The following is a 128,729-nucleotide window of genomic DNA, read 5'->3' as shown; positions in this document are numbered from 1 at the left end:
CATACATACATACATACATACTTACTTAAAGCCCGGTCTGACCTTTGAGAAGTAGGTGTCATATCTGCAATTTTCAGTTCAAGTTAAATGGCAGCCCCTGACCTTTTCCAAATCTGCCTTACTTGTTAATGCGATCTTTCTGAGCATCACTTCCTCAATTTATTGATGCATTTATAGTACCTTTGACAGTGTGTTCCTTACTAACAAGCTTAAAGAAAGGTGGTCCAGCTCCTAGTGCTAAAGTAGGAATGTCTGAGAGGCAAATAGGTCATAACTGGCATCAGAGCCAGAACAGACATGTTTTGTCACCTATGGTATCACAGTACCATGAGTAGCTGACAGAGGAAATTTTGCTCTCTTGTGTTCTTTGTTTCAAGATAGACATTTTGCTCAGAATCTCACCAATATACATGCAGCAAAGGAGTATGACCAGTGCTTTTTTTCTAGAAAAAAATGGTGCCAGAACTCACCATGAACTCCTCCTTTGTTCTCCTAAAATGGCAATGGCACCCACCTGAGAGGTGCCAGAACCGAGTTCCAGTGAGTTCCAGCTGAAAAAGCCCTGAGTATGACTTAGGCAGCTGTGATCCTACAAGCACTTATTCGAGAGAAAGTCCCATTGAACTCCAAAGCGGGTGGCGCTGTGGATTAAACCACAGAGCCTAGGACTTGCCGATCAGAAGGTCAGCAGTTTGAATCTCCACAACAGGGTGGGGCAAGTAGATAAATAGGTACCGCTCTGGTGGGAAGGTAAACGGCATTTCCGTACACTGCTCTGGTCCACCAGAAGTGGCTTAGTCATGCTGGCCACATGACCCGGAAGCTGTACGCCGGCTCCCTTGGCCAGTAAAGCGAGATGAGCGCTGCAACCCCAGAGTCGGTCACGACTGGACCTATGGTCAGGGGTCTCTTTACCTATACATGAATAGAATTGCACTGTAATCTTATGCATACTTTCCTTGGAGAAAGCCCCAGTGGGGTTTCAGTAAACATGTTGAATTGAACTCTTAATCTTAAAAAGGGATATCCACTGGGGTGCCCTCCAGATGTTGTGAACTACAACTCCCATTAGCCCCAGCTAGCATGGCCAATGGTCAGGGATGATGGGAGTTGTAGTCCCCAGCATTGAGGGGGGGAGACCCACCAGATTGGCTATCCCTGATCTAAAACTAGCCTCAACTACCTTTTTGGCTTTGAGAATACTCGCAAAGAAACAATAGGAATATAGATGAGCATCACCAACAGAATTTTAATTATCCTCCTAAAAATAAAAAACTTAGTGAAAACAGTGTCTCTTGGTGGGTGGGTGTGTTAATTTTATGTATTTACTGAATTTCAAGATTGCTCTTCTTTATCCATAGCAATCACAAGGCCATTTCCCACCAATTTCTCCAACAATCTTAACACACATGGTCAATAATAAAAGCACATTTTCATCTCAAAACACAGCAGTGTAGAGTAATAACCCAGGGTTTTGAACAACTAAATTATCCTCCATCAACAGAGTCCTATATAAAACACTCAATACTGTCCTTTCACATTGATTTTTTGGGTGGCTTGCAAGACTGCAAATAATATAAAACATAACAAAAAAGAGAAGAAAAACAACATCATAACGCAACAATTAAAAGCATCATAGGACCAGCTCAGTTTTTAAAAAAGCTGGCATTTGAAACATGGTCCTGAAATGTCTGTCTTTCACACATCATCTTATTAAAATCTGCAAAGAAAAACAAAGCGTCAGGGCTGAAGAGTTAAACACTCCCCTCCATCCTCTCTATTTCTTCTCTGCTTCAAAGTACTTTGCAAAGGTGAAGGGGAAGCTCAAATGGGTGTGACGTATGGCTGTACCGTGATGTGTGGTTTGTCCCTAAGCAGTGGTGCATTGATGGTGGCTGCTGCCCCTGGGCAGAAGAGATTTGCTCCACCCATTCAATAATAAATCCTACATGTCTACTCAGAAGTAATTCCTGCTAGATGGAATGAGGTTTGCTCTCATGTAAAAGGTAAAGGTAAAGGGACCCCTGACAATTAAGTCCAGTCACAGGTAAGTGGGGCTAAAACTGTGTTGAATCTTGAATAGGATCAATCTGGGCTGGCTTCCTCCTCCACGCAGCTTTGGTGGCAGGAGAGAAAAGCAGACTGCCTGATAAACACAATAACCCTCTTCTCTCTCTCTCTCTCTCTCTCTCTCTCTCTCTCTCTCTCTCACTCACACACACACACACACAAACACACACACACACCTCCCCCCACCAACTCAACGGTGTTGCAGCTTGGATGAAAATAATCTACTGGAGTTTCAAAGCAAATTTTCAAAGCATTTGGACTTGGGGAAAGCGAGCGTGTAACTTGCTTTATTTTATTTTGGGGGAACCTCATGAACAGGAGACAAACTTTCTAGAAGGCACAGGTGTGGGTGTGTGCAGGGAAGTGAAACTATGGGTCATGTTGCAGTCAAAGATAATCAACTTTAAAGCCCTATTGAAATGAATGGCATGTGAAAAATGCTTAATTTTGGCTGGATCATGTCCTGTGATTTATGCCATGGGGCAGAGATAACTGAAACTGCAGTCTATTCAGCAGAGTGGACATCAAAGAGGGAGGGAAATAATCAGAGGGAGGCTAGATGCAGAGGCTAGAAATTTATTTTCTTTGATGGGGCTGCTCCTTCATGCTGCTCCATGCTATTCTCTAGGTCAGGGGTCAGCAAACTTTTTCAGCAGGGGGCTGGTCCACTGTCCCTCAGACCTTGTGGGGGGCCGGACTATATTTTGAAGGGGGGAAATGAACGAATTCCTATGCCCCACAAATAACCCAGAGATGCATTTTAAATGAAAGAACACATTCTACTCATGTAAGAACACACTGATTCCCGGACCGTCCACGGGCCGGATTGAGAAGGCGATTGGGCCAGATCCAGCCCCTGGGCCTTAGTTTGTGTACCCATGCTCTAGGTCTTACTTCTAAGTAGACATGCAAATGATCTGGTTACTCTCTTACAATCTGCAGTATGTGGCGAATAATTGTGACCTACTTTACCAGGGTGCTGTAAAAAGGTAAGAGACTGAGATGAAGTGTGTGGAGCATTAGAAATGATAATGTAAACATAGAAAGCATCACCTTCCTAGAGAAGAGAAACAAAGTCTGATCTGTCAGCTCAAAAGCATGGGGGAAAGGAGAAAGGCCACGCCTGCTGCTGCTGCCATGTACAAGCATCCTCCAGCACATTGTACTTGGTGGGGCAGCACTATAGGATCTCATCTCTCAAATGAAAGCAAATAAGCTCACATGTGCAGTGGCTGCTCAGCATAAAATATCCCAACATGGAATGAATCTCAGGTAATTTATGTCACCCAGTCAGTGCATGCAAGCTGAATTGCAATTGCTCCTATTCAGGAGCCTGTGGTGCATATCTTCCCATGAATCCCAAACTGACTAGCCTAGGAGCAGGGTGGTCTGCCAGACAATGATGCAAACAAACATGGCCTCCTCAAATTTGCCGCCCGGTGCAACTGCCTGGTTTCCCCTCCTGCAAATACCGGTACATCTCTGTCCCTAAGGGAAAAAATGATTCACAGAAAGCCCTCCTGCTTGTCTCTTGTGGTCCTAGATGGCAGACCACTGCCAACAGGCAGCTCAGCAAAATTTATTCTGCTATGAATAAACTGAACCTGAAACAAAAGCAACAACAACAAAGAAGAACAGAAAATTGCACGCTTTTCAAATCAAGACATTGATTTCTCTGAAGTGGCACTTTGCCATCTGTAGCGCATTCTATGTTCTGTGAATATTTTTTTCCAGTAAAATAAGGAGTCGTTTTCAAAACGAGAAAGGGAGAGAGAGAAGCAGCTTCATTTATTTTACTAATGCCTGGTTATTTAGTATTCCTTTTGTGTATATTCAAGGCTCTGCCTGTATTTAGTAACTGACACATGGCTGTGTTATCCAGTTTTCCTTATCTCTTAATAAACAATTCCACACTCCTGGACTGGATTGGTTGAGTTTTAAGTCTGCCTCCTCTGATGAATTCTCCTAAATGTATTTGGGTGAATAACCAAAGCTCCCTGATGGAACTCTTCAGAATAAGGCCACTCAGAAACACTTATTCTCTTATAAATAAAGTGAACCTTAACATGCATACAAAAACCTGAAAAAACCAAGGGAAAGCATAAAATAGTGAGCTTGGGGGGGGGGGCGGAACCAAGGCATTGATTTCTCTGAAGTGGCACTTTGATGCTTTGCCATCTGTATTTTCTCTATAAATGTACAGTAGTGCCTTTGCATTCAATGATTTTTTAAAAATATATATACATATTTTTAGCAGGTTCATTTTGAAATGTCTTGTTTATTTGAACATTTAGGGGGAAAGAACACAGGGTAGTCTTCTTTAGTAGTGGAATATGAAGGAAGGCTTTGGTAACTACAGAAGCTGGGTATTCAGTACAGGATAAGAAACTAATCCTTAGATGATATGATGGGATACTTCAATGGATTGTGAGGGCATTGCTTGTGGGTTGCCTGGGTGCCAGTAATGGATGTGAAAGATTACAGGGGCAGGTGTCAGTGGATCTTCAACGACACCCAGACATATTTCATTATCAGCTCTAGTAAGCTAAACATCTGAGAACTCTAATGGTGGTGCTTTCACGAGGTGTCAACATTACTAATGGCTACTATTGATTCTTGCTCTCTCATAGCAGAATTAGCACATCAGCGATTGCGTCAAGCCCATTAAAACTTGGTTAGATTTACATCTGCCACCACCCACCTTTAAACAAATGTTCCCCACAAAAATACTTAGGCTGGACTAAATCACAGGCAGCTAGCTTTGCAAACAAGTGAATATTTTACTCACAGCGTTACAGCAAACATCTATTGGCAGTAAAATGAAGATGAAGAAGGTTGCAAACAACTTTTTAAAAGAAAATAATTTGGCTTCTTTACAAAAACCAATCTCACAATCTTCAGGTTAGCAAAGATGCAGGTTTTAAAATGTCATTTTAGAGAGATTCAGTTCACCTGCAGGGAGCCATGGCCACATGATTCCTTCTTCATTTGTTCCAGGAAGAACGAAGAGGGGGAAACTGAGAGGACGGGGAGCAGAGGCTGCTGAGAGCCTGCTAAACCTCACCTACTCATGTAGCTAGAGCTTAGGGCTCAAGTTGACCTTTTCACGCATGCAAGTGTGAGTCAATAACTGTATATTACAACTTGGCCTCCTCCTAGGATTGTGTGTTCCCCTCTTCCTCTGTATGGCCAGGAGGAGGAGTTCAAAAGCTTCTGCTTCCACACTGAACTCTGGTTAACATTAATTATGGTTAGTTTAAGCAAGTTGCTTTCCGAAACCACAGTCTGAAGCTGGTTTATGTGGGAGAGCACCTGCTTTGTGTGTGGAAAGTGCTGGGTTCAGTCTCTCCAGCATCTCTAAGTAGGACTGGGAGGTAAAGTAAAGGTAAAGGGACCCCTGACCATTAGGTCCAGTCGTGACCGACTCTGGGGTTGCGGCGCTCATCTCGCTTTATTGGCCGAGGGAGCCGGCGTACAGCTTCCAGGTCATGTGTCCAGCATCACTAAGCCGCTTCTGGCGAACCAGAGCAGCGCACGGAAATGCCATTTACCTTCCCGCTGGAGTGGTACCTATTTATCTACTTGCACTTTGACGTGCTTTCGAACTGCTAGGTTGGCAGGAGCAGGGACCGAGCAACGGGAGCTCACCCCGTTGCGGGGATTCGAATCGCCAACCTTCTGATCAGCAAGTCCTAGGCTCTGTGGTTTAACCCACAGCGCCACCCTGGTCTGAAACTGGCAGTTAGGGCAGAGTCTCCATTCCGCTGAAGCTGCTTGCCTACTCCAGCCCCCATTGCTTAGGATGTATTTGTTTGTGTGCTGTGTATGCTGCATGAGATCATGTGCACACAAGCACGCAGCCATTGGAGGGGTGGCAAACTTTCATTGTTTCCACAATATTGAGCTAGATGGGTCAATGGTCTGGCTCAGTATGAAGCAGCTTCATATGCTCCTAGGTAAACCAGTAGTATGGAGTCTTTGAGCCCAAATATAGCAAAAATATTGCATTAAATATATTTTCAGGCACCTTGGAGTGCTTTTTTATTTGGGGTTTGTAACATAAAGGCACCACCCTCCCTTTTATGCGGGCCTGCATAATTTTGGCATCAGGTGAAGGATGCTTGAAATAGTCTCCATATGGCAGCCTTAATGTTTTGAACAGTTTGCTTGGTGGAACCACCTGTATTTTGTGGACGCTCCACGTGGCACCACTGGCATTTTTAGTCATGGTGGCCAATGGGGTTACTGGAACTCAGGGTGATCCACATGGCAAACTGCTCTACATTTTGCAGCGATCATATGGAACAGTTGCCATGCAGAGACAACTTCACGCAGCCCCACATGACAGCTTTAACTGACTGTCTTTGCTCTGTAATGTCCAGAAACAATTTTATCCACCTGCCTATTACCCTTCAACAACCACTGTCCTCTTGGGGCTCATTTTACAAATCATAACACTAGCCCAAAGAGGTGGCTCTATTGCTTTGTGACTAACTGCACTTTACATGTCCTGTTGTGCTAAAGATATGTGGGGAGAGGCACCTTTAGAGATGGCAGGATTCATATACAGACTACTGAACTTACAAAACTGTGCCCCCTCAATTGGCACTGGAATAGAATACATGGGTTGCCCTTCCCTCACAATATATCAGTTGTTCTACGAATTATCAATGTAGTTGTTTGCAATGGGCCCTCATTTGAGGGCTATCCCCCCCCCCCACCGCGCAAAAGACCTACTATCTGTTTTGTGGTCTAGTCCTAAGATGGGCAGAAAATCAATGGCTGTTACGTTAACATCAATCACCTGTCTTGTTTTACCAGGCTTGTTGCTAACATTTATGCAACCGTTCTTCCTCAGATAAGGTTGATTCTTGAACCTTTAATGTACTGTTCAGGGTCAAGGGAAGGACTGTCCACCAGTCACAGAGTTTTAACACCCGCCACTATTTCTGCAGCACTCCTTTTATCAGTCATAGAAAGGGATCTGGTGGTGGTGGTGTTTTCTTTTGCAAGGGAAATCAAAACAGGCCACATTTCCATTTGTGAAATTGCTGCAACAAGCCCCATCTGCTTTCACAAACTGACAAGAGACCTAAAGATAGAGAGCATCTGTGATTTCTCATAGGTGATTTTATGCAAACAAGACATGCAGAAACTCAGATTTGGTCCATAATTTTGTAAATGCAGCAGGAGTCTCCTGTTCTGCTTCCAATTACTGTCACTTTACACCAGTAAGCAGAATTTCATCCCATCCCCAGGACTCATTTAAGCCACTGCTACAGCTGGACTAACTATTGAGAATTAAGATGCAATCCTAATCTCACTTACATGGGACCAAGCCCTATATAAATCAATGGGACTTACTTTAAACTTTAAAATTTGAACTTTTACACATTTTCTGGTGCATGTCTCCAACCAATGTTTACAGAAATAGATGTATAGAGAAAAGTGTTCATAAAATATGTACATTAGTCAAAACAGCATACAAAACAGATATTTATTATAAGGAATTTGCACTAACATGCTGAAAAGTTTTCATGAGGATTTTTTTGATTAAAAACACTGCAAATTGTTGCAGAAATAGGGATAATTGAATTGATGATTGGGAAAATGAGAAATTAAGAGAACAAAAATCAACAGATCCATCTGCCCTTACTTGAATAGCCATTGTTAAGATTGCAACCTTAGTTACCTTCACTTGTATTTTACAGATGCTGTTTTGAATCATGTAATACTGAATCATAGCTAGATGTGTCTCTCTTGCTTCTTTCTACTCAGTCCTGCTCAACATCCATACTTTCAAGTGTCAATCATGCATGGTTGTACTGACATTTTATTAAATTTGTTATGGGCTAGGTTTTAATGATGGGGTTATGATCTTAAAGCATGTTGACCCAACATGTTGCCTCCCCAAACTGGGATGTGTGTCTTCCCTGCCGTGTTCCTGCACAAGTCAAGTGCCCCCTAAGAGATCACGGTGCCCAAAATGGCCGCCAGCTCTCAGAGGGAAAAACAACGTCCCAATTTTTCTGGGACACTTATGGGGTATGTTAATAATAATCATACTTAGTTTAATTGTGATATTTTTGTAGCCCACTATGGAAATCACCCTAGAAGTATACACAATAAACATGTGAAGACACAGTGGGGTTCAGAAATGTATGGGGAGCCTCCATGGATGCAAAAGGTCCCCTGCTGAAGACAGTCACCTACTAAGAGCCAGTAGGTGACTGAAATAATAGTGGAGGGGGCTGCTCATTCCCACTAACCCACTCTCCATAAAGGTAAAGGTAAAGGGACCCCTGACCATTAGGTCCAGTCGTGGCCGACTCTGGGGTTGCAGCACTCATCTCGCTTTATTGGCCGAGGGAGCCGGCGTACAGCTTCCGGGTCATGTGGCCAGCATGACTAAGCTGCTTCTGGAGAACCAGAGCAGCGCATGGAAACACCATTTACCTTCCTGCCGGAGCAGTACCTATTTATCTACTTGCACTTTGAGGTGCTTTCGAACTTGTAGGTTGGCAGGAGCAGGGACCGAGCAACGGGAGCTCACCCCGTCGCAGGGATTCGAACCGCTGACCTTCTGATCGGCAAGCCCTAGGCCCTGTGGCTTAACCCACAGCGCCACTCGTGTCCCTTTAACCCACTCTCCATACTATGTGTTAAAAAGCAATTGAAAGTAACTCCTGAAAAGGGCCACTGTTGCTCCATCTGACACATCATGAGAGAAAATTGGAGATGGTGTCCAAACTGATTTTTAATAAAGTGTGTCCAAAATTTGTGCTTTCCCACCATTGAGCTATTCCTGATACATATCCTCAAAACCAAAGATTCTCTTAACAAGGTCCCTCGGGACCAGTGGTGGAGCTTCATGCTCCGGCACCAGGGGGCGGGGAGCAGGTGGGGGCGGGGCGCCCAGCGCACCGGGGGGGGCAGCCACGATGGCACCCTGATGGGATCGTGCTGCCGGGGGCGGTGCGCTCCCCCCGCACTCCTCTTCGGGACACAGTTTGAAATCCAGTCTTCTAGAACCTTCCATATTGAACAATGTGACTGTCCACTACATCTGGCATCTGTATTATTTGCTGTTTGTGGGTTTTATATCCCAGACTGATGCACTGCCAAAAAGAGAGGAATTCACCAAGGATTCAGCAGAAGAGGGCATTTATCTGCTTAAAAATTGCATAGGGTGATTTATATGCATAGATGCAAATTGGGAAACAGCTACTCTGAGTTAAATAGAACTACAACACACCAAAGTGGGAAAGACTGTGACTAGGTAACATGTGCCAGCTCAATTTGCTCTTCCGTGTTGTTGATAAGCTTCAAGGCTGCTGTCCTTCCTTTTTGTCGTTCTTTATCTTTAAAATGGACTTAGACAGGACAACCCTTCAAAGTGAGGATACCTCCAGACAGACAGCACTTCAGTTTAGAGGGCTGTCCTCTGTAAAGTCAAACACATGGACACCCTACAGCTTTAGCATTTCTGCTTCCATCCCTGAGAAGGCTCTTGCCTTGTGACTCTTCTGGCACCACACTTGCATAAATCTACACATTCTCCTGGTGTCTTTGAAGCCCAGTTTTCCCCACCACAGAGCAGGAGGGCCAAAGCCAGGTCCTGCCCAGGTGGTCATCACAGCTGGGAGAGTGAGAAATTGAGTCGGAGTCAAGGAAGGCACAATAGCGGGGGAAAGGCCACGGGGTTCCTTCCTGCTGTGTGCCTGACGCTCCTCATCTCTCCAGCAGAACTGCCCTGTTATGTTTGCTGCATAATAGATGAACCAGACTTTCTATCTGGGAGTGGCAGCGAGCAGCCACCATCTCCCCCATCTGTGTAGCAGAAGGGCATCATGTCAACACAGGAACTGTGCGGAAAGGTGCCTGGCATGCTTAATAAGGGAAGAAAGCGACTGTGCTTTGGGCAGCTCAGCATGACTTGCCAGAGGGAGATTAGCAGGACCTTTCAGGAGCACAATGGTCAGGGTCAGGTATAACAGCACTCCGGGTTAAGAGCTGTTGACCACAGGAGAAAACCTGCATTTGGTTGGATGCAATCACAGAAGTGAAGGGAGAGGCATGAGGGATGTAGTGGCTGTGGAAACAAGACTTGCAGGAAGAGGCTGGAGGAGCCTTGGTCCTACCACAATCTGTATAGATCAGGGGTAGTCAACCTTTTTATACCTACCGCCCACTAATGCATCTTTCTTGGTGGTAAAATTTCCTTACCGCCCACCAGTGCTCAATGGAAGGAGGATTCAGCTTGTGCTGTAGAACCCCTTACCGCCCACCTAGAATCCACTAGTAGGTGGCAGGGACCAGGTTGACAACCCCTTGTAAAGATGGAAAGGAGGACTATGGACAGAACTTATTTCCAAATTCAAGCTTCCAACCACAGTGAACAATTCCAATAAACACTACCTTTAAATATTATGCAGCTTTACTGGCTACTGGGAAGTTGTTCCTTTAATGAGCGGAGCCCAAAGTGTATTTCTGAGTACTGCCAATTCCTATTGCATCATTTTGGGTTAATGACCTTTTTTGTACACTGCCCACCTGGCTTTTTTAAAAGGTACCATAAAAAGCCTCTAGTAGAAGATGAGGCAGGGAACTAACTATATCATGTGTCAGGGTATGACTTCTGTACTGCAGGGTGTTGGATTGGATTGAACCCATTGGGTTCCTCCCAACTCTACAATTCTATTATTCTTGTATATTGGTGTCCCTCCTACCAAGAGATGAAGACACACTTAGAGGGTCATGTGAGCTCTTTATTACAGGATATACAAGAAATGCAGTACCTACAACAAACTGAATTAACAGCCATCACAATTTCAGTTTGGCAGCTGAAATATGATAAATCCCAGAGCATTAGAACGTATAATCCAATCAGTTTGAAGTGAACATTTGATGAACTCTTTTAACATTCTGCCTCTTCAAGGTGCTGCTAATTTGACTGGTCACATTGAAATCACTAGACCATCCTAAGAAGAGAGAAGTTATAGGTGTTTAAATTATTCCTTTGAGATAACAGTATTTATTTCAATAACAGATGGAAGTACCCAGCCCAGCACACAACCTTGAGGAGGACACAGATGATGAAACACAGGCAACTCCACTCAGTGGGAGCCCCTCAATGGTACGTTCCCATGGGCCTTCCCAAACTAAGGACCTAGCTCTTTTGCCTCCCTCCAACTCACAGGTTGAACCCCCAATAACATCCCATCCCATCCCTTCCACATTGTAGAAGTGCAGAATTGGTTGAGGACCCTTTGAGTCAGAACAGCTAGCTCCTCAATGCAGACCTTGCCAGCCTACCTAAGGCCTCAGGTGGGCCTAGCGCTTTCCTAAGACAGCACCTTTCAGAGCTTAGCTAGCAGGATTAGTGGATGCTGCTCTTTGCCTGACCTTGTTTTCGTGCTCCCACTTCCCTTGGAAATCCAAGCAGGACAAATACAATATACATGGGGAACCAAATAATTGGATCTAAACAAGAAACTAGGTCCCTTTCCTCCACAGTGTCCATCTTGCAATGCCAAGGTGGTGCTAGAAGGATGGCAGCCTTCCATTGATGGGCATTTGCTATAAGGTTCTGTGTCTTTGCTGTACCTGGAAAAGGGCAGTGTTGACTTTGGTCCACTTGACATTTAGCATGGAAGGCAAGGTAATTCCTCTCCTGAGCATGCCTAGAACAGAGAAGAGCCAATGGACCTGCCTTCATGGTCATTACTTAGCTGAGCAGCCCCTCATGAAATGTTAGCTCCCGTTCCCTCAGCTGAAGCCCTCCGTATTCTGTGAAACAGCTGCCTGGCTTACCATTCATGGCTGGTAGGAAGCTGTTTGTATGAAGGTTGTTGATGTACTCATGGAGCTTCTGGGCCTGGAATATAGGACATTCTTTCAGTAGAATCATAGACAGGCCTGAGTCCCACATTTAGTACATATTTTAAAACCATATATATCCACCACATGTACTATTAAACTTTTTTAAAGGATTGGGCTGTCTTTTAAGGACTATAATAAAAGTGGATTCAAGTGATCTATTGAAATCCATGCACAGACAGCTTCATCAGGAAGCTTTTCACATAATCCATTAATCACCCATTTGCCTGGTGGCTAGGGTGTATTCAGCTTTCATTCTCAGATGCCAAACCACAGAGCTGTACCTAAGCCAGGTAGATAAGTTTGTACAGAATGCGTGGAACAAGAACACATGAAAGCAAAGATACACTTGGAGTAGAGAGAGCTTTACCTCCTCCTAGAGTATCTGGCTATAGAACATGCAGTCAGTATCCTCAACCCTCTTGGATCAGGTTGTGGATTGAAGGCTCATGCTTTACAGCACACCCTATTGTTTCATGCAAAATGGATTGATTTGCCTGTGGCATATTTCAGGCCTTGAAGAGAAGACTTACATTGGTAGAACCAACAGATGAGGATGCCTGAACACCATCAAAGCTACAGGGAAAGAAAGCAATCAGATTAGGGTGGGTGGGAAATGTAAGCCATGACTCTCTACAGCAGTGGTTTTCAACCAGTGTGCCATGGTTGTATTCCTTATTTCTACTAGCTGCTCACAATCTCTCACTACTACCTGAAAACAAATCCAGTAAGAAAAATACCCATACCTCTCTTGTGACAAAGAGATTAACAGTTTGCCATTAGAAGCTGAGAGCTTTGCATTGAAGATGATGACCTGCAACAACAACAAAAATATGTATCATTGCAAATGGCAGGACTGGCACAGCCTCAATTACAGTCGTAACTGTTTTTTTAAAAAGGTGTTGTGGCATCTTAAGAGCTAACATTTATTATGGCACCACAGACTAGCGTCTACTTCATCAGATGTAAACCTAATGCCATAATATATGTATTAAATTGTGGAACCTAGACTAGCACAGCAAATACTACTTCTCTAGAAAGTCTTAGCTTTGTTGTTATTCTGTTTGTTCTGTTATTCTGTTCTGTTATTCTGTTATTCTGTTCTGTTGTAGTTTGTGCCATGGGGAGGGGACAAGAAACTGCTGGGAGTTGCACGTATACATGCATGGATTATAGCACACTCCCTCCCCCTTTTCTATTTCTTTATTCTTATTTGTAAAAGACACTGTTAATTTACTCTGGCTGCATAGGGAACATCATTCATTTCTATATACATCAAGTGACATACAACACAAGACCATCCTGTTATGAGTGAACTGTTTCAAAGAAATAAACATATCTGAAGGCAGCCCTGTATCATGAAGTTTTAATGTCTGATATTTCATTATGTTTTTTATATTCTGTTGGAAGCCACCCAGATTGGGTGGGGTATAAGTAATATATTATTATTATTATTATTATTATTATTATTATTATTATTATTATCTATTCTGTTCAACAGGAATTGGCCATTGCTTTGTCAGTGATAATCTGGCTAGGATAATCTGACAAGTTTGTGTTTACTGTATGGGGGCATGTGTATGAATCTTGCATGTATAAGGGAGGGTTAGTTGAGGTGAACTTGGCCATCAGCAGAATATAATTAGTGTACCGTGGCCAATGTGCTGCACAATTCTTGTTTTTTTCTGCATTTTGTAAAGTTTATTTAAGAACATAAGAAGAGCCTGATGGATTGGATCAATGGCTCATCAAGTCCAGCATCCTGTTCTCACAGTGGCCAACCAGATGCCATGCGGTATCTATTGGTTTACACTGCTCCTGGAATCTTTTGATCAGAGATTGGGAACCTGTGGCTCTCCAATTACTGTTTGACTCCCAGCTCTCATCAGCATGACCAATAGACAGAGGTTGTTGGAGTTGTGGCCAGTCAACATCTGAAAGGCCCAGGTTCCTATCTCTGCTTTTGATGAAGGGGAGAAATTTTTTAGATAAATAAAATGGAGGTCATGCAGGTGTTTTGCTTCAATACTCACAACTTCCCAATGCAGGACAAACTGACCACGTACAAACACATCAGAGAAAAGAGGCTGTTTCACCACAACACTCTGGCTGTCTATAGAAATGAGTGGAAAATTTGATCCTCTTATCTTTACCACCAAAGGTTGTGGAGCAGGGAAACGCTCAGAAATCTGCAAGAGAAGGCAAGGTGTCATGAGCTTCTGGTATTTGTGTGTGGCTGCCAGTTCTACAGACCTTCCTCCCCATTAGGACAAGACATAATTTCCAGAGCTATTATCCTAAAGGATGGTCTCATGAGAAAATGAGATTTAGAATGCAGACACTGTGTTCAGGTTCTGCTACCAAAAGAACTTTTAATGCAAATATATATTCAGCAGATTCCAAGCTTAATAAGCATATAAGATTCTAATACTTAGGCAAGCATATCAGTGCATCTAGGCAGCTAATTAGTTAGACTTTGTATGCAACAACAGTGATTGCCTGCTGACTCTATTCATGCAAATTTGTATGAAGCACGTCTTTTTTTAAGCAAGCAAACTTTGGGTTGAATGGCTTAGTTATGTCCTGTGCTGCGTAAGCAGGCAATCCTATGCATGTCTACTCAGAAGAAAGCCTCGCTGAGTTCAATGGAGCTTTCTGTCAGGGGACTGCAGCCTTAATGACTCACAGTATATCTTTAAAAGATGCACACATATAAGGAGAAGATCAAGTGCTTGATTTGAATGGCCTGTTGCCAGAGGAGCATAAGAAGAAAACACACTAACCTTTGTAATTGCACTTGCCAAGTCAGTTGTCATGAGTTGTTTCTGTTGATAAAGGGAATAGTAAAGTGAATCAGCTTTGGATACCTCTAATTAATTTCTGAAACACTCTCATTCAGGGCTAGCAGGCCAATAGGAGAAATCAAAAAGGCCACCCGCCAACAGCAGCTTGAGCCCACTCTTCCCTTTTCCCATGTTAGAACCATTCACTCTGTCTCTCTTCCTCTGTCTTTTCACGTTGCCTTACTCTGCATACAAAAAGGGCTTACGTAGGTAGTTGGAACCAAATAACTCCAATATGAGCTAACACACCACTTGGGAGGCGGGATGGGAAACAGCAGAAGGGACCCTTGCCTTGCTTTAAAGCAAGGACAAGGAACCCTGACAAGAGAGTTTGGCTTCTGTGTTGCGCTGTGTAAAAAGGACTTCATTTCTTGCAGTGCAGCACAGAAAAGCTCCCACCTCCCCGTACTCTCTGTTTCTCCTCTCTCCCAGCCCCTTGCATTGGTCTGTCTTCCGCCTCTTGGGCCTTGCTCTTTCTGCCCCCTCCTGCCACTTAACCTCTCTCTCTCTTTCTCCTGTCTCCAAGAGCACCCAACCCTTAACCTCTTTCTCCCCCACCTAACCTCTAGCCTCATCTTTTCTTTCCCTGTCCCGCTGCTTCAATTCTGAGTGTTTTCTCTCTGTGTCAAGCATGCTCTTCCTATTGGGACCTCTGGCTCCACTTTCCACTAGCTCTACCTGCTCTTAGTTGCCTTGCCCTCTGCTCTGTCCTTTGCCCCACCGGCCTCTGTGGTCATTGGCTGCTGTCTGTGTCCAAGCACAATTTGTTTTGGTTTTGTTTTCGTTTTTGCCTGATTGTCATAGGTTCTAGGAGTCCATTGTCGAGGAGACTTGCTGGAACAATCTGGATTTTCCTACTTCATACATTTTTTAATAAGCCTGGCACTAAACTCCATCCACAAAGCATAGGGAGAAGCAATCTCCCTCTCTCAAACAAGATGAAAGGTGTGTGCAAAGGCAAAGAGAAGGAGAACCATCTGATTATGAAAGATGAGGGCAGGAATAAGGGACATTGCAAGACATATGTTCAAAGTGACCACAGAAACAATATTACTTCCTTAACAAGACAGTCCATTTCAGAGGGAGAAGCCAGGAAGCAGAAAGCTAATTAGGGGCAATCAGTGATAGGACAGGGGATGAGGAGCAAACCATTTCCATTCATCATGTTATTTTTAGAGAAAGTGTGCTTGAAAATGTTCTGGTGAAATTACAATAGAAGGAAGGAGATGCACAGCCAATTATGCATCCTCTAGATTGAGGATGACCTTTTATGTTCTATGAGGCTACGCTGTTCTAGAAATAGAAGCAATCCTCAAAACCAGGAAATGTCCAGTCATCCTGCCTTAAATCTATCAAGGATAACCTTGGAACAGTCCTCTATAGCAGGGGAGCTGGTGGTCCTTCAGATGTTGTTGCACTCCAGCTCCTATCAGCCCCATCCAGCATGGCCAAACGTCAAGGATGATGGGCAAAATAGCCCAGCAACATCTGGAGGACCATAGGTCCCCCACCTCTACTATAATATAGATTTTGTAGCTACTGTTCCATTGTTTGGGTGGTTGCTTGCTGCAGTTTCATATCTCCCTGAAGTTTTTCTTAGTGTTAGCTATAAGCTTTGCATGAGGCTTTTAAATGATGGAGGAAGAACATAATCAAAGCAATTGCTGGAAACAAGCTTGTAATGAAAGTATTTCTCTGGTGCAAACTGGGTTCATTAGCAGAAATTAGCAGTAAAATGCTGGTGAATTTTCAGAAATATATATATATATATATATATATATGTATATATATATATATATATATGCTGCAAATAGCTGCAGAAATGTCATAAACTGAATTTAAGACTGGAAAAATGAAAAATCAAGAGAAGCCAAAAATGACAGATTCAACCATCCCTACCTAGCTCTACACAAGTGCAAGTAATGGAGATGGGGTTGCTCATTTCTCTCTTGGGCAACAGCTTAATCTACAGAAATTAGCTGTTAAATAGTTATCTCTAGGTTGACAAAAGCTTTGCCTAGTGTTTCTGTACACTAAGCTACTGTTAAAAACACAGCCACAGAGGCCAAGGAAGAAAGTTATCAACCCTTGGTAAAGAACAGATTCTAGAATGGAAAGGGGTGCTTTTCATAAGAAAGTCAATGGATCCATCAGAGGATGGGGGAGGGGCATAAGAGAGGTAAAGGGAGAAAGGGAACAAGAACATAAGAAACTTGATGGCTGATCAGAGCAAATCCTCTTTTCTACAGCAGCCAAACAGATGCCCACAAGCAAGATATGAATCCATCTCCTGTTGTTGCTCCCCATACTGCTCCTAAAATATGGAATCACCAGTGTGGGGAGTGGAGTTGCAAGGGCTCACAGGTGCACATGTATGGCTAAGAGTAGATCATTTTAGCAACATTTCATCTACAGCCACAAAATGTATAGCACCAACACTGTGTCATATAGAAGCACGGAAACCCAAAAGCTATGGTCACTTTACCCCTGCTCCTTTGGTAAGGTTGGCACTGCAGCCTCCAGTCAGGGCAGCAATCCCAATGCCGATGAAATCCTTGCTCAGAGTCAAGTGGAAGTTAGTGCCAGACTCTGGAGTCGCTTGGAAAAGTGTGGTGCTGGGTGGACTTCCCGGCAGAGAAACCTGAAATGTAGCCTGGTGGGAGATCCAAGGGGAAAATGCAGGACATCTTTGTTAATCCTTTAAAGAGAGTAAGTCAGCCTTCAGGCTGCTATTTCTCCTTCCCAACTGTTTGCAGGAACTCTGCTTGCTGGTTTGAGAATCTTGTACTTCAAAAACCCAGTTTATCCCCTTATCCACAATCAACCACTGCACTCTGCAGAAGAGGGTCTCCTGCAGATAACTTCAGGATTCTGCAGGAATCAGGACTTCAGCATGCTGGTTTTCCCTCCTGTTACATATTAGACAGACCCCATCTCTTATCATTTGAGGACCTACTGAAGACCTTCCTCTTTCGGCAAGCCTTTTAAGTGGAGATCTTGTCCCAGTCCCCATCTGTATTGGAACTATTTTTTAACTATTTTTACATGTGGAATTGTCTTTAAATGTTTTAAGATCACAACTGTTTCATTTGTGTTTGATTCTATATTTTATTGCTTTATCCCACCCTGGGATCTTGTGGGGAAGGATGGGTAAGGAAAATACAGAACTACAGAAATAAAACCAACACTCTAACCCCTCAGTCAAGTTCTGTGCTCTTTAGTCCTACAGATGTCATTAGACTTAAGGCCATGGACCCAGGTGGAGAGTTTTGCCTAAGGCTGGGCTGATTATCCTCTCACCCAATTTGTTGTTGTTGTTGTTTAGTCGTTTAGTCGTGTCCGACTCTTCGTGACCCCATGGACCAGAGCACGCCAGGCACCTCTGTCTTTCACTGCCTCCCGCAGTTTGGTCATACTCATGTTTGTGGCTTCGAGAACACTATCCAACCATCTCATCCTCTGTCGCCCCCTTCTCCTTGTGCCCTCCATCTTTCCCAGCATCAGTGTCTTCTCCAGGGAGTCTTCTCTTCTCATGAGGTGGCCAAAGTACTGGAGCCTCAGCTTCACGATCTGTCCTTCCAGGGAGCACTCAGGGCTGATTTCATTAAGAATGGATGCGTTTGATCTTCTTGCAGTCCATGGGACTCTCAAGAGTCTTCTCCAGCACCATAATTCAAAAGCATCAATTCTTCGGCGATCAGCCTTCTTTATGGTCCAGCTCTCACTTCCATACATCACTACTGGGAAAACCATGGCTTTAACTATACGGACCTTTGTTGGCAAGGTGACGTCTCTACTTCTCAAGATGCTGTCTAGGCCTGTCATTGCCCTTCTCCCAAGAAGCAGGTGTCTTTTAATTTTGTGGCTGCTGTCACCATCTGCAGTGATCATGGAGCCCAAGAAAGTAAAATCTCTCACTGCCTCCATTTCTTCCCCTTCTATTTGCCAGGAGGTGATGGGACCAGTGGCCATGATCTTCGTTTTTTTGATGTTGAGTCTCAGACCATATTTTGCGCTCTCCTCTTTCACCCTCATTAAAAGGTTCTTTAATTCCTCCTCACTTTCTGCCATCAAGGTTGTGTCATCTGCATATCTGAGGTTGTTGATATTTCTTCCGGCAATCTTAATTCCAGTTTGGGATTCATCCAGCCCAGCCTTTCGCATGATGTATTCTGCGTATAAATTAAATAAGCAGGGAGACAAAATACAGCCTTGTCGTACGCCTTTCCCAATTTTGAACCAATCAGTTGTTCCATATCCAGTTCTAACTGTAGCTTCTTGTCCCACATAGAGATTTCTCAGGAGACAGATGAGGTGATCAGGCACTCCCATTTCTTTAAGAACTTGCCATAGTTTGCTGTGGTCGACACAGTCAAAGGCTTTTGCATAGTCAATGAAGCAGAAGTAGATGTCTTTCTGGAACTCTCTAGCTTTCTCCATAATCCAGCGCATGTTTGCAATTTGGTCTCTGGTTCCTCTGCCTCTTCTAAATCCAGCTTGCACTTCTGGGAGTTCTCGATCCACATACTGTTTGAGCCTTCCTTGTAGAATTTTAAGCATAACCTTGCTAGCGTGTGAAATGAGTGCAATTGTGCGGTAGTTGGAGCATTCTTTGGCACTGCCCTTCTTTGGGATTGGGATGTAGACTGATCTTCTCCAATCTTCTGGCCACTGCTGAGTCTTCCAAATTTGCTGGCATATTGAGTGTAGCACCTTAACAGCATCATCTTTTAATATTTTAAATAGTTCAGCTGGAATACCATCACTTCCACTGGCCTTGTTATTTGCAGTGCTTTCTAAGGCCCATTTGACTTCACTCTCCAGGATGTCTGGCTCAAGGTCAGCAACCACACTACCTGGGGTGTACGAGACATCCATATCTTTCTGGTATAATTCCTCTGTGTATTCTTGCCACCTCTTCTTGATGTCTTCTGCTTCTGTTAGGTCCTTACCACTTTTGTCCTTTATTATGGTAATCTTTGTACGAAATGTTCCTTTCATATCTCCAATTTTCTTGAACAGATGTCTGGTTCTTCCTATTCTGTTGTTTTCCTCTATTTGTTTGCATTGCTCGTTTAAGAAGGCCTTCTTGTCTCTCCTTGCTATTCTTTGGAAATCTGCATTCAATTTCCTGTATCTTTCACTATCTCCCTCGCATTTTGCTTGCCTTCTCTCCTCCGCTATTTGTAAGGCCTCGTTGGACAGCCACTTTGCTTTCTTGCATTTCCTTTTCATTGGGATGGTTTTCGTTGCTGCCTCCTGTACACCCAATACACACACACATTCTCTGCCTCTCCCTCTTGTCTATCTTTCCCCTCAACCTACTAGTATTCTTTGTGTTAGGAATTTCTGGTGTTGGGTCATGCAATTCTGCTCCCCCCACATATCCTGAAATGGTACCTTCCCAAGAGAGCTGTGTCATGTGCTTCTTCTTATAAAGGCAGATCTTGAGAAATAAAACTGGAACAGCAGCAGAAAGGCATACCACAACTACATCTACGCCTGACTTCCATTGTCACAATCACAAGGCAAGAAAAGAGGTTATAGATATGGGGATTAGTCAGAATTTCATAACGCAACCTGTTCTCCAAAGCCAAGAATAATACTTGCCTGATAAGGAATCAGGAAATACCTATCATTTACTTTAGGGGAACCCATTAGATCATAATGGATGGTCCCAAATGTTCCAACAGGAACTGCAGCTGCAGAGAAATACAAAGAGATTGTTGAATCACGTGCAAAACCCATGAAAGAGCATGTGGCTATTGGGACCTGAGCCACCTCTTTCATGCTGCTCCTTTAAATTGTAAGGTTAAAACAGACTTGAAAAGTACATTCAGTTCAACCATTTGCCTCGAGCCTTAAAAATAGGGCAGGCTATCAGACAAGGGCAATTGCTGCTTATGATGCTCAATGAGTTAATTGGCAGTAATTCCTGGGACCAGATAGGTGTCCCCTGAATACAGACCACTTCCATTGATGGATTGACTTAATAAAACCATGGAGAATCACTGTGAGATAACCATACCTAATTTAGGGCATAGAACGCTTGGAGAGTTACCAGCTGATTTCTTCTGTTTCCGAACAAGGTTATCTGTTAGCCTCTGCTAGGCTGTTCCACAAAGTCTCCCCGGCAGAAGCAAAGATGGCTGTAAAAAGAGGATGTAATCAGCAACTTACAAGCCAGTGTACTCAGAAGTGAGACATTAAGGATGTCAGCCACCAATCGGATGCAGTGACGGATCTGTAAAACAGAGTGAATGCAGAGCACACAATAAAAAAAATCCTTCCAGTAGCACCTTAGTTTGTTATTGGTATGAGCTTTCATGTGCATGCACACTTCTTCAGATACCAGAGCACACAGTAAAGAATCAAACACACAAAGTCAGGAAGAGAATAATTTGGAATGGAAAGGACTGTTACCAAGAGACTTCTTTAAGAATCATGTAAAATGCATATTTTGGTATAGAACTACACAATTAATTAGCTATCCTAGGAATTTCTTATGGAATTTCTGAATTTCACTCAGATCAGGGCTGAATAGCTGCAGACACTTCTAGGCCATGGCGATTTTTGGGTGGGATTCAATCACATACCAGCAAATCCAGGTTGCACAATCATAGCTGAACAGGAGGTTTTGCACAACAACCCCACTTCCCCCCAAACATTGGACTTATTGCAAGAAGGACAGTGATCGGGAAATGCAATGGGAAATGTGAGATAACACTTGCTTTGACACAGCACTGTCTAGCCTCCCCACAAACAAATAGCAACAAATGCTCCTTAAATAGTCAAGGTCATCTAATCTCCCTGCAGACAAATTAGGATCCAATGTCCTATGTGTTTGCGACACAGAAATTTCTGTGTGTATCCTGTAATAGTAAACCCAAATGTCCCCAGATAGAGAAAATGTGGTGCTGGAGAACTTTGTCAACTTTACTCCACTGTGAGTTGCATGCTCTTCATAGGGAAGAAACTCTTGTGGTTCACGTGAACCTGCATAATTCACATTTCTCAAACCAATATGCAAATTTAAGGACAGCTAATTTACACCAAATTTCATGATGCAGTTCTCCAACAAAAAATTGGGTACAAAGATACCTAATTTCAGGGGAAATTGAGCACAAAAACATATATATTCGTGAAACCAATGTACATAGATGCCCAGCTTACCACATCAATCAAAATTGTCCAGACCACAGATTGCATGTTGTTCTCATCTGGTCCAGCCACACTGAGCAAAAGGAATTATTGACATCACTGATTATAAGGATCAATTATAAGCATGTAGAAATTTCAGTATTCCTATTGCTTTGCAATTCTTATCTCACATTCTAAAGCTTAAACCTAGGTTGGTTGCAAAACAGGAATACAGATATAAAGGAAGAACATGAAAAAGTTAGAGAATATATGCTGCTGGCAAATGGCTGGGTGTATTCTACACGTCCAAACACTGAAAAATAATTTTAACTTCAGTCTTTGGAAGAGGCCTGATGGTCTTCAAGTTACACATGCAGAAACCCACGACTGAAGACAAAATGCCTGTTTGACAGCAAATTAGCAAGGTTGCGGAATATAATTAGGTTGCAGCCAAAAATGTTGCCAAAAAGTTCAATCAGATTTTATCATTATCAAAATTGCTGCATTTTTGCCATTATTCTTCACTTTGGGTTAGACTCATGGGACAATCCAACAGAGACAGGTGCATTTAAAATCTAGACTGAAACTTATCTGTTTAACCCAGAAAAATGGCACTAACAGCAAGAGCTGAGCCAGCTATTTATTTTGTTAACGGAAAAATCCGAGGGCTCCCTTGGACAAAAACAAAGACACCAACCAGGATAACTTGGAGCAAAATAGCTGCCTGTAGGCTTGGCCTTTATTGAACTGTTGCAACAGGGTGCTCCCCTCACTTGTAGGAGAGAGGAAGGACACAGAAAAAATGGTGTGCAAGGTCTAATAAAGACTTTTGAAACTCCCATCCTGTAGATCAAGCCCACCCCCAGAAACATCATGCATACATCACAGAAAGGAGGGGTTGAGGGATGAGTTATGGTGGTAACCTGAGTGTCCTGTCACCTGGCTGGTTCCCCCTTTTCCCCTCCCCATGAGTACTTTCCAGGTGACAGAGGGGAGTTTGCAGTTTCCTGCCCCCAGAAGGAAGAGCTGATTATTGTCCTTTGTTCCAGTCTGTGCTGAATCCACTCCCATATGCAAGTTCTTTGTGATCTTGATGGTCTTCTGTCTAGGACCATCAGGGTTGGCATAGCAACTGGGCAGGGCTCCTGTGGACGTGCTGGTATGGTCAAGGGATTATGGCTGCCCTGTATCAAACCTTCCCCATTTTGTAGTCCTTCCTTCATGGAGTAAAATAAAAGTGGAACAGTGCAAATCTGACGTATGGTTGATTTTCTATGAATTTATAACAGAAGCGCAGCGTATGTAGTGTGTGAGTGTGAGTGTGTGTGAAGTTTGTACAAACTGAATGATTGGGGGGGGTTTCCTGCTCCAATTTCTACTCTTTAGTTTTATCTCAGATTTGTATTTGAGATGTATCCTTCTCTGCTCATGACCTTCTTCAGTTACCAGGATATGAATTATCTTCCCCACTCACCTCTTTTGCTGTTTGACTTTAATATCGTTGATAAAGATCCTTGAAGCTTCAATGATGAATATCTGATTCTTGGAAGAATCCCAGAGTAGTTTGGATACAACATCAATCTTGACTTTCACTTCAGAACTGAAGATACCACTCTCGGTGCTAAAGACCAAGGAAAAGCAATTTTTCTCTTTTTTTACAAGGGCCCAGAATGTTGGCAGAACAACAATTCTTAATGACTGCATCTGCATTCCTATGAAAGCCATCACCATTCAGTTGTGTTAATAATATTCTTGTTCTTTAGAATTTTATTTCAAAGAAATTCCCAATGTAATCAGATTTGAGTTAGAGCCAAGACTATAGACAGTAAGGATTAATATATTATAGTTCTGGTCTCTGTCATTTTATCATGTTTTAACCAGAATTCTGTTCTGTTCCATCTCTGCACTTATATGAAATTATTATTATTATTATTATTATTATTATTATTATTAATTTAAATCATTTCAAAGTATATATTGAAATGTGCATTTTCTCTCAAAGTATGTATGCAAAACACTTTATCTAAAAGATTAGCCTTTAAATGTGTATTTTGATGAGAAACTACGTCACATTACATTGGTACCTTGGGTTACATACGCTTCAGGTTACATACGCTTCAGGTTACACACTCCACCAAGCCAGAAATAGTGCTTCAGGTTAAGAACTTTGCTTCAGGATAAGAACAGAAATCGGGCTCCGGCGGCGTGGCGGCAGCAGGAGGCCCATTAGCTAAAGTGGTGCTTCAGGTTAAGAACAGTTTCAGGTTAAGAACAGACCTCCGGAATGAATTAAGTACTTAACCTGAGGTACACTGTATTTGGAAAAGTGCAAAATATGCTGGACAACTATTTTATTGTCTTCAAAAATAGACCTACTTCTCCAAATGCACCTAACAAATCAACAATAAAACAATAAAAACCAAAACAACCCACAAATTTAATCCCAACACATAATCAGAATTTAAACATAAAATTTCCAGCAAACGTAACATCTCCAACTTCATTTTTAAAAACCCAGCAACATAAAACTAAGTCTGTTAAGACTTAGAACCAATGCACATGTTCATTCAAGAAGTACTGATCACATTCTGCATAGGAATTCACAGAGAATAATCATCCCTATGGACAATTCATTTGCCCTCTAAAACATATTAAACAGTGGTAACCAGCCATTTCACGGGGGTAGCCCATTTTTATATCATACCCTGCAACCTTAAGCACATTTGCCAGAGAGTAAGTCCCCTTCAGCAAAGTGCAATTTACTTTTCAATAAAGATACTTTGTCTTGCGCGGCTAATGAGCCAACTTACAAACTATTTGGCTGATGCTTGAAAGGCAGGACTAGAACCAATGGCTGGAAACTCCAAGGGAGCAGATTTTGGTGAAGCGTCATGTGTAACTTTCTAATTGTAAGACCTGTTCAGCTGTCAAACTGAATTCCTTGGGAGGTGGTGGGCCCTTCATCTTCGCTGATGCTTTTAAATCAGAGGCTGGGTGGTCATCAGGGATGCTCTAGTAGTTGTGTCATGCATTGCATACCCCATATAAAGCGGAGGGTTGGAGTAGATGACCAGTAAGGCCACTTGCAACTCCATAATTCTATTAAACATTTTTGAACATTTATCTTGGGATGAACATTTGTTCAGAAACTTCAACTGACATCAGGGCACAATAGTACACATTGTGGATGGAAAAGAGCTACTGGGCACAGGGGACACTGGGGCTCTTTGACTTCCTATTGCCAAGGTTTAGGCAAGATTTCTCTTGACATCAGCCACAGTGTAACTTCATGAAAGAGTATCTATGGAGATTGGAAGTCTTATCCAACTTCTGCCTGTGCTGTTTTGCAGCTCAAGCCAACTGTTAGAAATGGAAAAGTGTGTTTGGTGCTCTTCTGGCTGTCAGCCCCATCTTTTTGGACACTTACCTTTCACCTTTAATGGAAATTTCAACTGGAAGGGAAAGGTGGACCTTGTCACCAGATGAAAACTTCATCAAAGTTGGAAGAATTGTAATTTTTGTAATGGCCAAGCTGAAAAAAGCAGGGAGAGTATTGAGAAGAGAAGCAGGTCTTTTACTGCAATCTCTCCTCCCCCAAGCAGACTTCTGGTGAGAACTGAATAGTAATGAAAGAATCATTTGACTCCTTACCAGACTGAAAGACAATCAACGACTCATTGTTGTGTCTAGCAACCACCTTCATCTGTAGCTAGCTTTCTTGTAAATATAGGTCTTGGGGGGGGGAGGTGCCTTGGTACCCCTTGTCTAAAGCAAAGATGATGTTGCTTCCAGATAATCTGTTTATTTATCCTAATTTGTTGGTGGGTAGATAAGACAATGTTGGCTATTTATTGAGCATCCATTTTGATTGGTTTGCAGGGAGGTTAGGTGACATTGCATCAGGCAAATATTCTATCCCATGGTGCATTGCTCTAGAGCAGGTCTGGAAAACCTGCAGCTCGCCAGATGTTGCCAGACTACAGCTCCTATAATCCCTGACCATTGACCACAATGACTGGGACTGATGGGAACTGGAATCCAAAAACATCTGGTGGGCGACAGGTTTCCCACCCCTATTGTAGGGGCATCTGAATATTTTAAAAAAGGTTTTGAGGATGGAGCATAGCCTATAAGCCAACATCTGTAAAGATACTGCCCTGGTCTGGGCTATGCATGCCACTCATGATGACAGCTGTCTGAAGAGAGTGATATACTTACTGCGTTATACTTTGTATCACTTTGAGCATCTCTGTTTCGTCAGCCTTGTTTCTCAAGCTTCCAGTCAGCTTTGTATCTTCTCTGCCTTTTAAGAGCTCACTTACATCTTGGATTGTCTTCGGCAGTGAGTTTGTTATGTCCAGTGGCAGCAGTTGCTTGATCACCTCCGACAGTAAGCCTTGTATATCTGAAAGTGGGAGGTGGTACACTGACTTCTTCACAAACCAGCTTTAAGGGAGTTAGAGAACACGGAAGGTCACAAAATTCAAGGGCTGGGGTATCACAATGATCCATCACAGTTAAATAACCTGACAAATTCCCAGAGAAAAGGCTGACCATGATTTAAGGCATCTATTACTTTATGATAAATAGAGAATCTTTGCAAAGCAGGGAGATAAAGTGGGAAGAGGGGAACTTTTGTACACGATGTTATCTCTTCTGCTTGTAAATGCTGGATTCAACCACAAACTTTTAAATTGCAAGAGAAGGTCAGCTGTTGTTGTTTTCTTGACCTGAGCAGGGCTCCTAGCACTGGGGTGGGGGGATGGCTTGTGATTATTGATGCCATGTTTCAGGGATCCAGAATAACCTGTGAAACCACCAGATGTTTAGGAAAATAGCAACAAAGGAAGTCTTATCACCTTCATCTTCTGCTTATGGACACCCAGAGGCCCATTTGACTGGCCACCATTTGCAGCAGAATGCTAGATAAAATGAATACCTGGTCCAATCCAGAAAGACAATTTGCATGTTTTGATCATTAAATAAACACTCGCCTTCTGCAAGAGGGAGCCTTAAATCAGGAATGGGGAACCTTTCTCAGCCTGAGGGCTGCATTATTGAGGTTATTGATATTGTGCATACGGAAGCAAATTGGATAAAAAAAACTTGCTCTTCTTTGAAATAAAAATTCCCCAGTCCAAAAATATGGTTCAAAGGCCTTACTTACAGAATGTAACTCCAGAAAAACTTAAAACAACAAAGTTACATTCAAATAGTTGCATAATATCATTTGCTAATTCTAGCACAGGTAAAATATCTTAGAATTAAAAACCTCTTCCATCCAGAGCTAAAAATCAAAGTTCTGACTCCCCTCCAAACAGCCTCCATTAGCCTAAGGCTGTTTTCCTGGAAAGAGATTAGCAACATTCTCTTCAGCAGTTTCAGAACAAAGACTTGCTCCACCCAAGATGGAGCTCTACAAATTAGCATACACATAGACTTATAACAATATACTTTTCATGTGGTTGAAATTAAACACTTTGTGACTGACCCAGCAGAGATACAGCCTCACTTAATGATCAACTGTTAGTCTCTTTACTCAGCTCCAATTTAGCTTCAGTGGAAATTTCCATGCCATGCATGCATACAGACACATCACAAGAGTTATTTTCCATTTTAATGTGCATTAAACAATTATACTTAACATGCATTCCCTTCTGGGCCAGCTTCCAAGGTCCATACACCAGCATCAGGTGAAAAGGTAAAGGTGGGTAGAGCAATGAATGAATTTTTAAAAATCTTTGTGCAGCTAGTGTCATTTCTGCACACTAACATACCCCATCTCTATCCTCCATCCTCCATCAGAATTCAAGGAAACATTCCAAGCTGAACAAAATAGGACCAGTGAGGGGGGTGGCCTGGGAGGGTTCTAAGTGCCAGGCAGAGGGCTGCATTTGGCCCACAGGACTGAGGTTCCCAGTCCCTGCTTGAAATGGGAGTTTAGGTGACAGAGGGAAGATACATCAAAGAGAATAACTGCAAAAGCAATGCCATATCCCTGTTTTCACTCAGTATTTCTGATGGAAGAGTTTATTTCTGGCAGTTAGGGCAGTGTATGCAATAGTAATATGCCATGCTGGTTACTTACAGTCATTGAATGCAGTGTCACTGATGCCTGCAGTGATGGAGGCATAGACCGCTCTGTTTGCAAATGAACCGACTTGACTCCTCGCGGTTCTGATTAGTCTCACTGTTTTACTAGCTGGTAAATAGCTTCCATTTCCAAACAGATACTCTCCTCCTCCTTCCCCAACAGTTGGGTCAACTATACTGGCTCTGGTTTTGCAGTAAAAGAAGATCAGAACCACATTCCAAAGGCTTTGCATCATTGCCCCTGACACATGGGGAAAGCACCTTTGCAAAGAAAGAAACAGTGATCAAATAATAATACTAATATGTTTTCTGTATCTTAGATTCCCAAAGAAATACCAGCACAAAGAGACAATAGTTCCATCTGCACCGTGATACAGGCTGTTTGAAAGGAAAGCCATCGCTTTACTTTACCTATTAAGACTGCATATGCACCATACATTTAAAGCACAGTACTTCCCCCAAAGAGTTCTGGGAACTGTAGTTTTCCCATCACAATGCTGCAGTTCCCAGCAACATTAGCATGTACTACAGTTATGTGACAATGAGCATTCCAATTTGCTTGTGGGATATTTACATGTCTTCCCTTTGTTTGTCCCATGTCATTTTTCAATGCATTTCCCTGTCACGTTGCCAACTGCAAAAAGACAGATTATTCTCAAAAGTGGATTTATTGTGATAGGATGGGGCAATAGAACCATTTATTCCACTTTAAGTGCAAATTCCAAAGGTACAGTATGTTTTTGAATCCCTCCAGCAAAACACTGTCAGTCTGGATGCACCGTAGGAAAGTAAGAAATAACGTTTTACAAGTTTCTGTTATGCTCCAGTCTAGTTTCCCTTGCTGTGCTTTCTTGTGTCAGTAGTCCGTATCACTGCCTGAATTTTCTAGGAGCAACGCACAACCTAAATACTCCTAAATGGCTTCCTCATCCCTCTCCATTTCTTTTTTTCCTTCTTCTCCCTGCTCTCCTAGACTTGACCTTTTATACCTCGTTGTTTCCCTCATCTATTTCTCCTCCATTGTGGAAGTTTATTCCCTGCTCTTCACCCGCCTCCAGGGACACCCTGTGTGTCTCTCAGATCTCAGTGTGAATATTATGGCACACCTACACCCATGTGGATTCTGAGGACAAATTCAGTCTTGTTAGTCATACCACCTATGCATATTTCCCACCACTGAATTAAATGCAAAGAAGCAAGACTGTACAAAATGAAAGCTCAATTGTAGCACACAGTAATAACGATAACAATAGCAGTAAGAATTTTATTATTTATACCCCAGCCACTCTGGGCAGCTTCCAACATATCTAAAATAATAATAAAAACATCAGCCCCTAAAAACTTCCATAAATAGAGCTGCCTTCAGATGTGTTCTAAAAGTCAGATAGTTCTTTCATTCCTTGACATCTGAAGAGAGGGCGTTCCACAGGGAGGGCACCACTACCTTAAACATGTTCTATGGCAGTAGTTTTCAAATCTGGGACCCACCTTTAGCCCCAACACGCATTTGGAGACCTACTTCATAACTTTTTACCAAATCTTTGTGTGGTGGCTTTATCGGTGTTGCAACTCATCTGTGGTTAGGCTGCTGTAACTGAGTTAGTAAGTCCTGACTCACCAGTTCAAGACCAATATTTTGAAGGACAGATGTCAGCTTCCACATTGTTCTCTGTTTTTTTTTTGATAGAAAAAACACCAACCAGAGTATTTACATTCTTAAGAAATTTCATTCTAAATGCCCAGTCCCCAAATAGTCTATTTCTGTTTTGTTCTTACCGAAAGTGGATGACGTGGCAGGTAGCTTTTACCTAGTAAAGAGTTTCCAGCAACTGCTTCTCAAACTGGCTCCATCCTCTGCTCTCACTGTTATATACTAATTGAATAATATCTTAATGAAGGGGTTGTGCACTAAGATGATTGTTTGTGGGAAGCAGACCTATGTTCCTGCCAACCTTCCAAGGTAAATAATTGGGTAAAATACAATATTCTGACTGTGAGCAGTAGGTGTTATGTTTGGCTACAGACTTTGAGCCAATTTGGTTATTCATTTCTCTTGTACTCTGATGTTGATAAGCAATGCAGTGGGCATTAAAAGAGGCAGGAACAGTAGATGCAGACCACCCAACTTTCTTAATATTTGTTCTTTGCAGGTGTCACATAGTGAGAATCAAATGGAACTTGGTTGCCTGAAGAGCTAAGGTACACTCGCCATCAAACACTTCCCACCCACCCTGCAGTGTTCCCCATGAAAACCCGCTCTTAACCACTGTTCTGATTCAGCATTAAAGAGAGGGTTTTCCTGGGGAAAGTGGGGGTGGGTGGAGCTCTCAGACATGGACTTGGAAAGTATGGATACCTGTGCATAGAACACATGGGGCTAAAGGTAAAGGTGGATGGGCCCTAAGTCTCATCATTGCCATTGCTTGAGAGACATACTAGATTTTGCTAGTATGAACCATGTGCATTGTGGACTGGATTGATTCTGCAGGAGCCCAAGGTGGCGTACGTGTGGTTCCTAGGAGATCACCTGTCTAGGCACTGACCAGATCCAGACCTGTTTAGCTTCAGACTGTGAATAGATACTGGAACAATGATAGCATGAATTTTCTGCAGCCAATGGCTGCCTATGATCCTGATTTAACACTGCTGCATAGAACCAGGAGCTCAGAGAGGGTCCAGGTGAAACTTTTGCCATTACAGTGTGCATAGAAATCCACTCCTTAGTCCTGTTGAGCTTATTGCTGGATTCACACACAGTTCTCCTTCTCGTCATGGACAAGCAGGTAGCAGGCCAGCCTTGTAGTACGCCATTTGTCAGCACTGTTGGGATCAGTAGAACGGAAATAGCCCCTACCTGAGTAGCCTTTTCAGACGGAAGCCCTAGCAAGCCCATTTTCCTTCCACCAACCCCTTAAAAGACAGCAACTCTTTAAAAACACAATAGATCCAGTTGGAGGTCTCAAATCACCAGCAGATATTTCAAGAAAGATTCAAATAGACTAAACCTATCCTACATCCCTAACTAGATAGTATAATGAAGATCCATAATTACGTGATTGCTGTTCTCTAAGTTTTAGCAACAAGCAACCACAGCAAGTGGCCAAGAAGATGTTGCTGAAGGAGTCAAGCCTTTCCTTGAGAGCTGCTTTCATGATGAAAATCCCAAAGTTCCACCACCAAAAAAAAGCTTGTTGTACCCATTAAGTGAAATTCACTTTGTATTTCTGTTCTTCTGTTCTTGTGCTTACAGAAGAGCTGCTCTTCACAAAAGCTTTAACCTTGATTTCGAAATGACAAAACTGAGCTTGTTTATCACCTGCTATTCATTGCTAACTAATTATTGGCTCTTATTATGAGGGCTGCCATCTCTAAACCCCCTTAGCTAAAGGAGGGGTGCTATTCAATTAAAGCATCAGACCATGCAAGAAATGGAAAAACATGGGCTGAGAGGGGGATGTGCTTGCCAGACATCAGGACGGTCCCTCTCAAAGTGAGATTATATATATATAGACACACACATACTACATTTCATATCTGACTCCATGTAAGCATATGCAAACACACAAGGTATGGAAGCAGAGCAGCAGGAAAGAAATTGCTCTAGGGGAAGATTTTCAAAGGCATCAAGAGTAGAGAGGGGATTAGGCAACGCAAAATATGTCACAGAGATTTCGCCTCCCATTTTTGGTCTTTGAAAAAGAAATGTCCCCTGGCTTCACTAAAGGGACGATCAGAAACTCTTTTTATCATAACAGGAAGAACCGCAGCAAATACTTGAAAGAGATTGTGGAAGGTAGTTTCAGCATGAGGCCAAGCTAACTCATAAATGGCGTCACACACATATCTCCAAGACTGAAGGAGATGCAGGGCAGGGAAAGGAATGATGTGCCTGCCTGCCTGTATAGAGCTGCTGAGGTCAGAGCAAGGTGGGGACATTTTCAAGTGGTATGATATGGCTCTAAATATATAACGCAGATGGGACCTACGCCTGCAGGTCAGAGGCATCTGCTGCTATTCTGAGGACATAATGGTGGAATTGCTTGTCCATTATTTCTGAGGAGATACAGGTGCCTTTAGACATTCTCCTAGCACCGTGGGAGCTATTTGTGAACAAGCAGCTCCTGAGCATGTTTAAATTTACAGATAGAATATGTCAATGACCCGGCTGTGTGGGCCTTTCTTACTTGAAGCAGTGTCCAGTTCCATGACTGGGTCATTTAGAAGTGCTGAATGTGCTGAATGCTAGTCAAGGGTGATTGCATTTGGAGACCAAGACGTTCTGTTGCTACTGTGTGTGTTTGTGGGGGGGGGGGGAGAGGAAACCAAGTGATTTCAGCTTGGAAGGTCTGCTTGACTATGGTGAAGTTGTTGTAAGAAACAGCAGCTGTGCAAATAAACAGAACACCAGGAAGGGGCAGTGGGTTGCATTATGATGAGGTGGTTACCATGGTATTTCAAAGTAGTCAATGAGGTGAAACACAATGAGGACCAGAAAGAAGCCACTCACACTTTTGGGCAGATGGGTTTTTCAAGCATACCCTATGATATTCCACAGCAGTCGATGAAACGTTATCATACCACAAGCAAGCGCATTCAACGCCTGTCCTGTGGAATATAAGTGATACATCCTCACTACCTGCGTCTACAAAGGGGCACAGGTGGGGCAAAGATGTGATTCCACATAGACCTGAGCTTCTGTGCCTTCACCCGTTCCATACGTGGGAGAATTTCTACAAATCCAACTTCCCCCACAAAAATTCAGTGCTGTTGAATGAGAAGCTGCATGTGCCAAATGTTTCTTTTCCCTAAGACTATTCTTATAAGTGATGAGTGTCTTGTCAGGAGACCTATTTCATGGGTTTGACCAAACATACAATTTGTCTTTTGAACTTCTTATCATGGAAACATTAACTCTTCCATCTCACAACCGGCTTGCAAACTATCCATTGAGAGAAAACAACAAGGAATGGAGCACTTCTTAACTGCTCTGCTTTTTAAACACTGCTTTGCTAAAGCACGTAATACTGAGCCACCATAAAGACAGGCTGAATCACGATTCACTCAAAAATTCATTTTTCTTTCCTCACTCCCTTTAAAATCTGCATTTGTAATCTCATGTAGAGCCTTGATTTCTTTTGTGGCCTCCAGGCTCTGCAGAAATTCTAGTAATTAACAATAATAATGAATATTTAGCAACCAGCAAATGAATGAATATTTAGTAATTAGCAAATGCCTACCTAAAAGGTGTTGTTGTGCATTGAGGAAATGTGGCCAACAGTTTGTTGATCCTCTGCATTTATTACCAACAAGCAAATCTCAGATTGCAACAAGTGCATTTAAAAATGGTAATGTAGACATCAGTGATGATGCCCTGCTTGGTGCTTTAATTAGGCTGCCTGCCTTACATGGGAAAAAGGACCTGGTTATTTTTCAAAAACAGAACACTTTAGGCTGATGGAATGTTTAAATTTTGGGGAAATACCAACCTATTGTTTGTTGTTGTTTAAAGCCCTTCTGAATGAACTGAAGGAAAAATGAGTCCTGTAGCTAGGGAGGTTCTTAGTTATCGTAGTTCAAGTTATTGTGGTTCAAGACTGGGCCTTTCCCATTTTTATTTGGAAATGCGTTCGTAAATGCAAACTGTGCTCAGAGGATGCTGAAAATTCCAAATCTTTCCTCTAGCTAGTTTGTTATAGGGAAGTCATATGGCAGTTCCTTGCAATTTGCTTATCTATAAGCAAGTTCAGACAAAGGGTTGGGCTAGTCTAGAGTCCAGTTTCTAAACCATGGCTAACCAGACTCTTTCGGGAAGCTTAATCTGAATCACCCAGAGATGTACAGCGGTTAAAAACATGCATGGAAAATATCTGTGTAACCTGGGGGGGGGGGCCGAGCGTGAAGCCTCAGATTCACAAAGATAGGCCACAGGCGCCACACTGTGGTAGTAGGAGGGCACAGGCGTTTTTGGGAAGAAAACTGTTCTTCAGAATTATTCTATATGTTTGCTTTCTTATACTTATATATAAAGGCAAAGGTACCCCTGCCCGTTCGGGCCAGTCTTGCCAGACTCTAGGGTTGTGCGCTCATCTCACTCTATAGGCCGGGAGCCAGTGCTGTCCGCAGACACTTCTGGGTCACGTGGCCAGCGTGACAAGCTGCATCTGGCGAGCCAGCGCAGCACACGGAATGCCGTTTACCTTCCCGCTATGAAGCGGTCCCTATTTATCTACTTGCACCCGGAGGTGCTTTCGAACTGCTAGGTTGGCAGGCGCTGGGACCGAACGACAGGAGCGCACCCCGCCGCGGGGATTCGAACCGCCGACCATGCAATCGGCAAGTCCTAGGCGCTGAGGTTTTACCCACAGCGCCACCCGCGTCCCTCATACTTATATATAGTTTGAAGTAATCACCCTTTTCCGTTGGTTTTTCTCCCAGCTTTTCATAGACAAGCTAAATTCTATAAATCTTATGGCCCATAGCAAAATTATTTATTTGGGCAATTTATATATCTCTACATGGACAGTGGTTTGAATCCCTGTGACGGGGTGAGCTCCCGTTGCTCAGTCCCAGCTCCTGCCAACCTAGCAGTTCAAAAGCACATCAAAGTGCAAGTAGATAAATAGGTACCACTCCATGGGGAAGGTAAACAGCGTTTCTGTGCACTGCTCTGGTTCACCAGAAGCGGCTTAGTCATGCTGGCCACATGACCTGGAAGCTGTACACCAGCTCCCTCGGCCAATAAAGCGAGATAAGCGCTGTAACCCCAGACTTGTTCGCAACTGGACTTAACTGTTGGGGTCCTTTACCTTTTTACATGGTTTATAACAGGGGTCAGCAAACTTTTTCATCAGGGGGCCGGTCCACTGTCCCTCAGACCTTGTGGGGGGGCAATTATATTTTGAAAGGAAAAAAATGAATGAATTCCTATGCCCCACAAATAACCCAGGGATGCATTTTAAATATAAGCACACATTCTACTCATGTAAAAACATGCTGATTCCCAGACCGTCCGTGGGCTGGATTGAGAAGGCGATTGGGACAAATCCAGCCCCAGACCTTAGTTTGCCTACCCATGGTTTATAACATAGAACAAAGACATGTTGAATTTAAAATCAAGAGAATTTCCACATTCTATAAGAAACAATTAACAACTAAAAAGAACACTCTCTTTAGCAAGAACGAATAGCAAGTGAACTGTCAGACATGCCAGTTTCAAGAAGTCTGCAAACCTGCAGAAATATGTTTTAGAGGTGCGCACTTTCCCTGAGAATGCTAACTTCTAAAAAAAAAAAAGTGTTTGCCTGCATTGTGCATAATACTTTATATTTTTTATTGGATAAATACAGCTTTAAAGTTCTTGACAATGTGTAGAAACTGTGTATTTCCAAGGAAAATTTTAAACACGGCTCAGACTTTGTATCATGAACTGTGTGAAGGGGACAATGGTCTTGTACTCCTAGCTGAAGCCAGAGCAATGCATTGGATGGGTTCAAGGTCAGCGCAAGACATTTTGGCATCTGAGGAGGACCCCACAATGACTCCCCCCTCCCTGCCAGGAAAGAAGGGGTGAGGGAAGATCTACATCAGGAACAAGGGGGGGGGGGAAGAAACATTGACATCGGGAACTGATGCCCCTGTGGATTCTGCTGCCTGAGGTAGTTGTTTCACTTTACCTCATGGGTGGGCCGGACCTGACTGGGGTTCAGCAGGCAATCTGCCAAGATGCCGTTAATCAGTTGCTGATGCTGAAGAAAGTTGCCAGGTTTCAGTAATGGTTTTACTGTAGGAAAGGTATTTGTGTAGCAGCAAAAGCATTAAAATAAATAATAAAATAAATGTAATGTAATGTAATCATTAAATTTAAGTGTAACATCAATAAAGCAACAGGAATCCCTATAAGCAAAGTATTGTTACATAACCAAATTGCAACTAAATATGTTCTTCTGTATTTAAATTTTAATAAATCACATTTGTTTTGACTTTCAAACCCTAATTCCCCAGTCTGTCAGCCCTGTATCTAGCTAAGGTAGGTGATAAAATATGTACGGGAATATTATTGTATTTTTTTTTATGTAATGCTGAAGGCAGGAAGTAAAAAGGAATAAAAAAAGCAGGTACTTTTAACATATAGTGTATGTTGCAGGGATACTGCATATAATAAAATAGTGGTGGCAAGACTAAACAGTAGCAGGCCCTCTGTTGCAATATTGGGGGCCAATACTGGGCCAGGAATCCCTAGATGGACAAGCAAATATTCTATATATTGATGTGGGAGGGAGACTATAGAACTCCACAGCAGTGCGCTAAAGCAAAAATTCTCCAAAATCCCGCCTCACAATCAAACATGAGACCAGGGTTTCCCAAACCTGGGCCTCCAGCTGTTGTTGGACCACAGCTCCCATCACTGTTGGCTGGGGCTGGTGGGAGTTGGGAGTCCATTAAATATGGAGAGCCGGAAATTTCCCTGCCCCTGCACAAGACAGGCAGCCCTGATTACTAACCATTGTCTGGCTGCTAATTTCCATGATTCCTGTCTCCCTACAGAATGGCTGACGGACCTTTGGTCTTTCAGATGTTGTTGGATTCCCAGCTCCCACAACCAGCATGGCCTGTGCTACTGTTTTTGATTGGTTATGTTCTACTTCCACTGTCAGAATGCTTCTGAATACCAGTAGCTGGAAAACACAGGAGTGGAGAGCACTGTTGTGCTCAGGTCCTGCTTGCAGTACTGTTGAGTACAGGATGCATGTCTTGATGGGCCTGATCCAGGAAATGAGAGTTAAAGATTCCGGTAACATGGAGGCCCTGCTCTAGAGGCTGCTAAATCTCACCTGCAGGTTTGGCCCCTGACCTATATTGATCTTCTCTGGCAAATCTATAAATTTTAGTAACAGTGGCACTGACTCTGGCTTCCATCCTGAGCTACAAATTGAACCCTAACCTACTTCTCGGCTTCAAGGAGCCAGGAAATATGCAGCCACCCCAGACGCTGAGAGCAACAACTTCAATGGAAGCTTACCTTGCATCTTCCCCAGCAAACTGTAGCCACATTCTCAAAGTACATACCGTATTTTTTGCTCTAGAAGACTCACTTTTTCCCTCCTAAAAAGTAAGGGGAAATGTGTGTGCGTCTTACGGAGCAAATGCAGGCTGCGCAGCTATCCCAGAAGCCAGAACAGCAAGAGGGATTGCTGCTTTCACTGCACAGCGATCCCTCCTGCTGTTCTGGCTTCTGAGATTCAGAATATTTTTTTTCTTGTTTTCCTCCTCTAAAAACTAGGTGCGTCTTATGGTCTGGTGCGTCTTATAGAGCGAAAAATACGGTAAATCACTTACCAGGTTTGGTGAAGAGCTTTTGGACTTCACTTTCTTTGTGTTTCTTGCTTTGACCGCTGAGGCAACGGCACCATCTAAGTAGCCATGGGATGTAGCACTCTGTACCAAAATGTTTTTTTTAAAAAAATAATTTTTTAAAAAATAATTATTTTGTGCCAACTCCCAATAACTCAAATTATGAAAACTGTGTTAAATTATGCAGATTTCTTACTTCTTATTCTGCTTGTGCCCAATATTATATTGTAATATATAATTAGTCAGGTCTTGAAAAATAGCCAAGGAAAATCTGCAGTAAAATGTGCATTTTATTGATGTTGAAGTAAAATATGGCACTCGTTAATGTAAATCACTTACAGTATTGGGTTTTTTTAATGCCCTAGGCAGCAATTTTAAACTTTTTAATTAGAAGAAAATTATTCTGCACTCTGCCTACGAACATAGAATAAATAGTACATGTCACTTAAATATATGCTAATACTCTTTTGCTTAAATCAGGGGGTGGGAACCAGCAGCCCTTGGGAGCCTCCTTAACTGACTTGCAGTGTCCTTTCCTTGTCCTGGCCCCTGCAGAAAAAGCGCCTCCTGTTGGAGTCAATATAAGTTATCTGAGCCAAAGTTTGAGGGTTGTCACAGGCAAGGAGGGAAGGCTTAAACACCCTCCAGCTGCTTGACAGTGGAACAGTCTCCCTCAATAGGTTGTGGACTCTCCTTTCTTGGGGGGTTTTTTAAGCAGAGGTTGGATCACCATCTGTCATAGATGCTTTCGCAGAGATTCCTGCATTGCAGGGGGTTGGACTAGATGACCCTCAGGGTCCCTTCCAACTCTAAATTCTATGATTCTATCTGTTGCAACCCTAACCCTGCTGGGGAAAAAATAGCTGGCTGTGACAGTATGCAGCCTCTCCAGCCACATTGTGCAACAAGTTCAATGTGAGCTTATCCCAGAAGGCTTGAAAACAGAATTCGGTAAGGTGTCAATGGAAGGAATGGCAGATGAAAATGATGGACTATATGGAACTTGCTGAACTGATTGGGAGACTCCGAAACCAGAGAGAAGAGATGGTGGAAGAAGATTGGAAGAAGTTTAAAGAATATTTGAAAAAATATGTTAATATTTAAATCTTAGAATAGCTTTGGAAGTGGATATAGGTTGTAGGGTTAGCAGTAGAAGATAGCGTGTTTTACAACAGTATTACTTGTAAGGGATAAAATGTGAAGATTTTTATGGTAAAAGTGTGATTAAAATGGTTAAAAATTATGATATATGTAAACTGCTAAAGATGAGGGAAAATCAGATGGGGGGACTTGGGGAAGCTCACCTAACAATGTTTAGAAAAAATAAGGATAAGAAGGATAAGACAAGAATTTGTTTGTATTGTTTGTTTTTCTGTTTGTGTTGTCTTGTTGTGTTAGAAAATGAATAAAAAATGTTGGGGGGGGGAAGGTGCCAATGGAAGGCTGTTTTCAAGCCTCATGACTAGAACCTTTGAGGAGAGTGCAGCTGACAGGGAAGGGTTAACATCCTCAGCCGCAGTTTCCCTTGTAGATCACCCACCTTGAGCAGTAGTTTGGCATGCAGTAAAGGCAAAATGCTCATCTTCCAAGTTGAAATGCACTGTGCAAGAGACTGTTTATGTCTGTGCTATATGCGTGCTGGCTGTGATTCTGCCCACTCTTGGCATAGGCCCCAGGAAGGTCAGCTCTCTGGCTGAGAAGGCTTAAGTGCTCTCATTTTGCCTGCTGCTTTACTCCGGGGTCCAACATTTGATGACTGGTTTTGTCAGGCTTGCATCTCACTCTTCCAACGGGAATACAGAGCAGCAAACAATCATATGCACAACATTACACATGAAAGTAAAATAGCATTGAAAAGAGTTCTATTTTGTTATTTGGGTTATATGGATAAAAATTGTTTTTTTAAAAAAAACCCAAAACTTTGTAACATAACCAGGAACGGAGCCGGAAGTGCCCTATCACACCTTGGATGGCACTTTTTATGTTCTTGGCTTTGAATCGGGCTGCTGTGTTTCACTTTGAGGCCTATGAAATGTGCTAGTTCAGCAAGTGGTCTTCAGCCTTTTCAGATGCAGGACCCACTTTTAACACAAACAGGTATTTGGGGAGCCATTTCTTAATCTTATACCATGCAATGGTGGCTGTGCTCCTCTTGCAACCCACCTTAGGTCAGGCTGTGACCCACCAGCTGAAGACCACACAGAGGGTTCACATGTGTTGTGGTGACTCAACTCTTGAAATGGGCATATGGCTTCACTGCCCTAGAATTCCAATCACTTACGGACATTGTGTGCATTCTATAGATTAGCTGTCAGTTTAAGCAGAATCGTATTCTACATAACAAAGCAAAGTCTGGCATGGTAAGGTGAATATAGTCTTTTTATTGACTACTGTGAGTAGAACAAACTAAATACATCTGTAACAGTTTGGGTTCCTTTATACAGTACATTAAATAAGTTATGCACATAAAATAGGTAACAAAAACTCCTAGTATAGAATCGAATGGCAAAAATTAGATAGAAAACAGAATCCAAGGAGTCTTCCCGTAGTAGAATTCCACATACATTTTCAAAAATTGTTTTAAAATCATGAATGGTAGCATTCATTTATGTACATTGGAGTTAGTGTGTTTTCCTCTTAATACATAGCAAGCCATTGTAGTTGCATGGAAAGTTATGGAAGACTGCCTATTTACACACAATTTCAGAATGCCGTCTCGCTTTCTCTCTCACACACACACGCAGACACCCCCCCCCACACCCCTTAACTCTTTGGAGCAAATCTTCTTTTCACTTCTCTGCAGAAAATAACATGGCAAGTGGGGGTTTACAAGCCAATAAGTAATTTCAACACCACAGCATTAATTATAATTTCCATATTTTTCTGCAAAACTGAATTAGTATTCCTTGCAGTACGAGAAAAGTTTGAGATTAACAGGGCTGCTTCTTTTACTGCTTTTTTCCTTTTTCTTTTTTGCATGTGGCAGAGAAAGGTCTGCATCCAACAGAAGTGGCCATTTTTGATAATTTTAAAACCTTGATCCTCTTCACTCATCAATAAAACTGAAGACTTCCCTCTTTGGCACTGCATCACTAAGTGATGGGTCGCATGTGGAATTTTTGGCTTTTTTTTCTTCAGGCAGTTTAGTATCTGGGAATGTGAATGCATGGAGATGTGTCTCATGAGCAAAACCAAAGCAGCTCCCAAGCAGTGTTCTAGAAGATCAAATATTACCTTAAAAAATTGGCTACCACAGGACAGCCATTAGAAATAATGCTAAATCACATTTGGGCACCAAATGAACAAGCCCTGTTTCTCATGTGCTCCTTCATCTTCTGCACTCGCAATTTCATCTCCCACAACAATAGTAGCAAAATATAACCTTCAAATGAGGCAAAGTATGCTTCGGCTGCTAAACCTCAAGTGAGTTAGGAAATTAGAGCACAGAGTTGCTTCACATGGTATACATCTGAATTAATCCAATGTCAACCGTATCAGAATGATAACCTTTCAAACACAGAAGCCTTACATGGTCACTTTGCTAGCAGAATGCAGCTTTGGGTATATCTACACCCGCCCCCCCAATTTTGGGGGGTGGGTGTGTTTAAGTCTTTCTCCAATCCAAATCCTTACCCCCATGCTCCCCAGGAAAAATGAATAAGGCTTTCCGTGTGGCTGCAATTATTTATTAACTTTAATTTACTTTTTAATCTAATTCAACCATGAAGTTAACTTCAGTCTAGTTCAATCATATAATTTAATAGTTAATTTGGCATGCTCAAGATTTAGCATCACAACTTAATGGATTTAAGTTCTTAGTGGATTTGAATTCTTTTCAAGTGTCCTCCCAGTGACATGCTTTCAAATGCCCTGAAGTGAACAGGCAGGCTGCTAAAGATGCAACAGGGAGGCCTCACAACTCAGGAACGTAGCCAAATACGTTGGTAAAGTCACATTCCTTGGTTTTCAGTGCAAAGGATCCCTAGCTGGAGGTATCAGTTTAAAGATATATACTGTTTAGAGAAGCAAAAAGATCCCATTGGATGTTCGTGAAATCTGTTATTTGCAACTTGAACTTTATTTAACTTAGCTCACATGCACTGAGAGACCAGGTGATAGAAAACCTGTTGGAATAAACCATGTCTAGTGGGGGTCCTGTTATTTTATTTATTTAATGTATATACCACATCAAAGCAGTTTACAAAATTTATGTATCAATGAATCTCAAACATTAAAAGCCAACAACTTCTCTCTCTCTCTCTCTCTCTCTCTCTCTCTCTCTCTCTCTCTCTCTCTCTCTGTGTGTGTGTGTGTGTGTAAGTAAATAATATCTTGGTGTTACGAGACAAAGCAATTAGATCTGAGGGAATGACCACCAATCCCTTTTGTAAAAATCTTTGGATGAAACATTTCAATCTGTTGCGGCCCATAGACAGATTCTTAAGCAGCTTGCCCATAACTGTAAGGAATTAAAATGGATCAACAAGTGGGATGGCTGCTGAGTCATTATATGAAGTAGTTTTAAATCCTCCTTTCAGCAAACAAAAATAGCATCCTTGTACATCCCCCCTTTTTTCCCATGTGTCCAAATTGAGAGAGAGGTGGGGGAAATGGAAAGGGGGTGGGGGAACTAATAAATATAGTCTTAGATAATGGGAGGAGCAGAAATAGCTAGAACTAAGAATCAAGCTTACTTACATCTCATTTCACCTGATTCTCTTTTGCCTGAGAAAGAAATTTTCAAATAATGGTCAGATTGCATACCAAAGATGAGAGAAGAGGATGCCCAGGCAAGCTCTGCTTTGTAGTAAAACGAACAACCATCTTGTTAGAACCTCGGGTGAGAGTACCATTTTGAGAAAGTTCGGATAAAATGAAACAATAGGCCAAAGTCCTCAGGGTCCCAGGCAGACCGTTCTGAGATCCCACTAAGGAAGGCTAACATGGACTCCTAAAAATGACATTATAATGGTATGGAAAATGCCCCAAAACAACATAAGCCTGAGCGCCAATGTGCTGGAGTACAAACCTTCTTCAACATTTTGAGGCATCTGTTTTTCAATGTAGAAAACTAATAAACTGTGTTGAGCGCAATCATCTCTTTTTTAGAGTGCGTTACTGTCTATTGCTGTCACGGAGGCTGGAGTGGAGGATCGAGAAGTGGCGGCCGACGTTTTCTCTAGAGCCGGACTTGCTACCGCATCGACTGCTTTGAGGGTGGCAGCGGCTGCGGATCGGCCTGCTGGTATAGGGGCTGGTTTGACTTGGCTGTGTAAGCCCTGCCCACAGATTCGGTGGTGCCTCTCCCAATCTTTGTGCTGGCAGAAGGAGCCACAGTAGCGGGCAATGTTGCAGCCGCTACAGGTCTCACTGGCTTTGCGCCCACAGTTCCAGCAGCTCTGGAAAACCAAAGAACAAGCATTTCTCTTAAGCACAGCTCCGAACAAGACTGGCTATTGCCCATCCCAACTGAAGCCATCAGAGGAAGGTAACAAACGGTACCCCACCCCACCCCAAAAAGTGCTATTGACCGACATTTCTATAATGCAGAGATTCATAGCAATCCATGCAAGTACTACCACCCGTACCATTAAGAGAACAGCACCACATCGTAAGAAGCCTACAACAAATTAGCGGCACAATAGGTTTAAATGGGTTAATTTGCAAGAAGCAAGGTTCTTCTGAAAGCCCATCCAGCATGTGGAAGATCTTCCCAAGGCATGGGGGTTCCAACCTGGAAGTTGAGCAGAGCCACACAATAACTTTGCCTGCCACAACTAAGCAACATGGCAGAAAAGCAACTGGGAGAAGGGAATTCTGCCGTGACAAAGCATCTCCTAAATTTGCTTTCATTCACCTGCATTTCACTGACTGCCAACACCCTGCAAATCCAACAGATGGCCTCTCCAATATAATTGCTGACATTGTCCTCACTACAACTGTTCCCAAACAATGGGGGCCAGCAAGGTGTGCGGGGGGGGGGGGGGGAGCAAATCTCAAAGCCTCATGCAGTCACTGAAAATGACAGTGGAGATTCAATGGCAGCACCAATGAATCTGAATTAGTTGCTTGTTGGACAGAAGTTAATCAGAACTCTAATTGGCTTTAGATTTTTTGCTCCAATCAGATTAATCAGAATGAAAAACAAGGATGAATCCAGAAGGATTGCATGTCATCTTTAAAGTTCTTGCCTTGGGACTTTTTCCATGATTGCCAGAGATATTCCCTTGGCTTCTCACCTCTGTAGACTCCTCCTGCTCATTGATGACTAGGAAAGCGTCTTCTGTAGCCTGGCGTTTTGCATCGGCAATGGTCTGCTCCATGCGGGCTCTCTCAGATGCAATCATTTCAAATGCCTTCTGCTCGGCCTCTGCTACAGCTTTTTGGACTTCAGACATGGCCTGGCGCTTCACTTCATTCACAGCTTCTTCTGAAGGGAAACAAAAGCCTCATCAAACGGCTTCACATTGGAAGGCAAAGTATATAGCATGGAAGTACCCAGTGGTCATAGGAGTTAAGAAAGTGAAGCTTTTGCATAGCACTTTAGCCAAACTTATGACAATACTACTGAATTGATGGTCATACTCTGATATCTTATGCCTTCTACTGCATCACATAGGAGCAGCAGCAGACTTTTTGATCACATTTGTATCCAAAGAATTCAGCATGCTTTGGGTTACCTTGAGCCCCTGGAACTGAGTAAACTACAAACCTAACTAAATGCATTGAGATAGTTACCCTTTTAACAAAGTTGGCAGTCCATACAGAAAGTTAGGGATGCTATTTGAGTAAACTAAGCAAGGAAGTAGACACTCTAGCCTTGAAAATTAATGCAGTCTCTTTTCCTGGTGCCATTTCACTCCTTAACTGTCCTTGACCTCGCTTGTTGGCCCATCCAGCAGTTTAATTCTACTGGCTACAGAGACCCTTGTGATTCTGTTTACGAGCACCCATGACACCACGTTAAGGGTGGTTTTGCTGCATCAGCATCATCAACAGAGAATTGGATTAAATGGCAGTGTCAGCAAATGAAGCAGAAGCCAATGAAAGAAGGGAGGGGAACGAAAGGAAAGCACTAAAAAGAACAGTATCAAACAATGCAAATTTGTAGGAGACTCAGAAGGTCGCAGAGAAGTCAGGAGGTACTTTTCAACATGCACAAAAATTAACACAGAATGAAGCAAATGGTTTCATCCAGCCTCTACTTAAAGCAAACCTTCAAACATTGTTCAGAACCCCAAGATGAACCCCATTTTTAGTAGTGTTATCCTTTTAAAATTGATAATGAAAGACAATGGCCAAAGTCCAATGGAGCTAGGTATGCTTATGCCCATGAATTTACAGTGTGACCTATGTATAGAACCTATATTTCCATAGTGTTTTCCCTATGGAACTATCTTTTTAACTATTAAAAACATACTAACACAGAGACACTTTTCAATATTTTCCCCCAGAGAAGAGGAAGTGGAAGATTGTCTACCTTAGAAGCCAAACTCCACATAAACAGAGGGACGACATGTCTTTTAGCTTGCTTACTTGATCTTGCCAGTTTAAAAACAGTTTGTCATGCAAAAAGAATTTGAAAATCACCATCTTTTCATAATTAGCAGACTGCTTTGGAAACTGTTTTTAAAAGTATTCTTGAAACATTTGCTTGCAGTTGTGGTGTGTTGTTAACAGAAACACTCCTATGATTTTTTTTAAAAGGGATATAGAAAAGTATTCCCTTAACATAAAATGGGATTCCTTTCCCTCTGCCTTCTCTTTTGCCCTATTTTGTCTCAAGGAGCAGGGCAAAATTCCCTTCCTTTCGTTCTACTATGCCCTCTTCCAGCTTCTGCCAGAAAGGCAAACTGAAAAACCAAGTGAACATTGTCATTACCGCCATTTACCCAGACAACCCCCAGATTAAACATACAAGGAACAGTGGCACATGTGGGGCTCTCTATCAGCTACCTCCAAGGAAAAGAGGCTCAGGCACCCCCTCTCCCCCACTGTCTGGGGAAGGTGCCAGCGCTGCCTGGCTGGCTGGCTCAAATCCCTAGGTCAAACGGACAAGCAGTGATGGGTCCAGATGGGTCCATCTGCTGGAGGCCCTGGTTGGCTCTGGCCATTATCACTCTCTAGGCAGTGAGACAGCAGCATATTTATGAGGCCTTTCCCCAGCCAACCTGTGGTGCGTAAGGCTTTCCATCTTCTCAAGAATCTCTTGTAACATTCCACAGCTTCTCTGTGTGGCACTTCTCTGGAGGGGGCCTCCTTACTTACCAGCCTTTTTCCATATCTCTTCGGTGACATAACCGGCTGCTCCTGACCTGCCGCTGAACTCCCGCTGAGAATCTGTAGAAGGAAGGGTGGTGTCGACATATTAGACACAGAAATATTCTCCCACCCAAACTCTAAGAATTGATAGGCTGCATCTGTTCAGCAAGAAGTAGCATGAAGAGAACAGGGTAGGATTAATTGCTAAAAACCAAGCCAAGAGACTTCTGCAGTTTAACAGTGTTCACCAAAAGGCAAAATGATAAATGGCCACTTTTAATTTAGTGTCCTGCATAATTTATTGGACAGCGAAGCCAATTTCCATCTTTTAATACTCTGTCATCACAGGCTACACACTTATAAATATGTCTTGTCAAGCATCTGCTTTGCCCTACTGTAATGAGCATTAATCCTTGCTAATGGTGTCTCACGTTTTTACAGCGCGCCTCGTATTCCCAAGGATTTCAGGCCACTGGAGCACACGCTATATTTTAAGGAGTCCTTTGAGAACAGGAACTCAAAGATACACAGTGCTACACAGAAATCAAGGAAGATTAACAGTGAAAATTTTTCTCACATACATTACATTCTCACTGTCTTCGGTTGCATGGTTAGATGAGATGCTGCATACCTTCAGATTGAAAGCAATGCATTTCTGACACCCTGATGTAAGGGTAACCTTATGCGCCAGATGGGGAAAAACCAGAGGATACAGCATTTCTCAACCCAGAAGTAAGTCTCCATTCTCATCTTGCCCTCTCTCCATAAATATAGCTCACTTACAGACGTACTACAGTATTCATTACAGAGTGCTCCTTTGCTGAATTCAACTTACTTTTTACTCAAAGTAGATGTAACTGAAATTAATAAACCTAAGTGAGTCTTGACAATGTGAAATAAAAAATAGAGGGTAACCAACGTAAATGAACTTAATAATCAGTCTATATAAGCACAAAATCTAATACATGTGTTGCCTAATAGATGTGTTGCCTAACATTTTATTACCAAAAATGGAGTATAACCCTGAATTAAAAAGGCATATACAAATACAAATTTAGAAAACTGAATTTAGAATTTAGAAATACCAAATATAAAAGCTATGTGCTACAATAACTAAAAATAAATAAATCTATAGACAGAACCTTTATCTCAAAAACATATAACCATACAAGAAACTCTTTCTACATTGCATGGGTTATACTTCATCTGAAGGCAGCCCTGTTTAGGGAAGCTTTTAATGTTTGACGGACTATTGTATTTTAATGTTTTGTTGGAAGCCACCCAGAGTGGTGGGGAAACCCAGCCAGATGGGGGGGGGGATGGATGAATGAATATTATTATTATTATTATTATTATTATTATTATTATTATTATATGCTATTCTTTATCACAGGATGTTCTTAATGTCCATCAACCAGATTCTCTGGATGACTGAAATATCAATACCATACATGTTCGGCTTACAAGCCTTCTTCAGTGGTTTATTTTGTTATGCTGCATCCTTTGTGCATGAGCTCAGCCAAATTATGTCCAAGTGTCCCTCTTGCTTGAGTCAAGGTTACAAGCCAGTATCTCCAGCATTCACCACCTATGTAAAAGTCTATGTAAAAAGACATGAAGTTTTTGGGGCTCCCCCCTTCCTCCAGCATTCACCACTCAAGAGTGCTATTCCATACTTGGAATCGTCTATCTATATCTGAAGAGCCTACCTCCACTAAGCCAAGTTTTGATGGGTTATGTAAGAGGTTGGTTCTTTTGCAAGCACACTTCCTTGTTCCAGTTGCCACTGGAACTTCTCCAGCCCCCAATCCATAATTAAAGCATTTGAGATGGCAGATAAAGTACCCTGTGGCCCAACATTCTGTTTAATGCATGGTTTCGCATGCACCCTCTACTACGAAATAAAATTCATATACTTTGTTTTGAGGAAGAGGTATAGAAATGCCTCCCTGTCATATCACCAGGATATGGTGGAAAACAAAAATCATTACCAAGATTTTTTTTACTGTTCCCCACCCACAGGTTCACAATCCAAAAAAAAAACAGGACATGCAAAGAAAAAAGGACTTAGAACTTGTAGGAAAAACTACGGCATGTTCATTTCCATCTGGCGTCATTGTTTTGAAATTAAAGTCAATGGTGGCTGCATCGGTAAGGATTTAGAAGCATTATGTAGCTGGTTTTGTACAAGCTGTAGCATCATGAAAGCAGCTGGTAGGGGAGAGGTAGGCAGAGGCCACAGAGAAAGAACTGCGAATGGAGGGGTTGCCATCTTTGGAACTCCTTGGGAAAATCACCAAAATAAATCTGCTGAAACCTGGAACTGGGTGTGTGCAGCCCAGCTGATTGACAGCTGAATGGGACACAGCTGTGAACAGCCTGAGGAAGCTCTGTCCACCTTGGTGCTGCCCATGAAAGCAAGCCTAGAGGTGAGAGACAAGGGTGATGCCAGCTGGTGGCAGGAACCTTCTTTGTTGTGAGATTCCGGGGAGGTTTGTGAGTTTTTTTGGGCCTTGAGTGAGAGCCAGGAGACTGAGAGATATTGAGTGGGGAAGTGTCGAGGAGAAAGAATTTACATGGTCTATATTTATTCGTAACTTTTATCAACTGTCTCCTGTCTCCCTGCAATAGGCTTGTTTTTGACACTATCCTATCTACCCCAGAATTTCAGGAGATAGTTATCAAGACAAATCCTCCACCCAGATCAGGGATCAGCAAACTTTTTCAGCAGGGGGCTGGTCCACTGTCCCTCAGACCTTGTGAGAGGCCGGACTATATTGGGGGGGGGGGGGGAGGAATGAACGAATTCCTATGCCCCACAAATAACCCAGAGGTACATTTTAAATAAAAGCACACTTTTTACTCATGTAAAAACACCAGAAAGGTCCCACAAATAACCCAGAGATGCATTTTAAATAAAAGCACACATTCTACTCATGTAAAAACATGCTGATTCCCAGACTGTCCGTGGGACGGATTTTGAAGGCGATTGGGCCAGATCCAGCCCCCGGGCCTTAGTTTGCCTACTACCCATAACCTAGATGCATGCCACAGGTGTGGTAAGCATCCTGTCCCATCCCGTCCCCATTTTACACGTGAATTTCTAATAAGGAAAGTCACTAACAGTATAATGGGAGTCTTAATTGATTTCATTGCAATGTAGTGTAGTTGGGGGGGGGGGAGAGACAGATTCAGTAAGAAAGACTGCATTGCATTTTTACACTTAAAATGCTAGAAGCAGCAGCAAAAGGCAAGGATTTAACAAATAAAAGAAATACATGATTTCTATTTATTCCTTTTTTGTTTCTTTTGCATACAACTCTACTTGACATCCATTCAGGTTCAAACTTCTGAATACCCAAGGCACACAGAGGCTGGGAAGGCACAGCTTGCTCAATTTCAGATAGTTCTATTTTTGTGCAGAAGTTAACTCAGAAGTAAGGTGCATTGTACTTAATTAATTTGTGTAGAAGTAATTTGTGTGTTGAAGATTACAGACTAAGCTGCAAAAGCAAAGGAGCCCGTTGAAAAGAATGGGGACAATCTAATACTTTGGTCTTCTGGCACACTAATAATACACAGCCACTTTCTGAAAATGGTTGTTAAATGATATTCCACTTCATAACACATATGGAACATGCAGAGTTCCACAGCTTACCACTGTTAATGGAGTCTGAACTCCCTGGGCTATGTTGCCTCGTGATTAAGTCATTCCCCCCTTTCCGTGGCTCTGTGGTTTCACTGCATCGCCTCTTCCAATAGTTGAGCTCTTCTCTATCAGCCTCCTGACAACGGCGGAGAACGGCCATAGAGCGCCTGGTCTTCTCGACCATTTCCATGATGCAATTCAATGCCTTCCAGAGAGAGGAAAGAACAGCGTTTGAAGAAGCTGTTAGAAAATGTATTTCCTCCTGCAACTTTAAGAAAAAGAAACTCAGGGGCAAAACTACAGTATCAAAATTAACAGGGCGAAGGTTTTTTGGTTTTGCTGCAGTAAAGGGTTTCAAACTGTGACGCTGCATGTTGTAGTGACCCTCTTTTTAAAAAAAGAAATCAAGCCCAAACTCCTGTATATAAAAAAATACAAGCATTATGGGAAAGGGGGCTGGTCTAGTACAGTCATTGACGTGCTAGTTTTTTACATAAGTGAGATTTATTTTTTTTAAATGGAAACATTTAAATATGCAATTCATCACATGAAATGGTACTGTCCAGTACCACATTGTGATGCTGGCCACACAGCCTGGCTATTAATTAGCTGCAGGATACTCCTTTGCATGACTCTCAATCTCTACATTTATTTGTATCAAATTCTACTGGAGACACCAGGAACTGAATCTAGGACTTCCTGTATGTAAAAAGCATGTGCCCGATTACTGCATTATGGCCCATCTAGGGTAAACAATTACATTCTCTCCCCCTCTCCCTCTCTCTCTCTCTCTCTCTCTCTCTCTCTCTCACACACACACACACACACACACACTTGCTGCATGCACACATGTTGTTACATTTCCACTGCTCCATGGCAGAGCACACACTTTACACGCAGAAAGGCCCAGGTACAATCCATAGCATCTCTAGTTCCAAGGAACAGGCAGCAGGAAATGAGAAGGATCTCAGCTGGAGTCTTTGGAGACCCTGCTCAGGTCACAATACACAATACTGAGCTAGGTGGATAAACAGCCTGCCCTGGTAATTAGGTTTTATGCAGTCCAGGTTTATTTGGGTCCCCCCCCCCATGTCAGTCTCTCACATGATCAAGATGCTTCCATTCATCGGCCCATTCTCTCTCTGTTAGGCGATGGTCCACGAGTTCATCCTGATAACCTCCGTTTAACCCTGTAATGCATGGCAAGGAAAATGCTACGTCAGAAAAAGAGCCTTAACAGTTTGACGCAATACAAAGATCTGGGGTGGGGGAGAGAAAAGCTATTACAGTGGACCCTCCAGATACAAACTTAATTCGTCCCGGGGACCCATACTTACCCCAAAAAGTCTGTATCTGGAGGTGTGCGGTGAAACTTCTGGTTTTGCCGCATTTGTAACTCGAAATTATGTTACCCAAAGGTAACATAACCCAAGGTACCACTGTATTCTATAACAGTGGCCCATGGAAAAAATCCCCTGCCTGGAGTCAAATTTTGTCTGTAAGACTCCCCCCCCCCCAAAAAAAACCCCACAGCCATCTGTCAAACCAGCTCAATCCTGCTTGGTCACTATCTCCTCTCACCACCACCCACCTATCAAAGTGGGCCCACAGGGGTGAGGAAGAGATAAAAGATCTGGACCGCCAGGCCAAAAAGGTGCCCCACTCCTGCTCCAAAAAACACAGCCCAGGCTTCTAAAACCCCAGAGGGTTACCAGATCAACGAAGGAGCTGTGTAGGTTTGTGTGCCTTTGATTTTGCTTTGCAAGAACTGAATCTACAGAGATTCAAAAAGCATTGAATTTGCAGCTTTAACGGCTAAGGGAAATGCATTTGAAAAATACATGGGACTCCTTACCTATACCATGTCTATCTCGCAATTCTCTCTGCTCCAATGCCTTGCTTGGGTCTCTGTACAAATGGGACGTTGCAATGTCTTCCAGGGTGTAATGCTGGAGTGGGGGTGGAGTAGGATGAAACTGTCCCGCTGGATTTATGACGGGCAACATCAGAGCCGGGCTGTGGCGAGGGGCTGGACTAATGGTGCACACCCTCTTGGCAGGAGGCTCGGATGGGAGAGGCTCTCTCTCGAAGCTGTTTTCTTCCCTCCTGTGAGCAAGTCAAGAAAGGAAATTTTCCATTAGTACTAAGAAACCAAATGCAGAAAAGGAGAGTAAGGAGGTTTGTGTTGTGCTAGCAGTGAAACCAGTAATTAATGGGGAAAGAGAGATATAGAAGTGAACTCTGGAAAAGAGATGAAGTAGAAAACAATTCAAACATATGGACGGTATACAAGAATCATGCTTCTGGATCAATCCAATGGCCTATAGTCCAGTATCCTTTTCACACAGGGAGAAACTAGATGTGATACGGAACATGAAATTCAAAACCAGGTCAGGGTTTTCAAATAGCAGGTATGGTGTTCCACAAACAAAAGATGAGGGCAACTTCCCTCTCCCATTCTTGGGTCTCTAGTGAAGGGAGAGACATGAAGCTGAAAAGTGTGGCAAACGACAGATGCACCAATTCCAAAACTCTTTTTCTAAATCATGCAGGCTATACTGAAAGCCACAACGAGTCAAACATTCGCAGAGCCAACCTAAAAAAGCCACACGTAGGCAAGTCTTGAACTACCAGATACCTGAAGAGGTCACAACAAAAAGGAATTTCAATAGAAAGCAGCTTATAAGGTGCCAGGTTGTTAGTTTTTTTTAATGACAAATTTGTCTGTTTTGAAACCAGCTCCTGCTACCTGTCTGGACTGTGCCTCTTTCCGTTTCCATTCACTTCCATCAGCAGCTCTGAAGAGTCAGCTGGGGACGCAGTGTTTGTGTTCAGCAAGATGTGCTCATGCTGGGCCAGGTATTGGGAAGGGGTCTGTTTGGCTGCCCGAGCACAATGCAGCAGCTCCCTCTGCAGAAGGGGAAGGTTGGCCTGCAAAACAAAGTTAGGGTTGCCATTTAGATTTATTTTGCTGCTGGCAGTTTTCAGTCTGCTTATGAGAATCATCAGAGATCGCAAAGAAAGGAATGTACGACAACAACAAGATGAAGAAAATATATAAAGAACTATCTGGACTGAACTGGATAGGACTGATTAATTAATGCAGTAAAATGAGTGAAGTCTGGACTTAGCCGGAATTTTGGACTCGTGTGGAGCTTGATATATGGATACCCCCCAAAAAATTTAAAATTTGGCTGTATAATTTGGAACTAATGTGATTTGAACAATATGATGTGATTGGCCTGTTAATAAAAATTATTTTTTAAAAAAATAAAAAAAAATAGATTTATTTTGCTGCTGGGATACCCTCTTGCTGCTGACCATCTAATGAGCCATAGGAGCAAGCTACTTGTTAAAACAGGGTTCCTTTCTCACAGAGACACCCCCACCAAGAATCATTGTGAGCCTCCTCAAGAGCAAATAAGACAAAAGAAAGTAGAATTTGCTGGCAGTGCCTATATCTGTGATAGGCTGGGCTATAGCTTGCAGTGCTTGATGTTTGATCTTTTATCTTGTTTTCAGTATTCTGTTGGGAGCCGCCCAGAGTGGCTGGGGAAACCCAGCCAAATGGGCGGGGTATAAATAATAAATTATTTTATTATTACTATTACTATTACTATTATTTATTCCCATGTCCCAGACATAAATGTCTTCTGGCAGGACTCATGCAACTCTACTATAAATAAATGGGAGATTCAGTCCCTTCAAACAGAAGGGTGGGGAAAGGGCTGATTCTTCCCTATTCTTGCCAGGGCTCACAAAGTTCAGAATTCAGCTCAGCTCCCCCTCCTGCTTCCCTGTGTAGAAGTATCCAAAAAAGAGAAAAGGAGCACATGGGCCTGGGGCATGCTGTACAGAACACCCTTCAGAGAAAGCAAGTTTGTGTGTATATGTATGTATGTATGTATGTATGTATATTCATTCAGTTGCTTCCATCACATCAGCTGCAATGCAACAGGCCAGGAGCAGGTGCATAACCCACTTAATGGTCAGAGGTTATGCGGTGGTAGAGAAAGGGGGCTCTTGAGCATTCCTTGGCAACTACTTTTGGCTACACATGACCAAGACTTTCTCTCAAATAGTCAGACTCCTCCTACTATCAAAAATCATTGCTTGGTGAGTCTTTCTCTAGTGTGGCACACAGAATTTTCTCCTTACTGGCTCACCAGCCAATGGACAGTATTAAGCAATCACCTTCAAGAATGGAATCACAAATGGACGAAGAGGAAAATTGGTAGCCTCCTGGAGTTTGCAGTGAAATTCCTCTATTGTCACAGTAGAATTCTGTAAAGAGAAAGGGGATTGGCGTGGTTATTGATTCTAATTCAACAGAAATTCTACAAGGCCTTCTCTCTCTGAGAATCTGGATTTGCATGTACTGTGTGGAAAGAACTAATATTCATTAGTGTCCAGTCCTATCTGATCTGCATCATCTCACATTTGGCTAAGAACCATGAGCTACAAATTCTCGCACTCAATGCATAATTTATACATTAAGAATTTATTCATTTAACTTATATGCATTTATAGGCCCCTTTCGCCATGCAGTCTTAAGGTGGGTTACAAATAGATGTAGACATAGGAAGAGCGGGGGGGCGGGAGGCTGACATCCACCGACCACACTGCATTGTGATTACTTAAGAAGATAGCTACTCCAGTTTCATAAGCTGCTTCTACACCATTTCAAAGTGTGACCACAGTCATTAGAAGTTATCTGGAATCATAGAGTGCTAATGCTAGCTAGACAACCTCCAAAATATAAAGTAAATAAATAAAAAGCCAAAACAGGAAAAATGGGTGCAATGTCACGTCAGTTCCTAGCACTTAATCGTTTTTGTTGACCATGTATAATCAGGGTATAGTTTTATGAAAAGCCTTGCAATGTGTAAACAGAATTCTCGAGATTACACTGAGACAGAATTAGATGAAAGTGCACCCCAGATGTGTGTATAAGTGTGATATGTACGTTACACACAAACACAAGTATTTCTCCTTTTAAAAACTGGTTTGAACTCAAATCAACAGCATCAGAAAATTAGTAATTCACCATGCTGCAATTAATTATGACAAAATGGAAACCCCAATTTCTGAAAAGTTATGCAATGAAGGTTTGGGGGGGAAGCACACTAATCCTAGATGGGGGAGCAAATATTGTTAGAGGTTTGGCCATTTACAGAAAGCCTACTGACAAAGTCTGAGCAGGATCAGAAGGGTCTGGAAACCAAGCCTCATGAGGAACGGTTGAAGAATTTGGGTATGTTTGGCCCGGAAAAGAGGAGATATGACAGCCTTCTTCATATATATAAAGGGCTGTCACATGGAAGATGGAGCAAGCTTGTTTTCTCCTACTCCAGAGGGTAGGACCCAAACCAATGGATTTAAGTTACAAGAATGGAGATTCTGACTCAACATCAGGAAGAACTTTCTGACAGTAAGAGCTTCCCAACAAGAGGTGGTGGACTCTTCTTCAGTGGAAATTTCTAAGCAGAGGTTGTATGGCCATCTGTCATGGGGACCTGAGTTGAGATTCCTGCATTGCAGAGGATGGGACTAGATGCCCCTCATGCTCCCTTTCCAAGCCTATGATTCTGTGATTTCATAACAAAACCCCAAAGCTTCTGCTTTTCATTTCTTTGCTGTATTTGACTTACTAATACTCACCACTAATGCCAGAACAAGAGTGCGGACTTTCTCCCCTATCTCTGGTGAAATGTCGTTGCCAAACTGCTGGAGGGTGGTCAGGAAGCGTTTGAGTTTGCTGAGCTGACGGGCCCCACAGGTAGCTGGAAGCTGCTGGTTGGTCAGTGAAGATGAAGATGATGAGGCAGGGCCATTGCTGAACCTCTGAGGGGGTGACGGTGCTCCATTCAGCGTCGGGGGAGAATGGTTCATTCCATTGGGTACTACAGTGGGGAGGGGGAAGGCCAAAAGCAATGAATATGTTAGCTTTATATTTTGAGGTTTAGCCCCAAAATGCTTCTTTTTTACATAAATTTATATACCACTTAACTACAAATAGTCTCCAAGTGTTGTACAATAAATAAAATACAGAAAAGGTAAAAACCAGTTAATGCTATAAAGCAGCGGTTCTCAACCTGTGGGTGCCCAGATGTTGTTGGACTACAACTCCCATCATCCCTGAGTTCTGGCCTTGCTAGCTAGGGGATGATGGGAGTTGTAGTTCAGCAACATCTGGGGACGCACAGATTGAGAAAGGCTGCTATAAAGTAAGTTAAAAGCAGGGATTTAAAAAGTACATGCCAGAAGTTCAACAGGGCGGGGGCCTTTCTGATTTCAACCGGAAGGAAGTTACACAAAATAGGAAATATTGAAATGCAGGCACAATTGCTGAGAACACAATTCAGGAGTTGACATATTTGCTTTTGATACTGGGTGATGGTGTTAAAAACTATTTAATATTTTAGGAAATAACATCTAGTGGGGTTGAGTAGTGGAGTACTGTATAAGCTTTGCAGGTTGAAGATCCCTTGTTAATTTCCTGGCCCCTCTGGTTTCTGTTTTTAAAGGGAGGAGGGTAGGGGAGCTGGTGGTGGGAAAGACTTCCATCCACAGCCCTGGAAAGCTGCTGCCAGTCAGAGGGAGCATTACTGGGCTAGATGAGCATTCAACCTGACCAGCATAAGGCAGCTTACACTCCCAGGACCAGAGTGCTCTTTTTCTGTTCCTTGAAGGATGTCTGCATTCTGTACCACCCTGTACAGTACACAATAAAATTTAAGAGACCTAAGAAAACCCTAGCACTCCAGAATCTGAGAATAAATAAAAAGTTAACACACCAGATGTGCTGACAAACACACCTCTTATTAATGAGAACAGAAAACACAGATGCAAAGAACTTGATGTTCTCGAGAAATTAAACATTTTTTTTAAATTGCTTCCTAAATTAAAACCCAGCTTAAACCTATATATCTTAAACCTATAAGACTCACTTTTTTCCTCCTAAAAAGTAAGGGGGAAATGTGTGTGCGTCTTATGGAGCGAATACAGGCTGCGCAGCTATCACAGAAGCCAGAACAGCCAGAGGGATTGCTGCTTTCACTGCGCAGCGATCCCTCTGGCTGTTCTGGCTTCTGAGATTCAGAATTTTTTTTTCTTGTTTTCCTCCTCCAAAAACTAGGTGCGTCCTGTGGTCTGGTGCATCTTATAGAGCGAAAAATATGGTATATATTTTTAAGTCTGCATCTCAGGAAACCTGCCTGCTAATAAAGCCACAAAAGTGTCAAGGTAATTAGGTACTATCCCAGCAATTCACCTCCCCTGGACTGGAACAACAGTCCCTCACTTCTCTAACGTCTGCATTAGAAAGAAAGAACTCGTGGTGGCTTTTTGTTTTTCCCAGAAAGCCGAACAAGCCACAGCCTTACATGCTGCTGGGGTAAATGAGACAGGCCGAGGTCCACCAGGGTTGACAGGCGGCAATGGCGGCATGCTGGATGGCGAAGATCTTGACTGTATCTTCACTTCCACAGGGGATCCTGGCATTACTGGCACCCTCTTCTCACTCGCAACTGAAATGCAAAGTAGAAGAATGTTAGCAATCCAATGGAACTTAGGAATTACACGGTGCTTCAGTGTTCAAACCACGTCATAGTCAGTATCTGAGTAATCCATACAAGGAATGTCAGTATTCTCTCCATGGGGGATGATAGCGAAGTTTGGCCTAAAAGCCAATTAGCAATTCAGTGGCAAAGGTGAGATCAAAGGGCGGAGGGACGTCCTGGCTTATGGGTGGCTCTTCAAACATCATTTCAAGCTCAATCGTTTCAAATATTAACTAGTTTGTCAGTCTCCGATGACATGACAAGCTCTGGTCAAGAGACAGTGGCAGCTCCTCCTTGCAGCCATGCCAGGGACGGGGGACTGTGCAAACCTGAAGCCTGTCCCAGCTTGTTTATGTCACACTAAACTATGGTTTGGCTCTATTCAAGATCATCTGCTAGTTGGCTACATTCAAACATAACACTTAAACATGGTTTTGTATTATGAGAATGAGCTTATCCTTATTCCTCCCTCCACAACCTAGTTTGCATGCTCCCACTCCCCTCTCCTGCCCAGTGAGGGTACGAGGAGGGGACCAGAAGGTTCTTGGCTTGTTCCATCAATTGTAGTATGCCTGGGATTGGATAACATGGCAAGTTGTATAATAATAATAATAATAATAATAATAATAATAATAATAATATTCCCTGCCCATCTGGCTGGGTTTCCCCAGCTACTCTGGGCGGCTTATAGCATATCTAAAAACATAAAAATCTCCCGATATAGGACTGCCTTCAGATGTCTTCTAAACATTGTGTAATTCTTTATCCTTGTGGCCCCAGATGTCATGAGCCCTGTGGGGACATCATGGCTAGGAGACCAAAGGAGCACACGGATGAGTGAGCTGGGGACGGCGGCAGGGCGGGATCCTGCATGGCCACAAAGATCACTTTACAAAAATGGTTTTAGTTCAGAAATTACCAATATAGTTAAGTAGTGATAAGGAAGTCTATTAAGAAGTCTTTTTAAAAAATGGGTGGAACGATTTGCAATGCTTGACAAGGTGGTCTGGAGCATCCCCAGATCAAGGTGGTGAGCTGCAGTACAGGATAAAGGGGGAAGGGAAAGAAGCTACCTTGCAGGTGGGGCGTAAAAATGCAGAATAATTCCCAACTATGATTCTATGATTCCCTCTGCAACAGTGAAGGACAGAGAAGGAAATACTTCCAATGTAGATAATAAAATAAACAGATTACCCAAGAGTCACAAAACTGTGCAGGTGCCCAATGGGATTTTTAACCACCAGTATAATATTTTACTAAATATTTAAAATACTAAATAAAATATTTAGTAAATATTTTACTAAAAATAAAAAGGAGCTTTAAATAAATTGCTTTCATCTGTGTATAAAACAACCCGCTGTGGTGCAAAACAACCTGTTGCAAGCATATATATTTTTATAAATGTTGTGGTACAAGATATATGTTCTCCATCTCGTTGAACAACATACGGACCACTTATTAGTTCCTAAATAAAGGGGTGCCTGTCTTATTTGATTATTTCACAAGCAATCTGGGACTACACTGTAGCATGTCTCCATAAACATATTGACAGGTTTCCAACACATCCATCTGTGTCCCATCTCCGCTCGCCTCCCAACCTCTCCTTTTGTTAAGGGGGAGACAACTAGGAAGGGAAGGAACTGACAGTTGTCTTTCACGTTTGTATGTTGTGCACAGAGTGTGAAAGCCCAAAGGGAGCCCTCACTTCAGACCACCTGCTTTTTCAGTGATGGGCGCCAAGAGGCCTGGAAGAGATCTTAGCAGTTAGACACGTTGCAACCTTCAGGACTTGGCATAATGCTGGAATTCAGTACAGCTTACCAGCAGGCATGCTGAAATGCCTACTCAAAAGTTTAAACAGAAAACTCTCAGATTCTCCCTCCTGTTGAGAATTAGCAGTTCCTATGCTTCCATAACCACTGAAATAAGCTTCTGTGCAAGGCTTTAGGAGCTAAGAACAATAAGAGACTTTGAGAAGAACCCAAAATTGGACACGGTAGTAGAATAAACTGCAGGTCCTGTTAGTACAAATAAGCTGTTACTTTCTCAATATTCTCCAACCCAGCACACTGGATGCTGCTTCATGACTGCTAACATTCAATTTTGGATTCCATGAGCATCATTAATGAGTTATCATAAAATCCCATAGACCATGTTTGGATGATCATATATCGGTTTAATAAGCAGAAATATGAGTGTCTTTTGGCTATGCGCACAGCCCCTTTGGGCCATTGCTTTGCATGAACAAGCAAACCAAGAAGTATTCCATTAACAAAAGGTTCTTGTTTCATTCAAATTGGGAAACTATGATTCACAGATCCAGAACAAGCAAGAAGTTAGCTTAATCTCCTGGTTTGTTCCAAAGTTATTATCAGAATGGGAACTCACAGTAGAAGACCTCCTTGCCTGCGTGGGTGCTCATGTGAACAGAAGCACAAAGGGGCTGCATGCGCAACATAAGACTCATTCATAGCTTGGCTTATTAAGTCCCAGATGTATTCATTCAAATACTCCCATAATTAATGTTAAGACTTCACTGCTGTAAGATGTGGTAACTATAAACTAGAGTAACATTTTTTCCAAAAGGAGTTAGATAAATTCATGGGGATTAGGTCTATCGGTGGCTAAACAAAAAATCCATGATTATAAAAGACAATGTGTTGGGGATCCAGGGTTAGTCGTGTTTGGCACAGAGTCATAGACCATCTGAAAATCAGTGGGACTTAAGTTAGCAATGACTAATATAAGTCCATTGATTTCAATGGGCATACTCTAAGCATTGCTAAATCTGGCTCCAACCTCTAGGATACTAGATGGAGGGAGGCAAATATGGTTATTCCATCGTATTCGATTAGTTTCACTAAGGCCATTCTTATCTATCAGTGGTTAAAGGGAAGAATTAATGTAGCAAGAAAAAGTTCATTCTGTAATATTTATTAATAAAATGAACACAGACAAACCCTGCTTATGTAGGGTAATTCTGTGTTCAGTCTCCAGAAGTGCCAAGTGCTCTTATAGATACAATTATATATTCTCATAATACTTTCTTATTCTGAATAATAAAATTTTCAATGTACAGTAGTACCCTGGTACTCTTTTAGGGTTGAACAAACTTGTGGCACAATCCTATGCATGTATACTTGCTAATATCTGGCAAGTGTGCATATGAATGCAGTTTCATTCCAGTAATTCAGCTCTAATTGATGGGATTTCTCCTTTTTTGTGGACAGATACGTGCCCATTTGTGTTTTAGGATGTAGGTACACACGTGTATATCGTTCACACTACGTGCTGAGAGCAAATGCGCTCTCTGGAAAAGCAGGTGCATGGATAGCTGGCCACTGTCTCAATATGCTTCTTTCTGCAATTCTGTGCATCACTGCCAACATATTCAATGGACATATTTACTTTTATGTTAGAAAGAAACAGACTCTTAGCGCACTTGGGAGCCCTGAGCACAATTTGCAACATAAAACCATAAAATAACTAAAATAGCCATGAAAGCAGGGATCAAAAACTAATGATACTAATGTATATCAAATCTCAAACACATCCAGAAAAAGACAACATTATCTAAACTAACTCGGTGGACCACAGGAATTGAAACAAGAAAACAACTCTTCTTTATAAACAAAGCTTCAGAGGGCAAAAATGTCTACAGTAGGACCTCACCTGAGAATCTATGAGCTAGCAACATGAACAAATGGGCAATGCAGCTAAGAGTGTTGTATCGCTTTGAATAAAGGGCAAGGGTAGCATCTACAGCACTCCTGAGATCGTCATACGTTACAATCTGGGGGGCGGGGGCGGGGAGAGAGCTCTGAAGTCTGTTAAGTGAGCAGAACAGAAGGCCCCAAGCCAAATAAAAAGGAACTTCAGGTTTTCGCTGAATTACAATGACATGTCCCCCCACCCCCCAAAAGCCACTTCTGTTGGCAATCTGTTCACCCAAGGGGGGAGGTGTTAGTGTGTTAAAACATGTGAAAATCTGAACTAGCACAGGAACCCTTCTGCACACAGTGCTGAGCCGAGCTCTGCTGTCCTTCACCTGAAATCCCCCGTGGAAATCTGAAGCACCTGTTTTTTTCAGACACACTGTGCCAGAGTTGGCTGACTCCATTTCCATGGGGGAGGGGGCGCAGAATGGATAAAAAGGCAAGAAAACTTGTTTTGGGTTCTCTCCAATGACAGTATTTGTGACAACAGTGTCTCATTAAGGTTGTGTCATATAACAGATGCCACACACACATATGGGGGAAACCAGTTATTTACAAAAGCACAAACAAAGAAGGGCATCCCATATCAACAGCACACTGACTGCATTAATACAACAAGCAGATCACAAGGTAGTTTACAGAAATCAAAAAATGCAAAAAAACCAACAACAACAACTAATAATAAACCCTATGCAGTTATTTAAAAAAAATAAAAATCCAGCATTTATTCCTTTAATTAATTGCTTCTGGCCTTCCTGCAACATGGTTCTTTAAGAAAGTGGCTAGCAAACTAATGTACTTGCATGAACGGACACTGGAAAGAAAATGCTGAATTTGTAAATCCCTTTGATGCCTTAAGACACAAATACATAGTGATGGCACTCTCAAACTATATAGATAGTTCCCTAACCAAAAGTAGCTGCTTGCTTACAACTGCAGACTACCCAAAAGAAACACTATTCAAGAAATCAAACCAGTTAGTTTCTCCATCCCTTCAATGCATTCTGAAAACACTATTTCCGGATCTAACAGCATCAGCTGTACCATCAGGGGCTTAGCATGGTATATGGGGTGCCTTTGCTATGTTATGAGCTGCATATTTCTGTACACATTGCAGCATGCAGAACATTTATTTACCTGCATAACCACTAATTTAATATATGAAATCTGACAGCAATGCCTCCTGGCAGTGGAAATGGAAGCATGAATGATTCGTTTCAAAGGAAAGTAAGAACATAAATATGAAGCTGCCTTATATCAAGTCAGACCAAATGGTTCATTTAGCTCAGTACTGTCTAGACCAGAGGTAAGGGCCTATCTAGGCCTCCCATTCTGGCAAAGCCACCTGCACCTGCCCTACCCCTAGTGTCATACATGTTGTCAAGTGCTGGGCAGGTAAAAACCTGGTTCACCCAATGCAGGTAGGGGGTTGCAGACACTGCCATCAGCTGTTTGGCAGTGCCTGCAAAGCCCTATGCCAAGTGCCGTGCAAGACAGCTGGAGATTGAACTACCACTGAGCTACGACTCTTCCCATCCCTCCTGTTCTTTGCACTGGTTTGCGATATTTAAAGGGCAAGGTCTCTGTGTCCCTCTGCAGTCAGATGTGCAAGCTGCCAACGCAGGGACACATTGCACATTTGACCATGAGGAAAAAGTATATCCTTTCTTGCAATACTCAAAGAGCTTAACAAATAATGCACATAAGCATTATTAAAGAGAACACACGCTGCCCCGTGTTTCCCTTTCAAGCCTCTCTCAGGAAGCCCTGTGCCACTCAAAGCTTCAGGGGCCTACAGGGCTCCATTAGCCCCCAGAAGCCCCATCACAGCCCACTCAAGCAGTTCAGGGGACCTGCCATCTAAAACAACCCACAAATGTGCCCCCCTCAGAAACCTCCATTCTCTTTTCTACTCTATTTTTCCGCCTCACTAATCCTTAAGCAAGTTGGAGCTATCCAAGAGCAGTGCCACTGTTTATTTTTTTCTTAACTTGCTCTGAAACCTAATTTAGACCAGCCTCCACTGTTTCCCACACATGATAGCTGGCATTAGGACCCTCCTACCTAAGACCTCCTTGTAGATTTAACCCCATACTGCAGTGTAAAGAGACAAATCCTTGCCTCTTCCAGACGGAAGGAAGGAAGGAGACGGAAGGGCGAAGGGAAGTAAGTGTGCCCTTATTCCTTGGCCTTACTCCCTCCTTGGGGCTACCAGGCTGAACTGCTGCAGTGAAGCAACAATGGGGAGGATTCCCTTCTCAGGATCTCAGCTGCTCCTGACTCCAGGCCCTGTAAATACTTTGTCCCAGTAGCACTTTCTCCCTTGCACCTCTGTTCTTCTACCTCATATCTTCACCCACAGCATTGTCTGTTCGTGTTCCTCCTTTCCAGATCACTATCCACTTCCTTTGTCTCCTGGCCAGTCTCCCTAGCACTCTTTTCCTCCCACTCCACCCAAAAAGACCAAAGGTTGTAAAACACTGAAGGGTATCTTCAGAGCCCTCTGACAATTTTCTTTTCCCTCACAGAGACAGGACTGTGAGAGGGTTTAGAAGATGCTTAAACACTGAGCTATCAACATCAACTTATCTGATCGGTGACAGAGGCTTCACTGCTACAAACCGCAGTGACACACACACACCCCTTTTACATAACACTATCCAAGAAAACACTGACCTAGCTAAATGTGTGTTGCTGCTTTTCAAAGCTGTCCCCTATCTTAAGAAATTCTACTCTTTGTGAAAGATACCATTCAACACCCTATCACCTAGTAAGACTACCATCTGCTTTTTTCAGGATTTGTTCTTAGGTTATTGCCACCGGAACTGTATTTTTTCCAGTAGAAAGGGAAGCAGAAAGAGTCAGCGCTGCTACCTTAAATAACAGACCATTCTGCCATATGTTCTTGCCTCTATAATAGTGTGTTCATTGGTGGTGGGTTGATTCTGCTTTAGTTTGTCCTGCAATGCTTCCCCAATCCCACCTCATTATTGCTCTCCAGAGGGACTATAGTGAAACCAATGGAACAAAAATAAATCAGAACATTTGTGGTATAAAAAGCTACAGGATTTCAACAGGAAGATGTGGGATATGCACAGAATGGAAATGAAGCAGCGTGACTGCCCCCAAACGTTTGCATGTGCAAACAATATTGAAAGAAGGAACATTTGTGATCGTCTCAATTCCATCTTGAGAACAAATCATGAATGCTCAATAAAAAGCATATCTGGAGGGGCCCTTATATACAGTATATGAAAATGTCCATGACCTACTTAGATGATTTCATAGGAAAGCATTGTAAGCACCACTTGTATTCCGGGCATGTTTATGAAGAGTTTCCTTGCTATGTTGCTATACCAGCATCCCAACCTCTAGCAGGAAGAGGCCATGCCTCCATAATGGAACACATGGATCCTACAGTTTCACTTATGGTGGTTGGTGACTCATTTCCATTAGTATGATCCTGTTTCAAGGTAAAGGAAAACTGCCTCTTTTGTAGATATTGTAATTTGAATTTTTAAAACCAATGTTCCTATTCTAACCCACTTTGCTAAAGTACCACACCTTTATTAAGAAGGTGCATCAAGAACAGAAATCTCCTTTGAAAAACATCCTAATGCCTCCCATCCAAAGCCACTACAAACCAAATGACAAATTCAAGACACTCTGATCCAACTACCAGGTGCCATGGTACAGTGGTACCTCGGGTTACATACGCTTCAGGTTACAGACTCCGCTAACCCAGAAATAGTACCTCGGGTTAAGAACTTTGCTTCAGGATGAGAACAGAAATCGCGCGGCGGTGGTGGCGCAGTGGCAGCAGAAGGCCCCACTAGCTAAAGTGGTGCTTCAGGTTAAGAACAGTTTCAGGTTAAGAACAGACCTCCAGAATGAATTAAGTACTTAACCTGAGGTACCACTGTACTAGATATGCAGGGGGAAAAGGGCACTCTGGCCCCACCCATCAGCCAAAATAACGGAGCCACCAATTGCTATTCAAGCAAAAACCGCCAGCGAAGAAGGGTCAGCCTAGACTGAGCTAGACATTAATGACAACATAAAGCTCACTACTTTATTCTGGCCTTGAAAAACTGGTGTCCCTTCTCTCCCTTCTTCCACATGCCATCCCCTTATCTGTCTTACCTATGCAGTTGGTATTCCTGATGGAAGGGCTAGTTTCTTGCTTGCTTGTTTTTAATTGACGTGAGCTGCTTTGGGAGATACTTCTCTTAAAATGAAGGATCAAAATACAATGTAATACATAAAGAAGGCAAGATAAATATTTGGGGAGCAGTAAACATCAAGATGGGGGGGGGGCATTTACCCCTTTAAAGTCCCTAAAGCAGACAACAGACTAGATCCATTTTGCCCAAAATTGTAAAAAGCCCTTCCCACATACATCGATCAGCTTGTGTTTTCCAGGTATCCTGTGAATTAATTATTTCAATACAGCTAAAAGTAGCATCACTGTAAATGGATGAGATATTGTAAACATGGCTTTGTCACCTCCCCAGCCTGAGTAAATGCTTATTTTCAACAACACACTTATCTACTTCAGCTGCTCGCCATCTGTTTCAGTCTCTACAAAGCTAATATTTTTCACATTGGGAACCAGAAAAGGTGGTGGTGGGGAGATTATCTCTCGTTTTATAATTAACAGAACTATTTCAATTTGAGGTCATACTGCCTGAACCCCTTCTCTGCCTGACGAGGTTTTTGTTGTTTTTTAAATGTGCAAACCTATGCCCGTATGCACTAAGATCCTCAACTGACAGTGGAAATAATACATGCAAGCATTCACAACAGACAAGCCAACGTGGAGAGGGTTCCCCAACAACAGAACTGCCCTAGCCTGGTTAAGAGGAGAATGATATGATAGCCATAGTTGAGGGCTGCCACATGGAGGCTGGAACAAGCTTGTTTTCTCCTGCTCTAGAGGGTAGGACCTGAACCAATGGATTCAAGTTACAAGAAAGGAGAGTCCGATTAAACATCAGGAAGAACTTTCTGACAGTAAGAGCTGTGTGACAGTGAAACAGACTCTCGCAAGAGGTGGTGGACTCTCCTTCCTTAGAGGTTTTTAAGCAGAGGTCAGGAGCCCACCTGTCATATGTGATCTAGCTGAGATTCCTGCATTGCAGGGGGCTGGACTAGATGACCCTTGGGGTCCCTTCCAACACCACATTCTATGATTCTATACTCTTGACTAGTTTTGCCCTTGGGGAACTCCATTTTCCTGCAACTCTGGTGGGGGAAAGAGCAGCACTGGTGTGTGCTTTATCAGAAAGTGGAAGCCACTGAGCCACATCTGGGTTATTAACATGGGGTGGGGGGTGGGACACTTGTGAAGCATTTTGGAAACAGCTCCCTTCTCTGAAACAAGCATTCATGTTGAAACAAAAAGATCATGTCGAAAAGACACACTCCCATTTCCTTGAATGCTTTGCCTGGGTGTACAAAACACTCAAGGAAAGATGTAAATGACACCAACATTTAGATAAATGGAAGTTAAGAGTACTGATGAAAACCTGTCCTTTGGAGTTTTGATTCTGCAGAATGCAGTGGGAGTGGAAGGGATTTAACACCTCTTCTGAGCTCTCAGCAGCTTGTAGGATTGAACCCCCGAAACATGGGCCAGATACTAGATAATTCAAAAATAAATGCATGCTTCTCCCACACACAGCTGTTTCATTTTATCTTCAATTTAGCAGCAAAATAAGCACAAAGTTTGATATAACAGCATATTTTACCATTCAAAGCCAGTTTGAAAAAGCATTTGATCCAGGGAAAATTGAATACAAAGCTTTTTCTTGCTGCAAATGCATAGCTCTTGTTTGAAGTTGATCCAAGCATAGCACTGCATCCACCATTAACATACACTGAAAATTCAGTCTGAACATTATGATGAGTTGCCTTCTATCACAATTATGATGCATTGTCAGCTTCTGCCTGTTTTTTCTGCGAAGAGCATGGTGCAATGTCTGAGTGGCCAGCCCAAGTGGCATTTCAGTCTCACAATGAGCCCAGGCACAGCAAAGCTTGTCATTAAGCAACTTCTGCATTTCAAACTGTAGTTCACTGTGAGTTCAGTTTAGTGAGTCTCTCTGCAAAAGTAGAATGCATCCACATGATAGGAATCTATGCTTCTTTTTGATGGGGTCTAACACCAAAAGCCCCACCTGAGTTGGGGTGTTGAGAAGTGCAGGCCTTTGATGCCCCTGCAAGCCAGCTCTTCCTACTTTTAACTTCAGAAAAGGGAGAACCCTTAATCAACAAAGGGGAACAGTGTGGGGAGTGTTGAAGAAAACAGGCCCCAATGTAAAAACAAATGAAAAGCTGCCTCCAAAAGCTTGGATCAAGTCCACACTGTTCTATGACTCTGCAGACTGTATTTTGACTGGGTCGGAATTCAATTAAAAAAACCTTCCCGGAGCAAATGGAAATCCCCCCCCCAATACAAATTACAAATGTGGGGGGCTCAGTCTGGATCAGGACCACAATGGGGTGCAAAAGATTATAGTCCTCTGCACCCCACACCTGGCCTTATATTAAGCTAGCCATAGTTAATGCTAGCTGTAGTTCTAGGACCAAACTACACAGAATTATGTGATTATCTAAAAGCAGAAGTGGATACTTCCAAACTCTTCCAGAAAGAGGAAAGTAGGGAGGGACTGTGCAAGCCTATGGTTCACTGTAGTTCACTCCTGGCTCCTGCACAATGCACTAAACCACCATTTTGTGTGAACACAGGCAGTGTTTATAAAGTGCTTTTCCAGTGTGCATAAATTCCTTGACATATATTATCTCATTAACTCTTATAAACAACTCAATATTATCCGTATTAAGGGTAGTTGCAAGAGATGAGTAGAGGAAACAGTGGCTTGCCTAAAAAGCCACAATGAACTCATAGTCAAGGTGAGGTATAACAGGGATTTCTTGCTCACTGCTAAGTTCCAAAGCAGGCCACCTCTCTAGTATAATTAGACTTGATAGTATGACTTGAATATGCCTCCTGGAAAACACACAAAACAAATCCACACCTCGTGCAGGAAAGAGTTTTGCAGCCAATCAAACTGTCCAGTTCCCCAATTCTAATCATGTTTACTCAGAAGTATGAGCAGGCATACTTGGGACTATATAGCTTTAGCTTGTTAACACTACATACACAAACTTTTCCAGACGTCTGCTTACTATTTCAAGAGGTCGATTAATATTCATCCTCTAGGCTACGAAAGTGTTAAGTGCAGTTAAAACTGACAAGAACAAAACATGCAGCAGTATTAAGTTTCATGCAAAAAAGGAAGCTGGAAGGGTGTGTGTGTTCAAGGGTAGCCTTTTGCTTCAGTACTCTAAATGTTCCCGTTACAATTTAAACTATTTCACTGCAACAATGAAGCCTAGAACGAAGTTTCCAGATGTGAACATCTGTTTCTCATTTTCTTCAGCCAAGAAAACATGAGGAAGATTAACGACTCCAAGCCCAGCAGTACCCAGACATAACAAGTAAAACCTAAGAATACTCTGGAGCGATAGTTGTTCACAAACCCTCAAAAGGTGATATTCTGCCAAGTCCCTCAAGCACAGAAGTGGCACACACACAGAATCCAGGTACACCTAACATGAAATTCAGTGCAACAGAATGCAAAGATCACAGTTTCTATTATAGAACTATGTTTTTGACTGAAGGACAAGGGTGGTTAGTATTGCTGGGACACTACCCTGCCACACAGATATCTAAAATTTGGTACACCTGTAGCCCAAAACTTCATGATTACAAGAAAGAAATGAAAGGCAGACGTCTATACATCTTTTCCCCTAAAACACTCTGTGTGGGAGGGGGACATGAGCAGAGCTCCAAAATAGTAAAGATGCTTTCATACTAGCTAGAAAGCTAAGATCTGGTGCGCATACAGTCCCACAATCCTAGGACATGCCTGTGAATCAGTTCTTTTACAACCAACAATTAAAGCTAAAGGACATGATGCTTACCTCATAATTTAGCTTACTGCTCCTGCACTGAATAAGCCAAGCCATAAACAGGAACATGTAAGGGTTTACTGGTCCCTTCACACACTTGAATCAGAATCGGGGGAATTTCCAGTAACAATGATAAATATATTTCCAGAATGCAAGTTCGGTTTGTCCATATGCTTTATACCTCATTGTGCAACAGTGAGATTAGGACAAGATTGCTCAGCAGTGCCTGCTCCAACACTGTGAAGCTCCTTGTGGACATTGGTTTTCCTTGGAGCTATGAGCAATGAAGCAGGCTGCATGGCGAGAGAGGAAGTGGAAATGGCTGAAGGCCCAATATCAAGCTGACCAAACAGCAGTTAAGAGTGTTTAACCGTGTCATGTCATATGGTGATGAAGGTAGTGAAAAAGCCTCCATCGTGCCTTGCCTAGCAGAGCTCTTTCATGCAGTAAAAAAAAGTTGCTAGCACCAACTGTGATAAGTTTGCTGGGCAAACGGGGGACAAAATTGTTCACCTTCAATTAACCCAAAGTGTGCTCACCAATGATTCCGCAGGTCTTGGTCACCCTGATGAATGACCCTTTCCAGGGAACATGCAACCCTGTTGTTCCTGCTGAATCTCTCAGTGGCTTTTGACACCATTGACCATGGTCTCCTCAACAAGCTCTTGTGAATTGGGAGCTGTAAGTATTGTTCTATGGTGACTCTATTCCCACATTCACACCAGGTTTCAGAGGGTAGCATTTGGGGACTCTGTGTTTCTCCCCTGACAACTTAGGCACAATGTTGTAGATGCAAAGTGTTGTAAGGCACCATTTAAAACACAGTGTTGTTTAACTTCTATACGAAGCCTTTGGGAGAAGTCATCCGAAGGTTTGGGTCTTTATTTCACCATTAAATCAGAGTCAAGAGAGGATTGAAAGTTGAAACAGTACCTGGACACACTGGTGGACTGGATGTGGGTCATCAGACTGAAGCTTGCTAAGATAAAGACACTGCAGGTGAATGATCCCCAGGTTCAAGAACTGAGGACGTTGCCTGTTCTCAGTAGGGTTTCCAGTCCCTCTGAAGGAATAGGTATGCAATTTAAGAGGGATTTGGTAACCATCTTTGAACAGTATATGGGCCTTTGTGTAAAAGAGTGCCTGCCTATCATGAGCTTAAACTGGTGTGACATTTGACTGTGACATTTCCTGGACAAACATAGCCTGCTCACTGTGGTTTATGGACTGGTAATTTCATGTTTTGACTACTGCAATGTGGGACTTCCCTTGCAGCTAGTATAGAGGCTGCAACTGATGCAGAATGCAGTAGCCTGGGTGGTGGTGGTGGGGGCTTAGTGGGCACATATCACACCAATGCTAAGGAATCTGCACTGGCTCCCTACTACCCACAAATCCAGTTTAAATGCAGTGTTACTTAAATACAAAGCTCTAAATAAGTCTGGACCAGGTTGTCTGAAAGATTTCCTTTCCATTGCCCAGTAATGGTATTAAGATAAACAAATGGAACATGATTAGTATTAATTTAAACCAATGTGTGGGAGGACTTGTGTGCCTATGATTTTGAAGAAATTGCCAACTATTCGGTTTACGAACTCCGCAAAACCGGAAGTAGTGTTCTGGTTTGTGAACTTTACCTCGGTCTATGAATGGAAGCCGGACAGTGGAAGGGCACCAGCGGCAGGAGGCCTCATTAGGGAAAGCGTGCCTCAGTTTAAGAACAGATTTGGTTTAAGAACGGACTTCAGGTATGGATTAAGTTTGTAAACCGAGGTACCACTGTAGTGGCAACTGTTCATGTGATCCCAAATTATTAAGAATGCAGATTCTATCAAATGCTAACTTTAAAAAAAAACCTATTACACCTATAAAATTTACCTGAAGATTACAGTAAAATTGAACCCTTTGTATATATTTAATACTGAACTCTAGACACATGGATGATTTACTTGCATATTTAATGTTGAACACATATTGGTCTTGATGACAATTCCATGCATGATTTTAAAAAAAACCAAAAAACAAGCCACGTCTTTTTGTACTCTCTATATATTTATAAGGCAGCTTTCACATTGACATTTTAAAGTGTTTTCTCCCTCAAATCTCAGAATGTGAGTCTCAAAAAAAAGGGAGGGTTAGATCAAGGTGACTGTCAGATTTGATTTTGGATAATGTCCAGTTTTTCCTTCTCAATTTCTTAACTACCATGGTTCTATAATCAGGCTCCCATCCCACGACCAACCAATTAATTTCAGCTTACATTACAGATTGTAGGATATAACCAAATGCACAGGGAAACAGAAGTGTACATGAAGTGCCATGTCAAATCTTGGACCAGACACCACTGCTTATCCTAAACCATGTTTTGAGAGGATAAAACTGGGAGGGGAAGACTGAGCTCCTTGGAGGAAGAATGGGACAAACATTTAATAAAATAGTTCCTAATCAGTGACGTTTGTATATTGCCTCACAGTACCATGACGGCATTATTATTTACACTTTAAAGATGAGGAAGTGGAAAGAGCTGAGAAACAGTGATCTTCCCAAATTTAATGACTTTGAGGCTAAGCCAAAATTTGAAAAACAGGCTTTCCTGCCTAGTGACCAAAACACTGGTTTGCTTGCTTCTCTCATCCCAACTCTCGAGTGCCCTTGAGAATTGCCTGCCATCTCCAGGCAGATCTGACCAAGCAGAAGAGAAAGGGCCAGAAAAGAGGAGAGCTAAAGTGTTTAAATTCAGCTACAAATGAATGTAAGTTGTAGTGTCAGGTTGCAAGATCATGGGAGGGGGTCCAGAACTATTTCCCCATCTGTATGCCGAGTTTAATAAAGCTCTTCACTCACATGTATGTTACAAGCATGCCCAAGAGGCTTAATTAAAACACATTTATAAAGCACTTTATAACATTTTCCCAGATATGTAGGTGGTCCTCCCCTAGGCAAGGTCATGTCTCTAGCCACAGACAGACACCCAAATCCAGAAATCTTTTCCATGTGCGGAAGCGTTGATACTTAGAAAGCTCTCACAACAGCCTCTCTATTTCCTACACACACACAACATGCCCCCCCAAAAGAGCCTGCTAAAGATCGCACACATAGATTGGCTCCCTCCACTGAAATAAATATGAAGCCCTATGCTTACAAGAGATCTATCTGAAACTGCATAGATCTCTGGGATTAGACACAGTGTACACTGTCAAAATCTAAAACTCCCAACATTAGTGCACACAGCCCAGGCGGAATGTGTTATATATGTATATATGTATCACCACATCACTTAAGCAGCCAGGATCCATTTAGGTTTTCAGAAGATGGCATTAATATCCTGAATTTCAATCACAGCCAACTGGGAACCAGATGTAAAAGAAGGATAAGTACTTGTTGAGAATCTGGGCAAACAAGGGAAGTGATAATGAACCAAAAGGGTCAAATTTAATTTGCACATTCTAGTAATACTGAAAATGTTGGGTTGTTTCCAATGCTAATCCTACTCAGAGTAGATTCATTGGAGCTAATGGACATTACTAACTTAGATTAATTAATTTAAATGGGTCTACTTTGAGTAGGATTAGCATTGGTTACAGCCCATTTAACAAATTTAGACGATGCCTTATACATGTAGAAGTGGAACCAAGGCGCACATTCTCACTATTCTCAATTTACAAAACACCACCTTGAATATACTGAATCAAAATTGCCTGAGAAATCCCAAAATGAAAAGGAAGGAATTTGTATTTTTCCCCACTTAGCTCCTTATTTCTGAATCTTGCCAATTATTCCAATCATATTTTCAAAGATGTATCTCCAAGTATGACTGTTAACAGATGAACACAGATTCTTTGGTATTCTATGAAACCCACAAAAATAGTTTTTATTTATTAAATCATTATCAGTCTGCTATTCATCAATACCAATTCCAGGGCAGAGTACAAAATAAAGTTATAACCAACCCAATCAATAAAAATAATCATATCCTTAAAGACATCAGCAAACAGAGGCAACTAATAGGTATTTAACACAGATGAGAAAGCTAAAAATAGTCATTCATACAAAGACGTAAAATGTGTTAAGTAAAGCAGATATGCGTTAACCTGGCACTGGAACAACAATGACGTCACTACCAGACATGCATGTAAAAGGAAGGCATTCCATAAAGAGGGTGCCAGCCACCACAAAGAAGGCTTTAGCCTCCAAACTTAGCCAAGGCCACTACCTCTCACGCTTGACAAAACCATGCTTTCTATTTAACTCAGTCATCTGTCCCTTCTCAGCCTAGATCAATTCCTCTAAAAAAAGGATGGTCAGAAGTGAAAATGGAATCTACAGGTAGATCTTTGGGTGATTTGCAGTAGCTTGCCCTAAAGAACCTGTATTCAAAGTTGAGAAACACTATATGGAAAAGTAAACTGAAACTAACAAAAATTGTTTATTTAGGTTCTCAGGCTTCCTCAAGACTACAGAAAGCTAGCAAAATTACCAGGCAATAAAATAATATTTCATAATGGCTAGCCTGCTGGGGACCTAGGGAGGGTGGGAAACAGCAGAACACTGGCAACCCACACAAACGTTTTAAGACAAGACAGACACAGGATATCGGAAACTTCAGTGAAGCCAAGAGAAAAGAAGCTACCATTTGGTGCAATTGCAGTAGTTATGAAATAAAAGCGATTGGACACCAAATCTGGATGTTATCCAACAGAAAATGACCTCTCCAAGTTCAAAAATGTTGGGGGACAAGGTCCTCATTTAGTAGCTAGAAGATTAACTATAAGATTACCCAATTAACTATAATCTAATAACTAGGAGACTCATGAAAGAAGTCATTGCAGAGGATCTCTCAATAGAGCACTGATGTCCTCAAGTTCAGAAAGCCTGTGTGACTCATATTCAATATGGCTAGTCTCATCCCAGTCTCCCCCTCGCTTTAGAATTTAAAAAAAAAGACTGAGACGGAAAGAGAACACTATAGATACTATTCAGAAAATGAGGGTAATAGCATATAGATCAGGACTTGCCAAACTTCTGAATTCTTTGACCCCCTCAATGAGTTTATAAAGTTGTCATTGATCCCAACCCAGATTCTTAGGGTTATAAATGAAAAAAATCAATATATATCAATATATAATCAGCATTTATTGATCAGCAGTCACCATTACTAGGAATGATAAAATGTAAAAAAAAAAGAAGTAAAACAATAAAGCAATATGGTCTGATAATACTGTTGTATTGTGGGATCCACTTATTAAGTACAGAAATTGCTCACTGGCAAAAGTGGTATGCTCTGAACATGCTCATGTCCCTTATTCTGAGCCTCATGGTTCCTAATTAAATGCTTTGCACTGTATCTTGTAAACTTCATTTCTACTACCTTTTTTACCCCCGTTCAGCCTCTAGGCAACAGCTTTCCCAACTTTTCATGTTGATGACACACTTTTTAGACATGCATCCCTTCACAACACAGTAATTCAGATTTACTAGCAAAATGGAGGTTAAACTACCACCCTTCCAGCCCCAGGAGGAATACAGGTAGCGTTCGTGCAACACACCTACACACTAACATGTTGTGACACACAGCTGGGAAAGCTCTGGTCTAGGCCTTTATTCACCCCATGCCCAGTCCCATTGACTCAAGGGAGTCGATAACAACCATTTTGTGAAACGCTGGTCTAGGTGGTATTCTTTGAAGATTCAAGCTGCTATGAAAAGCTGAGAAGTAGCACATGCCCACAGAGAACGTATTATTTTTAAAAAATGGAGAGAGAGAAAGCACAACACAGCTTTTAAATGTACAACTATTTAGAAAGTCAGGTTTAATTAACCAGAGAACACGCAGTCAAGAAAATTACAGGCAAAGGTATTGACCTGGGATGAGAAAAAAGTTGCACTACAAGGTCAACTTTCCTTGATGAGAACCAGCAGAGAGTCACTAAACATCAAGGAAAAGTTGTGCTCTTTGAAAATCCCAGATGTGAAGCAAAGTGCTGCAAGCAAGTCTGCCTCCAAAATGCAGGCTGGTCCACCAGGGGAGCTTCTTCACCAAAAGTTATTTTTGGTGGTGGCCTCATGCAGCAAGCAACAAGCAAAATGATGGAAGATATATAAAAAGGAATTGTTGCTCGGTCCCTGCTCCTGCCAACCTAGCAGTTCGAAAGCACGTCAAAAGTGCAAGTAGATAAATAGGTACCGCTCTGGCGGGAAGGTAAACGGCGTTTCCATGCGCTGCTCTGGTTCGCCAGAAGCAGCTTAGTCATGCTGGCCACATGATCTGGAAGCTGTATGCCGGCTCCCTTGGCCAATAAAGCGAGATGAGTGCTGCAGCCCCAGAGTCGGTCACGACTGGACCTAATGGTCAGGGGTCCCTTTACCTTTATGCTTATGGAAAACGCTCTAATGAAATGGAGGCAAAATGGAAACACGGAGAAACAAGAGGGATATATCAGCATGCTTGGACAGAGGGGGAAAGAACACATTCCCCCACCAAAAAGAAAAAGCCCAAACAGCCCAATGGAGGAAAGTGGTGGAGGTTCCTAATCAGAGGGTGGATAGCCATCTGTCGGGGATGCTTTAGCTGCAATTCCTGCATTGCATGGTGTTGGACTAGATGATCCTTGGGGTCGCTTCTAATTCTACAATTCTGTGGCAGCATTCTCAGTTGCCATGGACGAACAAGTGTCATTTTTTGGGGGGGCGGGAGGAAAATTGCTAGGGAGATAGAGGTTCAAGAGGAGCATGCTTTGCTGAAAGCCATTGCTGACCCCCAGTAGGGGCATTACCATTAGGGGTTTTTTTTAGTTAGAGGTTTTTAGTTTGGAGAAAAGGCAAGTAAGAGGTGACATGATAGAAATATGTAAGATTATACATGGCATGGAGAAAATGGGTGGAACAAGTACAGCTGGTCCCTATCCGGAATGCAGATTTGCATTGTGCTGAAGTGGCTACTTAAGTGTCACCATCAGACACTACATGAATGTGGAAAAAATTGCCTTGGGTCAGGCAGCATTTGGCCAGAGGGTCGTCCTACATTAATTTTATTATCTAATTTTACGGATTGCAGTCTAGGCCCGCCCCCTAGTTGGGATTAGCTGTTGCATGTCCCAATCTGATAGTGTTTTCACCACAAGCCAAAATAGTATGGTGGGTACCTACCTGAAACTTGGTTTCCAATGTGGTACACCCTACTTAATTGACTGCAATATAAGCTTTTCAGCTTTGCCTTCATGACAATACAGTGGTACCTTGGTAAGAACAGTCCTGTTTAAGAACGATTCGGTTTACAAACTCTGTAAAACCAGAAATAGTGTCCTAGTTTGAGAACTTTACCTCGGTCTAAGAACGGAATCCGAACAGTGGAAGGGCACTGGCGGCAGGAGGTCTCATTAGGGAAAGCGCGCCTCTGTTTAAGAACGGTTTCGGTTTAAGAATGGACTTCTGGAACGGATTAAGTTTGTAAACCGAGGTGCCACTGTCTTAGCATCACTTCTTCTATAATACTGGGAACCAGGTTTGTGTTGTTCCTGTTGTTGAATAACTACTTGAAGGTTTCAGTGTTGCTGCTGTGCTTTAAGATATTCCCAGCATTATGACTTGAAACCATAAGCTCAAAGTCACATAGTCTACAATGCCCACTGGAGAAATCAGAGACCCCAGGTGGAAGCTATTTTGAGAACACTTTCCCCTGTTACAAGATCACTAGCAATTGCAGAGGTTGATGGTAGGCAACTTTGGATGCTACAAATAAAGTGCATAACAGAATGAGCAAGTGACTTGCACTTCCTGTGTACAGTGGTACCTCAGGTTAAGTACTGAATTCGTTCCGGAGGTCCATTCTTAACCTGAAACTGTTCTTAACCTGAAGCACCACTTTAGCTTAATGGGGCCTCCTGCTGCCACCGCGCCGCCAGAACACGATTTCTGTTCTCATCCTGAAGCAAAGTTCTTAACCTGAAGCACTATTTCTGGGTTAGCGGAGTCTTTAACCTGAAGCGTATGTAACCCGAAGTACCACTGTAATATAAAAGTCAGAAAATTCTCATGTCTCCTATGCAGTAAGATGCAAGAGTTCCAGCTCACTTACACCTTACATAAGCACCACCAAAACAAAAACACAAAACTACAGCCCACATTAGCTAAATGATTATGTCAGCAGCTGGAAGGAAACAACTTTCCTGATCACTACCAGCTGGGAGGTTTGTCCCATTAATTTGTAAACACAGCAGGAAAAATCAATTCTGTCCCTCCCACCCACCCACACATTCAACAGAAGCCAGAACATTGAATTTTTCTCTCACCAAGATATGAGTGCAATGAAGCTACTTCTCGATTTGACAGGGAAGTGACCGGGGGGGTGGGGGGAGAGAACTCTGAAGTGACTGTAAGTTTAACACCCAGAAGAAACAAAAATTAGAGCTTAAAGGGTCTCAATGTTTTTCTAAAACACGTTACAAAATTGGACAAGCGGAGTCCTGAGGTTTGGGACCTATACACGCTATCCAGAGGAGTTTCTCTCCAAGAAAGAGAAAAATCAAAACATCTGCTAGACATTGGTGGAAAACCAAAGTACAGTATTAATTGTCCACACCCCTGAAAGTTAGAGACAGGAATTAGCAGTATTTCATGGGTTGGCTAAACAGAGGAATTACAGGATTACCGAAAGTTACAAGCCCATCTGCAAGAATAGAATGCCTACAATTTAGCTCACAGCCGGATTAACCACCAGGCAAAACTATTATATTAATATAATGTTGCTATGTGTTCAAAACACAAAGCTACCTAGTTTTTCTAAGTGGCCACTATGCTTTATAATATGCACTTAAGCACAGTACACAGGAAGTAGGTTGCTAAGTGCTACAGTGAGCGATAAAATTGAGGATCTGTATGTGTGATTTAAGATGCTCATTTTGAAGAATTAGCCTTGAACATAATGGCTCCCATTTACATGAGCCTAATCAGCTTCCTTCTTCCACCTGCTCTGCGTGCAAAATACTCGTGTGTTTAAACCTCTCAGTAATTGATGTCCATTTTCTCCACAGGATCTCAAGGTACAGTTTGAATGCAAGACAGACAGATGCACCCCTCACACACCCTCTGTCTGCATCGAAGAACCAAACCCCAAACAAAGCAATAGCTAAAGCCAACCTTTCCAAGAACATCCTGCGCTACAACAACACAGAGCAAACTATTTCCCTTTGAAACTCCTAAAACATATGTGACACAACAAAATTGTAAGTTCTGTTTTGGCAGAGGGTACATATTTTACTTCCTTCAAGAAAGAATATCCACCTCTTACTAATCCACAAAACTGTTAGCTAGTCATGTGAGGGATAGTGCATATTATCAGTGATGAGTGGTTTCAGTCTTCTTCCTGCATGAAGACAATGGCTGTGATCAAAATGATCATACCTTAGCTTAATAAGCAGAGATATAAATGAACTTGGTGGCTACACAATCTGCAGCTTTGCTACACTCGTTGCAGGAGTTTGCAAAGAAACCAGGTATTGTTTCTCGTTTCATCTGAACACAGAAACTACGGATTTTTTCCCCTCCTTTTAAAAACTTGCCTCCTATATTGTGATTGCACAGTGCTGACACTGACACACACACACACACACAAACTGAGGGGTAGGAAGAAACTTAAGATGTCAAGCTGCATAATATCTAGTGGACCAACTATCCAGAGAAACAAGTTGGCTAGGAACCAAACAAAATGATTTCACGATCACTAGCAAATCCTGATACCACATCATTTCCTTGTTCAAATTATAGGCTGCCCTCTAGCTCTTTCTAAACAAAACAGAAATCCTCTTATTTGTTTTTTTTTGTTTAACCGTGCATTTTAGCTAGGCTCAACTTTGCAAAACAAACATATCTAAGGTTGGGGTGGGTGAGGGGATACACACAACACTTTCGATTAAATGTTAATAACTTATGTTGAGAGGAGCTCAGGCAAACCTACAGGGTTCTCCTTCAAGATCTCAGCTGAAATTCATCAGTCATTTGTTTCAATGGTGCTTGTGCTGGCAAACATCCAAGTAAATTGTGCCTTTAGATGAAGGTGGAATTTGATACGGGGAAGAATACAAATTTTCTTTCAGGCTCCACAGACTTATTTTTAGCAAACTAACAAGCCGTATGTAAACGTTACCACTTTCCTCTTGAGGCAGCACTTCCCTCATGTCATTTATAGGAGTGGTTCAACTGGACAAAAAAGTTCACTGGCTAAATACTTTCCATTGATGATCATCTAACCGCTGGCAGGGTCCTTCCAGCTAGTGAAAAATCCTCACACATTTGGCTATTTCAGAGCACTCCCTCGCTAGCCAACGCTTATTGCGCATTTGGGAAGCATTGAAGGAAGAGGGGAGGAGAGGAGAGGGTGTAATTAGCTTCACTTGTAAAATGTTTGCCATAGTTGTAATGCTGACTGATGGGAAGCCTATGGGGGGAGCCTAATAGATTTCAGGACATTGTTCCTTGCAGATAATAAAGTGTGTGTGTTTCAGGGTGGAGAAATTGGTAAGTGGATACTACTTCCCACCACAAGCCCATATGGATGTAATCAAGCGCAAGGGTGGCAGCTGGGGCCAATAAGAGTCACCTGCAGTTGAGGGACACGAGGGGCTTGGGGATCGGTTTTTAATGCTAATTTCCCCTCCAAAACAATGAGCTAGAAAGAGCAAAGTAACAGACGAGATGGGATGAATAGAGACCGGCTGGAACAATAGCTGCACCTGGTGTTAGGAGCAGAGGAACAGAGCTGGCACGCGTCAACAGCACAGGGCACATCTGTTACCCTCACAAAGTAGCCCATCCCCCTCCTTCTCCACCAGCCTGCGAAAGCCATATGAGGCCTTTAAATATTCACAGCTTGCCGTACAAGCAACAAGTTTGAGTTCTTTCAAAGGCTCCAGTGGTCTCTTCTCTGTCTAGCCTACCAGAGTGCACCGAATGACAGAAGGCGATCACAATTCACCTCACAGAACAGGGCAAAGCGACCCGTCGAAAAAGCGAGAGAAAGTCAAATTAAGTTAAATGGAAAGCCCAAAAGTCTGTGAATCAAGTTGCTTCCATGGTATGGAGGATGCCTGGTTTTTTTTCAGGATCTCACAGGTTTTGTCTCTCCACCCCACCCCACACAAATCTGTGCCATTAGCCAAGCAACAGAGCGACATAGCAGAACTCTGCCCAATATGTGCCATTTCTAAAAGACTCGGTTCATATTTGGGAAGACAATCACCTACTGAGCTATTGTTAACTTGCAAAAGGACTTGGCAGCGCAACTGGACTGAATATAAAAGAACATGTTAAGCTTCATACTGCAAATATGCCACTCAGAGCAAGAGCCTTTAGTGAGGAAAATGTACACAGCAAGGTAAAGTCCACAAAAGGTCCCTTCAGAAACTTCTTTCCTGGTAGGTCTATGCTACAGTCAGGAGGCTATGAGATCTTGGGAGCATACTATCGTTAAAAGCAGAAGTGGGAATGTTTCAAGATTCAGCTCAGAAACCCACACCCATAGCCTATATTTAAATCCACTTCATCTCAGAATAGCAGAAAACTTATTCTGTGGACAGACCATCAAAGCTTTATCCAATTCCCTCTCATACAGTACGGAGATTCGAGAGGGCGAAGTCACTGCCACATCTAGCCCTTGAGAAACATGAAATATGTTAATATTTAACTTGTGGTAAAGTTAAAATATTTGGAGTGACTGAGAAAAACTAGTTCCTAGCAGTTCCTTTTTTCTTGTTGCCTTATATTCAACTTCTAGGGTGCCTGAATCAGTACAGCTGGCTGTCATTTTTTCCTATTTAGTCTCAAAGGTAGTTTCTGAATGGATCATACCTTCCATTGTTGAACGAGTGAAAAATGTAGCTGCCCAGAATGGCCCAGAAAAGTGATCCAGTCAAAAGAAACCACCTTCCTTATCCAAGGACAGCCTTCCCCACCCTGATGCTCTCTAGAAGTTTTGAACCACAACTCACACCTGGGTTGTTGTAGGCCAAACATCTGGAGGGTACCAAATTAGTGAAGGCTACCATATACAAATTGAAATTTAGCATGAAGCAATGTATTTCAATCAGCACATCTTAGAAGCTGCCATTGCTCTCCATCAAAATTACACCTGGATTTATTTATTTTAACATTAAAATTTCAATCAAGGGGAGGGCACTCTTTAAGCTTGACTTCAGGTACAGAAGTACCCCAAACTGGCACAGCCCCTTTCTAATGAACACAACCAGAAGCTATACCATCTTATAAAAGAAACAGCGCCAATATTTCTGTAGGATGTGCTTAATATGATTGCACTTGCAAGAAATGAATTCAAATTATTGAGTACCAACATCAACATTTTCAGGCAACTGGGGTAGTATTCAATATTACTCAGAGAAGACCCATTGAAGTTAATGAGCATGACTAACTTAGGTTCATTATTTTCAATGGGCCTACTCTGCATAGGATTTAGCTGAATACCACCCTAAGTCATCAGGAAGTTGGAAACTTTACAATTACTGGGCTGCGTAATTTCAAAATTTTTGTTTGACAGCTTTAACAGTATCCATTCACAATTCAACCAATTCCTCCATATTTAACCTCTCATCCCCACCCCCACCCCACAAGCAGGTGGCAAAATATCTTTAAACCAACAGACATGGCACTTCTTGCATTTACAGCAGATTCACACCAATGCAAACTTGAATTAGGCTACAAACAACTTGAAAATGAATAGGAACAAAATTCAACTTTGAGTCTTTTGATATTCAACTGTACAGAGCTAATAGCATACAATAATATGGTGTTTATGATCAGTGGACTTTGGGTTACTAAATAATATTTGTCAAACAATTAGATCTGCAGAGGGAAAGGGGGCATTAGAACAACAAAAGCCACATTGGTAAGTTCTTTACAATGGGAAGTATTCATGCTGCAGCTTTTACAGTAAGGAAAATACTCAGGTCTCTTTGTTGAACTGCATTCTCTCAACTGAGCAACAGTTCTTGGCTTACTTTAATCCAGGGATGGGGAACACTTTTCAGCTTGAAGAACACATTTCCTTCTGCACAACCTTCTGGGGGCTATATGCCAGTGGTTAGCGGGGCCAGAGGCAAAAGTGCAGAGAGAAATGAATGTGAATGTTATGCTAGTTTTGATACACCCTCACGCATCCAAGCAACCAGGAAGTGTTATCAGAGTTCATAGACACATTCCCGCCATGCAAAAACACCAAGAAGGGTGAAAGCAGGGCCAATGAGAGATGTGGCCTAGAGAGACCAGAAGGACCACATCTCTCTTCTTATGTTATTCAAAACAGAGTTTGAGGTCTTTCTTCTCCGAAGTCCAGCCTTTCAAGTTACGGAAATTCTTCTCAAAGCTACTGAGAAGCTATCTGTCAATAGCTTGAGTGTCCGGAAATTCTAAAAGTAGCTTTATGCTTTTCACGTAAGAATGAGACCCCCAGTCCTATGGTCAAAAACTTACTGAAGGACCTCACCTCGAGTATTCATATCTGAAGATACTGATAAATATCTACGGGTAGACCAACATGCTTCAGTCAAATGGCTTTCTACAAGGACTTTCTAGTAAATTATATTCATCCAACCCCTAACTCTCATTGTATCTCCTCAAAATGACACACTTATCAAACTCCTGGTGCTAGATTAGGAATAGTACACCACACAGAGAGACACACACAATAAACTACTGCTGGTTTCTCTATACAGCCTCACACTTCCAAGGAGCTCATTAGCAACACTGACCACTGCATGAGCCTTTGAGGAAATCAATCTAGACACACATTGAAGATGATCACCCACAAGACATTTTATGTCATGAAGCAACACCCACTATGTTTTTTGTATGTGCATTACTGATGAGGAAAAAAGCAACACTGCCTACTTCTGTAAACTATTTCTTAGCAGCACACTAACATAAATTGAAAGAAAGGACCAAAAATGAGGTGGGAGCAAAGGGTAAGCTCACAGTTGCAGTCATTTCTTTCAGCTCTGAATAACCACAACTAAGCAGAAGAGAAAGCTTGCTCAAGTCCCTATGTTTTCAGGTTTAGGAAAGCAAATGTTGTTTGGGATGCGAGCATAGGCATTGTTATAATGCAGTATGTCAGACTGGGGGATTTGGCTGTTAGCAGTGAACACATGCATAGTACTATTTATCACTTTGCTAAAAAGGGAAGCCCCACCATTTTGCATGAACCAAACAAAAGCAAGTGGGAATTAGGGAATAAACCTGCCTTGGTCTAGGTGTCCCAAAGGACGAATGCACATCTTTAAACCTTTCCAGTCTGATCTCTTAAGTAACTGGGTGAAGCATTTAATGGAAACACAGAAAAATAAAAACGATAGTGGGTCAAGAGTTTGAATCCTGTACACAAAAAACAAAACAATAATTTGGGGCAAACAATGATTTGGCACTTCCTGGGTGCGCAAAACAGAATCCAAGGTTCTGTAGCTACCCATTACACACAAATATACCTTGACAATGAAGATTTTTATAATGAGTGCACACTGCTGCACCATAAACTGCACCAAAGAGTTAAACACCAGCAGCATTAACTGCTGCTTTTTCCAGGAGAGGGAGCATGTTAAGTGTACGCAAGCCTGACAGGAATGCAAACAGAACAATATGCATTAAAAAAAAAAAGCATTAAAAATTATTTGAAATGAAAACTGGAATTCACTGCTTGCGTTTATCCCATTACTGCATGACTGTCATTTTTATGCAAATATTAAAAAAAAATTATTGTAGTGTAAAGTCTATGGCATCATATATATTTATTTAAAAAAACATCCCATTACACTATGAATTATTGAAAGCTAGCATCCTTCCTAAGAAATCATGTTTCCTCATGACAAAAGAAAGATACGGCATTTGCATTGCTTTTTCTCTCAGCTACGAAAATCCATGTAGCAAATCTGCTCATCTAATGAAGTTTTGACACAGCAGAGGCACTGCAGTCAAACTGAGGGTTGGTTAGGGAGCAGGGAGGGAGCTGTAGCAAAGTACTGCATCTGTTAACATTTTCTCTTGCATGCACACACACAGGCACCAACCTAATGAATAAAATTGTGCTTCTGGTGCAATTTAGGCCACAAAACAGCTTTTTTAAAAAAAAAAATCCCAGTAAAACTGAAATCAGAACAGCCTTCTTTAAGAGGAGTATTATTTAGAGGAGCTCACTTACCGTATGCACCCAAATGCCAAACAACAACAACAACAACCAGGCTGCTGTCCAAAAGACACCCGATTTCTTTAAAATATAAATAAAAATGGGTCTTCTTTTGCAGCTCCTAATCTTCAAGCGGAGTCTGTGACAAACCTTCCTTCTCTTTTCATTAGCTGGACATGTGTCAGCTTCCTCACATCTGCGATTTCTCACTGACTGGAGCCGCCTGTCTGATTCCAGAGAAACACAGATGGATCCCAGATGGGAAGGTCCTGCCAAACAGACCAGCTCTTTACCTTGCCAGAATACCCAGATATGCGCTCTCTCGCTCTTGCTCTCACACACGTCTCTCTCTCTCTCTCTAGTACTCCCCCCCCCGCCCTCCTCCCTGTCACTTGCTCTCTGTTACCAGGACTCTCTGCCAGCTGATGTCACTAAGTACACACCTACTGGTGGCTTTCACATTAAGTCTGACATTAATATGTTAAAGACTTGTAATTTGTTTATAGCCAAATCGGGGCGGGAGGGAGGAGAGAGACAGCGCCGTGCTAAAAGTATCCAAGATCAACCCTGGTGAGTAACGGCAACGGCGATGGCACTGCATGTCCAGCGGGACTGACCATGCCAAAAGCCTCCATCTTTATCCTCCTCCAGCTCTTCTTGCCTTTTATGAAACATGCACACTGGAGACTAATATACTAAGTCATAAGCTTCCTTGGGACAAATGGACTGGTCATCTCAATGGGTAGCAAGAGAGCACAAGGTGGTTGTTTTTGCTAAGTGGGTTCCAATGAATGCAAGGGGTAGGATTTACGCCACATTGCTATGCAGAGCACAAACGAATACAAAAAACCAATCAAGTGAACATGGAACCCCATCACTGTGCTTGTATCACCTGCACCCAGCAGAGGCCACTTGTGATTAATGGCCATGAGATAGTGTAATCAAACATCTAGAGAGGGACAATACCTTTTAGCAGTGCAGCAGCCACTCCCAATTTCTACATTGTGCAAATTCCAATTAAAAAAATTAAAACACCTTCCCCCTTAATTTTGCCAAATATACCCTTTTCTGAATAAATCAGACCTTGCCTCCTCCTTTCATGCCCTAGTTAACTCTGCACTTGATTATCATAATGTACTCCACATGGGGCTACTCCATAAAGTATTCTGAAATTTCAACTGGCACAGAATGCTGCCCAGCCTTAAGTAATCAGAACCGTATTAATTTTACCCCCCTCGGGTGTTCCTTAAACAATCTGTGGACAGCATAGTGGGAAGGTATGACTTTTGGAGTGGGAATATATAAAGGACAGTTATAAGTGTATTCTGAGAGTCCTTACAGTCCTCCCCACACATCAAGAAATCTGCATTAATCACAGTTCCCCATCATTCAACTGAATGTGTTTAGTATAGGTGGAGTACAAACGGGGCTTCTAACTTGGGCAATTATTTCAGGACTCTGACAAAATAGGCCCTGTCTGTTGAAAGCTTATGCCATCATCTTATGCTAAATCTCTAAAGCTACCACAAGACTTGTTGCTGTTGTTGCCGTTGTTGTAATATAGACCAATCTGGTTATCCTCCAAACCTCTCACCGGACTACTGAAGTGTTCATCAAAAGCTTCATCTTAACTTTCAGTTTTGATTTATTTATTTTTAAACTGAATTTGGAGAAATTCAGTTTAATTAATTTTCTGAAGCTTTCCAACAGCATGTAAAACTTCCCTGTAAACTGTCTCTCATATCTTGGCCACAGGGTCTGCAACAATACAAAATGTGGCATGTGTTAGCAATTAGAAAGCAGCAGCACGGGGGGGGGGGGGGGAGAGTGATAGGTTTCTGATGTTACAGGAGTGCTAAACTAGATCTCGAATCCCCAACACAGGAAGTGCATGTTTATAAGGCAAGCATTCTCACAAGATGGAAGAAATGATCAAAGGAGGGGGAAAGCCAGTAAGAAGTCACATGGTTTTTTAAGTTATGCAAGTGTGCTTCAGATGGCAGCCTCAGAAAAGCCTTCAATTAATTGCCTAGTACATATTGCTGTGGTTCTTGAACTGTTGCAGAAAATGTGTCATGAATGAGAATGATTTGGCCTCCATATTTTTAAAGATGTATGCCAATGCTTAAAAAGTAGGTGTTTAAAATTCCCAGAGTCAAAATCATTCTACTGGATGCTGAAGAGATTTTCAAAAGCTAAACCAGAGCGCTTAAAAGCCCTGTGGACAAGCAGGAAGAGAAAAACTCCCAACAAGGTAGCAATATCCCCAAGTTCTCCAGATTTCTAGAGATCACAATATACATGGCATGGGGCTGAAATCCTACATTCTTGTTATCTGCATTCACACACCAGTGTAATCAATGAGGCTTCATAGGAGACATGGGCACTAGCACTCTGTATCACAGGCGTTTTTTTAAAAGATCTTGGATGAGAGAAATAGTATTCCCTGATAAATTACTTTCAGTGCTGTTAAGAATACTGATTAAGAGCATATTCTAAGTCAAAAAGCAGACATTAGTTATTGCTGTCGTGAACTGCATGTGAATATTTAATACATTTTTTTTCAGGAAAATTGCTCACACAAGAATAAAGACGCCCTCTTTTTCTGACACAAGTATTATATTCTTACACATATATGAAAAAATATGAAGCTGCAACATACTAAGAATCTATTAGTTGGATTATTCAAGCAAACTGGGAATTATATTGCTCCTTATTAAATAGCTTAAGTAGCTACCCCCATCCAACAGTTGCTTCCATCAACATAGAGCTGTAATAAAGCACTTGCATCTGTTGAATTTCTGCCTGTCAGGCAGCTGTTGAGGGTTCAAGAGCAATGTTCATGTGCCCGTCGAAATGTGATGGGCTCATCTCCTTCATGATAGCTGATTCTTTGGGCTGCTTCACATACTCCTTTTTCCAAACGAACCTATAAATTACTAGACGTTTTAATTTGAGCACACACATGCAGACACTGGCAAATAAATGCGTCTTGCAGGTACACTCATAGTGCAGCTGGTAGTGGCCACAGCTCCAAGTTGTGAAGGTGGCATACCTGAGTAACATCTGAAACAGCCTTCAGAAACAATTATGTGAGTTTACCCTTCCCTTCAAAGATTCAAACTTACTTGATTACCACAGGCTCTTTTAGTGAATAAATGTCCTTGGTGTATGGCAAGAATGGGGAGACTGTGGCCCCTTCAGATGTTGTTGGACTATAATTCCTGTCAGCCCTGGGCACTCGCTTTGCTTGTTGGGACTGATGGGGGTTGGAGTCCAGTAGTTTTCTGGAGCGCTGTTCCCCATCTACGGTATATGGCATTGCTTAGTTGAACTAGCGTCAATGTTCCTCATCTATAAAATAGTAATTATTACTTGGTTGGTTACCTGAGATCACATCTTTATGTTCTCCTTGTGTCATTTTAGGTCTGATGTTAAGAGTTCTGCAGCAACTTAGAAATGAATTTGTACTTATTATAACAAGGTTTCCCCAATTTATGGTTTACAAGGTACAGGAATCCATTGTAATCAGCTCTTCCTCCCCTCTCCAGCTGCCATTTTTGGTACCAGTTCCAGTTGGCTGATCCTAGAGTTCTAGTTTGAAAAACAAAAGGTAGACCCTATAAGCTTGAGGTTGGTCTGATTCAGTCCTAAACGGTTATCCTCATCAGCAAACCTCCCACAGAGGAAACAGATTTAGGGCATTCGGCATACGAACTTTCTAACACAGCAAGGTTTTGATAGGAAAAAAATGAGGCAGCAAACCAGCTTGGAGGAGGAGCAGCCAATGCCAGGATTTTGCAACCCAGACAGCAACAGCTCAGTGGAAAGAAATAATACTGCCTGCAATGACCGGGGAAATGCTTTGAAGCTGTTTTATTTTCTTCATGTAAGAAATTTCCATGCAACAAGCTAGGAAAACCAAAGTTTTGAGCACAGAAGACTATTCATATCTGCATCCTCGATGTGGTTTCCGAGTTCTAAGCCAGAATTTCTGTACCTATCACAGGCCATTTACACAATTTCCACAGAAGTTGAACTTGTGCTGACTTTTGTTAACTGTGATGTTGTCATACAACCCTTCCCCTTTTGCTGCTAGCTTTTACCCTGGAAAGAGGTCTCTAACTATTAGCATTTATCAAAATGCTGCCACTGGCATGGAGATTATTTAGGAATGCAATAGCAAACACTCATTGGACATCTTCCCAGCACTTTGCCTAGCATGGGCTTGTCCTTTGCCCTCCCATGCTATAAACAGGCTGTAGGGTCTACAGGACTTTCCATATCATGAGATAAATGGTACCCACTTCCTTTCACCGCTCCCTGTCGCATCTCCCCCTCACTCTTTTTTAAAGCTAAAGCATAAGATGATCCAGTGCAGAGGCAACATTGGTGTACCATTGGTGTACTTACAGCATTTATTAGGATCCATACTACTAAAGCAGGGAAGTGATAGAGACCACCTTCCTGGCTGATGAGCTTTAAATACACCTTTATTGCCCTCTTTCTTTGAAATGGAAGAATCATTAGTCCTCTTCGGGCAAACAAAATGGGGCAAGCATGCAAACCCCATCTCCAGAGACCCTGGTCATTCTAGTTGCACTTCAGACCTTCCTGTGTTGAGAGAGGGGGTGTGAAGGAGGGTTTTAAGAGCACTGGGTAAACATGTTTAGAAGCCTCGTTGTGATAGTGAAACCCCGCAAACATGGAACCAAACATGGTCATGGAAGGGATAGCTTCTCCTCACTTTCTGCCCAGAAATAGAAAACATTGCCCACAAATGGTTCCCTGTGAAAGACCAGAAGTATTTTCTGCCTGGGGAAATAACTTCTATTCAGTACGAATGCCTCAGATTGGAAGACCTGTACAGGTATAATTACTCAGTATGCATGAGTCAGCATGCTATTAATATGTTAATACCAGCACAGCAGCAGCTAAGAGGAAAAAAGGCTGCAATCCTATGCAATTACTGGAGAGTATATCCTAACTTCAAGTAAGCATGCAATGAAATCCATGCCCCATTGATTTTAACGGACTCAGACAGTGTGCAATGTAACTGAATACTCTCGACACTTTTACAACAAGCTGCTGTCAGACAGTTTCTTAAGCAATCTGATTTAGGGATGCAGGGTCAATTTTGCTGTGGTAAGATAGCTACTCCTCTCCTCATAGCATAAGCTCAAGTAGGTCTCTCCTTTATAAGTTTTGTGAGTATTTAAACAACATAAATCAATGCTGAGGGGGCATTTTTACACTTCTGATCCAGCACCTAAAGAATAATTTGCTACACAAACTGACCTCTTCAAAAAGACTCCTGCTCTGTGCAATAGCTGGGACCATCTTGCAGTAAGAGTTCTACAAATAAAGCACATATGTTCAGAAAGCAATTTCACTGCTTCTGAACAAAACTCCTGAATCGCCACCCCACACTATATTTCAGTTAAGATTTGGTAGGGCTACTGTTATAAGAATTTTAAGGTCATATATATAAAAAAAAATGTTCATAAACCACATGTCTGAAACCCCACAGATTAGGTCCTGAACAAATTGACCTCAAATATTTCTCTGCAAGGTCAATGTGGGAAACCTCCCCATTGTCTCTTTCCTCACAAATCCTGTCTTAACGGCACATTCAAGATATGAACATGGTGTGAGCTTGTGACCTAGATTCAGGAATTAAGTAGTTATAATAACGAAAGAGTGGCCAAAACCCAGATAATGCAATCAGGTAACTTGCCAGACAGGAGATAAACAACACACTCAGATTTCTGTTGTAGACCGCCTTTTCTGTGATGTAGGTATGCTGTATCTGGGGGGTGGTCTTGGGCTACACCCCTTCTGTGATGTATGATGTTTCTGGGGGTGGTCTTGGACTCCAGGGCGGGCAATTTAAAATGTCTATATAAGGGCTTGCGCGGATGGCTCTGGGTCCTCCTCTCTCCTGCATGTGGGGGAGCACCCTGCTGCAACAGTTAATAAAGATCAGGCTCACTAGCTGCTTTGCTTCTCAATATTCTCTGGTTGGTCTCTGTTATTTTCTCCTACCGATAGAGAACTTACAAAAGGACTCGATATGGGCTCTTGGGTACCCCATAAGGGAAAAGAAGCTGTTTTTTTACTTACATCAGCTACCGAAGGCCAAATAAGGTCTAATGAATAAATGCTAACTGACCCTCTGTTGCTGCAATCAGAACTGTGAAATGGGAATAATAATAATAATAATAATAATAATAATAATAATAATAATAATAGAAAAGAACAAAGTGCTCCCCTTGAAAGAAGCAGTTTGGAACCCTATTCTAGAATATGACTACCTCCAACATGTCTGTCTCACACCTCCAGGCATTGGTTCAACATCTGAACAGTTTTAATTTGGAAATTAATTTGGAAATGAGACGCGGGTGGCGCTGTGGGTAAAACCTCAGCACCTAGGACTTGCCGATCGCATGGTCGGCGGTTCGAATCCCCGTGGCAGGGTGAGCTCCCATCTTTCGGTCCCAGCTCCTGCCCACCTAGCAGTTCGAAAGCACCCCTAAGTGCAAGTAGATACCGGTAAATAGGTACCGCTTCATAGCGGGAAGGTAAACGGTGTTTCTGTGTGCTGCGCTGGTGCTGGCTCGCCAGAGCAGCTTCGTCACGCTGGCCACGTGACCCGGAAGTGTCTCCGGACAGTGCTGGCCCCCGGCCTCTTAAGTGAGATGGGCGCACAACCCTAGAGTCGGACACGACTGGCCCGTACGGGCAGGGGTACCTTTACCTTTAATTTGGAAATGGTCTGTCATACTGCTTAGGATATTGGATACCATTAATTAAACTGGGATCAGTTTACACTTGAAGTTTCAGCAAACAAATTAATTACTCTCAAACCTCGATACTGCCAGAGAATTGTGTCAGCTGCAGGATATGGGGAAAGAAAGCAGCCACCTCCTGAACTATTACTTGAAAAGGAGAAATATTAAAAATTGCAACCTGAATTAGATAGTTATGTTCTACTCTTCTGTCCAATAAGAATCCCCAAGGGAAAAAATATTGTCACTCATTAAAAAATAAATAAGCCAGCCAACAATACAACAGCAGAAAAAGCAAAAACAAAAAAACTGATGATTTGTAAAACTAACCACACATTAAATAAATACAGTATTGGGTTGTATCCAACTGAGTTTTACTCAGAGTAAACCGACTGAAATTGATGGACCTATCTTGTGATGCGCAATAATTACAAGTCTACTCCAAACATGGCTGAAACTGAATATAAATCACTGATCCTAAACATCCTCTGAAATAGCAGTAATGTCTAAAACTTAGCACAGAGGGAACCAAACGGCTCCACAAAGGGAGGCTTTGCAGAGCCTAGGTGCCACTATCAAAAAGGCCTCAACTTCCAAGGACATTTACTCTATTTCAGATAATCCAAGGGAGATAAAACAGGGCCTCTCTGGATGAGCGCACAGCAAGAAAGTTCATTTCATCAGACCTGTATGCATATTCATGTAGATATATGAATAACCTATCTTCTACAACCCTTTTCAGTGCAAGATTAAAACACTCTTTATTTAGGCAACCTTATACTTTGTCGCCTAACTTTATTTAGACAACATGCAAACATTGACATATTTTGCCCTTTTCTGCTGTTACTTTTAATTATTTATAAATCTTTTTAACTACGATGATAGAATCGTAATTTATAAATATCTTGTAAACTGTTGAGAGGTTTTGCTACAATGAAGTGGTGTGTAAATTTTGTTAAACAAACAAAAATAACAGGGAAATGTAATATTAGAGTTTTGTATAACTAAGTTCCAAACTTCAGTCCCACCTGTGCCTAAATGGGGGGGCGGGGGGGGAGTGATCAGACAAACAACTCAAGACCTTACTTGGGAGAGGATGTTAGTAGTGAGAAAGATGCTTCTGTGGTTAATTACTCCAATGCAGCAATTTGTTATGCATGACAACAGGGAGTTCATACCTTTGTGGAACTACAAAACAAGGCAACAAAAAGTCTTTGGCTGAATAGCTGTCTGAACAAGATAGGAGAGGAGTGAAGAATCAGATGTTGGTGGCACTACAACCCCTCTGAACTCTCACCACTGGACTCCTAGAATTAGAGTCCAATGACAACTGGAGGGCTTGAAGTAGGTGTTTCGAATGCACGAATTATAAAATTCTAGTTTCAAGCTGCCTTCACTACTAGCGACACAATAACCTTGTTGCGAATCTCCAGATTTTTAGCTTTAAACCTTAATACATTTTTCACACACGTCAAAAATAACACCTAAGGTTCCCTTACATTATTTTTTAGGTGCCTTCATGTGAGCTGTAATGCAGAAGAGAATCAGAATGTGCACTGGTAGAAATAAGTAAATGTGCTTAGTCTGTACTGTTTTGGCTCCAGGAGACCTACAAATTTATTGTGGTATAAGCTTTTGTGGACTACAGTGGTACCTCAGGTTACAAACACCTCAGGTTACAGACTCCGCTAACCCGGAAGTAGTACCTCAGGTTAAGAACTTTACCTCAGGATGAGAACAGAAATCGTGCGGCAGTGGCGTGGCGGCAGCGGGAGGTCCCATTAGCTAAAGTGGTATCTCAGGTTAAGAACGGACCTCTGGAACAGATTAAGTTCATAACCAGAAGTACCACTGTTTAATCAACTTCATCGGAGGCATGAAGTGTTATCTGGTGGCAGGCACACGTATGCATGGTTGTGGGGAGGTGGGAATGATAGATAGAAAAAGTCCAGAGAAAATGAAATAAGGAAAGTAAAGATAAAAGTAGCTCTCTCTTCTCCCCCCACCACTAGGAAAAACAACCCAAATTGTGTATTCAGGGTAACGCCTCATGCATGCAGTGCTGTTCAAGAAAGCTTACTACACCATAATGAATTTGCTAATTTCTAAGGTGCCAGAAGACTGCTGTTGAATTACATCTTGATCAGTGCTTTTGTTAAGCAGATCCTGTATTTATATTTAAACAAAAACCAACTTAGGATGCAACCCTATACTGACTTACCCGGGATGAAGCCCCATTGAATTTTAAAGGACTTTAAGTACAGGATTAAACTGTTATGCTATGAGTGTGTTAGTATCGGTTTTAAGGGGCTGTTCCAACAATTTACATAGTGATCTTCCTTGCAGCCAATATTGTATTATTCAAACAAAAAAAAATTAATTTGCAGGTTCAATACTGGAATGCTTCCCTCTCATCCTTTCACTGATCCCAACCTCCCAATTTGTACAGTATCTCCAAATATAAGTGTGCATATATAGAGAGAGAATGAATATGGCCAGGGGAGGAAAAAAGACAGACCTTTTTGTGCCTGGCCTGGCATTCCAAGCTCTCCACTCGTGGCTCCATGAAGTCTGATTCAGCAACAGTGCTGGGAGCTATTAGTTTACGAAGGACCAGCACGCCCACCCAAGCGCAGACGACTGCGAGGGGCTCCTCTTACACCACCACCATGTGCCTTTCATTCTGCCTTAGAGGAGGCCTGAAAGGTTGTGGTTTTCACTTAAGACAGGAAACCAATCAAAAGCCAGAATGGCCAGGGGAGAAGGGAGCAGAGGTCAAAAGGAGAATTACAGGATCTCTTCCAGACTGCGTGGCTGGCACAGGAGATATTAATTAATGTGCAATTTATTGGGAGGATTTGGCACCATCACCATCCATTAGCTTAGTTCAATGTAAACTAATGTGCATTTCGTCCTTCCTTCTTTGCCCTTATTCCACCTCTCCCTTCTGTTTATAGATCTGGGGATCAGCCACTCTTGTCTGCAGCCTCGTTTTTCCTCTGCAGCCATTCTCTTTCCTTTCCCCATAGGAAGTAGGTGTCAGGAACTGCATGTTGACTTTCCTTACACCATCCTGTTCCAATAACTCTTTCAATATTTCTCTCATATATATATATTATTTAAAATATATATATAAATGAATGTTATCTGTTGACAGAACACAACAATTCTGTTGCAGCAGTGATGCAGATACCTGCAAAACAAACTACAGCACTTCTATATTTTTAAAACAAACAGCAGGTCTAAATACATATCAAACAAACTAGAAACTAGCATTTCTAGCACAAAACAACTTTCAAATGACAAGCCTCTATGGAATGTAAAACCATACAATATAACCACAACTCAGACCCATGGCAACTTGAAGACCATTTGTGACCCAGGAAACTTTGTGGCAGTATTTCCTAGATAGCCTTTTTTTAAAAAAGTGCTCCTGCGCCTTCTCTCACCTTCAGTGTTTACAGCAGCATTTCCTCATTCATACCAGCCTTTTAATTATATTGGGTAAGCTGCTTTTAAGAGACAGGTTGACTTAATCAATGCTATTTCTATTTATTTCCACAAATTTATATCCTTCCTATCCTCCCAATGGGAATACAGGCCACCTAACAATGCAAATTATAAAAACAATCAAATCCACTGATATGCAAAGTAATCATAACAAGCAACAGAATGAGCATGGGGAAATTGTGCAGCCCAAGGTCATGGCAGAATAAGAAGTGTTTACAGTAAGTTTTAAAACAGCTGAAGGAAAAAAATGGGAGAGTTCCATATCTGGTAAAGTAAAGGTCAAGGGACCCCTGACCATTAGGTCCAGTCGTGGCCGACTCTGGGGTTGTGGCGCTCATCTCCCTTTATTGGCCGAGGGAGCCGGCGTACAGCTTCCGGATCATGTGGCCAGCATGACTGAGCCGCTTCTGGAGAACCAGAGCAGCACACGGAAACGCCGTTTACCTTCCCGCCAGCGCAGTACCTATTTATCTACATGCACTCTGACATGCTTTCGAACTGCTAGGTTGGCAGGAGCAGGGACCGAGCAATGGGAGCTCACCCCGTCATGGGGATTCGAACCGCTGACCTTCTGATCGGCAAGTCCTAGGCTCTGTGGTTTAACCCACAGCGCCACCCGCGTCCCTTCCATATCTGGTGGCCGGTACCAAAAATGCCCTTTCACATGCCACCATCCATGTATCTCATAGGCAAGAAGTGCAAAAATTGGAGTATCAGGGTAATAGGATCCCCACCTTGCTGCCTCTGATAACGACCAGGCAATGGCACTCTGCACGAGCTCCTGAGTGTCCTCTCTGGCATTTTGGAGCCTGAGAAGCTCCTTGGCTGGGTCAAGACAGGAGCACAAGAGGCACAAGTCTTGCTTTGAACACTGGTAAGAACATATACCGGTAATCGTCCCTACCATGTGACAGTGGAGGCTGTGAAAAAGACTCGTCTTGCAGCTCACATTGCATCCTCTACCAGCCAGCCGTCTGATGGTCTGGAGATTACTGACTCTGAGCATGGGAGAAGGAACCTCTTGAGCACTCGAAGACCCACAGTGACCAAGAAGCTTATGCACTTTCGAGGATAAAGTTACTTGACTTCCGAGCGATTTTGCACTCGTGGCATGCAGTTTCACTGCCTATTTCTACCTATTTCTACATTTCCTCAGTCTTTTACAAAAGTGTGCAAGGCCCACACTGCTCTCTGACAGCACAAAACGGAGCATAGCACAGTCTAGCACTGTGACGCCTCAGATGGCACCAGTAATACAGTTGGAGCGTTCTGCCTCAAGGAGCCCAAGGAGTGCCCAGCTTGAGCAGCCTAATCATCCCTGGTATCACTGCAGAGACTGCCAAGTAGGGGGACCAACTGTGGCAGGGACACCTGTCCGATAGGAAATAGACTAAAACCAGCCATTCATTTCACACAGGCCAGTAAACAGCTGTCAGATGGTAATAACTTCATCAATGCCAACCTGGGCTGCAGCTGATCCAGTGACCTCCAAGTGAAAGGCTCCATATGCCATTCCTAATCTCCTATAAGCCATTTAGCGTTTGCAAATAATTAGTCAAGCTTTTTTTCCCATTTCTTGTCAAAAATGCAGTTTAAATACAGCTGGGGGGGGAGGAATTAGTCGATCAATTGCAACAACTTATCAATTGATTCATTAATGCATTACAGCGGCAGAGGCACTAATTAAAAAGCATTGTACCCTAAAGGGAGCCAGATCTACAACAGTGCTCTGGTAGAAAGGAAAGGAGGGGCATGAATGCTGCTGGCATTGCCATTAACAAGCTTGATGCATGTCTCTTCCTTTCTCCAAAGTTAAGCAACTGGGATGCTTAACATCTGGGCCAGAAAACACAACTGGCAAGAGGAGACAGGTTTCTAGCATCTTTTTTAAAACCCTGTTTTCACTTTATTGATTTCATTTTATTACTTACCAAGGCAGTTGTTTCTGTTCAATGTTGGGGGGTTTTTTGGTTATACTTCACCTTCTTTTCAAGAGCATGGGGGAAAGAATCTGAAGAAATTCCTGACTTCGAGAATATAACTTGTCACAGTAAAAACTCCAGTTAAGAAGCAACTCTCAAAGATTCACAGGTATAGAAGCATTACACCTGGTTGCGCTCTGACCACACAAGTTGTTTTTCCCCCTCTTCAGCCATGAACATTAAAACCTTTTAATTAATTGAAATTAATTGCATTTAGCTCTGGAGTAGAACCAAAGGAGGAAGTTTGGAGAGGACTGTTATGTGTGAATGCTGCTGATCATCAGTTTGCTTGCCTCAAAACACTCTCAGCCTTTCTGGACAAAGAAATGACTTCTGCATGGCGTTGCTGCAAACTTAAAAACTGGTGCATGCTGAGTGTGTCAGAAGAACATGTGGCAGCCCCAGGTGGCCTTCAGCAAAATCTGCCTGCCTACAAAGAAGTTCAACAGCTTGATCTCATCTTTCTCCCTACAGTTCCCCACAAAAGATGGTTAGCATCCAGCCACATTAGCATTTAGCTACATGAATGCTAATGTAACAGCACCTCCAGAGGAAACAGGGGAGGGGAGGAACGTTTTAATGACTTCGTAAGAACACTGGGACTTCCAGATTCAGCAGACTTGAACAAAATACTAATAATCAAGGCTTCATTAGATATAAGTCTTAGGGGCTTATTTTGCCTCAGCGGCTCAACTTAAGATGACTAGAATTCCAACAAAAGAGTTCAAACACGCTGATGTAAAAACACTCTGATTCCAGGACCATCCATGGGCTGGATTTAGAAGGCGATTGGGCCGCATCCGGCCCCCGGGCCTTAGTTTGCCTACCCATGCTATACAAGCCTGGCTCTGAGAGTTGCTAAGACAGAGACCATCTGGGAATCGCATAGAAGCTGCTCCAACCAATCTGAAGTGCCACACCACACACAATGGGCAGTACACAATTTCCGTTGAAATTAGGCAGACCTGCATCTGCTAAGCAATCCCACTGAGTCTGAGTATCAAACAAATTCATGACACACTCTAGCAGTGCTATGATGTAGATGCAACTATAGATTGTCAAATATGCTGCCACACAGTTCCAAATCCTAGTTCCTATTCGCCACAGCCACAAGTGCCTTTTTCGTGGGCTTTAAAGAACTCATATAATCCTGAGAACTTTCAGATCACTGATCTTTAAAAAGTTGTGCCAAGTTAAGGGTAAATGGCCATTGACACACAAATGCTATAGAGCTCAGAAGCAAAGATACCGTTTCAGTTTTTCTGGAAGCAGCCTTGTAAACATAATGTTGTTAGCTGCTCACCAGTGAAAAACCATAAATTACATTTCAGAGATGATTTAGCACTTTGGAAATATTTCCACAACGCAATATCCAATCCACAGGCAAACGAGAAATAAATATATTTTCAGGTGGCTGTGTTTTAATGCTGAAAACTAAGCTAAAAAAATTACATTTTATGTATATAGGGGTTGCATGAATTAGAGCAATTGCGAAATTTTGAGCCTTTCTTCCAAAATTCTGTGGCATCAGACACTGAGTATAGATCCAACAGAACGCAACTCATGCTTGCAACCTAACATTAGCACACACCAACACCACGTCCAGTCATAAGTACAGGATGGCTGGCAAGAACAAAGCAAAGTTATGCAGGAAGCCAGCCAGATAAAAGTGCATTCCAATTCGCCCTTCCTCATAACTCTGAGAGAGAGAAAATGCCCAGCAGGAGCTGAGTGGGGGATCTCTCCACCTGGCTCTGCCATGAGCCTGGAGAATCCTGTTGTTTTCAGCATAGATATATTATTTCCCCCAATGAATTTCTAGCAACTGTTCAGTCAAAATCCATGTCAGAATCAGAATTTGCTCCAAGGAACAAGCAACCTATAAATGGTTCAGCAGCATAAATCTTCTCTCTAAGCTAGTTGGATGGAATCACCCTCTCTTTGACCTGTTTGAAAAGGGTATATTTCCAAGGAGCCCAGGGCTCAAGAAGACCGTGACTACTTGCCCGCTGTCTCAGACAAGCCTTGCTGAAGATTGAAAGACTGGGTTTTGTCAGATTCTAAGTGTTATGTAAAACAGGCCCAGGTATTGTCTTTTACATTTCCCTTGTGGCCTGTGCAACAGTCCACTTGTAAAAAGGGGGTCTGTTGAATGAATACATGTACAGTGTACAAAGATCTTTTTTGCTCAGGACAAATTTGCTGTTCAACACATGGCCAAACTCTCACACAATAAATTAACTGTTTGGCAGCCGCTGAGCTATTTGCTGGAGCCAAACCAATTAGGCCTTTAATGTGATCCCAATTTCCTTTTTCTGAGAAGAAGAGGAAAGGAGGGGAAGAGGAAAGGAGGGGAGGGTGCATAAGTAAGTAAATCCCCTCTTGCTTTATAAATCCTTGCCAATCATTCCAGATAAACCTGTCACCCACAGCTCTCAGATCTACATTCACACTCCTAAGCTCACAAAGAGGGCATGGGGCTGATCACACATGGCGTTCAGCATGTCCGACTACCAACATGTGTTTTCCATAGTTTTAAAATTCAATCATTTAAAAAATATTTACTGAGCTTTGTCTTTAATCAAAAAAACATGGCCAGAGATAAAACAAGCTTAGCACAAGTTACTGTTTCGGTTTTTGGAATGCCAGAAAAGCCAGTGATGTCACCAGATAAAGCTCCGTTCTGCACCCTGGAGAGTATTATGGTCTGCTCTAGGATTAAAAGAGGTGAGGCAAGACCCTTTAGGCCCCAAAGCCCAGAGACACACATGGAAATGGCTTAAGAGACAAGAGGGGGGATGAAATGGGTACCGTTACCTTTCCAAGTGTGACAGAATAGGAAGGAAGAAAGGGGAGAATAATTATCTCTCACGCTTCCTTTGGCAAACCTAATGCAGCTTCCATTGGGTTTGTGAAAAGTCTGCCAGCCAGGAGCTAGTGCACAGCCTTGATGAGGTTCAATAAAGTGTGGAATTTGCTACCACAAGATACAGTGATAGCTGCCAACTTGGACAGTTTTCAAAAGGAATTAGCTTTATCCTCCATGAATTTGTCTATCAATAGCCACTTGTCATTTGTGGCTATATATTACCTCCAGTATCAGGGGTGTGAGGCATTACATCTCAGCATACCAGTTGCTGGGGGATGAAACTGGGAGAAGATGATTAAGCTCGTGCTCTGCTTGTTCCAAAATGCTTAGTCCAGGGTAGCAGGATCACCAGGGAGGAGCAAAGTGCCCATCACCTCCTCTCTGGGAGCCTATTCATTCAGGTTTGCAGTAAGCCACAGTTTAGCTTAGCACGGCATGTGAACCAAGTCAGTGTTTCCTGTGAAGTGTATCGAGCTCCTGTGATCCCTCCTCCTAAGAGACCATAAAGAGAAACGAAGTAAGCAAGGAGCAGAAGAACACACAGATGAGTTTGAGTAACATATATTATCCAATAAAGCCCAACATTAGGATGGCTCTGCTGAGATTGTATCTTGGCATTTAGAGTGCCAGGAGGATTTCTCCACTGTATTTCAGATGAAACATTTAGGCTCAGTAAAGCATGCTAAACATTTACTCAAGCTAGCTACTTCTTAAAGGATCAGCGGAGAAATGGAAAATACTAACATTTTAATCTGCCAGTTAGATTTCAGATCCAACACCCAGTAAGATAATATTATGATGGCAGTAGGTGGAGTGCCAAGATCCAAAGTCAGAGCAACTGTTCATCATCATGGATGCCTTAGTTGAGATTCCTGCAATGCAGGGGGTTGGACTAGATGATTCACTTGCTCCTTTCTGTACCTCCCTGAATCAACTTTTAGTAGGAAGCCTAAGCAAATAATCTCCCACCACCACCACCTCGCATCTGCTATGATTTCATACTGCTTGAAATCAATTAAGTATTTTAGAAGTACTGTAAAACCCAAACCTGCCCAATGCAGTTTGCAATTTCCAAGGAGAATACTGGCAACTGACCAGGGTTATTGCAATGAACAAGAAATTGTTACCAGAGAAAGGGCAGTATAAATCTAAATAAAAAGAAATGCTACATATTTCAAGACAGTTTGCCAGAAGTAGCAGGGGGGAGGTTATTACAAAAGTATTAAATAAAATAGTGGAAATGTTTTAAAATGCTTGCATGAATAATAAAAAGTGGGTACCCAACACCTTAAAGATAGCAAAGTTGGTTCTGCACATACTTAATTCCATGGTGGACACACCGCTACCGAAACAGCCCCTTTTATGCAAGCCTCATCTCCAGCAGAGATGGTTATTTAGAGAAAGACCCCATCTGCACTATACATTTAAAGCAGTATTCATATCACCCCTCCCCCCAAGAATCCTGGGAAATCAACCCCTCTTCTCAGGAAACTCTGGAAACTTCAGTTCTGCGAGGGGAAGAGGGATCTCTTAACAACTCTCAGCACACTTAACAAACTGCACAGTTCCCATGATACTTTCGGGGAAGCCAGAACTGTTGAAATTAGTATGATCCTGCTTTAAATGTATAGTACAGATGGGGCCAAAGTTACTTGTCAAAGACCTTAGTATGCAGGCAGGTTGGTATGGAAGGAATTGCTCCTTCAAGTACAGTGGTACCTCGGGTTACATACGCTTCAGGCTACAGACGCTTCAGGTTACAGACTCCGCTAACCCAGAAATATTACCTCAGGTTAAGAACTTAATTCATTCCAGAGGTCCATTCTTAACCTGAAACTGTTCTTAACCTGAGACACCACTTTAGCTAATGGGGCCTCCCACTGCTGCTGCACCGCCAGAGCATGATTTCTGTTCTCATCCTGAAGCAAAGTTCTTAACTGGGTTAGCGGAGTCTGTAACCTGAGGCGTATGTTCCCTGAGGTACCACTGTACTACGGTCCCAAGCCATTTAGGCCTCTATAGTTAAGCACCAGGCTTTGAACTGGGACCAGGAACAAATGGGTAGTCAGTGAAATTCTTTGAAAACAGGCAAGATGTGAGCCAAGCATGTCGTGCCAGTCAAAACTTGGGTGGCTGCATTCTGCACTAATTGAAACTTCCAAACCATTTTGAGAGGCAGCCTTATATATAACACATTGCAATAACCCAGATGGGCATAGCTGTCAACTTTTCCCTTTTCTTGTGAGGAATCCTATTCGGAATAAGGGAATTTCCCTTTAAAAAAAGGGAAACATTGCCAGCTATGCAGATGGGATGTTACAAGAGGATGACTAACTTGTGGCCAGATCTTCTGTGTCCAGGAGTGGTCATAGCTGGGGAACCATAGCTAGATCAGGGAGTCCTGTTCCTTCAAGAAGAAGAATATTCCTGGATCTGAAGAATATTAATCTAGTACAGATTGCTGCTCCTTTCTACAGAAGACAAGACCTTTGTACAAAATTGATATTTTGGCTCTTTGAACCTGTAAGCCAGGTTTAATAGTCTTCTCCCCCCCCCTTATCAATACCAACAAAACATTAAAGTCAATAGGTTTATCTTAGCGCAGAACCAATATCAGCAGGTCAAGCAGCTGAACTGCATGAACTCAATGTATTGACTCTATTAGATCTTAAAAGTTGAAGTAACATCCCTACTTATAATGTACACTCACTGCATTTCTGGAGTTAGAATTATAACTTCGGCTAAACCTTATATATACGTAAAAGGAGATTGCACTGACCAAAATGATCACAGTTTGGAATAAAGTTCCTTCCAGAAAAAGTTACATTTTTTGGTTTAGAAAAATGGCTACCAAGAGGTAAGCAACATTTAGCCTAAGTGCTAAATGGAAAGCTCTTTGTTACTCATAGGACCTAAACCTTCTGTTATAAAGAGCTGACAGCCTTCACAGTTTTTGGAGTGCGGAGTGAAAGAACAAGACAGCCAAAAAGCAGAAGAAATCAAATGACTTTTCTTATAAATAATTCAACAATATGGGTTCTATCCAACTAAGGTTTACTCAGAGTAGACCCACTGAAATTCAGGGGCTTTTCGCAATTAGCATCACAGTTTCTCAACCCTGGAAATGGTCATCACCCCCCTCCCCACTCCATCCCGCCCAAGAAAGGTATAATCCTGAACTCTGCATGCCACTTAAGGAACTTGCAACACCTTTTTAAAAAGTTATTGTGCTTAAGTAGCCAATCTCCTTCAATAAAGAACACACTTAGAGCCTAATGATGGTCCTGCATCTAAACCACAAATTGTTATTCAAGGGATAGACAGTTCCTTGAGATTCCTGCATTGTAGGGGGTTGAGTCTGACCTAGATGACCCTCAGAGTCCCTTCCAACTCTTTAAGTCTATGATTCTGTTTCTACAATCAGCACAACCATCACAAAGTGAGACAGATTTAAACTTCCTCTATATTCCTCTGAATATTTTACAAAGGACAGTATTCTGAGCCCAGAGGCATTATCTTTTCAAGTGCATAAGTATTCATTGTAATCAAGAAGTAGATCTCCTAAGAGAATGTCATTTACTTTGTTCTTCCAAACTTACTCCCACATTCTTAAGGGAGGACAATACTTTTCCATATCTCTTCCAAAATGCAATGTAATAAGTCATCAGAAAAAGGCTCATAAATAACCCAGTCTGATGAAGAGGACAGAATGTTGAGTTTCGATATAGGAAACTAAATTTCCAATTCCCACACTGCTTTGAAGCCCATTAGATAGCTTTGGGTAAGTTTACTGTCTCTCAGCTTAACCTACCTCCCAACTTCTGTTCAGTTCAGGGTTCAGTGTGGCATAATGGTTAGAGTCCTGGACTTTGACCTGGCAGACCTTGGGCCAGTCACAGTCTCTTAGCCTAACCTACCTACCTCACAGGGTTGTTGTGAAGATGAAATGGGGAGAAGAATCATGTATAGCACCTTGAGATCCTTGGAAGATAAAGGTGGTATATAAATGTAAATAAATAAATAACACATTGCTTCCTTTTCCTCAGTAGGAAAACACAATACAAAAAAGATGTCCTTTGCTGCATTACAGTCCAGTAAGATTCACTGGTTTTTCTATTCCCCGTTCCTCAAAGCAGCACAGCCCATTTGAAGAGGAGGAGGAAGGGGCAGGAAGAAAGACATTGCACAGATACAATGTTACTGATCAATGTTACCTTACTGATCAAGGGACGCGGGTGGAGCTGTGGTCTAAACCAGAGCCTAAGGCTTGCCGATCGGAAGGTCGGTGGTTCAAATCCCCGCGACGGGGTGAGCTCCTGCTGTTCAGTCCCAGCTTCTGCCCACCTAGCAGTTCGAAAGCACGTCAAAGTGCAAGTAGATAAATAGGTACCGCTCCGTTTCTGTGCGCTGCTCTGGTTTGCCAGAAGCGGCTCAGTCATGCTGGCCACATGACCTGGAAGCTGTCTGCGGACAAACACCGGCTCCCTCGGCCTACAGAACGAGATGAGCGTCGCAACCCCAGAGTTGTCTGGGGTGCAACTGGACCTAACAGTCAGGGGTACCTTTACCTTACTGATCATGGTTAGCAAAACTGTTATCCCAAAAGATGCTTCTAGCCACAGAGGCCACTTCAACCAGTAATACTGCTCGATCTAGGAACACTCCCAAACTATGCACCTGCCACTTCAGAGGAAGTGCAACCTCATGTAGAACAGCCTATGTCAGTGGTTTTCAACCAGTGTGCCTCTGCCCCTCTTTCCTTCCCTCCCTCCTCTGATACCCTCTCACATCTCTGCCTCCCAAAGGCTTGCATACCTGCTTGTTGCACCCCAGGCGAATGGTGCCTCATGGGCTGGCCAGGGGTGCTTCCCAGGCCCCTGTGGGGCAGTGTCAGTAGGCACCTGCCCAGAGGACTCCCTCTCTTTGGGGCAGGGGAGGCAGCTCAGAGACCGGGGCGACAGCTGCGGCTGCCCAGAGGACTCCCAAGAAGAGGGGAGGCTGAGGGAAGGGAGGGTGTTCGAAAAAGGGTGAGAGGTTGCCAGCTCTTCAGGCAAGGGGTGACATAACTGGGCCTCTGAGCCCCACGGGGTGTAGCAGAAAGAATGTAGTTGGGTCAAGGGAGCCGTGGACCCAAAAAGGTTGAAAACCTCTGGCCAGGTTTAAGAAGCCCTCGACCACAGGACCACTGACTTGTCAGAATTGGTTTATTGGCCCTCATCCAGCCTACCAATGTTTCCAAGCACTAATCCCAGATGTGCACAACACCCAACACAGATGACACAGAGAAATAGAGCTCTACACTGGCAACAACTCAGGGGGTTGCGGCATTTTTAAACATTATTATAATCACCACCACCACCAACATCTTAGAACCATTTGCAGATATACTTTTTAATATGTTGGTTAAGAAAGTAAACTAGGCTATGGTCCTTGCAGAAGATATTTCTGGGGTTATCGAAGAAGACTTGGAGCCATCTGCTAGTCAACAGGAAGGGCTGGATCAAACCCACAGTTTAAGTTCACTATCTTGTTTCCAACAGAAACAAAACACCAGAGAATAGCCAGACCTCTACACCACAGAGAAACTGGCGCATAATCAGACCTCTGAGAGCCCCAAGCCACTCACTCATGAAAGGGGAGAGAACCGTTTTTTAACAAGAAATAAAACAGTTAGAATTCATATGGAAAGCACACAAATATAGAAAATGCAGCCGTGGTGCAAAAAGAGTGACAAGAGGGTTACAGAGTAACATCAAAGAACTCGTGCACACCTTAAGTGAAATGAATTCACTAGGATGATGAGAGCACCCACAAACCTGAAAAGAAAATTTGCTGATAAAAAGAGATGATTGGATCTCTCACACTTCGTCATTTACTACTATTCTCTGAATTCTCTTTGCACACATTTCTCCTGCATATCACGGGGGCGGGCTATTTTAAACCATATGGATCAGAATACTGGACAAAGAAAAACACTATGGTGAAGCAAGCCACAACAGAAATGGGAATGTTTTTGTGGATGTTGGGACAGAACAGGCAAGGTAGTGAGAAACAGATGTGACTTGACTGAACTGAAAATGCATTGCAGAAAGCAGTGCTTAGGAATGTGTCTAAGAACTTCCAGAGGGGTAGCTGTGTTAAGTCTACTGTAGCAAAAACAAAAGAGTATAGCAGTACCCTTAAAGGCAAACAGATTTACTGTGGCATAAACTTGCATGGACTAGAGCTCATTCCTCAGATGTGTGAAGTGTTACCATCAACTGTCAGATACTGTGTGTGCATGAGGGTTTATGACAATTTTATGCAACTTTAAATGTATACAAGAGGAGTGCGTGGAGAACTGGGGTCGATGTACTGGCAAATCTCTGGGCAATTTACAGTAGACAGGCAAGGATTTCTGACTCCAATGGTCTAACAAAAACTAACAAACTAAAACTTTAAAAATTTACAGTAGACAGGCAAGGATTTCTGACTCCAATGGTCTAACAAAAACTAACAAACTAAAACTTTAAAAAAAACTATTAAAAAAATTGCGGAAAGAGATAACACTTGGGGATTCACAGGCTGAGCTTGTGTTCAGAGTTGCCCTATTCCTTCATTCCTATGAGCATGTTTGCCTGCCCAAACCACTATTTTGCAGCTGGTCTACCTGGTGGATCTTACAGTTCTGGTTAAAAAAAAAAAGCCAAAGTAGATCCTGAAAGTCTGGCATGGACTCTAACCCTGGCATACAAGATATGCACAGGTACTATTTCAAAGTCATAACAGGTGATCTTCCTAGATTTGTTATGCTTATTAGCACCTGTAGTGGGAGAAATAAAAGCACTCATTTGACTTGAGACCTAAGCAAATAGCTTCATGTTTACTGATAAATTCTAGTTCAGCAATTTCCTGCAAGGGACAAAGATAAAGGATCAAGAGGAAGGCCCAAAGCATATTGATGTATATCCCCCAATTCTACACATGGACCTTAAAACATTGAACAACATGCATGTTCCTTCCAAACCAAGGAGTATTCTTCCTACCTGCCTGTTCTTCACAACTGCTCATTCACTGACCTTCTTCAGTTCCTCAGTAGTGCAAACTCACACATACACACTCAATATACACAGAGAGCCACTAAAAACTATTTAATGTAACCATATACATCAGCAATGGGGAAGCTGTAGCTCAACATCACCTGAAGGGACACAACCATGGGCGTAGCCAGGATTTTTGCTGGAGGGGGCAAAACAGATGTGAATTGGTCAGTTAAGTATTTCTACTGTTTTACTTTATCTAGGGGGTCAGCTGCACCCCTGACATCCCATAGACACAACTCCCATCATCCCTGACCATTGGTCAAGCTGGCTAGGGCTGATGGGACTGGGAGTCCATCAACTGCTGGAGGAATGTCCCTGACATTCAAACTTTAAAAATCAGAGCCTTGGCCTAACCCATAACATGAGATAGTGAAGTTTACAGTGTAAATTGCACTGTAAGCAGAACACATTTCTTGCGTGGGTCCCACATCCAACATCTAACACTTTACTTTTTTCTAATGACTTCTATTGCAAAGCCATTCTACAGCCTATATTAAGACAGGCAGTACAGTGATGAATATACTTTTTCTTTCCCCAAAGCACATATGCAATTTCTGTATACTAAGGATACATTTGCAAAAACATGCAGATTCTACCCAATTATGCTACCATGATAACTTTAGTTAACTACTTTGCATCGGTTGGGTCTGCACACATCTTTCCACTGAATACAGAGTTATATAGAATACCACTACAAGCCAGTTTTCTAATTCTGGGATGCACTCATAGTAAAAAACAGAAATTCATCTTTTATTATATATGCTATTTATCACAACAAAGCAACAATCCTTTAAACTGCAGACAAAGTACTAAGGGGCAGCTTTACTAGTCTTTAAGAGTCAGGGGCGTGGGGAATGGTTAAGATTTCTCAAAAACATAACTTATTTTAAGACAAACCTTACCACCACCCCTATTATGGAACGAACGGACACCACACACACACACACACACAAAGCTGCACACAGAGAGAGAGAGAGGGAGATGGAAAGAAATTAAAGGTCTCCTCCGGAAGGCGCCACTTCTAAATCCCAATGAAACGATCAGTACCGTACATAAAATTAAGAAGAATAAGCGAAATGCGAATAAGAGAAGCATAAGAGGCCCCAGGTTAAATACAACGGGAGTGGTGGAGAAAAATGCATCCCGAGACCTTGCAGAAGATAAGAAGCCCACGGAGTAAGAAATGGGGAGGAGGAAGAACCACAGATGGAAAGCCAAGAAGCCTCCTGGAAAAGCGTGATAAAGAAGGGGAAGGCGAGGAGGATCTGACTTGGGAACGGGAGAAGGCAGAAGAAGCGCTTGCAAGAAGGGAGTCTGGGAGAATCAGAAAGGGGAAAGACATAACGGAACTGTAAAAGGAAAGCGCCCCATCCCTCGAAGTCTTCCTTCCCTCCCGCCCGGGGCCCCGGGGGCAGCTCTCCCGGGCGGGACGGCGCTCGCTCGCCCGAGCCGGAGGGACCCGCCAACCCCCGGAATGGGGAAGAAGAGGCGCGCCTTACACTGGGAGGTTCCCGGGATGCCCACCATCGCGCAGCCGGAGCGGCTCCTTCCCTTTGTTCCGTGCTGCTCGGGGCGACGAAGGCGGCGCGGCCACGACGGGAGCGCAGCCGGGGAGGCGGCGAGGGCGGCCAGCGCCGCGCTAGGCCCTTCCGCTTCGGCCCCGCCCCTGCCGTGACGTCACGCGGCCCCTCCCTCCGTAGGAACCGAAGGGGAGGAGGGCTGCCTTGGAGGAGGGAGGAGCGGGGAGGGGGAGCCGGCCTGAGTCGGCGGGCCATGTGCGCTCCAGACGCCGTTTCGGCACCTCCCTTCCCTTCTTTAGGGGAGTTTTCACTGGGGTTTACCCTCAAGTAACAGCCGGAGTTTTACAGCGCGATCCGAGGCATGCTTACTCGGAAGTAAGCCCCACTTGTTGCACCGCTGGGTAGACGAAATCGACTTTTGCTACTGCTGTTGGCAGACGCTAAGAAAAAGCATCCCAAATAAAACCGACCATTTCATCCTCTGAGGCCCTTCTTCTTGTGCCCGCTCCATGAGAGGTGCAGAGGGTGGCAACATGAAAACGGGGTCTTTTATGCGGTGGCTCACCACTTGTGGAAGGCTCTCCCCAGAAAGGCTCACCTAGCCCCTTGTTGTTGTTTAGTCCTTTAGTCGTGTCTGACTCTTTGTGACCCCATGGACCAGAGCACGCCAGGCACTCCTGTCTTCCACTGCCTCCCGCAGTTTGGTCAAACTCATGCTGGTAGCTTCGAGAACACTGCCCAACCATCTCGTCCTCTGTCGTCCCCTTCTCCTTGTGCCCTCAATCTTTCCCAACATCAGGGTCTTTTCCAGGGAGTCTTCTCTTCTCATGAGGTGGCCAAAGTATTGGAGCCTCAGCTTCATGATCTGTCCTTCCAGTGAGCACTCAGGGCTGATTTCCTTAAGAATGGATAGGTTTGATCTTCTTGCAGTCCATGGGACTCTCAAGAGTCTCCTCCAGCACCATAATTCAAAAGCATCAGTTCTTCAGCGATCAGCCTTCTTTATGGTCCAGCTTTCACTTCCATACATCACTACTGGGAAAACCATAGCTTTTACTATACGGTCCTTTGTTGGCAAGGTGATGTCTCTACTTTTTATCTCTACTAGCCTCTTAGTTGCATATATTTAGGCGCTAGGCAAAAGCATTCCTCTTCCCCCAGGCCTTTGGCTAATTAAACAATCCATGGCCTATTAAACTATAGGGAGAATGTTGTTTTGTTTGTTCCTATGGTATGTACAGTGGACACTCAGGTTGCGAACGTGATCCGTGTGGGATGCACGTTCGCAACCTGCAGTGGTGTGTCTGCGCACACGCAGGTTGCGATTCGGCACTTCTGCGCATTCGCAAAGCACAATTTAGTGCTTTGCGCGACCGCCGAAACCTGGAAGTAACCCATTCCGGTTACAGGGGAAGGAAACCATTTGTCTGTTCAGACCGCTATATCTTTATACAAAGAGTTACATGACACAAAAGGAAAAATGATTGGGAAGGAGGAGGAAGTGAAACTCGAGCACTATTTCTTAGTTACGTGGTGCTTTGTTAAACTATGGAACTTCCTACCACAATATGTAGTGATAGCCACCAGCTTTGACAACTTTGAAAGGGGAATTAGAAAGATAAGGTTATCCACACCTACTAGTCATAATGAATATATATTGTCGCCAGTATCAGAGGCCATATGCTGCTGAACACCAGCTGCTGGGGCAGAGGGTAAACGGCAGGAGAGGGCTAATTCACTCACGTCCTGCTTGGGGCTTCCCCTAAGCAGCCCATTGGCCACTGTAGTGAAGCCGAGGACAGAATGGTGGTTTACATGGGTATATGGTCTGTTCCAGCAGAACACTTCTTAGATTCAATGTGATTTACTCTATTTAAATGTGCTGTTCTAACCGGGGGCAGATTTAGGTTTGATGAGGCCCTAAGCTACTGAAGGTAATGGAGCCCTTTATATGTCAAGTTGTCCTTTGTCAACAACAATTGTTGCTATTTTTTGTGTTGAATATATGCTATATGGTAATTTATGGACCTAATAGGTATCTAAAGCCATTTGCACATAACAAAATATGCATTTTATCAAAGTAATTGTTGAACTGAAATACAATTAAGAAGTATATTAATAATGAAATAACAATTAAGAAGAAGTATATTTGGGGAAAGGCCAAGAGAGTGGGGCCCTAAGCTATAGCTTGTTTAGCTTATATGTAAATCCAGCACTGGTCATAACCATTAACTCCTTTTTTTTTTTTGTTATTCCTGTCTCTTTCCCCCTCCAAGCCTGCCACACAGGTCATTTTCTTTATAAAAAGTGTGTTCTGGAGAAGTCGCTGTTATGGTCACCAGGTTTGATGTGCTAGTAACATTTAGCGTAACTCCTTAAGGCAAACAGCTGGCATCCTTGCAGTCCAACCTTATCTTGCTTACCTGGAAGCGATTGCGCATAGGATTACAGTCTTATAGCACAATTGTTTGCCTGTTTGCTCAGAAATGTTTGTTCCGAAAGGAGCTCCCCAAAACTGAGTGAATGGGTGGTAAAATGGCAAATGCAATTCCATGTAAACAAATGTAAAGTGATGAATGTTGGGGGGGGGGAATTTCACGTATATACTTGTGGGATCTGAACCAGCAGTGACTGACCAGGAACAATGTCACAGCATTGTAGTGGCTAGCTCAGTGAAGATGTCTACCCAATGTGCAGTAGGTTTTGGACTTGTTCCACTGCCCGCAGAAGCTTTGGGGTGGGGCCTGACCCAGGAGAGGGCATCCTCTGTGGCAACCTCTAAGTTGCCCTCACCAGAGAGTTGTGTCTGGCCTTATACAGCTTTCTAAGAATGCTGAAGTCACCTCTTTACCCTGGCTTTTGACACACACACACACACACACACACACACATATAATGATGCACCCTATTTTTGATTGTAGGTTGTTTTAAATTGTTTTTAACATTGAGTTTAAATTGTTGTAACCTGCCCTGGGATCTTAGAGCGCAGGGAGGGTAATTAATAATTATTAGTAACAACAACAACAAGCTATATTCCCCAGATTCTCCATGAACATTAAAGGAGTAAATAGTGCTTTAAACAGGTGGTGTGGCTGTGACCTTTAACAATCCCTATTTTTTTTCACTATCAGAAAGCTTGGCCACACCTTTTCCCCTTTCCCTTCTAACCAGGTGAATGGGGTCAAGGTGTCGGCCTCCTCTCTTTCAACTGTCTTAGCTCCTGTAGAGACATATCAGTTGAATATGATGTGCTGTTAACTCTCTTTTGTCAAGTCCCAGATACTGGCCAAGTGTCCTCTCAGGCAAGCCACACCTGATAGCCCTGCTCTCAGAAATATAATAGAACACTAGTTTTCTGCTAGTACAAACACGGAATTTAACATAAATAAATAAACCCACTTAAAAGGATACTCTGTCCTTCATAGGAATAAAAGAGTACTATGGGGGGGGGAGAGATTTGGCCAATTGCTGGAAGTAAAAGTAACATAGTCACCATTTGTTTTATTGCATTTTGCAGAAAGAAAGTGTCATATCAGTATGAGATTGTAAGCAAGGTATACATGTTTAAACAAATAATAATAATAGGACACAGCTAAACATTTTCTGCTGGCTATTAAACTGATATTTTGCTGTATTGAAACAACCGCATTAAATTGTTCTGCTTTGCTTGATAATGAAACCAAGTTTGCCTGTTTAAACAAGTAGATGCTGGTGCACAGAAAGGTGAGCTTGAGGGATGTTTTTAAAATAAACACATAAAGGGATAGCGTCGATGAATTGAATTAGGGTCAGTGAAGACCAGCCTGTAATTTGCATACTTCTTCTGGACACTATTGATAGCATTAGAAACACAGATGTAATATTAATGCAGGGGGTGGCTTCTAAATGGGACTTAATTTGCTGCAAAATATTCCCCCCAAAACCCCTTGCATGAGGAGTGGAGTACCAATCCCAAAACAAACTTCCATCTAGAAGCACTGACCTTTTTATTTAGCCCGATCCATAATTATATTTAGTTCTGGCCAGCTATTCAAGCATAGTCTCTGATTGGGGTTTAGAATCAGAGAATTGGAAGGGACCCTGAGGATCACTTAGTCCAACCCACTTCAATGCAGGAATATGCAGCTGTCCCATACGGAAATCAAACCTGCAACCTTGGCACTATTGGCACCACGTTCTAACCAGCTGAGATATCTCCCTTCACTCAAAGTTTGTTTGAAATAATCATAACACAGTAACCAATCAGCAGTAAATACTGGGCTGTTTTACAGTGCAATTCCTGTATGTGTCTACTCGAAATTAAGTCCTGGCATTACACCCGGGTAAGTGGGTATAGGATTGCAGCCTCATTTTCTTTAAAAGAGTCATAAGCCTGTTTGTACCTGCAGCTGCTAAAACCATTTATTTCAGAGACTGTAACTCTGCATTAAACTGGACAGAAAGTAATGGTCTCCGCTGGGGATGAAATCCAATAATATATTAAAGCAAATCATTTGTCATGGCAGTTGCATGTTTCAGGTAGAGGCAGAGACTGAAGTGCAGTGAGTAAAACAGTTTTCATTAGGCTTGGTTAAAGAGTTGGGCACTGTCGTGTCTAAGAGCTGTGAACCAGGAAATACCTGCTTCAATCACATGACGAACTTATAGGATGGCCTTGGGCAAGTCTTTATCTCTCAGCTGTCCTCTCCTATCTGGAGTATAGAGCTAATAATACTTAGCTATCTCTCGAGATTGTTGTCCTAAAGATTACTGAGATAATCTGTGTGAAAGGCTTCTGAAAATCTCAATTCCACTAGTTAAAAAAAGCACCACCCAGACATCAGCAGGCTTCAGGGCAAACTACATTTTGCAGAATTATGACAAATCTTCAAGGTGGAACCATTGGCGGGAGAGGGGACAGACAGATCCCATGCTCAGTGAGTGGTGACAGACCCTGGAGTCCCAAATTTCAGCAGCGCCTTGTAAGACACCAAAATTGAATGCCCTCTCCGCTTCTCATGCTCCATTCTAAATCATAGTTGCAACATCCCCTGCAGCACCCCAAAGGCTTAGTGCTCAGTGTAACCAAATCGATTGTGCTCCCCTAAATCCGCCTCTGCGGTGAGCATGAAATGCTGAATCTTGCTGATTGTGTATCCTGCAAGAGAGTTCCATGAACAGAACCACTCAACGCTGCAACTTTTTTGTTGCGTGTCTCATTTCAATGCCGTATTTGACTTTCATAGGCAAATTGAGAGCAGAGCGTGTCTGAGGACATCCACTTGAATGAGGGGTAGGCAACCTAAGGCCCGGGGGCCGGATGCGCCCCAATCGCCTTCTCAATCCAGTCCGGGAATCAGTGTGTTTTTACATGAGTAGAATGTGTCCTTTTATTTAAAATGCATCTCTGGGTTATTTGTGGGGCATAGGAATTCGTTCATTATTTTTTTTCAAAATACAGTGGTACCTTGGGTTAAGTACTTAATTCGTTACAGAGGTCCATTCTTAACCTGAAACTGTTCTTAACCTGAAGCACCACTTTAGCTAATGGGGCCTCCCGCTGCCACCGCACTGCCAGACCACGATTTCTGTTCTCATCCTGAAGCAACTTAACCTGAGGTAATATTTCTGGGTTAGCGGAGTCTGTAACCTGAAGTGTATGTAATCTGAAGCATATGTAACCCAAGGTACCACTGTATAGTCCGGCCCACCACGTGGTCTGAGGGATGGTGGACCGGCCCACGGCTGAGAAAGGTTGCTGACCCCTGACTTGATGCTCTCTCTCTGGCTCGCGAGCAATCGTGCTAGCTATAGGATGAGGGTACTTTAAAAAAACCCACCACCACTACCAAAATATCAGTAATAGTTTGGGTGACTGCTGTTTGCTAAAACAGTAATGGCACATCCACAAGCCGCAGTACTTCACAACTACAGCCTTGGCTCTGGAAACTGCACACCTGGTTCATTATAGGGCTTGTGAAAATTCATAACTCATAATCTTAACAGGGAAGGTAAGTAGGCTAATCTTGGCAAAGATTGGTCTCCAGGGAGCGAAATGAGGCCAAGCGACCAAAGAGGAGGAGCCGATCTCAGTTGAGACTAATGTCCCTTAAGTATAGGGGTGAAAAGGTTCTGAGGGTTCCTGCCGAGAGTGGGAGACCCACACTGGGGCTTCTTTTATTTCTGTAAGCGTGCATCTGTTCAGAATTACCCAGGAGGAGGGAAGGTAGATTGAGGATAAAAATAAAACTGAATAGAAACATTTCCAACTCTCTCTTTAAAGAACAAACCAAAAAAGCCCAAAAAAACCCTCTCACATGTGCTCTATATTATTAACTTTTTTTTAACACTGACTGCAGCCAGAATATAACATTCAGCTTTTTCACAGCTTGGTTGGATGCATCTTACCCATATTCAGTTGGTCAATAATCTACATAATCAAAATAACAATGTGAAGCAAAGAGAACAGTCACTGTAGAGTAGACTCCAGTATTTTCATGGTGATGTGGTATATTATTGTAACTTTCTTGCTCTCATGGTTGAATGGAAGCATTTTTGACAATTGATTCTAAGCAACCTAAATATGTGTCTCTTTCTGAGTCATTTTCTTACAGAGGAAATATGCAGTCTAGATTCTAGATCCTATACATGATCTCTATTCATGTGTTTTCCTGTCTGACCCACCTTCTGAATAACCCACGGAGATGCTTCTCCCTCAAGCTGCGCTGCGCTCTCTAAATGTTCCAGGTTCTGCACAAATGTCACTCAGCCAACATAAAGCATGACTACGAAATGTTACTTATGCACAATATCTTGATTTGCTTGATTTATTTCTGCCAAAGGAGCACTTATAAGAAGGCTTCAGTTGATGATCTGAGTGAGATTAGAATTCCTCCTCAATTCAAGGAGGATGAAGGTGGCTTCCAAGAGACTAGCTAAACAGAAGAAACCCATATCTGTGATTAGCTTGTGTATGGGAAATGCACCCGGAAGACAAAAATGTATTGCAGAGTTAGTGATCGGACACAGTTACCCTTCCTGCCTCTGCTCCTTCCCCCTCCCTCACTCTTGTTAAGTTCTTTGATGGTGTGAGAACAGTCTTTAATGTCCTGAGAACATTGGGAGAAGGTGAAGCCCCACACACAGCTGCCTTAATCAGTTGTGGATAGTGCCGGCTACCTTCTTTGATGTTGGACATTGCTTTGAGAAAGTGAGGCATTGGGAGGGGGTGGCTAATGGATGATCTGCACGTAGCCAGCCTGGTAAGCCACATAGGCTATATATAAAATCGGATGGTTTGGGCAGAGTTTCTTTGAAGCTCGTGCACGGACTGATTGGCCCCAGGGCCTTGCAAACTGAGGCTACCTGGGGGAGTTGCCTCGCCACTTCTTGAGGGCTTCCAGGTGGCAGATTGAAGTGCTTGCTTGGTATGTACCGTATTGGCCCGAATATAAGCCACACTTTTTTTTCTAAATCCGGGCCGTGAAAAGTTAGAGTATAGCTTATATTCGTGACCTTACTGCGTGACTCCCCCCCCCCCAGGAAGCAGGAGTGTGGGGCAGTGGCGCCCCGCCCACTCGCCACTCCCAAGCCTCCCCCAGCTGCCTAAGGTAGGGGGAAGGGGGGGAGGCCACCGGCAAACCAAGGCGGCTCCCCCGCCCCAGCAGCCTAGGAGCGAGGGGCAGCAGCACGCAAGCTTCCGGGGGAGGCCACTGGCAAAGCGGCATGGCTCCCCACCCCCGAAGCAGCCCGGGAGTGTGGGGCAACAGCACGCAGTCCGCCCAGCCAGCTTGGGGAGGTAGTGCCGGGAGTGCCATAATCCCGGAAGTTGGGCCGCACCCGCAAAGAAGCCTTTAATTTTAAAGGTGCGGCTTATTTGCAGGTGCATCTCATATTTGGGCCAATACGGTATTAAAATATTTAATCTTCTCACTCACCTGTGTTTTGTATTGCTTCTGAATCTCATTTTAAAAGAACCACCTTGCATTTGGCAAGACAGCATGGAGCATGAAATTATGTCTTGAGATGATATAACAGGATCTCTGATATAGCTGAAGACAAAGGTACCAATTAGGTCCCAGCCCATGGGTGCCCAGCGGCACGCATGCAATGTGACATCAAGGGAGAGTGGGGCCCCTTTTTTTCCTGGGTGCTAGTGGGCAGAGGCAAAGGCCAAGTTTAGGGTTTCAGCACTGAATGACTGAGACTGGGAGGGCATCCTTGGAGTTGGTTAACAGTGAGAAATCGAAGGAGGGGCAGAACTTCATGGGAGCTGGGGATTACAGGCTAGAACTAAGACACACAGGAGATGGTTTTTTGCTGTCCTTTGAATCCAATGCTGCCCTTAACAGGGAAGCCAGACCTGCATAGGATCTGAATACTCTGCAATCCCTCCTTCTAGGTGCAGGTTGTATATACGTGCAAATAAAACCATAGATCATAAAGACACCACAGTCTCTGCTGTGCCTAATTTCTGAAGGAAACATGAACTCTGGATAAGCTCCTGCAATCCCTGGAATCTCACAGCACTTGGAGATAGGGCGGCATATATCAATATTCTGAGAGGCCGTATGCTTCTGAATACCAGTTGCTGGAAGCCACAGGAGGGAAGAGCAGTGTTTTACCCAGGTCCTGCTTGTGGGCTTCCCATTGGTGTCTGGTTGGCCACTGTGAGAACAAGATGCTGGATTCAAAGGGCCACTAGCATGATCCAGCAATGGCTGGATGTTCTGATGTTCATGAGCAGACACACAGCCTGCCAGGTCTTCCTTACTATGGTGAGATAATTAATATTTTAAATTATATTAATTATCTCTAAATATGCATCAATATGTATAAACTGAGAGCCAGTGTGGTGTAGTGGTTAAGAGTGGTAGTCTTGCAATCTGGTGAACTGGGTTCGCGTCTCTGCTCCTCCACATGCAGCTGCTGGGTGACCTTGGGGTAGTCACACTTCTTTGAAGTCTCTCAGCTCCACTCACCTCACAGAGTGTTTGTTGTGGAGGAGGAAGGGAAAGGAGAATGTTAGCCGCTTTGAGGCTCCTGAAGGGGAGTGAAAGGCGGGATATCAAATCCAAACTCTTCTTCTTCTTCTTCTAAATTAAAGGTAAAGGGACCCTTGACCATTAGGTCCAGTTGTGACCAACTGGGGTTGCAGCGCTCATCTTGCTTTATTGGCCAAGTGAGCCGGCATACAGCTTCCAGGTCATGTGGCCAGCATGACTAAGCCGCTTCTAGCGAACCAGAGCAGCGCACGGAAACGCCGTTTACCTTACCGCCGGAGCAGTACCTATTTATCTACTTGCACTTTAACGTGCTTTCGAACTGCTAGGTTGGCAGGAGCAGGGACCGAGCAACAGGAGCTCACCCCGTCGCAGGGATTCGAACCGCCAACCTTCTGATCGGCAAGCCCTAGATTCTATGGTTTAACCCACAGCACCACCCGTGTCCCTATGTATAAATGAGTATAGGCCAATTTTATGCAAACCTCTCTCCTTTTCTGGTGAGGCACTTCCACTTTTTATTTAACACACGTGCCCACCCTAATTGGTGCTAAGGGACTGTTAGAAAGATGACTCCCTTCAGACCAGACATGTGATTTTGCTTTGGACACTTGCTGAGTCTCTGAGACCAGCCTAATAGCACAGCCTGATGATTCTTAGTAATTGCCTGGACTTGGAGGTCATCCCTGCACCACGAAGATAACTGCCTTTGGCTTCCATTACCACAATCAGCAGCCTTCAGGTACCCATCTTCACATTTGCAAACAGACAGGTTTATCGGTTTTGTTCAAAAGCAGCTGCATCCCAGTCTCTCATTTTCAGAATGGCAGCAACCCATCTCAGTGCCTAGCCTAGCAGACTGCTTGCCATCTGCCAGCAGCAAAACAACATACAGTTAAATGTTAAATACACAGCAATGCCATGTGACACCCAGAAAATAAGGCAATGGCTTAAAGCTATATGGGCTTTGTTACATAAACAGCATCCTGAAATTAGTATTTGCTTTTTGAAAAGTAAATAGACATTCTGAGTGTTCTGCCTAGCAGATGGTGGGAACAAGAGTTCTTTCCTGGGGGGAAATTTGCTTGATGACCCGAGGGGAACTGAAGTCCCTCTGCTCTCCAGATTGGGGCCCAGAGACAGTTTGTTTCATTAATCAGCTGATCAGTTTATATCCTCGCCCTCTTTGCCTGCCGGCTGAGACTTCCAAAGGGTGAAGCTAAGGGTGAAGCTAAATAGCCAGTGAGCAAAGGTTAAAATTGTAAAAGCCAGCAAATCAGTGAGCAAGGTTATAGCTCCCTCCTGCTAGTCAATAAACCTGATTTACAAGTGTATTCTCTATTTCTGCTGATCACCGGTCATTATATTTTACGTATATTTCTTTATTTCCCAGCAGCGTTTTTCCTTGCTTGATGGTGAAAGGGGATAAACTCTAACCCAACCAAAAATTATGGAAATGCTACTACTTATTTATGCCAACACCATGGTAGATAAATGTATCTTCACCACCCACACTCATTACAAGTGGTGGGTGGTATAATCACTTGCTTGTCATTCAAATCCTAAAGGTCCGCATAGTTGTGACGGTCCTTTAAAATAAGTCACTACCAGATATTGCATATCGTTGCTAAGTATGCAGTGTCCCAGTCCATTTAGGATGACCCATAAATGAATGATCCAAGAAAATAGGAATATACTGAGTCAGACAAATGGTTCATCTAGTTCTATACTATTAATTGACTAGCAACAGCTCTCCCTACAGGGGCCTCTCCCAGCCCTACGTGGAGATATCAGAGATTTAAACAGAGACTTGCAAGGCAAAACATTGTTCAACTGTCCTTCTCCTGCCCTGGCTCATCTTTTCCCATTTCTGCGCTACTTTATGTTGTGCCCTGCCCTTGAATTCTGGGTACTGAAGGCTATCTTTTGTAACGTGGCCATCCCATCCTGATCTGCTACCACTGGCACCAACATCCTCTGTCGACTTGCGGTGGTGGCACAACGTCACAGGTCATGATGTTGCAGAGGAACTATAATATTCATATATATCCTATCAGCAATGTTGAAATAATAGTCAACTGCCAATCCAGCCAGTTTTTTTTGGGGGGGGGGAGCTTGGTTTTTTTTTACTTTGTTACCAATGCTTTTAGGACTGGCCCTGGGTGTAATTATCATTTGTACTTGCTTTGTTCTTACAAGTGGAGTATATTACATATGCAGGTCAAGATTCTGTTCATCAGTGCCAACATATTAAAAATGAAAGCACCTATATGCCATTGTTGGCTTTATTTTTCCCTTTAAAATCTCTTTATCTTCTAGGAATTGGTGCATGGTCTAAGCCAGTAGTTCCCAATTAGCTAAATACTGCAGACCCCCTGATTTGCAAAGTCATGGACCCCCTACTTTTGAAAATTTTGATATCTCTATGGTAGTTTTTGTTATGTGAATGGTGCCATGGACCCCCTGAGTGGGTTACACAAACCCCCTGGGGTCTGTGGACTACCAGTTGGGAACCACTGGCCTAAACTATTCTAGGTTTTCTAGGCCTGCTCTAATCTGGATTTCACTGTAGTTTATAATCCAAGAAAGTTGGCACCTCTGTCAATGCCTTCATTTTCATTATTGCTCGGCCAAGCAATGGGAAAGGTTAAGGGGAAAAGACTGACAGCCTGAGAGTATAAAGGCTTATTTAGACCTGCTTAAGAGTCAAAAACTGAGCTAGTAACAGAAAACTTCTGTCTGTGCAGTTTTGTCATTTGTTCTGTAGTTATTTGATTCATGACTTCTGTGTTAATCTCATTTCTTCTTCTTCTTTGTCTCTTCTCACCCTTGGCTCATTTTTTTTTTGGCCAGTCAGAGCCTTCTGATGTTGGCTTTCGACTATAAGATTTACTTAGGGATTCCAGCATGTAATTGTCAAATTTCAACTCTTCAATGAAATCCCAAACACTTGCTCTTTTAAAAGAGAGAGAGAGAGAGTGCAAAGCAAAACCTGGAGCAAAAAGATTCAGTAACAAGTTAAGCATCAAACAACTTATTAGGTGCAAAAATTAGTTAATGGAACTCCTTGGAAAAACATGCCTCTTAAATAGAATAAACAGACTTGGCATGAATCCAAGGTCTGGTGTCACATGATGTTTAATCCGTCAATACAGGACATAGTGAACTCATGAGTAACCTCCTCCTCCTCCTCTCTTAGTCCTGCCTCCCCTCCAACGCCTTGCCCTTGGCTGCTGGGCTGCCACCTGCTCTCTCTATCCCACCCCACAGCTGCTGGTTTAGAATAACAAATTAACACCCACTTGCAGAGACCATTACCTACTAGGCATGACAAAGTAAACCTATTAACCTGGGACAGTGTGTCAGCTGGGAGTCTGAGAGGAAATACAAGCCTTCGAGAAGTGGGCAATTTTGCTAGACCAGCTGTAATAAAATAAAATAAACACTGGACCCGGAAGTGGTTTATCTAGGCCTACAAAGTAAAGAGACAAATCCGTAAGAAAATAGGACTAAACTGCATGTCTCCCTCCTTAACTCAAAAGAGGATGGGTGGAGTTTTGTTTGGAATGAGGGGTGCTAGAAAGATGAGTCCTTCAGCCCAGCTGTTTCACTGTTCCTGTTGAAGTGAAGGAACTGAGAATACACCCTGCCTGGAACCCTGGAAAACATCTGCCAGTCGGCATAACCAGCATAGACCCTAGAGCAGGGTAGTCCAACCCCACATGTGGCCCTCAAGACCTGTTTTGGTGGCCCTCACCAACATTTGGTGCCTTCCCAAAGCCTAGTTAGCACTTTCCCATCTTTGAGAAGGAGGTGGGAGGGCTCTAGGACCCTGACAGTCTTGTGCCTCCTTCCCCAAACCCAGCACCTTGCTTAGTTGGCTTTGGGAAAGCAGCATGAAGGCTGGGGGACCAGAAAATCTTGTCCTCACTCTCCACCCCTGGCGCAACAAGGTAGTGTGCAGCCCATGAGTTCCATGTCAAGTACTCCTGCGACCCACTTGGTATGCAAAGTTGGACGACATTGAACTAGGTAGATCTACTGGCAGTCTTCCTTTGTTCCTGAAGGTTGCGCATATGAACAGTGTAGCTGTTCATCACATCAGTGGGGCAGGTGAAGTATGATGCCAAGAGACTCTGGCTACCATCCTAGCCCAGTTACTGGGAGTAAGCCCAATTGAATTTAATAGGACTTGCAAATGACTAGATTTGGTTAGGGTTAGGATGACACTGTTATTGCAGTGAGCCTTGCCAACAGCCTAGGAGATAAAAAGCTATTTCCCCCACTTCCAGGTCAATTGCCAACAATGCATGAGGCACAAGGCCAGTTTCTCCACACACACCCCCTTTCAGACCTTTAAGTTTGGAGGGCGATACATCTAAATGAATAGAGACGGGTGCACACTGAGTTCCATCCTGCTGGGACCCACCCCAGCTCCACCCTAATCCTGCTCTGAGCTTTGCCCCCAAATTTATGGGTTGTTGTTGTCGTTTAAATTGAAGAAAAACCCTGATTGCTACCAAATGCAAGCATGGGTGCATTTAGTAACATTGATTTATTTTAATTGTGAAATACAGAGCAGGAAAACTGATGACGAATGCTTAATAGCCACAATAGCCACTTATTATTCCATGTAGCTATTTCAGGCTTCCCAGCAGGGATAGCAGACAACACAGTGACACCATGCATTATACTTCTGCACAACTACTTGCACTTACTTGTGTTCTACACAGTTGCTTTTTAAAGCAAACTTGCTACTGTTTTTTTCCTACCTGTGAGTGTGGTATGGTGGTTAGAGAGTTGGACTAGGATCTGGGAGACCAGGGTTCAAATCCCCAGTCTGACCTTGGGTCAGTCACTGTCTCTCAGCTTGACCTACTTTATGGGGGATGATAATGCAAGGCTGAAATGAGGAGAGGGAAAAACTACGTACACCACTTTGAGCTCCTTGAAGGAAAAGTGTGATATAAATGTAATAATAAAGAAACAAACCCCTTTCCCAGTAAGTCACTAAAATAAAATAAAAAAAGCTGGAGGCACCAGCTATTAAAGTTTGTTCAAACTCATTATTCTGTTTTCTCCCCAAGTATGGAGAGGCTGTTGTTAATAAAAAGCTTTCTCTATGTTTTAGCTCTCGAACTATGAGCAGTCCATATGAATTATGAATTGCTGATAACTTCGCATGTGGTACAATAGCTATCCTTTGTGCGGCTCCTTGCCTTAAGCACTTTAATGGCGAAAGCCTCCCCAAGGCGCTAGGCAAGGCAGAGCTGCGGAATGCATTCTCGCCCAACAAGCCAAATGATGTAAAAGCTGCCTTGGATTCCAGACAAATGAGGGGAGTTGTTTCAACTGGAAATGGAATGGAATTCCCTTGCAATGCACTAAGCTCCTCTGCTCTCTTGTCAGAAGAAGAGGTAGATTGATTGTGCTAAAGATCTGATCTAAACTTAGCTCTTGGAACTGCAAATTGGTTCTTGTTGCAAAATGGGTAGGCTCTAGCTGGCAAATCCTCCTTCCAAAATTTACTAGGTTCCTAGCCTGAAAGGTAGGCAGCTAGCACATCTCCTAAAATAGGTTAAGCTTTGAATAGGGCTGCCTGAAAAATAAATCATTTATCAGAATCACTGCAACATAAGCAATTAGTTAAGAAGCCAGAGGGAGTAATACTTGCACATCATCTGTCATTCTGACTGTTTTACATAAGACACAATCCTGTACGTACTCAGAATGTTGCTGGACTGCATCTCCCATCATCCCTGACTACTGCCCATGGTGACCTGGACTGATGGGAGCTGGAGTCCAGCAACACCTGAAGGGCCACAGATTCCCCATTTCTGGGCGTGGCAGAAGCCCCACTCCACTGGCAGAACTTGAATTATGCCTACACACTGAAAATAAACTGATTCAACTGCATGGATGTGCTGGCACACCACTATGCCAGTATACTGGTAGCAGTGATACAACTCTGCTGCAATATGCAGCAGCAACCCAAGCGGGATGGAAATTATGGTGATTGCAAATTAATGCACTTCTATCCTGCCTTTCTCCCAAGTTGGGAGATGGGGAAGAGCAGATTAGGTTAGGCCAAATCTTATAGACTCCAACCATGTTCCTGTCAGTGGTTGCATCCCCTTTAAAGTCAAAGGTCTGAAAACAAGAATGGCCTGAGATAAATAGTTCAGTACTCTGGACAGATCCAAGAGAAGAGCAGTTGGCTCTGATAAGGGTTGGTTGCCAACTGAGCTCCTAAGGAGTGCTGGTTTGGGTCCTTGGCTGAGACTGTCCTGAACCCCTGGCATACCTGATGGCAAGTCAGTATGTTAAAGTACATGCATCTAAAGTCCCATGGAGGTCCAGGAGCATCCAAGCCAAGGTCCACCAACATGGGCAGTTGAGCAGACACAGCACCTCAACTCTGCTTCCCTTTTATACCTTGCTTTCTGATTGCAGCATCTGGTCTTGAGGAGTCATGTGACCCTCACCATCATATTCACTTGCTGCTGCTGCTGCTGCCATTTTCATGCCTTTTTGCAATTTAAATCACTTTATTTATTTTCCGCCACAGTGCACATACGTGGTCGCACCTTAGTGGGAAGACACCTGTAATGTACTATGCAAATAATGTTCAGGAATCCAAGTGTGAGTTGCTGTATCTCCGTTATGGTACATCACTTGCTTTGTATGTAGAATTTTTTCATTTTCAGTCACCGATATCTCCAAATAAAGGATCATAGGGGCCTGAAGAGACCACTGACCCAAGTCCCAGGAGACTTGTTTGTCATCTGAATAGATGATACTGGTGTAAATGCACCAACTGTCTGACTCAGAATGGACATCTTATCCTTATAAGCTTATTTACGTTTGCTTTTAGCCAGTAGTCTGCTGAGCAGAAACTGGGTTGGGATCTCATTATTGATAATCATAGTGGCAACCAGACCTATGCTTTCTTCACCATGCTGTTTTTAGACAGCTTGCTTTGATACAGTTTGTGTTTCACGGAAGGAACACAGACTATGTTTTCTGCAATGTCTGACAAGACTTGCATATACATTTGCGGAGGCAGCAGCAAAGCATTTATTCTGCTTCATTGGTGTGACTAGGTTATTCTGGTGCAAACAAAATGTAGCAGTGATCTATCTGATCAGGCTGCCCAGTTACTCAGAGGTAACAAAGGCTGGTAGTGGGAAGGTGCGATGTTAAGCATCCAATTTCCTTTGCTGTTGGGTGCTCAAAAGGTGGCATAAATCACACTGAAACAGCAAAGCAGTACATTAGCTGGTGTCAGAGGCATCAGCACAAATAGATGGTGTAACAAGAAGCAGCCTTGTTAAATCAATACTGTTTTAACAACTTGGGAGCGTCAGAATATTTTCCAGCCTGCTCTTCCTGGGGGCATCATCAGCCCATGTGGAGCTAGTTTCTGATGGTGGGATAATTACATTAGTTTTTCCTTTCATCTCTTCAGTTGCTACTTCATAACTCAGATGCCTGAAAAGCTTTTTCCATGTGAGATTGGATAGAATTAGATAATGTGCATATTTTGACAGCTTTTCTCTAAGCCTTCAAATAGTTTTCCCAGGAAAATTTCAGTACATTATTGTTAGGCTAATCCATCTTTCCTGATTTAGATTTTAAGGGTGCAATCCTGTACTAAAGATCCACCAGTTTGGGGGGTCCTGGAATGTGGCAGATGCCAGCTGTGCGGGCAAAACTGGAAATAATTCCTCCATCCAAACTTCCCTAACATGTCATCCCCTATCAAACTCCATGGACAGAACTGTTCCTTACACTAGTGGAGTAGTGAAAACTGGGTAGAGACATGGGTAGAATATGGGTAGCATGGAGGAAGAGCACACTTAAGCCAAATATTGTATATTCCAGACTACATTGAGAGCAGGCCTTTGCACCACCCTTGGATATGGTATAATGAATTTCCTTTTCCTTGGTTTCAATGTGAAGGGGAAATAAAAAATAGTCATCACCCCCATCTTCCACCTCACCCACATTGCCATGACATACTATAGGACATGGTGTGATTCAACATCCGATCACAGCACATCGCCAACAGTATATAAACCCCATATATGAAGACCACAAGTCAGATGACAGGGCACATGACACGGGGCAATATCTTGGCGTCCTCATTGCATACACACTGTATGCAAGGGGAAACCATAGAGAAGGAGCACTTTACACAACAGGGAGCACTTTGTAGATAGAAAAAAAAGCCTGGACTTATGACACACATGGAAACCTCAGCACATTGCCCACAATTTTGTGTCTAAAACCCTAACAGTTGCCTCACCTAGAGACTTCAGACAATGTTGTCTTCATAGACTTGCATGGGGGGGAAATGAAAGTGACATCCCCAAAAATGGCTGGGGTGGGGGAGCTTCTTGTTAAGGATTCATGGGGCAATAAGGTCCTTGCTGGGGGTAAAATCCTGCCTTCCAGCCATTTTCAGGAGGATGCCGTCTATATTTCTCTATTTTGGGAGCTGCTCTGAAGCAGTGGCGTAGCGTGGGGGGTGCAGGGGGGGCTGGCCGCACCGGCGCAACATCTGGGGTTAGGGCAAATCCACGGGTTAGGGGGCGCAAATCCACGGGTTAGGGGGCACAAATTACTTGCCTTGCCCCGGGTGCCGACAACCCACGCTACGCCACTGCTCTGAAGCATGTCTGAAGTTTCTGGACCACTCTACTTCAACTTGGACCATTTAATTGCTTTAAATGATGTCAAAATACCTCCAAATCATCCTGCTTCAGTTCAGTATTCAAGCGTAGTGCAAAGTGGATGCAAATCTCAATTGTTTGGTCGCAGGATGGCATTTGTTTTAGTTGTACATGGGTGGAGTAAGCAGTTTGCTGTTGCTGTTCTGTAATTGTTTCTCTGAATAAAGGGGAAGGGGAGATGTGTGGATACTGTCATTATAAGGTTTAGCCACTAGGTGCCACTGGTCAGTTTCCTATCCCTGTTCAATTCTTGTTGAACAGAGACAATAAAGTTCTTGTTTCACTTCCTGATGGTGTGTCTTTTAAGCCTTCCACAACAGTGAAGATGTCAGCACACAGCAGCAGCCCTTCTGCTGATTAGCAGAGTTCTGCCCTCTGGCAGTTGATGAGACTGTCCAGGTTCCAATGGGCAGAAGGAGCTGCAGATGGCTGGTAAGGATGCCAGCCCCTCTGTCAAACTGCAGAGTCCTTGGATCTTGACCAGTATGCTTCACACTGCAGCATGGCAGTGTAATGTTATACACACATCTACTCAGATGTAAGTGAGTATAGAACTGCAGCCTTAGACCACCAACTCTTTTACATTGCATTTTAAATGGGAAATGTTATAAATGCCAAAAAATGTATTGTTTTCTTTCTTCAGATTCAAAAAATGATGCTATTTTGGAAATGGAAAATCAGCTGGGCTGAAAAAAAGGAAGAAATATAACTATGGAACAACACAGCTGATCAGTGACAGATGCATACATACATTCCAAATGCTTACATTCAGGGTTTCTCAGCACTTTTAAATTGCCCAGAAGTTGCACACATTTTCTGGTTTCCTGTGGAGGATTGTTGCCCTGAGATACAGGGCTAAGCACATGGCTTTTGGTCAAGGTAATTCCAAGAAATACAAAACCTTCTGGAAAACGTATCATGCAGAGCTGTAAAATGAACCCATTGTTGCTCCTGCACCCGGCTATCTCTTGACATCATTGCTGTGTACACAGCGCTCATTAGGACCCCCTCTGGCCGCTCAGAAAGAAAAGACCAAACAGGGCAAAACAGCTGGTTAGTATATGTGCCGGGGTGTGGTGCCTGTATGCAAACAGTGCTTCAAGGAGCCACAGATGAGAATAGTGTGTTGGAATTAGTCCAAATTCAATTAAGTTAAAGGGGAAGGGGGCTAACCCTATAGACAAATATCCTGTCCTGTTTCAGTGAGGCATGCTACCTATAAAACATATACCTACTCACTCTAGTAGCAGGCCCCCTCCTTGAAAATACACATTGAGTTGGAATCATACGGCTGCTGTTATGTGCGTTTGTGTGATGACTGCAAGTTCCAAGTGATAAATTGGCCATTTGAATCTTCCACTGTATGGCAGCTGTCCTGAACTAAAACTTCTCCATAAATGCTGTTGATCACAATAAATTATGTTTTTACAACTATGTATTGTTATCTGGAGCGTTGTTGAGTGATAGTTTATCATTTTGATCGTAAGTCACTTTGGACAGTCACTTGCCCCCCAAAGTGACCTAATAATATTAATATTTGGGAGCAAAGAGATGATCATATCTAAGTATCCTGCCACATTGTAATTGTCATATTGGCTGGCCCTGTGCTACTAAGGGGGCTGTGGTCTAAAACACTGAGCCTCTTGGGCTTGCTGATCAGAAGGTCGGCGGTTCGAATCCCCACGACGGGGTGAGCTCCCGTTGCTCGGTCCCAGCTCCTGCCAACCTAGCAGAATAGAGAACATGCCAGTTCCAGTAGATAAATAGTTACCACTGCGTTAGGAAGGTAAACAGTGTTTCTGTGCGCTCTGGTTTCCGTCACAGTGTTCCATTGAGCCAAAAGTGGCTTAGTCATGCTGGCCACATGACATGGAAAGCTGTCTGTGGACAAACGCTGACTCCCTTGGTCTGAAAGTGAGATGTGCTGCAACCTCATAATCACCTTTGACTGGACTTAACCATCCAGGGGTCCTTTACCTTTTGCCTTTCTTACTTTGGGCTTTAGTTGAATTTTATTCAGTTCTTGGAACTTCCATGGGGTGAGGGCAATTTAGGCTGGGTAATCTGGCACCGGGAAAAGAGCTACACAAACCATCCCTCCTATAGCCCAGTGCTGCAGCTTTTGATTTGATTTGGGTCTCCTCATGACTGCTTTTCATTTACAGAAAGTGAGGGCCCATCTACACTGGAGTTTAATGTGGGTTTGAATCTGCTTGTTTCTCTATTTATTTATTTTGCAGAGTCCACACAATAGCCTCCTCAGGTGACAGACAGCCCCTGCACACCACTAAATGCAGATGTCCCCAATCTGTTGAGAATCCCGAAGGAAACGAAAATCCAATATAAAATCACATGTTATCTAACGTGGATGTGCTGAAGTGCATTGTGTGAGAGAGTTTTCTTTTTACATGTGTGATGATGTTTCGCTGGGTATTGTCTGTTACCGCACACTCCTACTTCTGGTCCATTTTAATCCTTGGCAACTCACTTGAAAACATTCTTGAAATGCAAATCTCTGTTTCTCGTCTAACCCCTAAAATATTATTTCTCATTAGAGATGAGATTTGGAATCATTTATCAGAGATAAGTAAAGCTCAAAAATCTATTCCCTGCTCTTTCACAAGGATTCTGAGGAATACCAACAGGTCAACATAATTTTAGCCACAAAATGATATTTAATTTTTCCAGCCCTATATACTCTGCTACTTCTTCAAAGGCCACCTAGTGAACTTTATGGCTGCGTGAAGACATCCCAACCCTGTACTCAAACCACTGAACCTCAAATTATCCTCTTTTATTGGAAAGGGGCAGCTACAACCCAAAGAAAGAAAGAAAGAAAGAAAGAAAGAAAGAAGAAAGAAATTTTCCTTCAAGTTTTTTTAATAAGTCCTGAAGAGTGTTGTTGTTTTTTTACACAGTCTTGATTACCTTGGTGATCTAACCATTTTCCAAACTGTGTTTCAGGCTGCAGTCAAGCAAATGAGATAAATGACTACTTCACGTACCATCTGGCTTCTGACAGGCTGACGGCAGAGTTCACCGGCTCTCCTGCTGACAGCACCCTCTGCATGGCAGTCTGAATTAGAGCAGTTTGGAAAATGTAGGAGCCAGGACCAAGAGCAATAGGAGAATGCTCCATTTCATGTTTATGGAGGACACTAGGGCAGTCGAGGTGTGACAGCAGAACATTTCAGATCATTTGCTACCAATTAAACACTAGGTTTGTATTTGGACGCTGATGTATCTGATAAAATTGCTGTCCAACACTGCATGCTCCTTTTGATTCACGCCCAAACGAAGAGTGAAAGTCCCAGGTTGAAATCTTCTCTAGCTGGAGAGGACCTCAAGTAGGAAGGTTGAAGAAGGGGGTTACCTGATACCTTGGAAAGCAGGTGTGAGTCACTCATACTTTCTCTGCAGCTGGTTTCTGGGAGAGGCAATAAACTGCACCATGTCCCTGCAGATCTACGTGTTATGGGCTCTAATCTGAGACCTCGTTCAACTGATTCCATAGTAAGAACTTGGATCAGCCCAAGTCA

General features: G+C 42.8%; 3 protein-coding genes across 10 annotated transcripts; all 3 read right to left on the bottom strand.

The window, feature by feature from the left end:
• Nucleotides 1-10,839: 10,839 nt before the first annotated feature.
• Nucleotides 10,840-17,500, bottom strand: LOC128415128 (BPI fold-containing family B member 4-like). 2 transcript variants are annotated; one of them, XM_053390992.1, is made up of 8 exons: nt 17,278-17,500; nt 14,733-14,774; nt 13,983-14,138; nt 12,696-12,763; nt 12,483-12,525; nt 11,884-11,947; nt 11,677-11,753; nt 10,840-11,051 (listed from the first exon to the last, which is right to left on the bottom strand). In XM_053390992.1, exons 2-8 carry the CDS (start codon nt 14,763-14,765, stop codon nt 11,028-11,030), a joined length of 465 nt encoding a protein of 154 aa, XP_053246967.1. In that variant the 5' UTR covers nt 14,766-14,774; nt 17,278-17,500; the 3' UTR covers nt 10,840-11,027. The 2 variants fall into 2 exon arrangements, with proteins under 2 accessions (XP_053246967.1, XP_053246968.1); XM_053390993.1 differs by lacking the exon at nt 11,677-11,753.
• Nucleotides 17,501-20,100: 2,600 nt separating this feature from the next.
• On the bottom strand, nt 20,101-28,280 carry LOC128415142 (uncharacterized). The gene is made up of 7 exons (XM_053391007.1): nt 28,021-28,280; nt 26,151-26,337; nt 25,360-25,464; nt 23,407-23,553; nt 21,966-22,026; nt 20,973-21,036; nt 20,101-20,494 (listed from the first exon to the last, which is right to left on the bottom strand). Exons 1-7 carry the CDS (start codon nt 28,259-28,261, stop codon nt 20,361-20,363), a joined length of 939 nt encoding a protein of 312 aa, XP_053246982.1. The 5' UTR covers nt 28,262-28,280; the 3' UTR covers nt 20,101-20,360.
• Nucleotides 28,281-39,737: 11,457 nt separating this feature from the next.
• CBFA2T2 (CBFA2/RUNX1 partner transcriptional co-repressor 2) lies at nt 39,738-107,624 on the bottom strand. 7 transcript variants are annotated; one of them, XM_053393925.1, is made up of 11 exons: nt 107,454-107,624; nt 56,673-56,816; nt 54,949-55,190; nt 53,482-53,571; nt 52,037-52,218; nt 51,143-51,393; nt 50,392-50,477; nt 49,297-49,555; nt 45,645-45,716; nt 43,616-43,803; nt 39,738-42,775 (listed from the first exon to the last, which is right to left on the bottom strand). In XM_053393925.1, exons 1-11 carry the CDS (start codon nt 107,479-107,481, stop codon nt 42,482-42,484), a joined length of 1,836 nt encoding a protein of 611 aa, XP_053249900.1. In that variant the 5' UTR covers nt 107,482-107,624; the 3' UTR covers nt 39,738-42,481. The 7 variants fall into 7 exon arrangements, with proteins under 7 accessions (XP_053249900.1, XP_053249899.1, XP_053249901.1 ...); XM_053393924.1 differs by having other exon boundaries at nt 43,616-43,806; nt 107,454-107,623; XM_053393926.1 differs by having other exon boundaries at nt 43,616-43,806; nt 49,297-49,549; nt 107,454-107,623.
• Between the last annotated feature and the right edge of the window lie 21,105 nt (nt 107,625-128,729).

The sequence above is a fragment of the Podarcis raffonei genome, chromosome 6 (genome assembly GCF_027172205.1).
Source record: "Podarcis raffonei isolate rPodRaf1 chromosome 6, rPodRaf1.pri, whole genome shotgun sequence".
Taxonomy (NCBI): Eukaryota; Metazoa; Chordata; class Lepidosauria; order Squamata; family Lacertidae; genus Podarcis; species Podarcis raffonei.
This window is presented reverse-complemented; position numbering and strand designations above follow the sequence as displayed.

Bases quoted from the DNA above. Each gene is read 5' to 3' on its own strand.
- LOC128415128 (XM_053390992.1), bottom strand. From the start codon at position 14,765: ATGACAACTGACTTGGCAAGTGCAATTACAAAG. The intron at 14,139-14,732 runs GTTAGTGTGTTT...CTTCTCTTGCAG, and splicing joins TGGCAAGTGCAATTACAAAG to ATTTCTGAGCGTTTCCCTGC. The intron at 11,052-11,676 runs GTACAGCAAAGA...CTCTCTTCTTAG, and splicing joins TCAACACTGCCCTTTTCCAG to GATGGTCTAGTGATTTCAAT.
- LOC128415142 (XM_053391007.1), bottom strand. From the start codon at position 28,261: ATGATGCAAAGCCTTTGGAATGTGGTTCTGATCTTCTTTTACTGCAAA. The intron at 25,465-26,150 runs GTAAGTATATCA...TGCTTTTTTCAG, and splicing joins GTGATACAAAGTATAACGCA to CTTGGCCATTACAAAAATTA. The intron at 22,027-23,406 runs GTGAGTGGGGAA...CCTTTTGCTCAG, and splicing joins AAAGTCAAACAGCAAAAGAG to TGTGGCTGGACCAGATGAGA.
- CBFA2T2 (XM_053393924.1), bottom strand. From the start codon at position 107,481: ATGGTGGGCATCCCGGGAACCTCCCAGT. The intron at 55,191-56,672 runs GTAAGGCTGTGG...TCCCCACTGTAG, and splicing joins CTCATTTACCCCAGCAGCAT to TACCCAATGGAATGAACCAT. The intron at 51,394-52,036 runs GTAGCAGGAGCT...ACTTGCTCACAG, and splicing joins AAGAGGCACAGTCCAGACAG to GAGGGAAGAAAACAGCTTCG.